This window comes from Buteo buteo, chromosome 5 (assembly GCF_964188355.1).
Source record: "Buteo buteo chromosome 5, bButBut1.hap1.1, whole genome shotgun sequence".
In the NCBI taxonomy this organism is placed as follows: Eukaryota; Metazoa; Chordata; class Aves; order Accipitriformes; family Accipitridae; genus Buteo; species Buteo buteo.
The window spans coordinates 12721235-12855356 of NC_134175.1; the positions used below are offsets into that span (position 1 = coordinate 12721235).

Consider the following 134122-nt stretch of genomic DNA (forward strand, 5'->3'; position numbering starts at 1 on the left):
TTTGTTTTAAGCAACAGATACATTGCTATTTGTGCAAACAAAGTAATCGGGCACTGCTTTCTATTGCAAAATAGACTTTCAGGACATCCACCAAAATGAACACCACCTGACTGCTTTGCTTTTGTGCTGCTTATTAATGTTTTCTGCTAAGATCCACATGTATGAATTTGTCCATGATAAGGCATGAAAAGGTGAAACAGTGCTGGTACTCATGTGACTATGTAAATATTCAGCTTGTGGTAGATTGCATTAAGTGTCTTATAATCCATCGCAATTAAAAAGCAGTCTTTATAGCTGTAATAGTTTTATTGAGAACTGTAACACATTAGACCTACAGATATATAAAGCAGTTAGTTTTATAAAGCATATAGGATATTAAAGTAATGAAAGACATTAATGTGACATCAATTTTTAAGGAGAGTTACTTGCTGAAATAAATGAGTATAGCCTAAAAGTTGATGGCATGTTACAGTCCTGAGTAATGAACCCTTCTGCCCCCTAAAATCTCTTAGAATAAATAATGCTTGAGCAAGTTAGTGGTCATTAACTCTTTATCCTCTGAGAGCTACTTGTCACATTGATGTCTTACCTGATTTTTTTAACTTTTAAAAATTAATTCAGAAAGGAGTTGTGTTTCCTGGAATACCTATAACTTGGGGTGTACTATTCTGACATGTCTGATTTCCTAATGTCTTCCTCTTTCCCATGAAGTAGAGCTGTGGCTGGTATTGCCAGATGCAAAATTCTTGAGGAAGTTAGTTTTTCCCTTTTCCTTTTTTTGTTTTTCCTTTTTCTGCTTTCTCACTGTCTGCCAGCGCTTTGATGCGTGCTTTACCCAGTGGTGTCTTGGCATACCAAGCCTGGAGAATCAAAAAGCATGTGTATGTTTTATTAAAACTTAAAAAAAAAAAAAAAGAACATTTAAACTTTTTTACTAGTACAATTGAGCATTCCTTAAAAAAACCCCACCTCTTAAAATCCTGGCTGGCTTGTGGAGAAGCAGAAATGAAATCCTCCCATCTCTTGAGAACATTATTATAACAAGAAGTATAGCAATTGCTTGCTTGAATTGTGTCTCATTAACAGGAATACTTAGCTGGGCCATTTGTGTTGCTATAGTTATGGAAATGTTAGAACTTCTATGATCAACCCTATTTCCGAGGCATATAGCTCTTGTCAAAACTCCCTCTGGTCTGAAACTTGGCAATAGACAAAGCATATACTTCTCATGGCTCTGCAAATCAATCCAGACAGTTTTTATTTCAATGAGAGAGCTTAAGAAGCAAAACAAACCCCGAACATTAAAAACCTGTTTATTGCTTTCAGATGCCTGTTCACAGTCCTGTGACTTGTAAATGATTTTGGTATAGTCGCTCTGCAAACTTGCCAAGCTCCTGGACTGCAATGTCAACAAGGCAGTTCTAGGCCATGTGAAAATAATGTAAAGTGAAGGAGAAGGCGATGCTTTAAAGTTAGTAGTGTGTAGGAATTAGTCTTTCCCCATATGTACGTACAGGAACCTTTATCAACAAAGGCCTGCCTACACCAGAGATTAAAATGCCACTAGGTGTTGACATGATTGATAAAATACCTTCCATCTTGACTGTATTCATCCATGTGCTGCCCCAGGAATGAATGTCATTGTGCTGACCACAGACCACTATTTAATGCCACAACTGTGACTCCTCTGCCCTTCGATTGGGCCCCTGTCATCTTCACCCTTCTTACCAATGCGGCATCCTGTGAAATCTGCCTTTTACATATGATCCATCCAAAATGCTGCCTCCAACTTGAGCCTGGTAAGGCTCCCCCTAGGAATTTGCCTTGTCCAGTTTCCCAGTATGTGTTACAGACAGGCAGTAGCAAGAGAAGTAATTGGGAGAAGAGGTATTGGAAGCGTATAGGGAAGAAAACCCCTTGATGCTCCTCTCCTGGCCTCAGACGGTCCTTCTTGGTGTCATGCTTCTTAAAGGCTTCCTCTGGGTCCCAGAAAGGGGCTGATGACAGGCACCCTATTTGGATCTCTTGTCTGGCAGATTAAATACTGTCAGCAGGTAAATGAAGTCTGAGAGCTGTCAAACGTCCAGCTGGCTGCTGGGCAGCCCTAACCCTGATCTCTGCTCTAATTACCTGAACTAGCTGAGCAGCCCTCCTCCAAGAAGCCTGACTCCACAGATTAAAACATCGTGCAACCTCTCATGCATCCACTTCTAGATGGTGTCATGGGAGGTGTTTAGGGGGAACCCCTGAGCTTTTAATGCAGTAGCCTGGGCAATTGAATTTTGCTGTCCTAAAGATGGTTTCGGGCCAAGCTATTTCTGTGTCGGGGGAACGGATGCAGGATGGGGTAGGGAGAGGTCTGGACATGGTTGTTTCTGGTCCTTCATATAAGTGGGGTAAGAAAGACAAGGTGGTGGTTGTGACTGTTGGCTCGGGGAGGAGTTGACGTCCCCAGGAGCAGCTAGCAATCAAGCAATGACTCTGGCCTTCCGTGCATGGTAGGCCATGAGGCCATAGAAATCCTATTTCCCCCCAGGTTTGTTGTCTTGGGTATAATGCTCTCCAGACTTTAAGTGCGAGATGGAAAGAACAACAAAACCCTGCCAACAGCTTGCTGGGACCTTGGTAGGGTGGAAAGCACTGTTTGGTGGGTGCAGACTGGGGAGATCATCTCACTGCCCACTCTGGGTTGCTGATAAAGGGCTCTGCACGTGGCATGAGGAGCTGAGTGACTCGTGATGGCTTCTCTTGTTCTCTTCCCAGTTCTTTGTGCATATATTTCAATGCACAAAATTAACCTGCCTGTTAGCATGTGGTAATGGCTGCTTTTCACTCTTTAGCTAGTGGAACTGCTATGTGGGATTAATGAAGTCAGCTCCCCAGATATAGTTAAAATAAAAGTAGATTTATCACTAATGCACTAGCATCTGAACTGGAGACATAAGTTACTGACAGTAAGTGACTGATCAGAGTTAAAATGTTTGATTATTGGAGGAATGGTGTCCACAGTCTTTGGTATGGGTTTTCTTACATATTATACATATTTTATACCAGTCACTGCCAGGCAGAGCTACTGTGCTAGTGGACTGCCCCTTGCTCCTCTTCTAGGACTACTGTTATTTTTGTGTAAGGATTTGTATCAATCACTGGTGCAATAATTTATAATTTAAAAAATGTCCATGTATAATTGGGGCAGAAATTTGAGTAAATTGAATGAAGAAATCGCATTATCACAAATTTTGCATTATTTATATTCATTTTGGATCACTGGCAGAATATAAATGTCAAACAGGGAGATTCATGTTTCCAGTGAATGGAAATCAAAGATTCATCACAGTGCTAATCTTCACTTTGAATACCGCGGTTTAGCCGCCCCACTTCAAAAAGGACAAAGCAAAGCAACAGAAAAGGTCCAGTGATGGAAACGATCAGAGGCACAGGAACAGGGGCTTCTGTGCAAGAAGAGATGAAGATACTGGAGTTAATTAATGCACGAGGCCATTTTGACAATCCTCTTCCCCTGTGCCATATTACAGGTGCTGGGGCAAGATTCCATGACATTTAAGGGAAACAAATTTAAAATAGATAAAAGGAAATACTTTCTTAAGGGCTGTAATTAATGCAAGGAAATGATTGCCATGGGACGCTGAGGATGGTATCATTTTAGCCGTGTTCAAAATGAAGTGCTGCCTGCATACTTTATGCTGTACAAAACAGGCACATTTATAGTAAGTGGAATAGTATTGTCAAGTTAAACTCACACTAAATACTAGCTCTCATGTTTCAGGGTAAAAATGGATTACTACTTGGAGCTGGGAATGATAGGGTTTTTTTTTCTTTGCTGCAATACTGAACCATTAGCCTTTCCCTGAGGAAAGATACTGGTTTAGATAGGAAGCATGAGGAAAAAAACGAGTAATTTGCCAAATATCACAAATGCTGCCTATGTTGAGTGAGCCAAATGGCTCTAAATGGAAATTGGAAAGTATTCAACAGAGCTGGGAGAAATATGCGCTATCATCAGGTTAGTAGTGGAAGAAGACTTGGACAAAGTTGTGAGAAACCACATCCTGTTTATTGTGTGAAGTGCTGTGGGGATTCAAAAGCAGGGGGGATTCAAAGAGCAAAATGAAAAGGAAACCTTTCAGCCAGGAGAACTGGATGGTTTATAAGCAGGTCTGGGCAGGAGATGAGGGGGCATGGGACTGAGAAAACTCTTCTGTGGTCTCTTGGTACACAGCAGGGTTTTCCTGTTTGGTGGCCAAGGCTTTTACTAGAGTTTAGTAGGCTTGAAATGCCTTAGTCAAGTGTTGTACCATTTTTTCTGGGGTGTCAGTGCTGCTAAACTGTAGTGTTGCACTCAGCTAGTTCAAGTCCGGTTCAGCTGTCCCTAAGCTACACTGAAGTCACTACAGTAAATAAATGGTAGACCTGTACTTAAGTCCGATTAAACTGTTCCTATCAAAAGGAAAACCAAAAGCAATACAGTGAAAGCAGAATTAACCACTACATAAAGATAATCCTTGTCTAGGGAAAGAAAGAGTAATTATTACTGAGCTACATGTGGAAAAAAGTAGTTGTTTGCAGGGCAATCCATGTATATTTGAGGTACATGTAATGCACCTCAAATGCACTAGGTTTTGCCTTCAGGATTTTATAGCCCTGAGGGTGGGAAGAGGGATGGAGTTTGAGGCAGAAACTTTTTTTTTTAACCCTGAAATGAAAACTCTTATAAGACAATTCTTGTTTGAAATAATTTAAAATAAGGGCTTAAAACTTGATCCTTATGTGGAACACCCTGCAGACCCTGCATGTCCAGGGTTTTTTGCCTTCTTGAGATAATACAGCCAGGCTTGCTGAACATGTCAGCTCTGAAAGAAAAACGACCAATGCGTTGTACTAATGGCACCTGCATAACTGATCCATGCCTGTGAAGGTCACTCTGTTCAACATGAGCTGGGTGCGGGCAGTAGGTTCAGCAAAGCAGTACGCCAGGCGTGTTGCCTGTGCAGAGTTGCTGCCTGTAATAATGACTGTTTGCCTGGCATATCCAGCTACTCAGTGGCCTGGGCTGCCAAACATCCCCAAATGGGGGAGATGGGTGTTTGGTGCCGTTGAGCCATACATCATCATTCAAACAGTGATGTGCCAACTCATCAGCAGAATTAGCAGGTCTCCAGAGCAAATGTGCCTGGACAAGGACATGGCAGGGGACGATGAAAGACAGCCAGTTAACATAGCTCTTAATGTCACCTTAAATGTTTCCTCCTCCTCTTTGTACACTGGGTCCTGTCTGGCCAGAGAAGTCATGAATTCGGCAGTCCTCAGTGGCTTCCTGGTCATCTGTAGGAGGCGTAGCTCGCTCAGGACAGCCTGCACCGCCTGGATGATGTGTCCTTGGGTGAAACCATCGGACACCTTTGCTAGGCAGCTTATGTTCAGCAAGTTGGTGATTGTTCCACCATTCTGCAGGATGATGTGTTTCCATAACACTGTTCATCAGGACCCAGAAAAAGAGAGAATGCCAAAGACATGCATTAAGGAAAACAGGAGAAATATTTTTGCATTTTGAAGTTGAAGCAGAAAAATAAGGGGTATCAGTCAGGAAAGCCAAGACTCAAATCTTCCTTGTTTGCTGTTTCTTTTGTCTGTAGATTTGCAGTATAGCATCTGTTCTTAAACCATTAGTGATCATTTGTTGGCTACCAGTCAGTACTTTTCAGAAAGTCTTTAAGGGCACATAAAGTGAGGTGGATATGTGTGTAAAAATGGAAAGAACTACTTAAATATGCTTGTGTGTATACACAGAAAAAGAACCTGTCCAGAATGTTCCCATTTGGGTGTGTAGAGTTAAGTAGCTGTATTAACAGCCTGTTGTTATTTCCACGACCCTGACTTCTGCTGAACTGAGGGCTGCTATGGGGACTCAATGTCTGGTTTGGAAGCCAAAGAAGCCAAAGGCTTCTAGCTATGCAGGCACATCTTGCGAAGGCCAGGTGTAAATTTCTGTGATTGGCATTTTGCTTGTTATTTAAATGGTGAACCTGTTTTTATCTTCTAGCTGTGAACCTCTGTGACATGAAGGTTTTCTTAATGTTTGTGAAGTGCCTGAGATTTTGCTTCCCAAAATAAATTAATAGGAGTAACAACACTTCTTGTTTTATCCTATGTAAAGTAATGGTCTGTCTCAGAGAAACTTAGTAAAACTTGCATGCCATCTCACTATGCTTTCCTTTGAAGCCTTATATGAAAACATGAGGAAAAAATAATTAGTATTATGCATAGAGATTAAAAATGTTCTTGAATGAAACAATTTGTGATTTGAGTATCGTGTGTTTGAACACTCATATTATAAAAATGTTGGGTGGAGAGTTAATGGTACTGGATGTTGCAGCACTCAAGTAATGGAGAAAACCTGCCTTATTCTTCCTTCGATTGCGATGTCAATACTATGGACTTGTGCCCATAACTATTGACAACTTTGTAGTACATTTTCCACTCAGGCAAATTGTGATCTTCCACTTGAATTATATCTATGCTCAATAATTATTGGCTGAATCACTAATTCATAAAAGAGGAACTAATGTGCACAACAGTGAGCGCTACTTCTGTGCAGCCATATATTGTGTGCTGCAGGCTGCAGGTAGGATCATGCGTAATAGGAGGTACTAACTTGCTGGGTGATTAATAGCAAGAAACCAGTACAGGATCGTGAATCTTCCACTTTAACGATTCCATTGTATGTTTACTGTTTCCATCATGCATAGATTGGAATATTCTGGTTTGTAACAAAAGGGAGGGTTGTAGCAGACAGGTTGCTGTGCACTGTGGCTATTAATGTTTGTTACATCATGGTTTTTCTGTCAAAACAAGTTTCTTTAGTTCTCAAATTAGGTGTTGGCACTGAAAATTGTCAAGAATGGGAGGTGAGTGCTCTGTACTGTAAAGATCATATTTCCATTGAACTCCAGGGAAGGTTGGAGCTAAAGAGCAAGCCAGGCACTTTCTTAAATGGGACACTGTTGAAGAAGTAAAGCTACAAGTTTAATCTGCTTTAAAATGTCAAGAGCTAACTTCTTGGGGCATTCTTAAGTTTGCAGCTGAAATCCCTTTAGCTGGCCTTTTTTTTTTTTTTTTTTTTTTTACTCCAAATGAGTGGTGAGAATCCCAGAATGTGACAGTTTAATCCCCAGAAGCGAACACAGCTAAATTCAGCTGCTATCACCTCCGTTCTCTAGGTCTTATTCATGTCCCTTATCTGTTAGCAATTTATCAGAGCTGTAACATAACATGAAACACATGTTAGCTTGCTTAGAGACCATTTCCCATCCACACTATGAAAATTATTGAACGTGGGAGAGATTTACAATGTGCTAGGCAGTCAAAACCTGTCTTGAGCTTGCCCAAACATGCATCTTCTCAGTACCTTGGCTGCCTCCATGAAAGGCAGTATGAAACTGGACTTCACAATACAGTTGCATGGTTTTTGTAATAAGGTGACTATGCAGAGCAATATTGTAGTCAAGGTACAATTGTGTAGCAAGGTCCCTGAACTGAATGTGGTTTCCTTTACTACTGTGTTCTTCTGGGACATGATCTACTGGATCAGTGGCATGAAGGGAGCCTGTTTTCCTTGATGTGGTGATCAATAGAGACATTCATGCTAGGAGCTGCTGGTAGGAGAAGCGCACCATTGAGAGTCCTAACTTGAAGTGTTTGGTGCCATTCTGAATAGCCGCAAACCTTTTTTCCATTTTATCTTTAGACTGAATCTAAACAGCCCTTCTGTTCATGAGTTACCCCATCCAGACTCCTTAGTACCCTGGAAAGTGTATTAAACCACATGATACCTGTAATTAAACCACAGGAAAAAAAATAATTTATATTTCTGGGAACAAAAGCCCCTCTACCAGCCACTTCTGAAGGATGTGGACAAATGACCATTTTTCTTGTAGTAACTGATGCACATTATTAAGCTTAATTGGGAGCATTTCTTCTCAGTCAATGGTGAGCTATTGCAGGCTTTCAAGGTGATTCAAATCTGAAAACAAACGTGCATTCCTGGAAGTTTGTCTCTTTCTAGCCATGTAAATTGGTCTAATAAAAGACACTGTTTTCCTTACAAGCTTTGAGTCTCAGCCTATGGGGTATTCAGTGAATTTGTCAGACTTTGGGAGGGCCTGTCTATCACTGTAAACATTTGATAGACTAGACATGCAAAATCTTGGATGCCTCTACAATTTCTCTCATGATCTGTAAGTACAAAAATGGAATCTGATAGCAACAAAACTTGGTCCTCCAGACACGGCTCTGTTTATGGAGAGGTCCTGAAGTATATTGTTTAGAGTATGGGAACTACACAGGGATTCTGAATTTCTGTTACTCCTGTGTAAAAAAATAAAAGCTTAAAATAGAAAATGGGCACTGAAATAGGATCTTATCCTTCATACAGGGGAAAAACCAGCTTGGGCTGAACTTAGTGCACACTAAACTCATGAAAAAATGTTAATCACTGCTGAACAGTATTTTAAACTCTTTTCCCAACTTGTACTTCTGTTATTTGATCTTTGGGGGTAGCCTGTATCAGTATTACCTAAATTTTCAGGAATTGAGATATACCTGGGGTATGAATTGAGTTTAAAGTCAGTTCTGAGGATAACCAGACAAAATAAGCATGGATTTTTAAACAGTAGTAATCATCAGGATGACTTGAAATACTTGCCAAATCTTGAAGCGTAGTCAGGCCTAGGAATCAGAATGATTTTTTGATAAACTTTGCAGAAGGATTTAACATTAGCATCAAAGGGACGGTTGGTGGTTCCCACTAGCAGCACTCTGTCCTGTGCTTTCAAAGCCTTAAGGAATTTGGGGAGGATCTTTTCCAGTCGTTTTGGGTTCATCTTCAGCATGTACATGTAAATACAAGGAGGAAAGAGTTGTTACTAATGCTGACAGTTGAGTTAACAAGGTGTAGTTGTAGACATGCTACATGCAACAGGATTTTGTGCTTTTAGTAGTCTAGTTGCATTTAGTATAAGCAGACTAGATGCTGAACCTGAGTAGAAAGCCTCTGTCTTCTGAAAGTCAGGTAAGCACTTGATTTCTGCTTAGGTATTTGTGGGTTTGTGCTAGTGCCTTTCACTATTGAATTTGCTGATCCTGTTACTGAAAAGCAGGAAGGAAACAACTCATTTAAAAGAAGGAAATACTGATTTCCAGTGCAAGGAGAAATATTGCTTGGACCTGTGCACTTGATGAACCTTAACAGATAGAAAAATTGCCAGGGTATGTAACCTGGTCTGGAATCCTCACAGCTCTTGGAGGTAAACCAACTCCTACCCATGGTTTAAATGTGAAAAATACACTCCCTAATTTTCACTGTGATTTTTACCTTGCTGAGGCTCTAACCTGAGGACACAAGCTCTTTGAATTCAGGGTTCATTTCTTTGCAATAATTTACTGTTGGACTTTATAACAAATATTTAACTACTATTTACAGAACAGATGAGTATTGAGCAAAACCTGTTATTGGATAGTTATGTTTGATAATGTTCAAGTGACTATTGGTTGGAGAAGCTTAATCAAATTGCTGTGGTGTCACTCTACTGTTAATAAAGCTGTAAGCGAGTAACTGTGTTAGGATAGTGTATCAGAGAAGTCTAATGACTTGGGCCTCTTCAGAAATGACTGAGACTTAACATCCAAGTCACCAACACTCACTCGAAAACTTTATTCTTTAGATCACCTTGTGGTTTTTTTTTGTTTGGAGGTTTTTTTGTTTGTTTGTTTGTCTTTTGGTTTTTTTGTTTTTGTTTTTACTATACAGTAGGCAACTACCTGAGAAACTTGAGCTTCAATTTCAGATCAGCCTTCCTTAATGTCAGTAAGGAAGAAACTATGTCCTGCAAACCTTCTCAGCTGAAAGGCAATAATAAACACCTGTGAATCTATATTGCATGTACAGTCTTTGTGATCCAATGTTTCTGTTTTCTGCAGTAGCAGATGGCTGACAGAAAGGAGACAAAGCTCTGTTCTTTGGAGTGAAAGCTATGGAGGAGCAGAAATTGGGAAATCAATAAGAAATCCCCAAAGTCTTGGGGTAGAGTCACACAGCAATTTTCTAGCTAAACTTGTCTTAATTACAATATGTCTGTTTTCTCTTTCTTTTTATTCTCATGGTCATACTATGCATCTTCCTAAGTTTGCCAATTGCTTAATCATGATAATGAGTTGAACATGTCTTAGCACTGGGGCTTAGGTTCTACTTCGGAGCATGGGCATGTTGCTTGCCTGGACAACGCATCCAGCTCATGCTTTTGCTCTTGGATTAACTATTCTTGTGGCCATTACTCAATGCCAGCTGCCATCTTTTTATCCCCTCCTTGTCATGCCTATGCACCCAATGCTCCCAGGAGAGCGGGATGCCTGTGCTTGCTCCCAAAGAAGGTACCTTGTAAGCACAGTAGGTCTGCCCTAGAGCAAAGGAGAAGCCTTGGCTTTTCTCTTGCTCCGAAAGAAAGGATGTTGCTCTGTCTGAACAGTATGTTTGCTGTCTCAGATCACAAGCTCTCATCCAAACTTTGCCATTCCCTTGTTGGGAAGCTTTTGGTAATGAACTTTACTTCTCTGATGATTAAACAAGCTGCTGTTACATATCTACCTTAGAAGTTTTAGCCAATCTTGCCACCCTTCCTCTGTCAGGGAGATCTGGTCACAGCAATGACTGAAATGTGGATTTACTTTGTTTTTAACACATTTTTATGCTGGCTAAATTACTCTCTGTGATTTATATATATCTGTTGCTACTCATAGGCTTCAAGATTTCCTCCTCTTCATGTGTATTGGAAGGAAGTACAAGTGTCCTCCAAGATCTTTCGAGACATCAATATTGCTAGAAAAGTGAGAATTATCAAATTACTTTAGGTTTGGAGGGGGGATGGGCGGGTAGAGGCATCCCATCTCACTGAAATGACTGATAGAAGATAATAGTTGCTTCAAGTGACACATGGTGTTTTCTGGGCTTGCAGTATATCTTCTGCTGGAAAAACTGACTACCAGGAGATGCAGAGAATTTTTAAAACAACTGTCTGACTCCTATTTCACCTCTTACTCGTGAAAATAAGTCCTAATTTAACCCCTGCATTTAGAACTTTAATTTATTTGGGTGATAAATGATATTCATGGATTCCCACTGATCTAGAGTTGGTTACAGCCCATGTTCATTGCTCAGCTTGTAGGAATCTTAATTTTTCAATTTTAAATGATTGAACCAGTATCAGAGACTGAGCTAAACACTCACTCTTGCCTACTAAGCCAGACTGGCATTTATGTGTCAGTAGCTCCTGTTATGCTTGTGAAACTAATGTATGTCTATAGTGCACACATTTCAGGGTTATGTCCTGAAAGCTAATAATACCTCCTTCACTTTGAAAGAAATGTGTCAGTAGCAAGAAGGGCTGTTGAAGAGGCAAGCTATGATTTTGGCCATCATGTGGACCTGAGCTGGAGAAAAGTGGGGTGGACTGTGAAAGTGACCCCTATTTGTTTAACTATGAGTAGCTGAACTGCTTCCACATCACCCTTGGCAACTGGGTTTACCATAACGTAGTTGCTATTGGACTGCTTTGCATCCTTTGGGGAGGACTGGAGAGAGACTAGTTTTTTAGTGGCTATTTGAAGAATTTAAGGCTTCTTTTTACGAGGTTCGGAGTCATGGTGCCAGAAATGTCACACTGGGATGAGCAAAGTGACTTCCACTCACTTTGGCTTCTTAGGGCTGAGCTTAGCTCATCTTCTCCAAAATTCTAGTGCTCCTAAGGAAGGCTCCCCAGGCTGCCAGTTACCACTACCTGTCCCTCCTGTTTCATGCTCTCTGGTTCCAAATATTGGTTATGCCATGAGAACTATCTTGGACATGAGTGACTTCAAGCCTGGAGCCACCCACTCCAACCAAAAATGCAAGAGACCTTTTGTTAAATACCTGCAGGTCTCGGGATGCGATAGCAGGGGCAGAGGTGATACCCTTGACACTGAGGTGTGCAGGACAAGAAATTTTTCCATGCTGGTGGTTATCAAAGCAGTTAAAGATAATGAGTACTCCAGGCAATCTTTGGCCCCTGGTCTTAATTTTACTCCCTATCTGCACTTGCTGTCAAGGTTTGAGCCCAAGAGAAAGGTTCCCTTTTGGTGTGGGGACCACTAGAGGGTATCAACCATTGCACACCTAGCAGCTCATACAGCCCTCATAGAAGTAACAGCCTCATCTGAGGTGATGCTTCATTGGTCTTTTAAAATACAGGCTTGTATCCATCCCACAGTCTAAATGTACAGGACTCGCCTTAAGGAAAAAGGTTTAATTTTTCACTTGGATCTCTAAAAGTAAAATATTTTGCAAGCAGCATGAATCTAATCAGGATTTCAGGTGAATTGCTCTCTGCTGCAGTTGTTGAGTTGCTGTGCCTATTGGGCAGTGTTTTAATTTTCTTTCTTGTGGGGAAGCTACACAAGAGAGGAAGGAATGGCAGTAGGACTCCTGGGACCCCAAAGAAAATAATCTGTAAACATAACTATTTAACATAGGCTCTTTGTTTTCACAGTGGAAATTTATCCTTGTTGCTTCATTGTTCACTTTGGCTCCATCCAATTTCTCAAATTAATAGAGCTGAACAATTTCAGCTCATCATAACTTTTAGTTTCTTGCCTCATATTTTGAAATTCTCCATTATTCTCTTCTACTTTTCAGTGCACTGATGAGCAGTGACTGGACTATTTTTAAATAAAGCAAGTATAGGCATAGGAGAGAAATGTGACCTCTTGGGGGCTCTTGAAGTCACAAGACTCTCTTAAAAGAAAAAAAAATGTTAGTGAGGCAAGCTATTATCAAGCAAGCTTTGGCAGGTCTGGTCATACTGGTATGTGCTAAGCTAAGAAATACACTTGTTCCTTTGTGTCGGTTGTAACGCAACAGGAGAAATTATCTGCACCGAAATAAAAAAGGAGCAACTCACCTCTTCAGCCTTCGGTGCTGCTTTGGAAAATATTTTTTCTGTCTCTCCAATCCACACGACTGAAGGCTGCAGTTGCTTAGCCACCTAAGAGAAAATGGGGGAGAGAAGGCAAGAAGTTGATTAAAATGGCTACAATTTCATACCTGGGTGCCTATAACTATGCTTTTGAATCCATATTTCAGCAGTTAAAATTAGCCAGGATTATTTTTTTCCAGAAATGTTCAGTGCTCATAGATAGCACTGGGTCTGCTCAGCAGCCTTGCCAAATCAAACTGTTTCTAGTTAGGAATCTAACATTAAGAACCCAACCCAAACTGGATCATTTTGAGTGCTATGCTTATCCTCCATTCCTCAACCCAAATTCACTTGCAGTTCTGCAAAAGGAAGCCTGGACTTGGAGTTCAATGGCAAACAATAGATCACTAGCAGCTTTAGACTGACTGCCCTTGCTGGTAGGATCCCTCCCTGGTTTTCCGAGGGCAATACAGAGGGAGAGACAGGCAAGACATGGCTGTTGCATGAGAAGTGAGGATACTAATCTTTAAGCAAAATAGGCTGATGTGCAATCTTCTAGCTTAATAAATAGCATTTAATTTGCAGTTAGCTCAAGAATTAAAACAGAGCCTGTTAAATTTGAAGGGGGGGGGGGTCTATACAAATGGGCTTTCTGGCTCCAGAGTCAGAGGCACTATACCTCTGGTTCACAGCAGGATGGCAGCAATGCTACAGGCTTTTTCACATTTTGCACTCTCCCTATTGCCATAGAAACGCCAGTGGTTTAGATTTTCTGCTGCCAAATTTTAATCACTTTCCAGTGGCTCTCAGAGCTGTATTAGTTTGCTCAGCAACAAAACTGATGGCTTGAGGAGTCAATGGGTAATGAGAGACAGATAGCATTCTTCTGTCCTGCTTCCCCCACCCATCCTGCCCCCACCCAGTTGAAACTGCTGTTTCCAGGAAGGAAGCTTACAAAATCGAGAGATTGTATACATCATAAGCTCAGTGTCTGATTGACAGCCAGTGCAGGAAGAATTAAGTCATGAACATTTTTCTTCAAAGCACCACAGTTCATTTTTATGGATGCATATCAAAAGCACCAAGTGAGTGTGTGGCTGTACAGTAAAAATGGAGTGACGATAGGAGAAAAGAATAGTAGATGAGGGCTGTTAAACTTGTTTGCTCTGCTGTGCTGCTGATGGGTTGAAGTAGCAACAATGCCATCTTCAGCATGTGACGCTTTATTTGTGGTAACTCATCAGTCCTAGAATATGTCAGGTAGTACCTCCAAGTTCAGAACCATTGCATTGAGGAAAACTGAGCTTCCCCCTTTATTAGAAGGCAGGAACTCAAATGTTTAGCATTAATAATGAGGATTTAAAAAATAAAAACACCATATAATGAAAGATAATATGAAAATCTTGCAGAAACTGATATGTGGACCCAGGCAGTTACGTGAATGTTTATCTGCATGTACAACTTAAGGAGTAACTTCTCAGTCCAGCAGTGTGTTGAGTATACAAGCTGGAATGAAAGATTAAAATTGTACAGCAATAATATCTGCCATTTTAAGGCCAGAGGGTTTTTTTTATCCATCTCCTCTTTATCTATTTTCAGAGGTATGTTTGACATATTCCTAAGCCTGCATGCACTCTGCAAAGTACATTTGAGAGGCCAAGTTTGTGGCTTTCATTGAGCTGAGCTGTGCAGCAGCCTTAGACTCAGGTATTTTCTGCTGAGTATCCTACTAGTCAAGGACTCAGACACCTGCAGAAAAATGCGTGTCAGTCCTACTGATTCATACTTGCAGGTGAATTCGGTTAGCTCCTGGATGTCTGTAAACAAGCTTGGAGACAAGTGGTGAAAGAAGTGTAATGCGGTAGCATGATTATATAGGAGAGATGGGATAACTGACATTCTTTGTAAAATTAAGGCTTGGAAAGAAAAATGTAGGTGTGGTTTAAGTTGCTAAAAGAAACCTACAGCTTAAAGAACTGCATTTGCATTTCATGCACCCACTATGAAATCTACTGTGACGTGTGGAAACTCTGACTCGGAGACCCCTACTGAACTCGGCACTGCTAATGAATGGATTATCAGCTGGGGCTTTCTGATGTTTCTGATGGTGACTTTTGCCTTCTGAAATATAAGATAACAACCATTTTTTGCTCCTGCTCTGTGTGTGTGCCTGGAGAGGATGTCAGGAGGGAGATGAGGCAGTGGGAGACTGTTCCCCTTGAAGCCTGCCTTTCCCCTGAGTGAGGACTGGGCTGGTGGCACGCTGTCGACTCCTGTTCATAGACTGTGTGTGCACGCATTACCAACCCAATAGGCTTTGTCACTGTGGGATCTGCTGTTATTGTGGTGCTTTTCCCCACATTGCTTGTGTTTATGACCTGTTAATGTCTCAGCTGCTGACAAGGGTTACCTCTCTGCTAATGTTAAGGCAAAGAGGTGCTGTGTGTTTGCTTCCTAAGAACAGTCCCCTTTTGGTATTTTTGCTTTGTGCGGGTAATGCAGCTGTATGATGTCTGGGGAGGTGCATAGCTGTTCTGCAATACAGTCTCCATACCTGTGTGTCTGATGATGCAGTATGATGTGACAAGGGGAATAAGGGGCAGGGGGTGTGTGGCAAGGGTACAGAGGCTATAAAAGTTGTTGGCAATGCTTGAACTCTGCTTGTGTACTTCGAAGGGAACCATGTCGTCCTTTCAGTGGGGCCACCGCAGTCAGAGAGGTGCAGAATCTTCCCCATTTGGCTCAGAGATGACTTCTGTGGTTAGCAGCCCTCTAAAATGGAGCCCTAAGTTTTAAATCAGACTATACTTTCATTTTAACTCTTAATGAAGAATGCTTACTGTTGTCATACCTGTCACCTTTTTTGTCCCTTTTATTTCCCCACTAAGTGGAAATACAATGAATAACCTCAGGTCTGGCTCTTTCTTCAACACATACTCTCCTGTGCTTTCTGTTTTGAGGCAATGATCTAAATGTATAAAGTGGCCTGCATATATTTTTCTGGTGCTGATACACATTAATATGACCAAATTCAACACACTGTGGGCCCGGCTGTTTCTTTTTTTTAAAGACATATCAGACACCCAGGATCCATCGGCATCTAATTTAAATTGTTGGCAGATACGTAGCAGACTGTATATCCCCTGTGAAAGTGCTTCATTTGAATTATCCATGGACAGTTTGAATCCATGGATAATTAAATGCACTGTACATAATTAATTTGTAATTGAAATTTTATTAGCTTTGCTGCATTCCACAATTTGTTGGAGCTGCCAGCAGATGGCTCCTTAACCCTTCTAATACCACACCGACCCAGAAGCTGCCTGCGCAGCAAACCTCTGTCTGATGGGTCACCAAAGCTTGATTTGCTCTTCAGGAAAATCACTGAGAAAAAGCCTTCTCATCCTGCTGTCTGTCAACATGCAACAAAGATCAAACAGCATTTTTGAAAGCCTTGGGTTAAACTTTTCAAACTTGAGAGCCAGAGTTTAACAGTTAAATTGCTACACTTGAAAATACAGAAACTTGATTCTTGCAGGGCACATGTGCACAAGGCTCCTCCAAACTTGAAGGCTTTGATGGAATTTTTTTAAAAGGCCCAAGACTAAGGTTTTCTGGAAGCTCAAGTTGTTGCTGAAAACCACTCAATACTCTGTAGCTTATAATTACAGAAATGCTTCAAAGCAGCAAGATGCTGAAACCTGTGATTAGACCTTATCTGTGGGAGCCTCACCGGGCAAATATTCCAGTGCTACAGTGATGATGCCACTGTATTCTGGTTTGTTAGATACAAAACAACTATAAAATACTGTCTTCTAACAGCATGCATTTCATTTTTTGACACTAGAGTAACACAATGTAAAGCTGCTTTGTCACAGAAATAACACTGTATATTTGAGTACTGGTGGTATTGAACACTTCAAGGATCTAGGCTTCTAGCAGACTGAACTGTACCAAGAGAAAAGCATTGTTCTGGGATGCCTGGAAGAAAGGCTGACTGTACTGTTCCCAAACCTCAACTGTAATGGAAAAGTCTTGTGTGGCATGGAAATGCTAAATACAGAGTAAGGTACTAGGGTAAACTGTAGCTGGTTCTTCAGACTGCCAGAAAAATTACCTGTCTGAAGGGACAATACAGCAGTGGTTACAAAGAAATGAACCTGATTCAGTGGGGAAAAAAAAATAAAATTAATGACAGACTTCAAAATTATGTTGCCTCTAAATGCTGGGATTATATCATTTAATCTTAAATAAACTTCATCATATTCCTTTTTTGGTATAACACTTTCATAGTCACCTCTGACTTGCTAAATAGCCTAAATAAATAGCCTGACAACAGAGTCCCCTAACAGTGATGGTGTTGAAATATTTCTGCAGCTTGCTGCTCTGTAAAACTCCTTGCTTGGTAGAGATGGCTTGCACAGCACATGCTGAGCTGTTGATACACATACATGACTTCTCCGTTGGTATTTCCTCCTAGCCACCTCTTTCCCAACCTTTTAGCCTGGTCAGTGTTGCACTAATAACATTTTCCCATGTGTGGCTTTTCGTACAATGTGCTTTCTGTGTGCTGCTGCGGCCCTGGTTAAGGACCCGAGAGGGGTTGTCTCTCTCTGGTAGTGATTAACCTGATGGCTGCCTTACGGTTGCTAATGGAAGGCCAGTGCTTGTCATTTTGATTGCCTTGGAGTTAAGCCTTATGAACTACCTGCATTTTAACACTTCTGTGTCGCAGAGTCAGGCATTCTACCTTCTTGATCCTTTCTGGATTTGTTTTTGTTTCTATGCATCTTTCACTATCCTTCTTTGCATCTTTTATATAAGCTGTTGTACTGCAGCAGTGTTTTGTGCCTTGATGGGAACGCGGGAGAGCCAAGCTGTCGGTTGGTACAAGCTGGTAGAGAGCTCTGCTGAGTTGAGGCTGGTTTAATGCATTGAAAGTGTGGCTTGATTGAAATATTCCAGCACGTTCTGGTACACGCTTGAAGGATGAGTTTTGTTTTGGGGACTGCTGGGAAGTGCTTCTATATTAGAGACAGATTCTCTCTTTTCATTCTGAAGCGGAGCTGACCTGGCAGGGTTTGCTGTGTCTTTATGGAGAACACAAGTGCTCAGGCTTGGTGTTTGCAGCTTCTCTCAATAGTTTTCCTATTTAATATTAATCTTTGTTACATTTCCTTTGAATAGGCAGATTGAAATGTTGGTGTGTTCCTGTTCTGGTATGAGAAGTCATTTCTTCCGTATGACATTTTCAAATGCATGCTTTGAGTAATACACAAGCCTCTCATTTGGATCAGGGCTGGTATGTCTCTTGCAAGTCTCCTCCCAAAATAAGGGAGGGGGGGAAAAAAGAATTTGGCTTTTGCATCTGAAACAAATTAAAGTTTCATTTTTTTTTTTTTTTTTTTCCCCCCAATGCTATTCACTTGCATAGGGTGTCTCCCACGAAACAACTGCCAGCAGCCAACACTCAGTTATGGACAGAAAGTTTCCTAACGGTCATTTTATGCTCTCCAGAGTTTCCTTTCATTACAGAAACTCTGTTGTTTGCAGATGCGATAAGTAATCGAAAGTGTAAGGTTACTTCACCTTTATCACAGAGCACCATTCTTTTTTACTAAATCCTGGTGTTTAACGATGGTTACATGGGTCATAAGGTAACAGAAAAAGAACTGTCACGTTACCTGTCATTCACTTACAACTGTAAGTGGAAGGTCTGTATTCTGCTTGACTAACTCTCTATAAAGGCACTTCTGGAAAGGTGGAGTAGAAAGCTTGCTTGACAACAGTTGCAGTTGCTATTTGCAAAAAACATGACCAGAAGTGTCTGATTATGGAGATGTGGTGAATCTTTCAGCGATCATCTGCACGCAAGGCACTTCAACAAGGTATACTATGGTATGTCATAGTAGACTGAGAGCTGTGAATATTAAATACTGCATGTCAGCTGCAAGATACCATTTGCTTTCATGGCTTGTCTGCTGTATGTGCCACTGTATATTGTAGTCTTACAATAATCCAAATATGTTTACACCAGACTTTTTTTTACCATGGTGAAAAATAAACTTCTTTTGGGCAAATACCAGTGTTCAGCTTCCTCTTGTCAAGGTATTTGTTTTCAATTTGTGTTGCCCTTGTGTTTGCTTCAGCTTGAATAACAGTAGATTAATGTAAATCCGGATATAAAAGACTCCTTATCCTTCGATTCCTTGTGAAACTTTTTCCCTAATACTAAACAAGTTCCCTTGCTGCAACTTGTGTCCATTGTCTCTTGTTTTGTTGCTGTGCACCTCTGGGAAGAGTGTGGCTCTGTCTGTATTATCCCATGAAGCCCCTGAAAACAGCAGTTGGAGTCCCTTTCACTCCAGCCTTCTCTTAGGCTGGAACAAGTGGATTTGTTCAGCTTATCTCATACACTCCAGCCCCCTTATCTTCATGGCTCTCCACTGGACCTGCTTGCTGTGCCTGTCATCTTGTAACAGGGTAGCCCAATACTGGACACAGCGTCCAGCTGTGGTCTTATAAGTGCCAAAAAGCAGGGAATAATTAATTGCTTTAAGATGTTGGCTATACTCTTGCTGATATAGGCCAGTATTTGGCTGACTTTTGCTGTGTGGACATGCTGTTGACTAGTGTTCAACTTGCTGTCCTTAAGAACCCCCAGTCCTTTCCTGCAAGGCTGCTGTCTAGTTGGTGGGCTACAGCCTGGACCTCTTCGTGCTGTTGCATGGAGTTACTCCATCCCAGGTGCAGGACTACGATACTGGATGGGAGCATTGATGTTGTAAAAAAGCAGCAACTGATGGTAGGACAAATGGAGTGGATGGCTGTGGCAGGCACTTGAGAGTTCCCAGAGACAGGGAAAATGAGATGCATTTGACATTGTCAAGGCCAAAAAAAGAGAGATTGTAACCGCAGAGGTAAGAGCCTGTGTGGATGGAGGATTGCTTCCAGCCTGGCTCTGGGAACCTACAGAATCTGAGTCTAAATCATCAGCAGATTGGACAAATCAGTGACTTGGCCGTGGGGACAGAAGGCAGCAGGGAGAGGTGAAACAACCAAAGGAATTAGGAATGGAAATTGAGCATACTTGGTTTGAATGATGCTAAGACAGGCTGGTGCTATGTCAATATGAATTTACACAGAAATGAGCACGCAGATGCTGTACCCCTTGGAAAGAGATACTCTGTGCTGTGCCATTTGCTCTGCTGTTAAAGGAGCAGATCTTGGAGCAGTAGTGCTGTTGTAGTTGGAACAAGTCACCTCTTGATAAGTGAATGCCTGGACAGCCTTTATTTCATGTGATTGACCGTGAGCAACTTCCATCCCAGTAACTCATGGAGGTTCACCAAAGTGTCACTTCTTCTTTTGTAAGAGCTACAGTAGGGAAGTAAGCTTGGACTGCTTCCTGTAATTTGGGGGAAGGTGTTAGATAATATTTCCATTTGTTCTTAAGTAATGTGGAAAAATGTAAGAGTTTTTATATACCTGTGTCTAGACTCATGTACGTGTATACGTGTGTGTATATATACTTATCTAATGGGTATAGATATCCACACACATTTTATGTATGTTCCAGTTATTGTATAAATTTGTCCTGGTTTCAGCTGGGATAGAGTTAACTGTCTTCCTAGTAGCTGGTACTGTGCTGTGTTTTGAGTTCGGTATGCGAAGAATGTTGATAACACTGATGTTTTCAGTTGTTGCTAAGTAGTGTTTAGACTAAAGTCAAGGATTTTTCAGCTTCTCAAGCCCAGCCAGCGAGAAAGCTGGAGGGGCACAAGAAGCTGGCACAGGACACAGCCAGGGCACCTGACCCAAACTGGCCAACCGTGTATTCCATACCATGGGACGTCCCATTTAGTACAGGAATGGGGAAGTGGGGGCAGGGGATTGCCGCTTGGGGACTAGCTGGGTGTTGGTCTGCGGGTGGTGAGCAATTGCCCTGTGCATCATTTGTACATTCCAATCCTTTTATTACTACTGTTGTCATTTTATTAGTGTTATCGTTATCATTATCATTATTAGTTTCTTCTTTTCTGTTCTATTAAACCATTCTTATCTCAACCCATGAATTTTACTTCTTTTCCCAATTTTCTCCCCCATCCCACTGGGTGGTGGTGGTGGGGAGTGAGTGAGTGGCTGCGTGGTGCTTAGTTGCTGGCTGGGGTTAAACCATGACAAAATTATACATATGTATGTATACAAAAATCCTTAATGTCTTCAGCTGGAACCTTCTATAGGAGTAAAAAGGCTGCTCTCCTTTCTCCTGTGTTTAAAGGCCTTGTGCTCTAACGGGGACTAAATGATGGAAAGGATGGTGTGTGTGCTGCGCCTGTAGCCAGGCACGTGCTTTGCTATTGATGAGGGCACAGAAATGAAGTGGAGAAGGGTGAAATGTGCAGAGCAGAGGAAGGAGAAGGGAGTATTAGCTCAGTCTAATGGCACTAGCTTGTGTCAGGGAGTGCTAGACCCAGTGCTAGTGTTAAGACATCAAAGGTGCATGATCACAGCACCGTCACTTTTCCTCAGGCACTGCTCTGACCAGCAAGAAACGGGGTCCGTGGGGATTGCTTTGCTTTTAACTGTGAAACCTGTCTTTTCTGGGGATGGAGGCACCTGTCACAAAACCTGCTATAATACTGGGTTTAATAAAATACATCTGATAAATCCTAGGGAAAGCCAATTTGAATTCAGTCTTTTAGTAGGCCTCTGGCACTGGAAAAATATTGTATTTGGCTTTTTCTAGTGTGTGTGCTTTGTTTTTTCTTTCTAAGAGTATTTTGTCTGGAAATGTTTACCAGCTTCCTTCCTTAGCAAAAATGCTGAGGACTTAAAACGTGGAAGAAATCCTGCCAGGAGTGTCTTTTTTTTCTGAAGAGGATTTGGGATATGTTTCTCACAGTTCATATGCCTTCTTTCATTTCCAGACTTCTCATACATTTCTGTTAATGTAATCCTGAACTAGGATTCCCTCTTTTGAAAAGCTTGCTGATAGGTAAACAGAGAGCAGTATAGGGGAGAGCTGTTTTACAGCAACAGTCCCAGAGAGGAAATTTTTGACCACCCCTGGTCTAGTATTTGATTAAATGCTGCATGGCAAGCATTCCTGACTGATGTGCATATAAATAGAGAACAGAATTTGTTTTATCTATGATGCTTTTCATATTCAAGGTAACACAAAACTTGCACAAATGTTAATGTGAAAAATATGGCTACTATGAGTGATTTCTTAAGGGGCGTTAAATCTTCTGCAGTGGTGCATACACTGTCTGTCAACAAACTGTTTTGAAAACTTGAAAGCAGGGAGGGAATTTCAAAATTGGTTGGCAGACCTTTGGACCTTGGGCAGCTTTGCCCTTGTATGACTGGTATATATGTTCCTTTGTATGGAGGAACTACAATTAAATTCCTTATTTGTTCCACAAAAGATGTGATGAACTGAACCAACTTGGTGAGAAGTACACAAAACACAGTACCTTGAGAATCATGTGAAGCATCATTTGCAGGCCATTCTTGCCTGGATATTTCCCAGCAATGTTGGAAGCAGACAAGTTGAAGAGATTGGCTCCCGTTTCTGTGCAGATGGCATGGACCAATGTTTTCTTTCCAACACCAGCAGGTCCAGCTAGTAACAAGGCTTTCACCAAAGGAGCCTTTTCATGGACAGTTTGGGAACCTGTAAAAAGTCATATGGCACTATTATTGCTTTCATTTAAGTCTGCCATAAAGGTAATGGAATGATTCTTCCTTTTTTCTTCACTGTAAATAATTTATAACATGAATTCATTGTTTCCTTAATATGGCACAAGTGCTCTTGAGTTCAGTTCTGTATAACCAGAGCTGTGGCTGTAGCATGTTTGAGTTAACATCTGTTTGTAGCAAAACTAAACCACCCTTATTTGTACCTTCTGATGGGCAAACTTCTGCTCTAAAACTGTGAGCTAAAAGAAAGGTAATTCATCACTAAATTTTTGAGGATGGACACAAGGTAAGAGCACTGATATGGAACTGCTGCTGGTGGCTATGTGTACAGACAAGCCTGGTGCTCTGCACAGGGACATTTGCCTTCAATTACACAGCAGTTGTCAACTCCCTCCCTCAGCTGTCAGGCAGAGTTAGAGATGTACCTGTGGCTTTGAGCTTTGCATTTGTTGTCAGAGCAGGTCCTCACTTTCTGAAATTGGACAAGGGCATAGACTCATGTTGCACATAGGACTAGGAGAATTACTTCCTCCTGCTGCCTGAAATGACAATTTCCAGCTTCCCCGTCTTTAAAGAAAACAAGCTAATGGGACTATCTGTTGGACCTGTGTTTGTCAGTGATTTTGAAACCAGATGTTACCATGTGCTTTATTTGCTCTTCTTTAACTTCTGCCTACACCTCCCTTTTTTGGGTAATTTTTCTTCTTAAATGCTATTGCTGTTCAGTGAGCATTGGAGACTGACTGTCACTTAGATAGCTGTGCTCCAAAATCCTTCACTGCTGGTATCACCTCTAAGCACACCTGCTGAGAGTAGTGTTAGCTTATCTGTAGAGGAGCCAATGTTATTCCCCAGTCTGGAACATGGCAGCTGCATGCTGCAGAGCAGGTATGACATATCTGCTACAAGAAGGATCCTTTTCTGTTCCCTTAATTTTATTTGGGTGAGCAAATGCAAATGCCAGGGCTGCTATGCTTCACTTGCTCTGCTAGCAGCAGTGATGGCTCAGCATTTCTAAATCTGTCTCTCTGGCTCGTCCAGGTAAATTCATTCTGGGCTGTAAGAAATATGCTCCATCACCTGGGAAAGCCTAGCAGAAATGCCTGCATTGTGAAAACAGAACCACAGAGAGAGATTTAGGTGGTTGGTGGTGATAGAACTTGTCTTCCCTGCAGCTCTGTCACTGTATGAATTAGGCACAGGTGAACCTCCAGAGATGGAAGTAGCAGGGAATGCCAAATGCTTTGTCCTTACCCACTGGTAGTCCAGTAACACCACTGCCTCTGCCTAAAAATGTCCTGTGTCAGTAGTAGTGGTTGTTACAAAGTCAGATTTGAAAAATTTGTGTGAGCATCTGCTACTTCTGAAGAAGAGACTGGTGTCTATCCAGACTATGGGACTAGTGGGGTAAACTGGCCCCAAAAGTGATGAGCTGCAGAGGGAGCCTATGGCTTAGCCTGGAAAAGTTCTCCAGGTTAAGGGGGACAGCTACGTAAGAATGGTATTTAAAAACAAATTCAATCGGGCTGCCTATCTGTGTCCTAATGGTTTAATGTCCCAAATAAATGACAATGAACTGAGTGCTAAGATGAATGCCATTATTTCAGCACTGTGCAGGATGTAGTGAAGTTGTCAGCCACCCAGGCTTTATTAATATTTGGTCGTTCCATACCAATCTATTACTATTACACACAGATTTATTATGAGGGGAGCAGCAGACTCCTCTGTGGTTAAAGATGAAGTATATCTTCTACTATTATTTCTCCTTTCAGCTGCTTATAATTTTCTCAATGCCATTTAAGCTGGAGCCTTCCTTGCCATCCGGTGACTATTTTGAGAAAAACTTCCACTTCTACACATACATAATTACATAATGATTAACTAGTTTTGAGACCAATTAAGTAAAATGTCATCCATAACATATCACCCAAAAGGTGAAACCATTCCTGTGCCTTTTTTTTTTTTTTTGGCTCATGTAATACCTTTTTTTTTACTCAAAGGCATTTTTTCAAACTGCTATTGCAAATACTTTTTGTTTGTTCAACTAGTCCAAGGTCTCTTCTCCCTAGAAGTTTTGCCAATTGTATAAATGGCAGGAAAATTTATGGGTTCTCTTTCCTCCTGCCTCGGGGGTGTCATGGGGCTTGATTTCACTAGATTAGATGGTGTTAAAACATAACCTTGGAGGAGTTATCTGATATGTGAAATACCACATTGCAGTCAGTGCAGACAGGGATAACTGCTGAGCACGCTCTCAGCTGATTGCAGTCAAACCTGCAGCCTGCCCCTGAGGGTTTCCCTAAAACCAGCTTGAGAGTGTTTTACATGGGAAGAGCCCTATCTAGGTTGAAGGCAAGGGTGCTGCTAGTATCCTGTTTGTTAACCTGACTCTTCAGATTGAGCTGTAGGGCAGCGGGAGCACTCTTCTCTGTCCAAAACCTGAATGAAGCAGACCTGTGCACTATTGCACCAAGCTTTCTACAACATATCGAGCCTGCTTTGGGGACAGGGGGAGCCAGGAAGTGCCCAAGGAGAGCCACAGAGCATGGATGTACAGAATTGCCCAAGCACTGGCCTTTCTGGAAGGTGTGTAAAGGGGAGAGAAAACCAGAAGCTCTGTGTCATCTCTGCTCCATTTGCTAGAATGGGAGACAGGGAGATGTCGGCTATTTTGCCCTATAAAGGGGATCAGCAGACAATGATACAGCCTGGGGGAGGATACGGCTAGTTAAAATCTCCCCAGTATCCAACAGGAATGGAAAAGGATGTAAGCAGAGTATGAGTAGAGGCCCTTGAGACAGGCACTTCTTGCAATCTAGAACTAGATTGCAAACTAGAGTTTGGCTTAATGCCATTCCCAAGTAAAATATGGGATAGATTTTACATTAAAAGCAAACAACCTGACCCAGCAAAGCCTTGTTAGATGTTGGCTAAGTCTGGCATTAGAACTGCAAGGGCATTTAAAAGTGTTCTCTCTGATGTACAAAATGTATTCACACTAATTCCTTAAATGATTGCATTGTTTAGTACTGAGTAACATTAGCCAGCTTGTAAAAGGTAAATTGCAACCTTAGCCCTTCCCTTAACTTGATTAATTTTGATCACTGGAGCTTGTTTTAGCTATTATCTTTCCCAAGTGATTTCCTTTTATGTGCTGCCATTCACAAACTGTTAACATGCAAACAGAGATGGTATGGAAATGCAATACCTGACAATAGCATGTGCAAACTCCTTTATGCACTATTAAAATGATATGGTCTTCACTCAGAAGGCTTAATTGAAAAACAATTATACTGCAAAATGCTTTAGATTACGATTAATCAAGCCCTGTCAAAGCCAGTAAAAATGCATGTTACTGACAGGAAGCAAAGCCATTGTATTCTGCCCTCTAGTAATTTTTGCTGTGCTCTTACCTAATGGCAATATTCCATACAGTGCTATTAGCTGTCTGACATCTGCAAGAGAGGGCATTGGCTCTATATCTACCTGACGAAGTGTGGTCCCCAGATAGCTGTACTCGCCTGTAGGGAGGAAGCATGGGCTTAATAAATGTGACACTGCATTGTTATAAAATGCATAACTCAAGTAATGAAAAACTACCATAGAATACCAATATAACATGCTCTCAGCAAACCCAGTACTGTCAAGGGACAGGGACTCAAGCAGGGCGATATTGTTGTGGAATGTGGCCCTGAGAAATTTGAAAGGTGAACTGCAAAGGAAAACGAAGTTAAACACATTGTGGACTTTCCCTTCCAGGCTGTGGAAGGTGTTCAGCAGAGCAGTCGGTCTCGAGGAACCTTTTAAAGAAACTTCGTGGAGAAGAATCATTAGTAGCACCAATAAATCACACTGCTGGCAAAAGATTTCTAGATCTGGGATTTTGCAGGGCTGGAATCCCAGTGAACCATGCTCTATCAAAAGGATTTCAAAAAGGGGGAAAAAATATTTTAACAAGCTTTCCCTTGGCTGCATCACATCTCAGCTTCTCACTATGTTAGACATTTGTCACCTAATTTGGTGGGGCTCTTTGCTTTGCAGTTCACCTTTTCTGAACAAAAAACCCAAACCAACCCAACCTCCACAAAACAACCCAAGAAAACTAAAAATCCTCAACATGAACTGAAATGATCTAATCTTCCCTCAGCTCTTGTTACAGAGCCATAATCACATTGCTTGCTCTGTCAAAGTCCATATACAAGACATGTTAGAGAACAAAGATCCAGAAAGATGGGCCACAAGCAGGAAAACTAGTTGTGACTGTAGTCAACGATTATTTTTTTAGCATGAATTACATTATTGAAAAAATAATAGTATATCATGTTTTATTGGAAATAAAAATGGAGAGCACTAGAGCCTCTGGAGCAGAGGTAAATTAGCAATGGTTAAGAGAGAAAGTGGAGTTGTAATTTGGGGGCAAAAAGGCAGACAAGCCCTGGTGCAGCTGCCTCCTCCCCTCTGAAGAATAAAATTCATTTCAGGTTTTATCTTTTATTTAAGGAGAAATCAAAAGAACTGGATAGGAATTAATCTTCACAGATTTAATTAGAAGGCATCAAAGGGTTTAATTGCAACTGAACATAAATCACAGTGGATATTCTCTGACTAATTTAGATAAGGTCACCAAGAAAATTAGTTCAGTGATGTCGGTTTGTCATAGAGGGGGGACATTTCAGTGCCTTTACTTGCCGTGTAGCACAATTCCACTCTTTGTCCTTTTGCCAGGGACCAGGCTTAGACTTCAGCCACGTAAAAGCTGAGCAGATGAGGACTTATTTTTCTGCAGGCTTTGACTGTGTCCTTGGACCCTTAAAGGGGCTTTTCTTGGTAATAATAATAATAAAAAAAGTCCAGATCCCAGGCCAACTTTAAATACCTTCTTTATCTTGTTCTGGCAGCTCAAGAAGCATGACTGAGTTTTGAGTGAGAAAGAGCTCTGGCTTTGACAGTCTGGGCCATCTCCTTGCTGCTTGGTCTGCATGGGCCAGCATCTGTGCTGGGACACATGGGGGACCTGGCATGGGTGTAGGCAGCCAGGTGAATATTGCTAGGCTCAGCACTTCTACGCCCAGTATCTTCTGTTGCTGGGAAGTGAATATTGCTGGTGTAACTTGGAGCAGCCCTTGTGTTGCTCTATGCTGCAGAGGAGCCAAGGCTTCAAACCTCAGGGTCAAGGGAAGATGGCCCAAAGCCATCTCAGCCTGTTTCCAAGTTTGTTACCAGCTGTTAATTATTATCCACTGGCTAAGATGTGCTTTAAAAACATCTGTGGTATGGAATGTTTGTTGGACAAAAGTGACCTTGATGGTACTGGTTGGTTGAACGAAGGAATGATGAAAATATTCCATTACTTTACTTCATGATCTTTAATGAGCATAAAATGGATGGAATACTTGTTAATTCAGCCTTCAACAGAGTAGGTGAAGACTCTGAAGGAAATAATTGGTGCTTCTAAGAGTTTGTCTAAACACAGCATTTAGAGGTGGTGTACAACAATCTAGCTTTTCTGGCTCCAATACATAATGTACTAACAGCCTGTGGCATTGTGGCTTCTGGATGTCTGCAAATTCAAATAATGGTGGCCTTTGAAACAACTGAATCTTGGTTTTTTTGCTGTTAAGGTTGCTGTGATCTTGCTGTATGTCACCAAATGCTTTTGGAGATGGTGTCAGACCTCTGTGTAGCCTGCAAGTGGTTTGGTTTTGGGTTTTTTTGCTCTGGGTAAGCATAGGCAAGCATGTCTGACTGCAGCTGCCGGTAACAAACTGGGCAAGAGGACTATGAAATGCAGAACTAGACAGAGACACATCTTCCTCAAATCAAGAGCCAGATATGCCTCAAAGCACTGCTCAAAGTTCATGGGCAGTCAGGGAGGTGGAGGTAAGAGGGCGAGTCTTCTCTGCTGAATGAACAAATGCTAAAGGTATGGTTTTTGCTGTTCTCTGGGAAATACTCTGGATGGATTATGACCTCTAGTCTGATAGACTTGCATTGTCTTGCCAATGCCTGGCCAGTGCTCCTTAAAGGATGTCCTGGTTCTACCTCAGAGTGGCTTGTGACATCCAAAAACATTCAAGGCTTCCAGGTGTTAGTGCTTGGAGCTAACCACCAGCTTTACAAACAGGTCCTGGTTTCAATAGCAGAAGTGAAAGGTACTAAGCACCCTGCAGAAACAAACTTGATTTGCATACATGGCCTTAGATATTCAAGTTTGAAAGTCCTGAAAGTGTAATTACTCTTGAACTCACTCTTGACTGGAAATAGGGGTCAGTGAACATTGAATGGCTGGAGGTTTGGTTAGATTAAACACCATATTAGCCGTAAAACGTGTACTTTACCAACATAATCGGAGAGATTCACGGTCTTGGCTTTTATTAGTAATCCTTCTTCCACTAGTTCCCTGTACAGAGAATCGATGGTCCTACGGACAAGAGACATCACTCAGAAATTCTAGGGCATTGTAAGTAAAAGCTCAGTCCTTCAATAACTGAACTAGCTTAAGAGTTATTTATGTTTCCTCAGCTTTATAAATGTATTTTGTAGCTCAGAGGTAAAGGTGATTAGTGCCATCAATATGAAATCAATAAGTACCGTTTCCTGCGTTATGGCAAGGAATTTCTTTTATTACCTCACAGACTGCATGGCTCCCTCTCACACTGATTCCATTACCCATTTCCAGGTGATACAAGATCAGTTATGACTTGTGTAATAGACTCATTCATTAATATCAATTACTGGGAAATTATTTTTAAATTATACAATAATAGCAATCCTAACACTACTATACCTATTCACTTAGCTCTCCAATTAGTAGTAATTCATTAGTTCTTCTTGGAATTTATTCTGTTTGCAATAGACAGCCTCATCTTGTCAGGAACATACTGGGAATGACTCGATCAGTGCAACCAGTGGTCCACCTACTGCAGTGTTAGGGTCATGCTGGGCAAAGGAGGATTGAGGGGGGAAAAACATACAGTGGAAACAGGTATAGCTTCTGCGGTGGAATGGTTTCTTCCTATCTCCATTAGTGGTTGGAAATAGCTCACAATAATTGAGGATTTAATACATGTACATTTGTATCTGGTTTTCTATTGGTGTGGACGTTGTCCATACCTTCTCTTTTGGAGTTCTCTCTAAGTATTAATTTCAATGACACTTTTGGCACTAGGCTCAACAGATTGATATTGCTTTAAGGATTACATAAAATGAATATGCCTGTTGGAAATTCTTGTGATATTGTTAGTATAAACAATACTGATTTGAACCTTTTTAGTCTTTTGCTGTTTGTGCACTTTCACATTCTCTTCCTTCAGTATCTCAGCTTTTTTTGTCTTTGTCACTTAATTGGGATGTTCTGGTATGCCTACAATAAAAGTATTTAATAGCAGCTCTCAGCTGGCTAATAAAACTACATATATAATTTGAGGTCTGCAGCCTTTTTCCATTTCAGCTGGGAAGTTTTATGTTTATGCAGTTAGTGGCACAATTAGTATAGGAGTAGTGATAAGCAAATACAAAATTTAACACACCTTCAACAGTGTTGATTTTGCCACTTTGACACTTTGCCACTTTCTTTCTCGGGGATTTTATGTTGAGTATGCATCATAAAACAAGCAGAGGGTAGAACGGGACTAACCTGACAGTTCTGTTGGAAGCATGACTTCTACTTTTCCTGTCTTATTATTTTTACCGTGCAAGCTTAATGATGCACGCCCTGAGTCTCCTCCAAGTAAGTGTGATGTGATCAGTCTTTGTTGACTAAAGCCCCCTGTGCCCCCTCCACCATGCCAAAATACAGATGAACCTGAGCTTCTCTTGGTTATTTCCAAAATGCTTCCTCCCTCCCTGCTCAGCAGGGAAGAGCAAAGGGTAGAGCCAAAATGCCACATAAACTCTGATTAAAAGCCAGCTACTAAAATGCTTGTGTTCTTAAATGCCTGTATGTTGTATTAAGTTTATATATATATAAGAAGCAGGTATGTGCAAGAGTAACTTTAAAAGCACAGAATATATGCATCCGTGTTAGACTTTGACACTGCTCTTGTAAGAGAGGTCATGCTCTGCTATAATCCATGACACATTTACTTTAAATATTTGCTTGGAGAGTTTTTGGTGGGTTTTTTTGGTTTTGTTTTTTTTTTTTTTTATTTTTTAAGGTGGGTAAGGAGATCATTGACTGATTGTGTAGTGCTAGCACCCAAATGATCTAGTCCAGGTCTTGCTGTGCATGTCTTGTACAAAAAGATTTATGGGATGAACCCCATGCGCTTCCTCCTGTAGTGATTGACTGTGTGCGTCTTCATGCTGTTCTCCAGCCCTGCTCTCCTGGGAGATGGGTCTGCTCCTGCTGTGCGCTCCTGCTGGGTCAGCAGGTCCCAGTGGTGATATCTCTGTGTAGGTGTACCTGTTATGTGTACAGGTGAAAAATGGCCAAATTATCAGTGAATGCATCACGAGCTCACTGAAAATGTAATGTCAAAAGAAGAAATCCTCAAATCCCCCAAATAAAATAAGGGTGCTTAAGAGCAAGGGTACACAAGAAATTGCCAGGTCTGCCAGAACTCTTATTGATAAATAAGACTGATTTATGACATGTACATTATACCTCAGACATGAAGGGTGATTTATAGAATACAGGGGCCTGTCTGCAGCCTCCCTTATCAGGCTTCAGCTGAGATGGAAAATCTGACAGTCAACAAAACTGCCAGGTGCTTCTGCACCTGCAGAGAGGATGGGGAGGAGGCAAACAGGGCCAATATCCTGCATAAATGTTATATGTGCTTAGCTTTGCATACTGGAATTAACCTGACTGAAGTTAATGGAGACTGGCCCTAGTGGTGTGTTGCAGAATGGAGATCTTAATTTGTATGCATTGTTGAAGATGGGGGGAAAACCAAGGTCTGTGCTGTGTAGCATTAAGGCAGTGTTTTGTTGCTCTGTTGTTTGTGGTGCTGTGAAACCATCAGTCCGGGGGGGGGGGGGGGGGGGGGGCGGGGCGGGCGGGCAGTGGGAAGGCTATACTGGTCACTGGGAATGCAAAAAAGGTTTTAGCTGAAGTGTATGTGTTTCAAGTTTGTAAAAGACTTTTTTTAATCATCCAGGCTTTTTATGGATATTTATAGCTGTTAGTAAACAGGTTTTATATATCGTAGGTCTCCTGATGCTGGTAAGCGTAGCAGTGTTGAGGTGCTCCTTGTGTAATTAAAACTGAAAAGGGTTGATAGCACATCTAATGCAAAGAGGATGCAGTCTCATTGTCTGAATCTCAGGTAAACGGGTCTTCTCTTTACCTGTCAGGAGTAAGATCTTCCTCCATCTCAGGTATCTTTTTCCTCATGGTCGTCTTCTTTTTCTGAGGACCACAAAACCAGGCAGGAATTAGTGACCTTAGTATAGATATATATATTTGAATGTACTGAAGCAAAGTGAGGGCCAGAACAGCAAATGTTTCAGTGTTACTGTTACTGAAGGAACCCAAACAGAAAAAATCACATCCTTGAATGCCCTGAGGGAAAGGAAGTAATGTGCCCATTTATAAAAGCACAGGAGATGCTCCCATTTATAAGTGTCTCATCAAGATGGGGGAGAGGTGAAGCACCCCTGGGTTGAGGAGCTGTGTCCAACCTACAAGTTTCATGCAGATCCTGTGGCAGGTGCTCTTAAAGTGGACTCTGCATGGAGTAACCTGGTGGCTGCTGCTTCCTTCTAGAATACAGCTGCTCAGGGAGTCTGTATACCTGAGCTGCAACTGTCACCTCTCCAGTGAGCGCCCAAAAGCACCATACTTCAAAGTGATCAGTCCCGCTCCTTCCAGCCGAGGTTGCATACAAAAGAATCCAAGGGTCGTTTGCTCCAAGAAAAAGCTCTTCTCTCCTTCCTTTTTGGATCACAACTCTGGTTGAGTGGGTATGGCCCTTACCCAAGAGGGAAGCAGGAAGGAAAAGGGTGTGGGGTTCAAGTAGCTGCTCCAGACCATTCATGCTTTTTTTTTTTTTTTTTTTTTTTTTAAATTGGTGGCTTCCCTGAGGGTCATGCAGGGTGCTTACAGCTGGACCAGGACCTGAAACCAACCCTCCTGAGTTTCTGGCTAGCCTCCTAACCATTAGACATCCTTCTGCCTTCTCTTTCCTAATGCCTCAGGGAAGAAGCTTGAAGAGGTCAGAAAAACATGACCTGCTCTTTCTACTCTTGATATTTTCACCACACTTTCACTATGGGAAGGTTTTGACTTATGTGACTAGTTTCTTTACATACTGCAAGAAACCCATGGAAAATGTAAATAAGAAAGATGTGAATCAGTAATGTCAAGCCCCTCCATTAATTACAGCTCACAAGTCATAAATATGGTTAAGGATAATTAGTAGTCGAGAGGGCATCATTAATCCATGTTAGTGCCCGCCACTGGTATCCATACTTAGGTTCTGCAAAGCACTTTAGAATTACTTCAGTGGAACTATTTACACAGTGACATTTGTGCACCATGGGATTTCTTCAACAGCTTAAATTTAAGCATGTGCTTAAATGCTTAGTTGATTGAGACAGCTTATTCTTTCCAAAAGTTTATGTTCACTTTCTTGGGAGTAGAGTTGTTTACTTTCTTTTTTTAATAGTGAATACTTCTGCAGAGCTCTAGAGGCTATGTTGTTGAGTTAAAAAATCCTATCCAATTATCTGGAAAATGCTTTTTGATTTTTTTTTTTTTTTCCCTAGAATGCATTGGCAGTGTTCAGAAATATATCAATTTCAAGTTTCCAAGGACAGTTGCAATGTAAATAACATGTTACTGTTTACAGTGCAACAAAGCTAATCCAGATGAAAATGTAAATTAAACCCAGAACTATGTGGCTAAGCTAACTGGGAAAAGGTGATGTTTTTAAGTTTTGGATTAGAATACGCAAACAACTCTTGTATCTGTAGAAGTACACCTTGGGTTTCTTTACATAAATAAGCTTGGCAGCAAATACGTGTTAGAATGTGCCAGTGGAGGTTCTTCTCTACAGAAAAGGAATGGGAAGCACAAAGCATGTGCCATGCTGTTTTAACAACTAGAAATATCGAGACTGTCAGCGGTTTATTTCTGCTGTTCCTCTAGGTTTGTCTCTCTTTCTTCCAACAAGCTAGAAATTGCATATCATGGGGTCTGACTGGGAAGAAAAGCTCATTTCTACCTATGTAAAGACACTAAGCATATGTTGAATTTATTGGCCAACTGGTATTGTCCTCAAGGCAGCTTCACCAATAAAGTAACTCAAGAGCAAAACAAAAATGAACTATGCAGGGGAAAAATGTGTTTTCCTAATTAACATCAGCATTTATGGGAAATTTGGCAAACACTGAGATGCGATAAGGGGAAATATGAATTGTAGACAATGGCTTTTCTCCAAAATGTCTTATTGGGAACTGCTTTTGTTTAGAAAACGATACTGTTTAATGAATGTGAACATGCTCATCATTTATAATGGAAATCTCCTTGTTTCTATCTCTGAAATGTCAGTCTAGCTTCTGTGTAGCCATCCACTTGGTTATTTTCTGCTTTGATAAGTCACATGTAGTGAACTGCATTAGCTATTAGCTGGCAGATGACAGAAGACTGTCTTCCATGCTCAGTGTGGTATCTTGTCTTACTGTGTGGGCTCATGAAAATGTTCTGAGTAGCTCAGAGGTTGCTATGAGCAAATACAGACCTGATTTCAGACTAGATTCCAGAGCAGAGTGTCTCTGGCACCAGAAGGGAGAGGGTAGCCAAAATGTTTCATTGAGAGAACTGTTCCACATTAGAACTACAAGATGTGCGTCACCCTTTAGCTGTGATCATACAAGTCCTGCTGCCATCAGCTGTCGGCAGCTACTGCCACTAAGTATGTGGAAAAGTAACAAGAAGAAAGTACTCCTGTGGTTTAAGGGAAATGACAGTGTATAAGCAGCAGGCTATGAAGTGTTTGTGTGGATTCCTTGCATCAAGTGTGATGCTTGGATGGGAAGCTGAGCAAGTGCAGATTTGCACTGTGTGCATCTGCTCTGGGTTGAGAAGTATTTTCTGGCAATGCCAAGATATAGAGAGCAGCTTCTGATACTTGCACTGAAAAAGTCCTTGAAGATGTTCCAACTGATTATTAAGCTCTTGCTAAATGAGGGGCTCTGATCTCTAATCTCTCGGTTTAGCTACAGCATCCAAAGAGGCTACAGCCCCTGCAGCTGGCTGAGAGCTCTGGGTGCTAATCTCCAATAGCTACAGAAAATCCAACAGGGCTTGTGAATCGCTGTCCTCAAACCCAGCCTTTCCTCAATTCTGACTCAGCCTGTCTTCTGGCCTTATTCACTATAGCTTTGCTCTTACCAAGTCTTTAGACTGATGTCAATATTCTTGTCATAGCCATTGCTATAGTTAACCTCTTCTGGTTTTCTCTGCTTCTGCCCAGCTGCATCAAAAAGGAATATCCAAAGCTGCATTGAGATGCTAGCAAGGCCTGCTTCAGAAGTAACTTTTACACACTTAGGTTCCCATGTCCCCTCTTTCTGTTTTTTTCTGACTTCTGCCCATGCCTTTGTGTTATGTGTGGGTGTGTTCACTTGCAATGGGTTGCTTTACCTGCAGTTGGATCGGAAACAAATCCTTGGGGGAGCAGAGCAGGAAAAGCAGCACAATGGGCTTGATAAAAAGCACTCTGATAAGCACTCAAATGTAACTTCCGGGTCAGTAACTGTAGAGGGCTGATCTGTCAGCTCTTATGTTGGGTGGAAAGCCAGTTTAAAGAAGCCAGGTCTGTGGTGGTTTACTTGGCTGCAGATTCCCAAGAGAAACACCCTTGGCTGCTAAGTCCTCTGGGTACTATGGTTGGGTACGTGGCATCCATCTAGAAGAAATACTTGTAAAGCTGGTGGGTTGTGTTAAGCCACCCAAATCACAAGCTTGGGCTGTCAGCAGAAAGGGGTAGACTCGGAACAACAACATTTCACTAAAAAGCTTGTGCTGGCACAAGGATGCCACCAACTTTTTAGAAATCAAGTACTTTGGAAAATGCTAGCACTTTCTCTTTCACTCCAGGTGCTTTATAACAGGCTCCTCTAGGCTGGGTGGGGACTTAGACCTTCAGACATCTCTTTGCCAGCCTTCCCAGACATCAATGCCATATCCGTTGTTAGGAGGCAATCTCCCTTCAAATCCTTCCTCAGCCTGTTCTTACACAGGTGCTTACAACCCCAGCTTGCTGACCCATGGCTGGGCAGATGACAAGCTGCCACTGTGCATAGTGAAGAAAAATGGAATTTGCAGCAGAGCTGAACCACATTCCTTTGTTTCTGCTGTATCCTCATCCCCTCTCCTGTGACAGTCATCAGATCTGGAGCAATTGGAGTCCAGCACAGTGTGTCTCTTAACAAGGACACTTGGGCTATATACCCTATCAATGCTGGACCGTAAGGACAACAGTGGGACAGTCTATGGGGTGAGATGCTTCCAACATGGATAGAGGCACAGGATCTGTGCCTCAAATGATAGCAGCAGGGCTTGTTGCATATTACATGCAATTTAATTAGTTTAGGTATTTTCAGACCAGCCTACTGGTCTGGAGACCCGTTTGTAATGAGAAGAACAATTTGCCTTTCCACCCAAGATGATTCTTTCACAAAGGCGGCAAATGGGCTTTTTATCTTCAGGGGCAACAAGAGCAGTTCTTGGTAGGGTTAAGTGTCAGCTTTTAGCAGTGAGTGGTATTTGAAGGTTTGGGAGTGAGTGGTAAAGTTCAGCCTAGAAAGTACAGTGCATGGAAATAAAGGAGTGGCCTGCTGGTATGCCTGGAGCTGTTAAATTTTGTTTATCTAAGACATAAGCCATCTGAAACACTGACTGGGAGGGAGCTTCTGCTTTTCCTTTTGAGTCCAATTCCAAAATCTCCTTGCTGAACCCTCTATAAAAGGGACTTTCAAACAGGATTTCAAACTCAAATTATCTCCTGTGGGTCAGACAGATTTTTTTTGTTTTTTTTTTTTATTTTTTAATATGGACTTGACAGAGTTTTTAAAGTTGTAAACTACTTATCCTAAGGTGCTCTTGAAAAGGCAGAGGACATCTATACTGGGTACCCCTGGGTAGTGACTTTTCCCTGACAACAAAAAAAGCCCTAGCTCTACTGTGGTGTCTTTCTGCAAAGAAAGTAGAAGAAATCCCTCCTTACAAGAGAGGAGATGGCCAAATGCGGCATCATGATTTTGGCATAACTGCCCCTCGACAGAAAACTCCACTTGTAAAATTTCACTTAAAGAAATTACTCTTGCTGCCCATTTGCCACTGACAGAGTACAGAAAAAGGTTTGTATTCTCTGAAGAATGTTGAATCCTTATGAGAATGCTTTTCTTTGCAGAATATCCCTTTGGAGCGGGGAGGGGGGGAAATGTTTTGCATTGTGCTCCAGACCTGTTCATGGCTACAATAAGAATCCAAGCCCACTGTTACTTCACATTGCATAGTTGGGGGGGAGATGTATGGGACCTAGGATGTGGTAACACATGCCTTGAAAAACTAGAGGATTTTTGCTGAATAACAAGTTAATAAGCCGCTTTCAAAACTTTCCAGCTCATTATTATTCTTGTTAAATAAGCCAGATTTTCATAAAGCAGATCTGAATCTGTGTGCACAGGTATGCATGCACTCTGTTTGTTTATGGACTGAGATATTTATGCAAATGCTAATTAGAAAAAGCCTTTGCCAATGTTGATTGGACATTTCAAATAGTTTTGCATAGGGAAGATGTGTTTCAACTAAAACTGGATACATCCTTCCATTCCCCACCCCTAAAATAGAACTGTTTTTTGTTGTTGTTGTTGTTTTTTGGGGGTTTTTGTTCATTTTTTTCCCCCAGATAAAATCTTTAGGGAACTTGTATTATTTAATTAGTACTTATTCCCCTCTTCCCCCACCTCATTCTCTCAGGTTACTGGCACAACTTGGGAAAACAAAAGTTAAATAACCTCCCTCCACCCAAAACCATTCCAACACTGTATTGTAAGAAAAAACCCCAACCCCAAACAAAGCTTTATAAGCCCAGAGTGACATTCTGAAGCAGTTTTGACTAGCTGATCTAAATGCATCTGCCCATGACAACTTTGGGAAGATTGTTGCAATATTTTGTCTGTGTATCTTAAGCCTCCCTATTTTTGAAATGGATTTAGCAATCCAATTGGTATCAGCTTTCATAGTTGCTCCAGTCTTACATTATTAAATTGCCCCTGCACATTTGTCAGGTGAAAGAGCATTTTTAAATATAATTTGAGTAGAAGTACAGCAAAAGCAAGTATTTGCATGCTAAAAGGATTACAGAAATGAAATACAACATGAGATTAGGGTTGGCTATTTGCCCTGAGGATTTTAAGTGGATCTGCTGATTGAATGGTAGGGTCTGTAAGCTTTGAGTTATTTTGCACTGACATGATCTATAGTTTAAATGCTTGGGTAAGGAATTCCGGGAACTGCGGGCTGTTGAATTCTGCATGTGGTAATGCTGTGAAACTAGATGAGAACATGTGTGCTGTGTTTCACTGGGTAACACACATTAAAAAGAATGTATGTCTTCAATCTATTTTATATGCTTAAATAAACTTGGCTTAATTGCAAGTTCCCAAATGCTTCAATAGTAAGTAGTAACATAATTAATGTGTACCTGGCTGTATGTGATCTATGTGGTGTTACAGGTAAATGAAAGGAAACACCAAAACACTTTTTTGGTGTACAGTTTTGAAACACATTAACTAGTCCTCATTTAGGAGGAAGACAGCCAGCAGCTGGAAAACTTAGTGGCACCCAGATCCATGCCTTCATTGGAAGACCATACTAATCTGAACCTGTCACCTTAAAGAGAGGGATTGCTTGGACTTTCCTGTTTGACTGGATCAGAGGATTTCAAAAGGGTGTGTATTCCTCTTGAAAATCTGATCTATCTTTTAAAGATTTATCTCTGCAGTAGTTCAACTTGCCCTAAGCATTATTTATAAAGATTAAGGCATAATAATAGCTAAAGGAAAAGGCCCTGAAAAAAGCCACAGGTGAATAGATTTTTAAATGCTTCTGACTTGAGATCCAGTAAATGTCTGTGAGACTAGGGTCTGCACTGAATACCACTGTATCTGGGCAGAGAATTGAGATTTACCCTGAATTCTCCCAACTTGCTGCACTTACCTTTTCACTTTTTCTTCCTTTTTTCTGTTTATCGCTCTTTTCTCCATCCACAGCCAGTTTGAGATTCTCCAGTTTCTGTTGCATCAACTCATCAACCTATCCAGACAAACACAGTTGAATCTTTCTATGTCTTCTATTCTGCCACCACACCTCAGACAAATGTTCAGTTAAACAAGTGTTAAAGCAAGGAACAGATAGTAGGGACTCTGGAAGGAGGTAAGGTCTATGCCAGGGCCAGTTCTTGCAGTTGTAGAGAAATATACACAGGCAATGTACGTTATTAGTGTCCTCTTACTATTGTAAGCACACCTGCACTCTGATCTCTTCCTCCACTTCTTCCCGTTTCTCTTCTTTGATCAGCTCCGGGTCATGATCCTGGAGAAAATCCCATCCCTCGCTTCTGTTCTGCCAAACGGCTGTTATCCAAAAGAAAGAAAAAAGGGGAAAAAAGTTACAGAAGGCATTGGTTTCTCCAACTGCTTCTGGAGGCAAAAAATAGGTAGTTGTAGGCAGCTTTTATTTAAATTATTAGCTGTATGAAAGTAGCAGGCTCTAGGGACCCTTACCAAGCTCAGAGCCCTGTTGTGTTAGGATCTGTAAATCTTGAGGTTAACCTTTTTTTTTTTTTCTTTTTTTTTTTTTTTTTTTCTTGGGCTGTAAATTGGTATCAGATTTCAGGAGGATAATGGGATATGGAGGTTGTCATTTTCTGGTTGTAAAGCTGAATGCCTGGAGTGTTGCTCATCTTCAAGAGCAGGTAGTACAGTATCGGCTGAACCATATTGTGCCTGATGTTGGCATTCTTTTTTTTCGAAGTCACAAAGATGACTCCTGTCCTGAGGAGTGTGCTCTCTATGCACGTCCCTTGGGTGATGTAGTGCAGGCTTGGGGACCAAAGGAAGGTGTTTAGTTTAAACCAGGAAGTTTCCTTGTTCTCTGCTGCTCAGTTATCTAATGCTAAGTTAAAGCTGCTGCAACCTTGCAAGTTAGCCTTTGTAGTAATTCACATGAGGCTGAAATATGGGCCAGGAGCACTGGAATAGGCATAAAAGCCTGTGCTGAGCACATGGAAATGGGAGTGTGAAGGGACAGGGAATCCGACAGAGCAGTAACGTGCATCCAACCCATAAGTGATATATGGCCACACGGAGTTTTAACTTCAGGGAGCTTTAAGCTTGATGCAGTAATTGAGATGCAGTCGAAGTCATTTCCGAAAGGTGACAAGGCCTACCTGATACAGCACCTCTATTTCTTAGTGTTGTGCAAAGGATAAGTAGTAAGATGACCTAACTCCAGGAACAAAACAAGCTTGTGCAAACTGATGATCAAAAAAAACCCCAGCCCTGTTTATGATAAAGTAGCTAATGATCCTGAGCTGCAGCTCTTTATTTTTGTTCAGGCAAACAGCAATTTGCTGTTTAGAAAGAAACCTAAATAAGGTCTGGCAAGCTCGGTGCATCTCTCAACTCTCTGCTATTAGCAAAAGTACCTTTTTTTTAATGGAAACACCTCTCTTCTTTCCACATTTTTTGAGCTAATTTGAAGGAAGACAATTCATATCTTGCATTTCAAGCCCCGATAGTATCTTTATAAATGACAGCTAATCTCCAGCAGTATGTGCTAATTCAATTTCCAGATGATTTAAAATGACAGCTTTCCACTTTAAGACATAGGCTCCTTTATGAATCTGTTTTGTACAGGGTACTCCTTCCTGTACCCACTGCCATTTCTAAGGCACTATAAATTCAGGAAGGTTTTCACAGTACCCATAGGAGATCACTCAAGTTTTAGTCCAGTTAATGTAATACTGGCTGCTACTTCCACCCCCTACGAATTTTCAGAGTCCAATTATGTGTGGAGTATTTGTGGCTTTACACATAGGGAATAGTTTTTGCAGGTGAGTAGTCTTAATTTCATAACTGAAGATGGTAGAGATGGAGAAGGACAGTGGATTTTTTTGGTAATGAGGAAAGAAACTCAAAGGTATAGATATTAATTTCTTTAAATTACTTGCAGGTCATTAGATGGCATGACATGTCATGTAATATTTCAAGAGGGAAAGCTGATTTGCCCTAGTTAAAAGGTACCTCCTCCAGGGTTACTAGCCTGGAATTTCAGCCCTAGGGAAAGGGGATGTTACATGGGAGTTATGTGAATTTTTAAACATTTTACTAACTGGGTCAACAGGTTGCAAGTGCTTTATTTGCACAGGAGTGCTAGGTTTTAGATATTTATTTTTCATAGAGGGATTCATAGATTTTTTTTTTCATAATTGTTTATTGTCATTTTGTAAATTGATTAGTGGTTAATATCCACTGCAGGCAAACCAGGGACAGTCCCCGCAGATTAGGCAGCTGCCTTTGATATTACCTGGCAACCAGTTTTCTGAGTGCTATATTAGCTACTAGGTTAGAGGTCCCTGATTTTAGAAAAGAGATCAATAAATCATAGGTGTTAGATGCTATGTTGTTCTTTTATAGATCAACAAAATGCTTCAAAGTTATTTTTAAAGTAAGGTCAGGAGGCTAAGGATGTTATGTTTTCACTTGCTGGTCAAAAGAGCCTGGTATTCTGTTACAGATAGGGTCATCCAGCTATGGGAGCTATTTTTGCGTGTGTGTGTATGCAGTGTAATTTATATCACTTCTAAAACAGTGTATGCTTATCTTTAGATTATTTTGTATGCGTACCTCTCTAGCTCAGGACTCAAAAGACAGCCCAGTCCACTAACGTGACTGCTAACATCATCTCAGCAGCATTAGTTTTCACTCTGCAGACTAGTAGGTAATTCCAATATCCCTGAATTTCAGAGAACAGCTTGTGACTAATAATTGAAATATATTTATCTGAAACATGAAGATTTTCTTAAAATTACTACTTTCAACCTTCTGGCAAAAGGATTTGAATCTTTTGATGCATGGTTAAAGATACATAATACCTCCACACCTTAAAGTTTGGGCCATGGAGTATTTGTGTTGAACTCAAATATGCTCTGCAACACTGAGCAAGTCGTAAATATCAACTGGCCCTCTGTATAATGGGGGAAATAGCACATCTCTGCCTTGCAGCACAGGCTACTGCAAAAATAAAACCCAGGAAGATGGAGGTAATGATTCAGACTGCGTACATCTGCTCCACATAAACTCTTGCTATTCCAGTTTAAAAGTAGATGTCACACAGAACTGGCTGTTTCCAAAACAGTATATAAAGTAAGTGTTTTAGATAGAGCTTGGCAAATTTAGTTTAGCAACTAGCAAAGCTGCCAAATACAGTTCTAGAAGAATAAAAGTCTTCATGAGTTCCAGTGAAGTTTAGGTAGTAGTTCTAGCTTGGTGGAGGAGGAAAAAAAAAATTGGGGTGGAGAAGTCTGTAACTGAAACGCTTAGATGTTTGTGAAAAGTAATCTACATCTTTTTAAGTATTTAAGTAACCTAAGAGCAAAGCAACCAGTTTCAGGGGATGGGAAGACTTTCTTAATTGTAAGTGTTGGGGGCGGGGGGTGTGACTAAACAAAAATGTTTGTTGTTTGGTCAGCTACCATTTAGGTAAACTCCAGATACATTCATAAGGGTCTTTAAATGACTCCATTGTAGGCACCCGGTATAAACTTTCTTAATCAAGCTCCCTCACTTCAAAGATGTTTTCAAGAGTGATGCACTAATAAAGTTGAACTTCTGTGCAAATTGTGATTGTAATTGAGCTATTTTTACATAAGAATAGAAAAAAGTTCCCAATGTAGAAAGACTAAATTCAAACCTTTCTTATTCTAAACGATTACGCTACTGAAATGAAAGCAGGCTGAAATTAAGAAGACAAGAAACTGCTTATACTGTTCTGGTCAGAAGTTGTTCTAGATTTGATTCTGGAGGCCTTAGAAAAAAAGAAACCTTATCCATGGCCAGGTTAAAAGTAAAATTATTCTGAACAACCACCAGGTAGTATTGTGATAAATGGTGTCCTGCAATAAAAAGCACTAAGTGCTTGTGAATGAGGCAGGGGACTGCTGCATGGAGGAATTAACAGCTGTTTACTAAAAATAAATATGGTGTCAAATAGACTTGGTTCACTAGGAGGAAAAAAAAACCCCTAACACCTGAAATTTAACTCAACAGCTACAGACTTTTACTGTGCATAAGACAGAACTGCAGCTATTCTTTGAAGCTTGCAAGAGAGCTCTCTCCTCTCTGAGGATCTCTGGTTGTGCTCTATGCAGAAAATGGTTCCTTCTTGTATGCCTTTGGAGCTAGGTGAATAGCTTTCAGCTCTGGCAGGATGGGCTGGAGATGAGCATTGGTGTTTAACTCTGAATGCCAGGCTGGAGTCTTTATCTACCACAAAAGGATGCTGCCCATGCCTGACCTACCTGAGCACATTATTGCAGTGTTACCTGAAAGTGCTGCCAGTACATAATGGGAAGATGGAGGTACTAGCACTGACTGGCTTTAGGCATCCAATTCAGGTGCCTCAATAGGAACACAGGCTCCGCAGACAGCTAATAGGCTGCTGAGTTGCCCTTGGGAGGCTTTGTGAGATATACAGGAACACAACAGCCCCAATTCAGCACTCATCTTTGTGTGAAAAGTTAGCATGAGTAACCCTGAAAAGTTATATACTTGCAGAGCTTAAAGCAGGCATCTTATTAGGAATGGAAGTACTGATGTTTAGGTACAGTTTGGGTGATGAATGTGTCCCCCATCCTCTCATAAACCCCCTGACTTGTTATTACTTGAGATAGTTGTGAAATCTGGGAGTCTGTTCCTATTAAACTGACCTATTGACCTCTGTGGTGGTTTTATTCCTAACATTGGCATCCACTGCCATGTTGGGAAGCACTGTTTAAAGCCTCTGTGTGAAGTTATGGCCAAACATGTTTTCTACAACCTGGAGGAGAGTTATTTGCACAAATACAAGGAATTTGTGAATTTGCAGTTCAGCATTGTATTGAAGACTGTAAAGCCTCAGCAAGGGATCCAAGCAGCACTGTGGGAGCGCTGGAAAGCACAGCTACTACATCACCTACTCCTTAGTGGAGCGCTGAATGAGCATATTGCCAAGCCTACGTAGTAATGTGAAGCCTTCCTGCCGTCTTGTTGCTACTTTGCAGCAGGTAGGGTCTCTACACTGTTCCTTTATTGCTCTTGGGACTTGCTGGATGGGAAACACTGGGCTTGCTATTGCTGGTCTCCAGTTGCAAGGTGTCGTTTCATCCTGAGTGCATAGAAAAGCACAAGTAATGTTCTTGGCCAGTTAAGGAAAGTAGCATAGATGAATTTGATCCTTATCTAAAACTCCTGCTGACTTCAATGTGGTTCTGATGCAGCATTCAGGAGTAGAGCCTGGGACAAAGAACTCCTCTTTAGCCATAAAACTGCTTTATGATTTATAACGTGTAAGAAAATCCTAATTGTTAGAAGTCAGAGGTCAGGCAAAGCTGTGCTGGTGTATATTTAGAAAGCAAGTTGTACATTTCTTTCTCTCCAGCCAACCTAAATCAGGAAAAAAACTTGATGCCAATAATTTGTCAGCAGGAAGGAATAATGGAGACGTTTCACGTAAGGAATTTTAGCAAGCTCCTAACACTGCAGGGTGGGGAGAAGAACAGGTATTTTTAATAATTGAGAATAAAATCTGTATGAAATGAAGCAAAAAAACAAAACAAAAACCAAACAAAAAAAAACCAACCAAAAAAACCCCCAAACCAAAAAACCCACCCCAAACCCCTATAAGCTTTGATCAAGCATACTTTGTGACACAGGACTTCAACTTGGCTTCTCTGACCTTTGGAGTCCTATCGTGCTGTTCACTTATAGTTCATGAGACAGGTGCTCCTTTTGATTTCAGACAAGTGCATGACTTCCATGCTCACTTCCAGGCCCAGCAATAAGTGATTGCTAACTCACTTGTTTATCTAGGGTGCACACTGAAGACAAGTGGTTAGGAGATGGGCAAAGGCATCAAGCGTAGAGGAGAGGGTAGAAGAGATACAGAAAAGAGCAAGATGTCCTTTTGTGAAAACCATTTTCAAAATTTGAAACCCCCTACTTTTGGATGCTTTCTCAAGTGACAAAGCAGCCAGTCTCCTAGCTATAAGTCTGAGTTAAGTTTAAGTTGCACACACTTTGAATGAAGCAAGTATATTCATAGTCCAGCAGCATTTTTGTGCCTTTGCTTGAAAAGATGATCCTCTTATTAAAAAAAGTAATCAAAAAAGATTTGACTAGCTGTAGATTGTGTAGGTGAATGAATCCATGGATGCTTTCCATGAATGAGAGGAGGATAGGACAAAGAGTTACTGGAGCATGAAAACATTGATGCTGAAGCCTGATCTACAGAATAGTGCTTCTGAACTATTTGCTATTCAGTTGTCATTTTGCTGCCCTCAGAAAATCCAAGAAAGCCTCTGCATGAACATCAAAGCACTTTGATTCTAGCTTGGCCACTTTCACTCATGTGGAATTGTACCTTCCTGTGTGATTAGCTTGATGATTTTGAGAGACTCTAAGAAGACTTGAGGTACTGAGAGACTCCCTTCCTAAAGACCATTTTTATCTAATGTCCTCATTTCTAGAAAGTTCCATAGTTTGGGCAGCTGCTCTGTTTGACCCTATAGGAATGACATTCAAATTAGGTTGAATTAGAAGAACATTCCAGCTGTAATTGTTATCTTTTTCTACTGACCTTTGTATTGACTGTTTCCTTCCTCCATTATTGAAAGGAAATTACTGGGAGCCATTTTCCAGCCTTCCTCCTCTTCCTAGATTGGGGTGGGGTAAAAAAAAAAAAAGAATATTAAGATGTAGAAACTTCTCAAGTATGAAAAAAGTAGTAATTTTCATTGGATTTTTAAAGATTAATTTTAATTTGAGGAATAAGATGCTGTTGTCTCATCAACAAAAACCTTCCTAGCAGGCTATAAGGAAGTTTTATCCCTTTGGAGAGGAGAGGGGGTGTCTGTTCATCAGTTGACCTACTGAGGTCACAAGAATTAAACTCAGGCTTGTTTGAACATGTAATATAGGTAGGAGACTTGCAACATATAAATGAAATTACCTTGCTATTTTTTCAGTTAATCTTATTGTAGGGCTGCTCCCTCCCCCCGAAAAGGAATTCCCAACTTGTGGGTAATTCAAAACTGTTGAAACCTCATTTTAATCTGTAATCAGAAAGAAAAATAGTGATCTTGGTGTATCTTGCAAACCAAAATATTTTGTTTCAACTTTATCAAAACATTTTGACGTTTTTCTCTCTAAAGTAAATGACATTGACATGTTCCTGAAACAGTTTAATTTCATTGAACCAGTATTTCTGATGGAAAAACTCATCAGAAAACAATGAAAGTTTCTTCATGTTGTATCAGTCATAAGTCCTCAAAATGTTATAAGGTAATAGTTATTAGTTGCAAAGTAGATTGCTGTTTGGGGACGAGGTGAATGTGGATTTATGCAAGATAATGTAAGTTGTATCAGACTTTGCTAACCAATGTGTAGTCTGTAACCCACTGGTTATCAGTAAGATATAAAGTGTAGTTCTTGGAATAAGTAAAATGAAACAAACCCCCTACATATGCCTCTGTAATTAGGTGCCATAGCATACCTGCTATCAGCAGATAGAATTGCAGCCAGGTCATGTGAATTATTAAATGTGTTTTTAATTGAAGTGTTATTATAGTAATTAAAGTTTGGGCCCAGAAGGACATGCAAAACCTAAATACATTTATCACTTCTACCCTGTGCTCTATAGATGTATTTGAAAGAGATTCAGGAGTTTCTTGACTAAACATCAAGAACCATTTGGGTGAAATATAAGCAATAGTTTGAGGATTTGACACCCAGAGCTCAAATTCCCAGTTACTCTAATGTATTCTCAGTTTTTGCAGGGTGTGGCATTTTGAGATTCATCCTTGGATCTTTTGCAGTAAGCAGAATCCATTCTTTTAATATTTTTCCATAATTTATAGAATATTATTAAAACATGATGTTCTAAGAGGAAATACTGATAATTGCTAATTAATTAACCCCCCCAAACAGCCTAAAAATGGGTTATTCATTTTTAGCCTCTTAATAGCGTAGGACACACTAATGTTTCTTTTATTGTTACAAATAAGCCAATAAATCATTTTAATTACTAGCTTCAATGATTTTATACACTGATATAAATAATATTGTTGTGTCAGTTTCATTGATTTTAATCAAAACCACTCCAAGTCTAAAGGACAGTTGCAGAGTACTGTTCTGTATTCCCTCCTGCCTCTTATTAACAGCATAAGAATCAATGTAATATAAAGAACTTCTTTTTCCTTGAAGTCAGTTGATATATTTTTCTATGTTCAGTTGATTGATGCCATGCTTGTTCTATGTTAAGTGCACTAAGGCACTTAGACTGAAACATATATTGTTGGTTCAAAGGAGACATATGGAAATAACAGTTTGAATATATTTCTGAAGCCTTCCAAAGCCTAGCCCACACTAGGTGATTCTCATTCAACAGCAGGGAAAATTTTGAATTGACTCCATTGTGCACTTTTGCTATGGAGATTTTTGCTAATGGGTTTCACCTAAGGACAAAATGTGCCTCACTGTTAAACATTTCTGGATGCACAGCCTTGCTCATGTTCAGTGAGACACACAGGTTGCAGCATGCTACTGGGCGAAGCAGTCCAGACTGGTCTGACGTGTTCTGCTATTGAAAAGAGGGATCATACGGTACTGAAGTTGGTGGGGGTTTTTGTTTTGTTTTGTTTTTTCTTAGCTGCCCAATGGGAAATCAAATCAGCACCTTACAGAGAAAAGAAAGTGAAGTTACTCTGACATCAAATACACCTTTTTAAAGATTGCTATCTGCCTTTTCAGAAATATTTAAACTTCCTTCTGGGATCAAACTCTTGTTTTCTTTAAGTACTGAGGTTAGGAGCAGAGCTTTTTTCTGCCTGCATCACTATGACTTATAGCCTACACTTATTAATAAGAATCCTGCTGTTAGAACTTTTCCAAATACTTCTCAACTGGTCTTAAATGCTATTTTTTCTCCCCCTGTCAGTATTATAACCTTGGAGAGAATGTTCCCTTTGTTCTTTCTCAATGAACCATAGAGAACCTGATATAATGGCTTAGAATTTTACTTGACAGGACTTGTGATGGCTGAAGAGATGAGAACAACATCAAGTTATAAAGCCCCAGAGCTCTATATTGGTATTTCACCCCATTTCAAAACAACCTTGTGGAGGCTGTGAGGGGATTGAGATTCATTTTTGGTATTGTTGGTTCTTATCTAGTGAAATGTACAAAACCAACAAAGAATCAAATTTACCCTGTGAAAGTCAGATTTTTAAGCAGATGAGTGAGTTGCTATCCAGTTTCAGAAGTTTGGGTTGGGTTTGGTGGTTTCAGCGTGCCTGAACATTAATGTCTCACTTTGACTTACTTAGACTGAAGTGTCTGGAACAGCCAGCCTTTTCCATTGCCTGTGCAAGACCAGAGGCATCACAGGGGTTTGTTCTGGGCCAGCTGAGTTGGGAAGGAGCAAGGACATTAGAGGACACCCTTGTGAATGCTCCCCAAAGGAACTTGTCTGTCTGAGATGTTATAGGGTTCTATAACTGTGAATGACAATGGTCTTTAAAGTCTCTAATTTCAAAAGCTTTTCTGAGCTGTTGCCTTCATACGTGTACTTTTATCTGATCTTTCCCATAGACTTCTGCAGTGTATGTGCTGATTTAAGGGCTTACACCATGAAGTGGTCCCACAGAGCTGAACTCAGTAATAGTACAAGTCACCAGAAGTCTTATGGACAACAAACAACTTGGTATTACTTGGCTTAGGTCTGCAGGCCCATTACACTTTATCCTCTGTTGCTCCTCCAGGTTGGCTCCACTCTGCCACTAAGATACAGTGAGGTGGTACCAGTAATCACCTTCCACTGTGCTGGGTTTTGTGGCAAGGTTTTGGTAGCGGGTGGGGGTTAGAGAGGTGGCTTCAGTGAGAAGCTGCTGGAAGCTTCCCCTGTGTCCGACAGAGCCAATACCAGCCAGCTCTAAGACGGACCTGCTGCCGGCCCAGGCCAAGCCAATCAGTGATAGTGGTAGCACCTCTGGGATAACATATTTAAGATGGGAAAAAAAGTTGCTGGGACACACAGAAACAGCATCTGGAGAGAGGATTGAGAACATGTAGAAGAGACAACCCTGCAGACACCAAGGTCAGTGCAGAAGGAGGGGGAGGAGATGCTCCAGGCGCCGGAGCAGAGATTCCCCTGCAGCCCGTGGTAAAGACCCTGGTGAGGCAGGCTGTCCCCCTGCAGTCCATGGAGGTCCACGGTGGAGCAGATATCCACCTGCAGCCCGTGGAGGACCCCACGCTGGAGCAGGTGGGTGCCCAAAGGAGGCTGTGACCCCATGGGAAGCCCGCGCTGGAGCAGGCTCCTGGCAGGACCTGTGGATCTGTGGAGAGAGGAGCCCGTGGAGCAGGTTTTCTGGCAGGACTTGTGACCCCGTGGGGGACCCATACTGAAGCAGTGTGCTCCTGAAGGACTGCACACCATGGAAGGGACCCACGCTGGAGCAGTTCATGAAGAACTGCAGCCTGTGGGAAGGACCCACGTTGGAGAAGTTTGTGGAGGACTGTCTCCTGTGGGAGGGACCCCATGCTGGAGCAGGGGAAGAGTGTGATGAGTCCTGTCCCTGAAGAGGATGAAGCGGCAGAGATAACGTGTGATGAACTGACCATAAACCCCATTCCCTGTCCCCCTGCACCACTGGGTGGGGGGGGTAGGTAGAGAATCTGGGAGTGAAGTTGTGTCTGGGAAGAAGGGAGGGGAGGAGGGGGAAGGTGTTTTGAGATTTGGTTTTATTTCTCATTACCCTACTCTGGTTGACTGGTAATAAATAGAGTTAATTTTCCCCAAGTTGAGTCTGTTTTGCCCGTGACGGTAATTGGTGAGTGATCTCTCCTGTCCTTATCTTGACCCATGAGCCCTTTGTTATATTTTCTCTCCCCTGTCCAGCTGAGGGGAGCGGGGAGGGGTGGGAGTGATAGAATGGCTTTGGTAGGCACCTGGTGTCCAGCCAGTGTCAACCCACCACACACTGCTTGCAGCATTATGCCTTCACTAGTGCTGTGACATTGCACCCTGTGATAGTGTCTCCCTGATGGCAAACTACTGCTTGAAGACAAGTGTTGATAGGAACTTAAATTCCTGTTTGCACAGGAGCAACCACTACCCTTCCTAGTTGGCAATGCAAGATCAGGCTTAAAGAGCTCAGAAAACCCATTTATGTATGCTGCTCCTTCAGCCCGCTGTGCATCTTCATCTACAAAGGGAAAGAAACACCCCCAAAACCCCACACTTTGTTTTGTATAACCCAAAAAGCATCTTTTCTGGTTGAAAATGCTATCTAAGTTACAAGTCAATGCTTAGATATCTATCTCCCAACTAGATTGATGCATCCTAAGTTTGTGTAGATTAGGTTCCTGGGTAGCTGTAATGAGAGCTTTGGCCAGATTAATGGATGTTGTCCAAGAAAAGCATCTTCTGTTATATGGTTTTTCTAGGGTTAGGACTTAAAATTAATTTGTGTAAAACTTGAAGTGAAGAGTAAGCTTTGCCCCAGAAAACTCACCCTTCTCCTCCACATACTTGGCGAGAGATTAATGACCCTTATTAAAAAAATACATTGTTTCAACTTTGTTTATAAAGTAAATGAGAAACAAAAGTTGCTGCTTCAGCAAAAGCCTACAATTTTTGTTGCATAGCTCACTTCTGAAGATGCCCTTTGGTCTTTCACAGGTGTTTTCCTCAGTGAAGTTGCTCCTGGAAGAATTTGGAAGCATACCTTCTGTGAAACCATACCTTAGTATATCAAAGGTTTTAGGGAGTATATCACATTAAGTGGCATCCACTGTGACTTGAAGCAAAGAAGAGCTCATACTCTAAGAATGTGGGCTGAAAATACATGACTGCTATTTACAGGCTTACAAAATGTTGGCTTGCAGTACAAAAGATGCAGCTGGCCTATGTGGAACTGTACCTATAAATTAGTTTGAAATGCATGCAAGCTCTGATGCAGGTATCTGACTTGAGGCTAAGGTTCTTACTTCCTAGTTCTTGTGTGAAGGGGTGGCAGTAACTAACTTCTCTGTACCCAACACTAAAAGTAGAAATACTTGGTTAGATAGCTCAGCACCATTTTGTTATCTGCACAAAAAAAGCAACAGTGCTTTGTAAAAGTGCTTGCACGCCGTCTTGGCAACAAAGTCAAAGCCATAAAGAGTATTTTCAATTCATTTGTATCTCTCGAAGTCTGTACCTACATCAGCTCTTCCCATTGAGCTGAGTCATAGCTGTGTAAATGGTCATTCCTAAAACATGAGAAGTAAAATTCAGTTCCCCAGAATCATCAAGGTAATTGAAAGGCTGAGAGGGACTGGCCTCAGGCAGTTCCTGTGTCTTCTGAAGCCTTGGTGACTAGTCTAATGTAAACTAGCAGCCTCTGCCCACACATGGCTTAATAGGCTGGACTTTGTCTGTTTTCACAAACTGCTAACTATTTTTACTCCTGGAGCTCTTACTTTCTTTCCAGTTTTCTGTGGCTTTTTTCCTTTTGTTTTTTCCTTCCCTTGTTCTTTTTTCCCCTTTTCGGCTTTTTTCTGCAAAGCCATCTCCCTTCTGGCAGCCAGTTCTGCAGCGACCTGAAAGAGACAGAAAGGAATGTGAAGAGCTGGTCAAATATTTTCATGTGCAAGGTGTTAGATGTGCTTGTGGAGTTATGAACCAGTGTGTATTTTTTCTCCCTCACTTTCATCTTTCCAGTATTGGGGGAACATGATATCCAATACATTGCTTGGTAGCTCTCTATGAACTCCAGAGTGGCTGACCATTACAGAGAAGTCCTTTTAATTTATGCTGAGGGCACTCCCACCTGCAAACTTTAACATAGATGCTGACTATCCCAATATATCATTGGAAAAGAGGTGATTTCTGTCCCAAACCATGAAGGCTTTTATAGAGTAAGACCAATTCCTGAAAGCACCCAGAAGCACAATATCCTAATGACATACAACTTAAAGTTCCCTCTGGACTTGGACTCAGATTATGAATTTGTCTTCGTGTTTCTAAGGCAGATTGATTTTATAGAGATGGATTTTGAGAGATTGCCCTGAGGCATGTCTAATTTCAATATGTGGCTAAAGACTGAAATTGTTCTAGTGTGTGAGAGAGATTGGATAGAGATATTGTGACAAACTCTGATGGATATACATGGATTGCCCAGCATCTTTAACCCTTCAAGCCAGTAGCAGCTGATAACTGAGTAAAGATACATAATTTTCCATAATTTTAGTTCCTGGCCATTTATACCTTATTATCTGAAAAAAATGGAGGACTACATTTGCCGCTTCTACTGTTCTCTTGTTCCCAGGTGCCTTTCATTGTGTTCTTTTGTAAGATCATCTGCTGATGAGTGTAAATCAGAAAACCTGTGGCCACTGAAGCTTATTAATGGACCATTAATACTGATAGTACCATGAAAGAGTAGAAAATAAAAAAAATTTCAGTTGTAAGATATGTTTCCTGTAACAGTAAAAATATTTATTTTTTAAAGAATGCCTTTTAACACATTGAAGATTGGACAGTGGAAGGGAGATGATAACAAGGGCTATACTTTGCAGCCAGTGAAATTTCATTAGTAGATTTCCCCAAGCATTTCACTATCTCACATTTAATTAAATATGGTAATTTAAACCCCAAGCACCATTCAGTCATATCTTGCGGTGATAAGCAGTGAAGCATTTCATTCCCTGGGATAGATTAACAGATTGACTAGAGTTCAAAATAGGTTTTTAGTGTCCCAGCAGGCCTGTTGTATCCAAAACCAACAGAACTACTCAAAGTGTATCCTTTACTGTAGGGCTAATACCCTGCCAGAAATCCAACCTTGTCACCTCCACCCTCTGCTCTTGACTGCCTACCAAAGGGTAACTGTAACAATTTCCAGCACCTCAGGGGTGGGTTTATCCAGCAGGATACCTGTAAGCACCCATGTGATTGACAAAGGTTTTAATTTTAAACAGTGCTTTTTGAGTTCTACTGGTAATATTTTAAGTATATCCAGACTCTGATTGCAATGATTTACTTTCATGTTTTTATACCGATGAATGATACTGCAAGGGGTTGTATAGAGTTTCTGTTCTCATGAACCTGCTATAATGGGACTGAATTGTTGAACTGTCCTCATCCTTCTGTCTTGCCTTCAACCGTTTTGTAAGGTGGCAAGAAAAAAGTTGTTTACTATTTTCAGAACTGTAGTATGAGCTATGGCACTAACTCTTGACCTAACTGCTCACATAGGGAACAGAAAAATGGTGCTTGTAGTTAGCACTGAATGAAATGTGCAGTGACAAGAAGCCGTATCTAGAAATGTGCATAGTGACTGCAAGCAGATGGTTGTATGCATCCAAATAACACCTATGCAGTCTCTCTCCTGGATGCCTTGGCAATATATGTCATCAGAGGTGCCAAGTAGTTTTGGTGAAATGCTCCAAAGCCATGCAGCTGGCAGTGCTGTCGGCATGTGGAGCCTGACTTTTTCTGAAGTAGCTTTCTTCTTCCCAAAAGAGAACGACAGAGTAAATATAATTTTTTCCATGTCACATACGTCTTATTCTCTATACTCCTTTGGTGCAGCTTCTCCAGCTCTGCTTTCACCTCTGCTCTAAGCAGCTTTGTAATTGCAGAGGACTGGGAGCTGGGGTGAAGCTGGGTGTGTATCTAACCTTGAATGGCTTATACTCTTCTGTACAGAACAATTTCCCCTCCAGCTACAAGAAAATGCCTGAAAAATCTGACAAAAGAGGAGGAAAGAAAGGGAAGGGCAAGCAAAGGTTAGTTTGAGATACTAAGCAATTCACCCACATTATAATACGGGGTTTTTTGCCCTGAAGAAAACTTAATAGTGGAAATAAAAGCAGATGTCTTAAATTATTTTAGACTGCCCTCTTCTTTGCTAGGTTGCCTCCTTTTGCAATGATGCTGAAAGCACTTGGCAAACTCTTAATATTGAGGAAGAGAGTGTTTCAGTAAGAGCAGATGAATTTTAGCCTCCCTTTTTTTTTTCCTAGTCTTGATGCAGGACTCCTGTTGTGCTAGTGATGACTCTTCTCCAGTAACGTGTTCTTCTGAGGCTGAAAAGATGTATTTTCCTCTAAACCGATATCCCACAAAGGTCAAATTGACTTTTCTATTCATACATCAGTTCAAGTGTGTTTCCCAACTTTTGCAGAGCAAATGCCCTTTTTTGGGAAAGCGAGGGGCACTAAAACAGAACACAACCTATGAATGGAAATGCCTGATACTGGTTTACATGAGCCAAGTATATGAAAACCTCTAGCTGCTAGTAGGACTCGCTTATGTTCTGCTGTCCTCAGCCATAGGAAGCTTGGTGTTCGCTTAAGCAAGCTGATACTTGAGGTAAATGTTCTTCCTCAAGAATAAGCCCTTCCTTCATCCTTTGAAAGAAGACCTTACTTGAACTTCTTGCCTTCTAGTGTTGTGGGCATAAATGAAAAGCAGGGGATAGAGCGAGTTTGGGAATTCTGGATCTCTAGCTGTGGCAGATGAGAGCCAGTCTCAGAGCCTAGCTCTAAAACCATTTTGAACAGAAACACTTTATATGTACATATCCTAAGTGTTCCTGGAGAGAAAATTTGTTGTCTTTTAAGTATTAACTCTACAGGAAGAAGCTGTTTTGGAATCTAACAAAAGAAATGTTTCTTCTTCAAGAAAACAGGACTGTTTGAGATGGGAAGGGATGCCATCCCCATGTCGCAGAGCAGCATGCCAACATTGGACTGCCTATTTGCATCACTTGCACATAACATGCAGTGTGCTGTAAATGTGCTTCCCCCTGTTCTGCACCCCTAGCTCGAGGACACTTAATTGCAACCCTTTACTATAGGCTGATTATTCCTGTAAGGTGATATTACTTTTTTGTCAGTTGGAGGAGAAGTTATTTTCATCATGGTAGGCCTGGGACTCTGCCCAATCTAGCTAGCAGAGGGCCAGTGTTCTGAATTCATTCCCTCTTACAGGCAAATCCGCTTGTGTAGCTTTTAATAATGCAGTGTTTTCTTGGCAAGGTATTTCTGAGTGTTGTTTATTTTTGGGTGTGCACCTGCAAGCAAAGTTTAAGCTGTTTAAAACAACCCCAGTGATCTGTTTCTTGCAGGAATTAATTCAAAATATTGGGTGGGATTTCATAGCTTTATGGGATCTTGCAAAATCTTATGGTTGGCTTTAACAAGACTGCCATGCATTTCAGTCCATGGTTGATAACATGCTCTAGGTTTTTTTCTATCTGGCAGATGTTGCCCAAGTGTAGTTTAACTCACCAGTTTAACTCCCTCGCTGTACTGTTCATTTTCTGGCAAACACTTCAAAACGTTGGTCTCCATTGAATTCGTTTATGAAAAATTTGTTAGCTTTCTTTGGTGTAGGGTTTTGTTTTGTGGTTGCTTTGGCGGGGGGGAAGGTGGGTGGTAGAGGTGAAAAGGGGTTGTTGGATACTGCCTGGCTTTAGGTATATAATCTAGACTACTAACTTCAGCCAAAAGAGATTGTGATCATAGGCAGTGGACAGCCACTGGACTAGGAGTCTACCTGCTGAATGGCTTCATTGCAGTGAGTTGTTGTCTGGAGGTGAATACATCTGCCTGTTGCGTAGCTTAACAGAGACTGAGTACTATTTCTGTCCTCCTGCATGGTTAACTTGAAATGATCACAATATTTTAAGGCTTTGAGGTGCCCAGCTCCAGCTGATGGCACTGTGTGTTTATCACTTGTGAAAATCCAGCCTGATAATTTCTACAAGGAGCATCCAGAATAGTGTGAAACAGGGGAAACAAAGTTGAGCATAACTGTAGGTATCTACTTCTATTACTGAAAAGTATACTTCATGTATTTGCTGTCAGGATAAAAGCATATTTGCAAAATGCTGGATACAAAAAAGTACAACTCCACAGAGCCTCTTGAGTCCTTCTCTGACACTTTAAAGCTACTTGTGATACATTCATTTGGTAAAAACAAGTAAGATCTTATATTTGGGTGTGTGTGTGTGAATACTGCAGTACCTGATTGCATAAAAGCATTTTACTGTCCCTACCTGGGAAACAGTCAGGGTTACTAACTAAATATTAACTAACTACTGGGGATCTCTCGCACTGCCATTTACAATCAAACTGATTACTGGGATTCATGGGGATCTTTAGGTGTTGGTAATAATGAATACTAATTAGCAGCACAGTATTGCACAGAGTGCTAAGCGAGGATCAGGAGTATATGTTTGCACAGCAGCTAAAACATACTTTTTCTCACCCTTTCTTTAGGTGCTGCTGGATCAGATACTGTGATTACAGTAATGTGAAAATGACTTTGTCCTCCATGCAGCAATTGAATGTACAACCAAAAGCTTGGTAAGTAAGCACCTTTTTTTTTTTTTTTTTCTGATAAGTTATTTAATATTGGAAATGAGGGGAAGTTGGGAGAGGGGGAATGCCTGCTAAATGGCAGCTCTCTTGCCTTATTTTCACGATGATGAGACTTAACGAACTACAGGAAGAGATCATAATTTTGTTGGCAGCAGAATAAGGGCAAAGCTAAAAATTGCCACATCTGATGATTATCTTCAGAGCAAAACATAAAAAAAAATTAGGGATAGACAACTGAACAGATGCAGGGAGATTACACTGATGTCTCACAATCTTAAATTTCTTTTGAAGAGTATGTAAAGTAGAGAAAAGCTTCTTTTCAGTTAAGAGACCGTATGTATTCTTCTGAGTGAACCACCAAGTACTTTGCATTGGGATCTCTTTGGCATATCTTTTTGAAAGGTATTTGTAAAATGTCATGAAAGCAGGTTGTGTAGAAGGCCAGCTACATTACAAAGTCAAGTAAGGTCAGAGTTGTCAAAGGATTAAGAAATATAGAATATATAATAATGCAGCAATGGTTCGTGAAGTGATTAATTTGTATTTTATTTTCCCCAAAGTGTCTTTACCTAAGTCTTATAAAATGCTCACTTTTTAAATACAGTTCAGTCTTGATTTTTCATGGAGTTTAACTTGGGAGTAACCAACCCATTCACAGAAGCTAATATATACAAGAGGTGAAATCTTGTCTCCCCTGAAGTCAAGGACAAAACTCCCATTAACTTCAATGGGGCCAGGATTTCATTTACTATGTTGCCCAGTAGACCAGTGTGGAACAAAACCAGTTGCCTTGGGGATTTTTAATATGCAGCTGACTCAGTTGAACAAAAAATGCTTTACTTCTCTGACATTCAGGTAAAATCATGATCGTACTGAACTTTCTTTTGCCAACTGCATCTTGGCTATCTGTTAAGGTTATATTACATGCATTCTGCTCTCAGTTGTACTGGCTAAAAAGGGAGAAAAAACAGAACGAAAAATCTTTGAAAATCAGATAATTGCTAGTGAAAATTTGTTGGGAAAAGACAGGCAATTTTTTTTTCTTCCAGGTATTTTTCTTTTACGCAGGGAAAATGGGCAGTAAAGCAATCTCTCTAGACTTTTGGCTTCATTTATATTTTTTTATGCAAAGAGAAAGCAGATGCCCTGGAACAACAGCAAAATAGCTGAAGGTAGGAATTCAAAGCTGGGAGTAGGACAGGAAGAATATATTTCTCCAGAATCTACTACCATATCCAGTTTTGCTCAGTATAATTTCTTGTAACATTTTTCTTTGAGTTGTGTTTATCCTTGTTGGTGGTAGCAGGTCTAATTAGCATCATGTTCCCTAAAGTCTCCTCCAGAAATAAGCCATACTTGCTGGGTGGCTCCCCTGCTGCTCAGTGCAGCCAACAAAGCCTTCTTGACTCAGCGTGTGTTTCTACTTTAGAAGCTGAAAACTTAACTTGTGGGTTTCCTTCACTCTGTCTGGGACTGAACAACTGAGTGGCTTAGACACAGAGGCCAGCAGGGTTGACCTTGGCATACTCTGAACTTGGCTAAAACCAGGAGCAAGCCCTGACCTCAGTTTTAGAAAGGCATGGAGAGCTGCGTGTAGCAGTTTCCTTGCATATTTTTGTAAGCAAAGTAAGTAATGGTTAGAGTACTGTGCTTTATGCTGGGCTAGTCTGTATTTACCACTCCTCAAACCACACAGAGACTGCTAGTATGCCCCAGGCTTTTCCCTATGATTCCAGGAAGGAGTGAATCCAAAAATATTGTTTTACCATACTTGCATCAGATCATCAGTTCAGGCAGCTGATGAACACAACAGTCTGTCTCAACAGGGGAGCTTTAAGGACTAGTGAGGTTAGGTTTTGACCAGTTAGTTTTCCTAGCCCTCTGGTAGCCACCACGCCTGGTTCACTCAGGGGCCAAATCCTGCTCCTGTGTGCAGGGCTTCCTGTTTATAATTTCCCTTAACAGACTCATCATCCTGCTAAGATCACTGTGGTGGGTGGAAACAGCTCTGAGTGCTGACCACTGCCTTTACTGTCTCAACTGGTCTTAATGACTTTCTCAGTGTGACACCCAGATGATCAGAGGAAGAGATTACCAGCCACTTCTACTAGCCAGAGAAGTCAAAAGAGGTATTTTACCAGGAAAAACAACTGAGTTCACAACAAGAATACATAAGAAACATACTTCCTTCACTTGAATGTTCAAGCTCGCTTAATGGATCCTTGGCAGTAAATCAAGGTTTAGGCCTGCTTGCATAAGAAACTCTTCTCTGCTTAAACTAATTATTGCTAGACTGTGCTGATACTGAATGCAAACACACTGGAACCAATTTCAGCCTCTGGGGTAGCTTTGGAGGCCTATTTTAAACGGAGGGTCTTTAAACTGTTTAATATATATTTCTACTAGTAGTTAGCACCAGTCTAACAATGGAATACAAGAGGCCATTGTCATGAAAAATTGCTACTTAAACAGACATGTTTTGTGGCAATTCCTTCCCAATCCCATTTATCTTTTTCATTAACAGGGTGACAGTACCTGCTCTGGAGTTTTTTGAGAAAGAATAGCCATTGAACCTCCTGCCTCTTCAGTGGGGTAGTCGGGAAACTTGCCTATGATATGCCTGTGTGAGAAACAGAAGTGGAAAAGGAATTAATCCATGCTTTTTTGTCTGGTTGACAAAGATGTTAGATGGTGGGGAAGCATACCCTCCCTCACCTCCTATTCAAAAAACAGAGAGCTGGATCGCTTCTCATGACAGTGGCTTCTTATGACAGTCCAGTAAACTCGATAGAACAGTTACCAACCCATGCCTCTTGTCCCATGGGCCATCAAACACTGAAAGCTCTTCGGGGACTTCTTAGGACTGCACATCACTTTGTACCTGAGAGACTTAAAGTATTTACATTTATAGCTCTGCTCTCTGCTTTTAACAGCCAGCTTCTTAAAAAAAAATTAATTTTATTTAAATCAGGTTTTGATCTACAAATTCCAGATTGTATTTCTGTGTGAGGATCTCCACCCTCAAAAATTTCTAACGTATTTGCACAATTAGGTGGTGATGGAAACTGGCGAGGGGCAAGAAGTGACTTTGTGATAAGGTTTCACAGATGGCACAGATAACATATGATGCTTCCACACCTTTCAGAAAGAGATTAAAAGATATAAATAATAACTATAGACCAAAGGCTATTTGTATTGATAAGACACTTTTAACTTCTTTCACTTTTGTAGCTTTTTGGATTATAATAGTGAGATTTTCTGTTTGTTTGGTAATATCAGGAAGACTTTCTGTTCCAAAGAAAATTCTGACACTTCAGAAAAATCCTTGTGCTACTTTCAAATAGAATGGTAATGTTTCCTCTAAATGAAACAAAATTTCCCTTGAGAAGAATATAGCTCAGAAAGGTCAATGTGATTCATAAAAATTGCTTTCATTTTTTTCAGAACAACTGGTACCTTAAGGGACTTTCCTAGTCTACTGTTAAGCATTAGACTCAATTTCAAACCGAGATCCTTGGAACAGAGCATCTGTTACGTTTCTATAGTACCATGTGTAGGATTTGGATCCTAGTTAGTATTAATGTAATACCAATTACAAAAGAATAAACAAACATTCATCTGTAATTGTAAGCTCCGACTTGCATGTTCAACAATTACTAGTTTTATATGCAAACAGATGCAAAACTTTGGTCATTGCATTCCCAGAAACCAGTCCAAATGAACAAAGGGGTGTCATTGTTAGTGTTTTTTTTTTAAAAAAATCTAGTAAGAATGGGATTTTGGCCTCAAAAACCTGCATCATCTAGTTTATTTAATGTTAGATCATGTTTCATTTTTTTTACAAACAGCCAGAAAATAGCTCAATTTTGTTAAATGCAGTCTTGTTTTAAATGGTGCTACGAGTCTGGCTTACAGCAACAAAACCTGATATTAAGGTTGTTGCTACTTTACTAATGCCAGCTGGGAGGAAGGAAAGGCAATGTGCACTGTGGGTGAAGAATCAGTTTGGAGTCCACTGCGCCCTGAATGTGGTATCAGTGCCAACTTTCAATATTTATTAGTGTTACATTTGGTAGTTGTATTAGCTTTTTCACTTCTAAATCATTTATAGCTCTTGAAGACAGAAGTATTTACCCTGTGGGTATGTATGATGAGTGTATATTTGAGTGCTGTACAAATTCTAATATCCTGAAATTTGGAAGTGCGTTCCAGTTTGTTTATAATCTGTATTTTCTGCATGATTCTTCTGCTCACAGCTGGTGCAGCTGTTTGGCATGACATGGTTCATCTCATCTTTTTGTAGCAGCTACAGCAAGTGCTGTGTTGAAAAATAACTTGAGGTGAGGAGAAGGCAATACTAATCTTTTCACACAAGTGGAAGAAAAGTGTCAGCCACTTACTAACCAGTCAGCTGCCCAAGGACTGGGTCTTCTGTTGAAGGTAATGCAGAATATAAGTTCCCATGGTCATCAGAGTGACCCTGAGAGCAGACAGCTACCACACATTTCAGTTGTGCTAATTCTTCAGGGACATCTGTTTTTTTCTTTCTGGACTTCATCCTTTCCTGTGTACTGTTGTTTAGCATATCAATTGCTGTCTGATGGTCAGCTAGTAGTATTCTGAAAGCTCATTTCCCTATCCAACTTCTTGTGGGTCTTCCTCTTTATCTTCTAGGTTTAAACAACTACAACTTCAATCTTGTAATGCCTGTAAAGCATGCACATGCATGACCCTTATAGACAAATTCCTCTCTTGATGAAACCCCCTGAGTTCAGAGGTTAAACCAGGGGTTCATTTGGCCTGTAAATCTGCACAGAAAAATGCAGTCAGTGATCTTCCTGGTCAAAAGTCCATTTTAAACATAATGAATCTCAATTTTCATTCTCCATTCACTGTTTGGCAGCATTCTACTCAGAACCATCACAATGGGTTGTCTCATGCATTTGTCATAAGATACTAATGTGGACTCAGCTGGATCTAAACTAGGTGATTCTTCCCCTCTGCTCTCATGAGACCCCACCTGGAGTACTGTGTTCCACTCTGGGCCCCCAACATAAGAAGGACCTGGACCTGATGGAGCAGGTCCAGAGGAGGGCCATGAAGATGATCAGAGAGCTGGAGAGCCTCTCCTGTGATGACAGGCTGAGAGAGTTGGGGTTGTTCAACCTGGAGAAGAGAAGGCTCTGGGGACACCTTATAGAAGCCTTCCAGTCCCTAAAGGGGGCCTACAAGAAAGCCAGAGATGGACTTTTTACAAGGGCACGTAGTGATAGAAAAAGGGATAATAGCTTTATACTGAAAGAGGGTAGAATTAGATTAGAGGTAAGGAAGAAGTTCTTCACTGTGAGGGTAGTGAGACACTGGCACAGGTTGCCCAGAGAGGTTGTGGATGCCCCATCCCTGGAAGGGTTCAAGGCCAGGTTGGATGGGGCTTTGAGCAACCTGATCTGGTGGAAGGTGTCCCTGCCCATGGCAGGGGGGTTGGAACTAGATGATCTTTGAGGTCCCTTCCAACCCAAACCATTCTATGATTCTATTTTGTATAAGCTTGTTTTACAGCTGATATTGGCAAAACACCAGGATGAAATGAGCAGCTAGCATGCACTCCATGAACAGACAAGGATATTCCTATATCTTTGTTCCATCAAACAAGCTACAATCATCTATGCCTCAGGAGAGTCCCACCAGGCATGTCCCACATTGAACAGCTCTTGAATTAGGAGGATCTCCCAAACATGTAGAATGATTTTCAGCTTGCTTTACAATAATAATTGTTCAAATAATTTTAAACTGCCCTCCCCTTTTGAAACTTCCTAGCAACAATGAAGTATTCATTATTAGAGCCACTTCTAAGGCAATCATACTGAAAGAAAATTAATCCAGATGATATAAGAACTTGCTCTAAACTCGAGCCTAGTGTGCTGTTTTGTTTTGCTGGAAGTGTAGAGGAGAGCTCTATGGTGGAAATTCTTCTTTGTTCCACCTGTGTGGCACTAATAGCACTACCCATGCTCTAAATCAAGACTTAGAGAAGGTGGAGCTGCAGAGGTTCCCATAGTCAGCAGCTGTCCTGAAAATTGAACTGAGGAGTAGAAGAGCATTATACCTACACCTGCATTGTTCACTGACTCTAAAAGTTGAGTTACAACTACAGTCACTGTAAGGCTAAACCCACTGGAGAACACTGAATGTTAATTTCAGACTGGTGTTTGTTTTTTAGATTGCTTTCTTGGTTGAGTGAAAAAAGAAAGGTACTTGGTGTGCATTTCCTCTAATCTGCCCAGCATTTATTTTCGATACTCATAGTACCTTAACACTTTCTTTGCATGTCAGTCACTATATCTAGCTGACAGATTACCCACAAAGTTCACACACACTGATGCGTTCTCTGCATGTCCCTGAAAAGGGAACAGTATGCAAAAATAAACTGGTGGTCAGGAAAGTCTGAAAGTCTTGTTGCATGTTGATAGGGAGAGGAGACTGCAAAAAGCTTAAGCTCTCGATAAGAAGAGTATTGGAGTGTGTAACATATTTGAGACATGGTACATGTCAGAAACACCTGGTTCTGAGGCAAGTCAAAACTCAATGAATCTCTTACTATTGTCTCAATGTTTGCAGGGAAAAAAAAAAATCCAACTGCTTTTCCAGCATCTCATAAAAATGTGCAAATGCCAGAACTGGAAGAAGCTACTCTTATTTTCCACACAATTGCTTCAGTGGGAGTGCTGACAACGTGTTAAGGACTGCAAGCAAAAGCAAAGCAAATTCTATTGGATTTCAAATGGAGGATGCAGTTGTAGTAAAACTGTTTGCATAAATGAACAAATGAAATTTGTAATAAGTATGGATGCTTAGCAGGACCGTGCCTGGTGGCTGCTCAGAAGCAAGGAAGGTGAGACAGAAGGGTAGGGCTAGGAAGAAACCTCAACCTTAAAACAAACTTCAGCCTAGGGAAGCCCTTATAGACTAAGGAACCCAAAGCCTGCTGCTTCCCAGTCTGCAGGCAAGGAGCTGAGGATGGTTCTTGTGGGCGACCTGCTCCCCGTTGCGTATTCACAGGCCACTGTACAGAAACTTGTGTTTGGGAGCTTTGCTTGCAGTGCTGCAAATCAAACTGAGTGCCAGAGTTCACGGTCAGCAAAATATCTTTCTTTGGGTCAGAGCCACTGCTTTAACAGAACTACTAAATGTTTCTGTGCTGCAGAGGACACTGCTGAAGAAAGGACCTTCTGTGGTATGTGGGAAATCCATTACTCTTCTGGAAAGCAGTGAACTTGTCAATGGGAGCATGGCATGGGTTTGCTAAACAGCTTTACAGAAAAGCCATCTAATTGGAATGAATGGGGGCCCTAAATCTGAATCAAACCAGCTCAAGCAGAAGAGTAAGGGGATGAACAAGGATGGAAGAGTGAAAACGATGGTCTTCCACTCCCAGCTAAAAAAGAAAAGGATCTGATGAGATTTTTGTGGTGTTTTTTGAGTTACATTCTGTTCTCTGGTTCACTGTTACTGTTCTCCCCCTTTCCAAACCTGTTTCATTTATAATAAGTTAGATCTGTCAAGTGTAATTGAAAAAGAACAGTCTTTTATAGTCTGCAACGCAAATCCTTTTGTCTGTGATTGTGTAGCATAGAGTTCTGGCTCTTCTGGGCTCAATTTTTGTTTTAGTGCACAACCCACATAAATGTCCAAGTTTTAACTAGGTTTGAATGGTTCTTTAACATCTCCAAATAGCCACCAGACTTGGTATGAGTTGGTATGATTGGCAGTCTGCTGAAGTCTACTCAGCCCTGAATGCTGTGGCACCTCAATTCTGACCTATAAAATAAATTCCTTGTCTGGGAAATGACCCTACACTGTGCTTGTCTCATCTGCTGCTTCCTCCCCTCCTCATTTCAGGAGCCATCACCATTTTTTCTCTAAAGTGTTTCCTCTACTCCACATTGCTCAGGGATGGTTATAGTTAAAGCTAAATATGGCTGTTGATTTATGAGAACACACCAATGATTTAAACATTTTTGTCTGGTAATAGACTCAACAAGTTACTACCTACTCTGTTGTCTGGCATGATTTTACATGTGTTATTCTTTCTCTTTGGCTATGGCTTCTCTAGCTAATTGCATAAAAGGCCTTGTCGGGGGAAAATAAAAAATTGTTCTTTGGAGGAAAAAGAGTGTTTAACTCTTTTTCAGGGTAAGAAAGGATGTGGACTGTGTGCAGAAGAAAAGGCATGAATGATGGCTGTATGCTGTAGGCAGAGGGACAGCCATGTGTTCTGTGCAGAAAAGGAACAAAAAAGGCGAGGGGAACCCTGTAAAGAAATAAACCCCATGTTGTTTTGTAGTTGTTGCCTATTTCTGTAATCCCACCTGATATGGGTTCTCTCAAACTACTTAAATAGCAGTGTTGGTTTATTTTAAGTGCCTTTGCTGTGGCATTTTCTTTCCTTCTGTGTGTGTGCTTTCTTTAGCTCTTTGAAAACCACTTCCAGAAAAAATAACCTATGCAAATACAGGATTACTTATAAAGCAAGATTAATTTCCCCAGGCTTCTTGTCATCTTTAATAGGTTTGGACACAGACGTATTACAACTTATGTTTTATCTAAGGTCCTGATCCTCCAAGCGTTTGCTCGTACATGTGATTGTTATGCATGGAAGTAATTCAGTGGAGTGACTTACAGGGAGAAGTGTTTGGAGGATTGGAAACTTTATTGTTCTGGATATATATTCAGCTTTAAAAATTTAAGATCAAGTGTTGTGAGGCCAACAACGTGCAAGAAGAAACATTCCTATGGAGGAACGAGTGTGAAAGGTTTGTGGGGAAAGGTGATATCCTTTATTACAGTAACTATCATAATTAGAAACAATAGATGGTCTTTTGGGTACCCAGTGCCTGCCTTAGATCTGAAATGGTAGAAGTAAGCTTCAAAGCCAAGTGATAGTTGGGAAACAGTGGTTGGAGGGGACAGATCTATATGTGGAATGTGGTAATTCTCTCTGATAGTTTCATTACATGTAGTATTATTGGCCAGGAAAGGTAAACCTTTGGCTGACCTACTACAGTTGTTCTTAAGCTTCTTGAGTTCTCACAGTGAAATAGTCTGTTCTGCTTTGTCATGAAGTTATTTTACCTTTTCAAAAATCCTCCTGGTCTTCTAAGGATAGCAAAAGGTAATTAGTCTACTGGAAAAAGAGGAGGACTCCTGGTTATCCTGCTCCCTGCTGTAAAACATAGGGGAAAAGGATTTTTTTGACCTATGGGTACCTTCAAAATTCTGACAAATTATTCCTGGTTTAAAATGGTAATACATTTTTCTCCTTGAATTGAATCAGAGATGTGGGAAGGTAGCACTGCTAAGGTTTTGAATGAAAATAGAAGGCAATATGGGCATGAAAAATGCCAAGGAGACACAGATTTATTTTACAGTTCCAATACTAGCTTAAATTAAAAAAAAAATGGAAAAATCAGAACAAAAATTTGGTAATATCGACACTCACAAAATGTTCTGGTACTCTGATTTTTGCATGTCCCTCTCTGCCCTCAAAACATATTGCCAGAAGTTTTTTCAGAGCTCAAATCTGAATTAACTCAGGATTGGGAGAAATCACATCATGACCTACATAACTGAACTGCTTTGCAAGAGCTAATAATGTCCAACCCATACTGAAAGCTTAGACAAACCTAGAGAAGAAGAGTATTAAATTTACCCACCATGGCACAGAAATGGAAATAAGATTAAAGGGACTGGAAAGCAGATTCCTATAAGGTTATTTAGGGGTTTTTGGCTTGACTCCTGCAATGCAGAACAGTCTTGGGCAGAGGAGCTGCTAAGCCTGGTGTGAGGCTCTCTGCAGTAACAGGGAAAACATCTCCTGGTGGACCCAAGGACACCTGGATTGTCCCAACCCTGCCCTTGGAGGGAATGGTTTCTGAGCTAGGAGCAGGGCATATCATGGTGTCACACAGTGGTCTCTAGTCTAGTATTTCTGCTGTTGGCCTTGTCAGGCCTACCAGTAACTGCCTTGTTAGTGAGGAATTCATCAAACTGACTGTACTTGTGTTGTGGTGAAATCTTGCTTATCGGAAAAAGGGCTGCGAGAACCAGAAATCCTGCCTTTTTCTTTTCTCTGAAAGCTACAGAACAGATACTGACATCCAACACTGCACCCATGTTTTGTTTTCTAGGTCTACGCTTCTTTTAGTGCCTGTCCTTCTCTTCTGGACTTGTTCATCCTACCATGTTTACCAGAGCTGTGAAGCAGGCTATCTTCCTTAAGGGGCTGTCTCAAAAGGTGAAGGGCTGCTCCCCCTCTTTCAAAGTCAGACTGTCCCCAGGCTTATTTCCAGTGTCAGCTTCCTGTTGACTGTCTACAGCCTTTTCAGGAATGCAATCCTGTCAACCCGGCTGTAAGGAGAGTGGGTTTGAGCAATCCTTCCTGCGGTGGAAGAACTCCCCTCAGGGCCTAGCACTATGTCTGGGGGACTTGGCTGATGGAGTAATGAGTACTCTGGAGTGCGTAACTGTCGTTAAACTCTCATCTGTTTTGATTTTCTTCTATCTTTCCATTCTCTTTAGAGCAAGGTCAAAAATACAGAAGCTGGCTCAAAGAAACGCCAGGTCAAATTCCCCTTGCATTTACTGAATTCCTTACCTTTGGTCAGCTTATCCTGCCTTCACAGAATGCTGAATCCTGACTCAAATTGGCAATATTTCCTGTGCTTAGTATTAAACTTAAGAGACTGAAACAATTATGGCCAGTTTTAAGCAAGATTACTTTAACTCAGACTAGAAGCTTTGCAAGAACAGCTTTCCTGCAGAGTCAGCCAGAGGGAATCAACAGTACTTTATTAACACAATATGAATTCTGTAAAGAGGAAAATAAAGCATGAGATTCTTTGTAGCAAGGCCAGCCAAAAGAAATAACTTGCCCTCCAACATCACAAGTTTCTTTGGGATTTGAAATGAAATGGAGTATAGAGAGCATTTTGTCTTATGGGATATGGTTATGAGAAATTCGAGCAATCGCTTTTGCTTCTTAGAAGTCAAGGTGTTAGCGAAACAAAATGCATCTCTCTGGCAGGGAAACGAGTCTGTAAACTGGGCATTTAAATTTAATGCTTTAAATTGTTTTGCCATGGCCCATCACTTTAGCCTGAAGATAATGCTTTGGGGAGGGTTGAGAAATAGTGCCCTGGACTGGTTGCCCACCTGGGAAAGTGCTGCTTGCACCTAAGCTGTGTGTCAGCTCTCGCAGGACTCTGCCCTTCTCCTTGTTCTGAAATGTTTTTGCATATGCTATATTTCTTCTGCCACCACCTGACTGTGAAAGGTACTTGAAGTATTTCAAGGGTATTAGCGGTATTAGCTGATTAAAAACCCTCTGAAATGACTGCGCTCTCCCTGAACCTATTGCTTATATGCTGGATGGATAGTTGCATGCATGCATAATAAATTCAGCTCACTTGGGGCATGTCAAACTCCCTGCACATGCTATGCAGGATATGTACCCTTCATATATGTCTGGAAAACTGGGGACTAAGAGCCTGAAAATGAACAGAGGAGCCTTGTGCTTTGAAACTACCCTTACTGAAATACTGGAATAAATACAGAACAGAATGTTAGAGTAGTACGTAGCCTTTTGCATTGGTGGTTAAAACAACCCAGCCTGCCTGATGCAAGTGCGCTATCTGGTTTTATCAGGTTTTTAACTGCTAGCATCATTTCACACCGTGATGAAGATGGGTAAATCTGAGGTGATGCTGAAGGTGGCATCAGACACATTTTGGTAGCTAGATCTCTAAGTCTGCTTTCTGTCTATGGTATCAATGCAGAAATACAGTCCAGTCTGGCATAATTCACCTCATTTTTTGCCTCCCTGGATTAAAATGATCTGTATGTGCATACTGTCCCCTTCAACCGCTATATCATGGCTGTCCCATTCATGGATCACTGTGCCTCTGACCTGCTGCCTGCCCATGATTTGACTTTAAGCGTTTGTAAAGGACAATGTGTAATCAGCATCTGTCAGGCATCACATTACTGCTTGGAAGAGTGGCTTGCTACTTCATTTAAGACCAATACTGTAGTGCTGTGCTAATGGCACTACTTGTAGCTAAGACTGCACTTCCTTGAAAAGCACTTGTGATACAGAAGAAACACTTCAGTGGGGAATGAGAAGCTCAAAATGGCACATAGTGTGTTCCTAAGTTTTAAAGAAGGCAACTGAATATGCTGCTGTTTCACTGCTGCTAACATTCTTGTCCACTTCAAGAGATCCAGTTCTCTGTGGTTTCCATGACTGTTTAAATGAACTATTTAATGATAAATCTGAGGCAATTTCATGCATATGAAAGCAGTCACAGTGCTTGATTTTTCAATGTTCATCCCAATTGGCTTGTGCAGCCTTATTTGAATAAATCACAATCAGGTGTACACAGAGTGTAAAACCAGGAAAAAACTGAGACTGATACTGAAGAATGTTGTAGGGAATCCATATATAGAGATGTTTATAGACTCATGGTCAATGCTAATAACCAAACAGCTCAGTAGTAAGAAAAAGAATTTAGAGTCTCTGCTTTGGCAATTTAAAGTGTGAGAAAAGACAAGGAGAAACATTCCAATGAGCTCAATTAGAAGCCAGTGTCAGGCTGGTATTAAGAGCATCCATTTATCAACAGTGTTAGCTGAAAAACCCAGTCATCTCTGCAGTCCAAGAAACACACTGTAATGCCTTGAGATGCCAAGTTCATTAACCCTCACCTCCTAGTTTTGTGAAAGAAAAATTTGAGTACAGTATTTCTGTACCTGTTTGGTGTGTCTCTTCAAATTGACCGAAAACGTGGACGATCTTAGAGACTGATGAAGAATAGAATGCTTTTTGTAGGACTCTGGCACTGCCTCTCTAAATAACTGAAATCTTCTGCATGTGCTACTCACAGTGGGATGCAGCCAAATTTAATCAATTATGAGCACAAAATGGAGCTTTTTTTATTATTGTTCATTTATATGATGGCTTAATAATGTGCTTTTTAAGCATCTCTTTGGCAGATGGGGCCAGTGCTACACAGAGCTACTGGCAATGTGGCAGAAGAGGCGGACACCTGGCTGGAGACCGAGGGACAGGCATGGGGATGTTCTCTGGGAATTTGGAGCTGGACCTGCAGCCCACTCTTGGTAGAAGCAAAGTGCCCACATGTCAGTAGTTTCCTCCTACCAAAGTGGTGTAACAGGTAAGGTGGCGTGGGAAGTGCAATTTGAAGATTGAGACTTGAAGGGCAGGTTTACTCACTTATCTTAGGGTTCTCTTGTATTTTTTTTTTTTGGTACTGGTGATCTAAATGTATTGCTTTGCAGGCCTGTATAGAGTATCAGTTGTCTGGAATGGCCTTATTACAGGATAACAGAGCTCCCCCAGGCACAGAATGTAAAGATTAGGTTTGCATGGGAATGAAACATAGGCATATACGTGGGAGAGGCTACAATCAGCTGCTCCCACCTTTGCTCCCACTAGTTCCCAGGCCTCCCACAATTACAAACCTCGCAATGCATAAAGAATAAAACCATGCATTATACATGATTTCCCAGAAGAGGATGAAGGTGAAATGATGTTTTGGGCATAGCATTACCCCCTCTGTAGCAGCTATGAGAGCTGAGCCAATGATGGGAAGCACATGTATGCAATACGAAAGATGGCAGAGCTCCGGCTCTGGAATTTGCTCCCTCAGAGCAATTGTATTCTGACTTGGAATACTTTGAGGACTCCTGCAGCTACACAGACTGCAGCCTTTAACTTATAGCCATGCTTTAAACCAGTATCTTCAAAATTGGTTGCTGGATTAGATGCTTTCCAGAAAAATCTGCAGGAAAGAGCCAGTCTCCTCGTGTGATGGGGAATACAAAATGAGAGTAAACTTCCTTTCCAAGCCACAAAAGGATTACTGAATCAGTAAGACACTCTAAGAAGAGAGAGGGGAGTATCTGAACAGATTTTTAATTAAGGGTAATGCAGTTTCCTGGTATTACATAAATATCTCAGTAAATACTGAACCAGCTTTTTTATGGTTCTATGCTCTTTGCCCAAGTCAAATAATATTATATTTGGTATGGTATCTTACTGAAAGGTACTATGTTGATATAGTTATTTTGTACAAGTAGAGCCTAAGGAGAACTAGCAAGCTCCCTTAAATGCACTGTTAAATGTCTCTTATTCAGCTTAGGATGGTAACTATTAATACTGCTCCTGCATAAATCCTAAGGATGCCTGACACAGAAGACAAAACATAGCTAGTCTGTGATGCTAATAGCTGGGTGTGTTTAAAGTAAATTACTATAAGTAATTAGATTTTCTGTTGTATCTGCACAGGACTGAAATGTAGCGTGGCTTTAAAAGCCCTGGACTCTGATCTGGATAATAAAAACAACCTGCTTGATGGAGTCTGACTAATCTTCCCTGTGTTGAAATTCTCAGTAAAACTGAAACATATTGACTCTGGAAGGAACAGATGACACTCGTGTTTCAGGCAAGTTCTTGTTCTGCCCACAGAAATACTATCTCCAAACCTTTTCAGTGTTAAGTTGAGATGCAATCCAAGTATAGGATTTGGATGGACCAACTTTAATGCTAACTTTGCACTGGGAAGAGTTTACCTAGATGCTTACCAAACCATGCAGCATACTGCCCACCTGACAAAGGGGTAGTCTGGTGCTCTCAAGGGAAACAATCAGCTCAAATAAAAAATATGCCTTGCCTCATGTGCCCTTGACATGCTTGCCAACCCTGGGATTGCAGTCAGTGTACTGCTGTCATCTGGAGCCTGTACCAGCTAGTCCACTGTGGAGATCCAGAGGCTGATGGGATAACCTGCTTCTGCCTGTGTCCTTCTCCCCCCTCAACTGCCCATCATTTCTGCTTAACCCTACTGAATTTGACTTATACCCCAAATTGAAGGGCATAAACTCATTTTATTTAAATGCCTCTAGATGTTTTATTAACCACCTAAGAACCTACTTTCACTGCAGTTGTACTCTTGACCATAGTGGTACCTTATGGCAGCTGAGTTTGAGTCTAATTGCCTGTTTGACATTTGACTCAGAGATGTGAGCTTTTTGTCCAAGGTACAGGTGAGGGAAGGCAAGGAGAAATGAAACTGGAGGGGAAGCACTCTCAGCGGTGTGGTAGATGTTACACCTATTTCCAGTGTAAGCCTGGATTTTCTATGCTAGATGATGCAAGACTCCTGGGTGTGAAATTCACTTGAAATTCAGCACTTAAGTAACTTGTCAAGAGTTTGTTAAATAAACAAGTTGGCATACTGAAGCCATAATGCCCTTAATCAGCCTTATATTCCATCAGACACTCTCCCACTATGGTCCCTAGTATGTAAACTCTGAAAAACCCACTGCCAGTGAAAACAGCGGAACAACTGTATTTCAGAATTAAATATATCCCTTTTCTCTTGTGAGAAAGAAAAATAGGCTGTCATTCCCAGCCACATTCCCAGCCATAACTTGCATGCCTTCACTGTCTCCATAGTCAAATCTGACTTCCTGACAATCGAGTTTTTTTTTTTTTAATGTAGCTACCTGAGCTTGCTTCCTGGCATACACATTTGGGGGACTGCTCTTTTGTCTTTGCCTTGGACACACTTAATATTTTCTATGAGTCTTTGGTTCTAACTGTCCCTATTTTTTTTTAATTGGTAACTTATAGGGCTTTTTTTTTTCCACTTATATGCCTCTTTCATCCCTCCTCTTCTGATTCTGCCTCTCCAGCTCCTCGTGACTGTTTCTGCTACCCTTTTGCTCTGCTTGTGTCAGTCCACGCCACGTTTCTTTTTTCCTCAATTGCCTCCTTTCTTCTTTGCATTCTACAGAGCCAAGGCTGAAAATGTCTTTTCTACCTCCTCTGCTTGCTTCTCCAAAGAGATCATTTTGTGGAGCAAGGGCTCTGGCTTGGGAGCCACTGCTCTGTGCTTCGTGTTCATTTTTATTCTTCTTACTTCTAAGCTTTTCCTTAGTCTTTCTCTTCCCAGAATATCCCTCAAACATCTCTCCTCTGCCAGCCACTGGCTCTTCAGTGCCTCTCTGTCCTTCTACGAGGCACCAGTGGGACTCCTGATTCTTTTTTTCTCTGCCTGTTTCTTGTTCCTGTATCCCAGCACATCTTCATTCACTTTGCTTGTTGGAAATGGGGAAGTGGGAAAATTGGTTCTTCCACCTGCTCTGTATTAACTTGTTGGAGAAGATACCTCTCCCTATCACAGTGGAGTGAAAAAAAGATAGCTGAGCAGGGTCTCCTCTTCTTCCCCTTGGGATTCATTCCCTTCTTTCTTTCTCATTGATTAGGACTAAGCTATGCTGGTCAAACCAAGAATAGATCAGATGGCAGAGCAGGCCCCTCTGGGCCAAGCATAGTGGGTATCTAGCTGGATTACTGGAACAGAAACCAGCTCTGAGGTGAAAATCAGGACCTAGTTACCAGTATTAAACACCCCATTTGTCTGTTTTCTGCTTTCAGAAATCCTGTCTGCTGTGTTAGAATTCTGCTTGAGAAAGGAATAAAGAAAGTGCAGTGTGGGAGACCGGCAACCTAACATAGCCATTGAATAGGGCACACTACTGCAGCATTTTCCAGAAAAAGCCCAATCTGGTCTTTAAAACATGTAGAGCTGTATTATAATAAGCTGCTGGCAAGACTGAGTCCCTGAATGTAATCAATGTTTGTGTCTGTGAGTATCTATGACAACAAATAAATCTAATGTTTGGGAAGTGTCCTTGAGAATATTAGTGGGGGGTTTGTTGTATTATGTCGGTAACACTTAGCATTTTCAGACTTTTAATTCCCAAGTATTACTATAGATGGGTATGAGTACTTTAGGAAAAATGAACTAATTGGTTACAAGATTTTTTTTCTTGTTTGCAAATGGGACCAACTCAGAGTAATGCTATTTAGCTGATTCCAGACTTCTAGACATACAAAGAAGTGACTATTTTTAGGAGCTTTAATGCTAAGTGGGAGGCTTAGACTCAAGGTCAATGGACTGTGGGTTATCTGTGGGTCACTTCCAGCCGTTTGAAGAAGGTAGAAAAGGGAATCTAACCTAAATTTTTTGTAACAGTCAGTGTTGCTTCTGTAGTGCTACAATCAAAAAGTAGGAAGCAAATGAAGCCAGGAATTCACCCTTACAGAATAGCAGTCAGGATAGGCTTGTCTGTAAGAACACGGCTAGAAGTGACTAGCAGGACAGGACAGAGCAACGTGTCCTTGTACCAAAGACTGTGGTTTTGGTCCTCTAGTTTCTTTGTGCTGAACAGCAGATGTACCACCAAATATGCATGCTGAGGCTTATTGCTTTGGCCTTACTCGTTGCGTCCATTTTACTCCCATGTCCCATGCTTTGCTCTTAGGAATGAGAGAACGAGAATGAAGAGGTGTCCTGCTTGTATGTGCAGAACTACACCTATGGCTGTCTCCACACCACGCTGCCTAACCTGCTGGAACTGGGCCTGTAATGGGGAGGCTACGGATCCCTGTGAAATATCTGGAAAAGTTATGCACCAAAAATGGGACTCAGAAAGCCCAGTCATTGGCAGCATTGTGGGGAAAGGTGGTACAAGACCTGCTTCCTCTCATCTATTGGTGCCCTATCTGGGGCTTCTTGGGGGATGTCTCTCATGTGCTCAAGTATCTGACTGCTTTTGTCCCTCTTGCATTCTAACCTCTGATGATCAACATTATCTCAGTTCTTGTCTTGCATGAACAGCTCTGCACTCTCTGCAGTGCACTGGGCAAGGACTGACAGCACCAAACAGCTGTACTAATTTTCCACTTCTGATTTTAGCACTTCCCTGGTGCTACTGCCTGACACTATCCATTACAAAGCTCCTTCTCAGCTGATCACAGATTTGTTAAGCTATTAACCATTTGGACTGAAAGTTTGCATGTTGAGCATTCAATTTACAATAGATAGGTCTGAAAATACTGGTTCAAATGAGTCAGATTTTCCCAAGATGGAGACTAGTTAAAGACATAATTTTACTTATGCTAAATAAATGAAAATGTCTAACTGGACCCATCCTTTTGCTCCCAAGATTTAGAACAAGGAGTTTCATCTTGCCCTTTGGAACAGAAATGTCTTTGCCGTCCCTGTAAAAATCCTACCTCCGTAGGCTGAGCTAGTAGGCTCTGGATGATTTTGCCTTTGGTGTACCATCATCAGAGTGTTTAGAGCTTTACAGTTGAAAAACTGCAGAGACAGAAACTGGGACTGAAACGGGGTGGGAAAAAGGTTAAGTCTTTCTGGGCAAAGTGATTTAGAAGCAAGCACGAAGGAGAAAAGTAGAGGAGGAGAGACTGGTCTGAAGAAGGACCATGCTCATTATGGCTCTGCTAATGTGTGACTGTTCAGATCTGAATGAGCTTTTGATGTCGCTAATGCATAATTTATATGCAAGCATGGCAAGAGGTGTGCAATGTAAATCATGCCTGATGAAGAGATGAATATGTGCTTGCAGATGCTTGAAGTTCTTTCTGAGCATTCCTGCAAGGTGCTGAGGAAAAGCCCCATCAGAGGCAGAAAGCCTATGATGGAGCTTTTCAGCAGAAAAGCCCAAAATGCCATGGCACTGAAATAGTTTTCCCTGATCTTGCACTGGAGGTGAACTGCTTAGGGAGCAAGAGTATGTGCTTCTGCCTGTCTGTAACACCCTTGAGAAAGCCCTGATATTGATAAACTTGCTCAGAAACAACAGTGTCTTATTTTACGAATCCTCCTGGAAGTTGATGGGAGTCTGCTTAGAATGAGGACTTAGTTCTGTTAAATAATATCAGGACCTGACCCTATTTTCAGTAACAAAGTCAGCAAGCAAACTATGGGGGAAAGGAGAGATCATTCAGGGAAGATTGCTAGTCACTTTGATTTAAGATATCTGAATGTCTGTCTGGAAGGGAATAGTAGCGTTTGGAAAGCTGGTGAAGACGTGCTTATGTGCAGCGTTGGTGCACTTGATGATTAAATCATAGTTCACGAGGATGACTTGTTATGTTGAAAACCCCTTGGGAAGCTTGATTTACACCTGTGGTATTTTAAGAATCTTCTTTCTGTTCCTCAATTATTTCAAACTTTTGATAGTTCACGGAAAAAAAATTAAGGAGCAGCAGCAGAGTCCTTTGCATATGTTTTTAATCACTGTATAAAGGCGGCAATCATAAATTGAAGTGTAAGTTCAAGGAGCCTTACAAAACTGGAAAGGCAACATATTTCAGAGTTTGTGGTGACTTAGAAAGCAGAACTAGTGATGTTATCAACGCCTCTCTGGAGGTGTGACACCAGGGTTCAACTGGTCTTACTGTTTCAGATACCTGCCGCCAAGATTTATCTGTGTTTCACCAAGTATGAGAAATATGTGAATCCAGGGGCTTCCGGCTGACCCCCCCCAAAAGCTATCAAGCCGCCTCCATTAATGTCAGCACACTCGTAAATTTTTAGCATGCACTGAAGTAAGTAGGCAACTTCTGCCACTGCACAGAAGCTTCCAGAGGGGTCCCCTGCCTCCTGTAAATCCACGGACACCCAATAAAGTAGATTAACTGCAGATGGACTTAGTAATGGTTGTCCCTCCTTTGGAATTAGAGGGGTTCACACTTTCTAAAAAAGGACAATGTGGTGTTCCCACAAGCAAGAAAGAAGGCCTGAGGGTTTGTTTATTTTTTTTTGTTGTTGTTTTTAAATGGCTGTTGAAGCTAGATAGTTGATGCCAATCAATAGGAAAACAGGTTGCAGAACTGTGCGATCTACTCTCTCCCGCCATACACAAACAATCCTCTTGTTTATGATCACTTATTTTCCCTCTGTTCAAAGAAACCCGGTGGGCTATTTGCTCTGGTACTCCTCTAGTAAGCCAGTGATGCATTTGCATTCCATTCCCTTGCTCCCTCTAGCCCTAAAGATGCCTGCCAAAATCAGTCAATAGATAACTACTCGGTGGAAGCTTTAAGAATGTGTTAGGAAAGGCTTGAACACTACCCATTAATGTTTACAGCTCCTAATTATGTTAATTAATCAGTCTTAGAGGTTGTCTCACCCAGGAGCCCAAAGGCAGGATTTTAGTTCTCACAGATGTACTTTAACCCAGCAGCATGGTTGCTTGCAGTGAGGAGCTCAGCATGGTCTAGCTGCCAGAATATTTATCCAGGGTCCTGGACAGGTTTTGCTGCCAGAGCTATGTGCTGTCACAGCTGTGTTGTTGCTATTGGATTCTGAAGATAGCTTTGACTGTCTACACAAGGTACAGTCAAACATCTGGGAGCAGGCTGAGCCATGTTCAGGAAGACTGATGTTAAATGTAAGCCGTTCCTGCTGAGTGGCCTTTTGGCATAGGAGAAAGGCATTCAGAGAGCACTTTGTACCAGCACTGATTGTTATGATACAGAGATTACTGCCTTTGACAGAGCTAACTTCAGATTTTACAGAAAATAGAGGTGAAACTATTGATAGAGAAAATGGGCATTGTCTCTTCTATTAATGTTTCTGTAATTTAGCAGGAAGACAAAGTATTCGGGCAGAGGAGGACACCCAAGCCTGTGCCATCCCCTTTCAGAGCTTCGTTTCCACAATCCAGAGCTTGTCTTCATTCTTCTGAGGAAAATGAGAAGACTCAGAGGAGACAGAACCCAGACTGGCTGTAGAGTGATTCAGAAGGAGCTTCTACTTCTTTTGTGCTATTCCCTAATGAATTTGGTTTCTGTAGGCTTTCAGTGCACAAAGTACAAGGAGGGCAGGAGAAGATATATTCAGCTCCAGTGAAAACAGTTAAGGACAGGAGAAAACTGTGGTGCAGATACAGACCTCTTTCTAATTTAGTTCAGCTCATCCTCATCTGGTGGAATTACCAGACAACCGCTTATTTATCCTCATTTGCAGAATATCCTGATCTTCACATTGAGCTCACAGCTGCTTCTGGCTGGTAATTTTTGCTCCCAAGTGGAATGTCGCATACAAGTGGCTTGTGGCTGTGTGACAATCCTTTAATGATGACAGGGAAAACAAGTAATGACAATATGGATTAGGTGAAAGAGAGCGGTTTATCACCCATCTATAAATGGCTCCTGTAGGCAGTAACTCCTATCTGTGGTGAATATAAAGTACTAGATACCAAAGAGGCTTTTTTTTTGGTAGGTTCCTACAGGAGAAATGCCCTTGCAAGGGTGGCAGAGAAGGGAATGCATTTTCTAGAGTAACAGGGCATTGTACGGAAAGCGGACTGATTAAGGGGCTGGTGATGTCTCTGGTTGTATTCCAAGGATTTCCAGACTGGAGCTTGCTCTTTAAGAGAGCTGTCTGTTGTAGTGGTTCATTGCACTAAAACTGGTTATTAAGCAATTTTCCTATCAGCTGTTTCATGAACTGTTGCCATATTGTGTAGAGACAGCAATCCATACTCCTTGGTTACTTGGAAGGCACTTCTAGCAGGCTGAGGGCACGTATGATGAACCAGACAGGACTGAAACACAACACACGTCTGGATGGACTTAGAGCAACAATGCCTCCGAACCAGGGCTGAGGTGGTACGGGGAGGGGGTGCCACTGCTTGGCACTGCTGAGGTGTCATCTGTCTCTGTCTTGTTGGCAAGACTTCAGTTGCTGATGAATTGCCTGGCAACTTTCAGGCACGTTAACATTAACTTCGTAAAAAGCAGTGTGTACAGAGTGTGAAATGTGATACGGGCAGTGCCTGACACAAATGAATACTCTCCTTATTCTGTGGAGTTTCAGTGCAGAACCTCTCTCTCCATTCATCTTCCTCCTGCCGCCTCCTTCCCCGCCCCCTGCTACCTAGGGAGCCCCATAAACAGGCATATTGGCAGTGAACTCGACTCAACAAAACAGTCTAAAAAGGGAAATATAACATGATCACTTCCTATTTCTTTCTCCTTTCCTCTGCATCAAAGCTTGGACTGGCTGTCAGGAATGTTCCAAATGAATAAATAAAGCACAGGAACCCCCTACTTCAGAAGGGGTCTCATTCACTCACCACGAAGCTTGGCCAATTCTTTTTCTGACAGTACTCAAGTCAGCAGGCAGAGCAAGAAGATCATTCAAAGCTAATCAGTAAAGTGTAAACCTATTATGAAAGCACATTTACCCCTTGCCTCCCCCTTCCTCCAGAAAACCAATCCCCAAATCTGTGGGAATAACACATAATGTACATAAAAGTTGCTATTACTTAGATCTCCTGTTATTAGGTCAGCAATGCCACTGATGAAATGCTCCCCAGAGCACTGAGCAGTGATATATAAATCCTCCAAGAAATTCACAGCATAATTTGTTACAGCTAGAGGGCATAAGACACATTACAGCAAAGCCTGTGTATTAGGCTCTCCCCTGTGATTCTTGAGGCTATCTCTGGTAATAAAAGCCTCATCTTGATTTCTTATCCTTCATATTGATTTCTGTCAGAGAAGACTTCATAGACAAAGATACTACTATATTTCTCTGTACAAGGGAATCCATCTCCTCTTTTCTTCACCACCCCTTTTTAAAATTTATTTTAGGGATGACTCCAAGGAAGATTTGTGATTTGGGAACTGTTGGTATGTACAGTGGGTAAAGAGTGGAAAAGATGATGATGATGGTTTTTGCGTATGCAGTGCAAAACCTTAAATGTAAAATTAGAGAAAAATGGTTTTGGTCTACAATAGTATAGAAAATTGAAAGGAAAACCCCAGGTATGCAATTGCTGTATCTTAAAATGAAACGTCATTATTAATGTAATGGAGGGAATCTGTGGGAGCCAGGTGATTAAAATCCAGACTCAGATGCATATAATCATAGCAACTGTTAATTTTGGAACATTTGGACTCCTGCTCTACGAATCATATAGGTATCTTGGAAAAAAAAGGGAGGACTGAAGGTATACTGCATGAAGATTTCATAAAAAAGCATTAAAAAAAATTATCTATCTTTTCTAGTGTGGTGCATAGGGACAAGGCCAAATAGAAATCTAGAAAGCTTTATGTGAATAATTTGCAAGCCAAATAAGAACAGCTCCATGAAAGTCAATACAGACAAACGGAACAATGGATGGTAAGGCTGTGAAATGCACAATGTTATATCAAAAATATGTTGTCTTCTCTGCAGTGGGATCGCTATAAGCAACTGGAACATTTTCGTTTAATCTATTCCTTTGGGTTTTGCTTTATTTTGCTTTTTTAGAACCTATCTTCACAAGAAGCTGTCTTGGGTCTTGAAATGACCGAAGCTATGCCTGTTTGTTCCCTTGTGGAAAGAAAGTGGTAAATATTTATAGCAATTCTTGCAAGTGGAGAAACTTAATATGTGCTCATTGCTTTTGTCATCTAATAGTAGCTGCGCTAAAAGACAATACCTGCTAATTGTATTTCCTATCATATCCTTTTCTAATTGAAGGATAAAATATGGAAGTTTGGGTTTATTTTTTTTTAGTACATACAGCAAAATTTATTCAAAAGAATCTTTGTTCCTCTTTAGCTATCTGTTTGTTTAATAGACTATGGACAATGGTAAACTGTCAAAAAGCCTAGTTAAATAGTAATTTGTGAGCTACATTTAGCTGTTGAACTCATAGACTGGCTTACTGGAGAGCCAAAATACATCCTGGCAGGTAATAATTAATGTAAACCGTGACACTTTAGATCTGGCTACTGTTCAGCAGGCCAGGCAGGAGCAGGACACAACTCCTGCTCATTCTGCAGTGTCTCTGGCATGCATCACATGGAAAGCTTGGCTCTGTGTGACACACATGATCCCCATGTGTAGAAATTTGCTGATTTTTTTTTTTTTAAACCTATTTTGGATGCAAGTGAATATGTCCGTGGGGAAAATTATTTTGGTGACTTAAACAGAGGCCTCCTGTGAAGAGCAGGATGGCAGGCAGCTCACTCTGACTCCTCTCAGTCCCATAAATCACTGCATCACTCAGCCAGATTCAAATGAACTAAAATATTGGGTGATGTCCAGCCTTTGCTGAAGCTGATGGCAGGTCTCCCACTGGCTTCACTGGGGGCAGAATTTTATCTACCACACTGCTAAATCACCAGAATATTTCTTTATCAATGAGATCTGTCTAGTCTTGGCTGAAACATGCCTTACTGCTTTCTAGAGATCACGACGGACAGTTAGTTTAAAAGAAGAGTAAAGGGGAGCATGATCAAACACACTGCTCTGCCTGCACCAAGTCTGTCACTGCCCCTCTGCCACATAACTGCACATGCAGCATTTCTTTAACTGCTCTCTCTTGAAATGGTCTGATTTAGCTTAAAACTGCTTTTTCATTCATTTTTTAATATCAGATTGTTTCAGAGGGGTGAGTTGAGAAGCAGCTTGCTCTGGTTATACTACAAGGTTGGAGGGAAGCCATTTTCTCAGTCCATCTCAGCTGCAGCAGAACAAGTCTGACTAAAGGCTTGTCTATAAGCAGTGGTGTCATTGATTAACTAACCCTGAGTGCGGGTATATCTTAGTCCCATTTAATATAATCACTTGCTCAGGAAAAGCATACCTATAAAGCTATCCGAGATCAGTTAACATGGTGCTTATATTCTAACATCTGCTTTAATCTTTGTTAATTTTCAAGTCTAGATGAGATTCAAGACTATTGAACCCGACTAGACCAGACCAGACAACTTAAAGGTTAGCTAAAAAACTCCTTTTAACTTGTTTAATCACATATTTATATGCTGGGATACTGACTATGTCTGCCTATAGCCTTGAAGTCTCACTTAAAGTTGGGCCCCTGGGCACAACTGGGATATAAATGTAGCAGTGAGGTCCCATTTCACTTGTAAGAGCTCCAGAATAAGAAAGCTCAGCATTTACACTCCACCTTACGCCTTCAGAGTATTTCATAGATACATGAGACTGAGGTCGCTTATACATTAGGTAGCAAGGGTTTTGATGAACTGCTCATTCAGCCATTCCTCTCCATCTCCCTTGATCGCATGATGGCTTTGGCTTCCTCCAAATGATCCTTTGGATTGGTTAGGCTCTTGGTTGGCTCTGCTGTTAAGTGTCTCCATGGAATGGATTTTACTTTTAATAATGTCTCATAACTGTCTTTAAAGAGGTTTATGGCTCAGCCTTATTCTCTGGGAGATTGACTGTTCTCTGCTAATCTCCTATAGAAACATTGTTATTGGTTCACATAGCATTTCAGTTAGCTCTCCTCAATCTCTAGAGTCAAGTTAATTGGACACGACTGACCTATGTTAGACAATTACTATTAGATGAGTAATATTAAGCAAAGGAAATAAGATATTTCTGTACCTCAGAACATGCTGGGAGTTGTGGGGAGTGGCAGGAAATGGCAGCTCAAGAAGTGTGCAGAGTGGACCCTAGGAACAGGGTTGATTTAAGGAAAAAGGAAGTGCTTTGTAATAACAGAGGTTTGTAAACCCATCAGTTCTTTCTAAAGTAGAGCTAGATGGGGTAAAAATGTACTAGTCTTGAGTGTCTATAAGAGGCAAAAGTACAAGACAGAAGAGAAATAGATTGTGGCAGACCTGTGAGAGTGCTATTTTTGATTGCCTTTTTTTTTTTTTTAAACAAACACTATGCTCTTGTATAGCTGCCAAAACCTGATTAAAGTAGTCAAGGAATAAATAGAGCAGGATTTCATCAGAATGCATTTGTGTTTCCAACTGGAAATTGCATGCTGAAGGCAGGTCAGGTACACTGAAAAAATGGTGAACGATTAATGGACATGACACTAGTCCACAAGACAAACGTGAGCCCTGTAACACTGGAAGTGTTTTTGCAGAGCAGTTTTATGCAGAGCAGCTGAAACCTTCCTGCTAAATCCTGGAACTTTTGCATGCTGCTTCCCAATTTACTTTTACATACAAACCCATTGGATGTGGTAAATCCTGGAAAAAATTACCTATATAATAAAACCAGCCTATACTGCTTAGTACTACGCTTTATAGTATTGCCAGTCTCAAAACTTCTTCAGCTAAAGTAAACTTCCTGAGAGAACTATAGGTGTCAGCACTCAGTTTAAAAATGTGTAAGTATGTGCTTAACTCTACTGAGACGTGAAGTTTCACTGAGATCAGCAGCACTACTTAAGTAAAGTTACATTTGGGGGAGTGTCTTGAAGGTCAGGCCTCAAGTACAAAAGTACTTCAGATTCATATCGGCTGCTGGATAATACCAGCAGCAGGCACCTGGATTGCAGTACCAGTGACGTGATGTGATTTGCTATGGCAAATAATTGTACTTCTATCTCATGGAAGACTGCATTCTCTCTCTTAAACCTTATGTATTCAGACAGGAAAAAAAGTCAGTGTTCTTAAACTTTAAGTATGCTGCTTATAATTACAAAGCCAGAGCCCAAGCTAACAGGCAATCTAAATGTGCCCCCACAGGTTTGTGGACCTGATTCTGCAGTCAGTCTTTCAAGGCGCACCTCTGATCCCTGCTGGACTGTGCAAGGAGTGATGTGTTATTCTGGTTTCCCTAATTAGGAGTCCTGCCACTCAGGAACTTAGCTCTGCAGCTGGGACTGGGATCACCACCTTAAGATGGATTTTGCAATCTGAAAGAACTGCACAGTTAGACTCCTTGGGGCAAATGGACTTATTAATGGGCAAGTGTTTATGTCCGCTCACCGGCACTCGATGAAACACTGGCCAATCTGATCCTGGAGTGTTTCCTTGATGTCAAGCCCCTCTGTTTCTCTCAGCTTGTCCTTGATGAATACCTCCTCATGTCTCTCCTGGACCTCAAATTCCAGGGCATTTACTTGCCCAGCATGCATCTGCGAAATATTCATTGCCTTTAAGTGAGGAGGTAGGCTCTGAAAATGACGAGAGGAGAAAAAACAAAAGGTATGAATTAAAAGAAACTTAATATAAACTGGAATGCCAGGTTGATGGTGAATCCAAGCTTAAGCCTTAATTTATTTGCGGGAAGCCAGGAAAAAACCCTGTGGTCACAAAAATTGCCTGGATGAACACAATAGTCTATTGTTAGTGTTTCAGCATTAATTAACAACATTGCAATGTACAAAAACAACCCTTCTAGCGTGGGATCCTGGGATCTCAATGAGACAGGTGAGAAAGCTGCTGTTCTGTAAATGCCAACTTTATCCATGTCAGAAGGGTGCCAGAGATTTTTTAATTGAATTTTCAAATGTTTGGACTTCCTATTGGTACTTTTTAATTAGCCAGTATTGTTTTTAATTTGTTCACTTAAATTTTTATATGCACTGCTTGGTCAGTGATTTCCTGGTATTTTGTTGCAGCTGGTCATATTCCTTTAGGAAATCAACTTCCCTTGAGGAACAACAACAAAAGAATAAACAACCCCCCAAACACTGTAATAAAAATCATAGCTCCCCAAGTTTCCCATGATTTGATAACCTTGGCAAGAAGAGCTTCTAAGCCAGTTTAAAGTCTTACAGTAATTTCTGCTTTGTGATTGATTTTACATGTGTACTTTGAGAGAGAAAAATGAAAGTCTTTCTGGTATGCAAATACAGAAGCATGAAAAATACCATCTGTGTGGGTGGTCTGAAACTTTGCATTTTTAGTTTGTAATGGTTGATAAAGTTAAGATGTTCACAGTGTTTTACAAGCTATTACTACCTTATAAGTGTAGAGAAAAATATATTTTAAAAATTAACTTGTAAATTAGCTTTAGGGTTTTTTTCAGTTCTAGAACAAAATATTTTACACACACATGGGAAGTACTAATCATGTTGTCTGATAGTAAATGCCAAATTTAAGAATGGAAAGGAGGAGAAAATATGATAATATGGTGTGCTTTACTCTTCAAAATTAGTGACTGTCTGACATATAGGTGGCAGCATATATGAACAAAAGCCTAGGACTGTTGGTCTGCATGAAAAAGACCTATACAATTCTGCTGTGGCCTTCCACCTTCAGAATGTATAGAAATTGTCCTTAATCAGCAGATCTCAGACTAATTTAGTAATGCATTCTCCTTGCTCTGGTGTGATGTATTTTCTAGTGTGCTCCAAGTCCTAATTCCACAGGTCTCCTGCAAAGACAAAAAGGCTTCTATCAAAGGTTTGGACAGCTTATTTTTAAGATCTGTTATTCAGTGTTTTTCCATGCTTCGACCAGGTTCCAAAAATCACTAACAAGTGCCAAGCAAGTTTGGTTTCAGAAAGTACACAGCAGGATTGCACACTATCCAAAGTAAGCGCAGAGGCCTTCCCCTGTTCAGGAAAGCAATTTACTGCCCTCCCTGCATCTGCAATATGTGACTTGCACTATGCAGAAGGAATTGGTCAAGGCCACCACTGAGAAAATATTCAGGAGGAAACAAGAAGAGCAGGATGCTTTTGAAAGGTGGCTGGAACATGCTCTCTTCGTGAATATATGTTGCCTTTCACCCTGAGATGTTACCTTCACTCATGTTTCAGTTTCCACAGAAGTCAAGTGTTTCCAATCTTCACCTTCACCAGCACCTATTTTTAAGTATGACACAACTAACATTACACTATTTATTTGTGTTTCACCTGGATTTCACTGTTGTCTGCCTTTCTGATATTAAATGAACCTCAGAATAGCCAGATATGATGCTGCTTTCTCAGGGCTCATTTGGAAACCAGAGGAGGACCCACGAGGCCTGCTTCCCAGATTGAGATCTAGAAACAAGATCCCCTTCCCTCCGGCAGTTTCCTATTCAGCTTTTGCTTCACTACAGTAATGCTCAAGGGACTGCTTTTCTGAGAAGTTCCTATCAGAGCACTACTGCCTAGAGGTACTGGTAGCAGGGCTGCTATGGAAGAGATGAGCCAGCTAGAGCCAACGTGACTCTTCCCTGTCTTTCTATACTGCTGTAGCATGGTCTGAACAGACACTGCATTATGCACAGAGGACAACCTACTAGATTTCCTAACTAAATGCTGACCAGGGGAAGCCGGGGAAGGGCTCTTTCATTTAGAAATAAGTTTTCTAGCTGAAGATACGTGAGAAGAAAAGGGATAAGGGAAAGAAATCTGGGAGCACAAGAAAGGGGACTGAACAAGTATTTCCATGAGCAAAGATAGTTGTGGTGAATGCTGATGATGTCTTGCTGGGTGGGCAGAAGGTCCCCTGTCTCCTTTGGGAAGTGACAGAATCAATGTTCAGGACTAGGCAACTTGGTGTGAGAGGCACAAGGATATCTCCAGCTTTAATGAGGCTGATCTGCAGCTGATGGAGAAAGACAGGCTTCTCTACAGCATGCACCTGAATGTTTAAGGGTGAAATGCCATGAGACGGCTCACCAGATGGACAGCTTATTGGTGCTGGGAAGGGGCAGTTCCCCCTCCACCCTAACTGCTGGATGTGTGGTCCTGCGGTTCCTCCCTTCTCCTGCACAGGCTCTGGCACTCACCTGACCCTGCAGTGAACCAGTTCAGCTCTCTAAGAAGTAGAAAATAATCCCTTTTGGCTTCATCCCCCTGCCCCACCCTCTCCTTGCATTAATTATCTCCTGGTATAATGAGGTGAATCAGCGAGCCAAGGGGGCAGCTGAAGGGCCAGAGCCATAGCAAAGGAAGTGGTGGCTGAGCATGGGACCAGACCAAGGTGGAGAGCGGGATGGCCCATGCAGCAGCACAGACAGGAGAGCTCCTCTTTGCCATCTCTGAACCTTTCCTCCACTCGGCTCCTCTGAACTGCTCTGCATGGAGTCCTGAGGGAGCCTTTGATGACCAGCTACTTGTCACTGTGAATTTACTGTCAGAGTATCTTTCATCAGTACCAAAGCCTGATGAGGTAACAACTGTTTGAACTGGCAAGAACATGTCCAGACTGTGCCCTGAGCAAGACCAGAAGTAGGAGATTCTTATCTTTAAGTGAATTAATACAGAATGTATCTACGCTTGAGTCCAGAGTCATGAAGCTGGTGTGGACACAGTCCAGGTAGCTCTAAACCAGCTGGCTCAGATCCTGATAGCAACAAGGCTACTGAACACGCTCTGGTTGGCAAAATCCAGCCAAGCCCTGAGAAAATATTTGTGCAGCTACCTGTCTGAGCACCATATGGTTATCAATATATCTGCTGATACTAGTTTATGAGCTGCACTCAAGGCCTTAAGGCTGAAGTACAGACATAACCCTGTAACACAGCTTATGGAAAGAAGCTCTGTTGTGTTTATCCTTCATGTTTTTTTCATTTTCTTTTCCAAAGACTGTTTTACTACAAGAAAACAAAAGAAACAGGAATCACTTCTACCAGCAAGAGTCTAGCTATCGACCTTTGATAACCCACTAAAGAAAGGAATGAAAGAGAATGGTGAAAGTTGATAAGATTGTATTCTCATTTGACTGTCTTTTTTCCAATCCTATTATTGATTTCTGGTTATTAATATTTTCTAATTTAAGGTATGTGGAAAAGGCTTTATTTACATGGACGAAAAGGCCATTGCTGATGTGAAACGTGCTGTTGCTTGATTGCTTCCATCTCTGAGAAAGCGGAGCTGGCTCAGACCTAGATGGCCAGATAAGCTGGGGAGTAGAGTAGGTGTTGGAGAGAAGCCAACAAGATAGGACGACATGGCAGGTATGAAAAGACACTTGATCTGAGCAGGAGTCAGCACTGCCAGGCAAGCTGTTGCAATGAGTAGCAGGGAGATATGTTAATAACAAATGACATCTTTTGAAGTTGGCCTAGCAGTGGACAGACGGTTGCCAAACCTGGGGCTCCTCCTGTAGTGCAAAAGCTTTGGCAATAACACGCTCCAGCTCAGATGGGTGAGGGAGAGCATGAATTGAAGAGCGGAGCTGTTTGTGATAAATGAGTCCTGAAGGATTTGTGGCAGTCTAATGAGGAACATACACAGTGCGCCCTGTCTATGAGTGAAGACCAGGAGGCCGACACATGTCAGGAACTGAAGGGTGACTTCTGTTCTGGGGGAGGAGGAGGCGGCAAGTGCTGAACAGCAGTGAGGAAAGCGTGCCATGGTTATTTGATTTTTAAGTAAAACATTACAAGTGAATGTGCAACTGGCCTGACTTTCTATTCTGTTACTTTGAAATCAATGCAGTTACCTCAACAAAAAATGAATTGGACTTGAGGAAAACAAGGATGAAGAAATATCAGAAGAACTTATGTGTATGTGGTCTAATAAGTAAAATGGAGACTATCTTAAAAACTCTTTCCCTGGCCTATAAGAACGGATCCAAGTGTACATAAGGGTGTGAATGATCAAGGAAAGGAATCGGTTGGTAAAATATAGGTAGAATAAGAAGATGAACTAGATAAAAGTTGAGTGTGGAAGCTAATTTAGTAACATAACCTAAAAATAGACACTTCAGCAGCAGGAGCTGCTGAAGAGATACAAGAAGATGTCCAGAGGATGTAATTGTTGTAAAACAATTTACAATGTAACCATTGTTTTAGCTGTCAGTTCTCTGTCATTTGTTGTGCATTTGTGATTCATTTTCATAGAAAATGCTTTTCTTTTGTCAAGTAAAAGACAAAGTGAGGAAAGAAAACCGATTCCTCAGGCACCTAATGGATGGTATGAAATGTTTTATAACACCTTAAAAAAAAAAAGGGGCTATAAATAGCATAGCTGATATGAATTAGAGAACACTGCTTCCACCTTCTTGCTTTGCAATTGAAGAAAGCCACTGTATTAAGGTCTCTTTCTTTTGTCCACAGTGTTCTTGTTCTAATCAGAAAAGTATGTGTCATCCTAAACCTCACCAGCTTCAGAGTTTAATGCATTCCTAACCCTGCCTCAGTAATGAGGTGACGACTGCAAAACCTGGGACCTTATATTAATCTTCAAGCACTTTTGGGTCTTCAAACAAAGACAGAGTCTATATAACAGCCCTGGTGGAGTTTGTGTTCTCTTGTCAAGGAGCAGACTTCAGAAGAAAGTATGTCTTGAAAAAGCTTTGTCCACCTGAGAATGCAAGAGAAAAATAGGTACTGAAATGGTAGAAGGGGTGCCAAGAGAGATGGCCAGTGTGAGAGAATGGTTTTAAAGAGCTCCAGCAGGAATGCTCCCTGCTGGCCAGTCTTTGACCTGTGCCTTGCAGTATTGCGGATCAACTTTCCATGTGCCTACATGCTTGTTCTGGAGCTCTAAAGAGTTATGCTGAGACAATATGATGAGTGCTGCTTTTATAGCCCTCTATACTTAATGTGCACGTTAAGGAAGACAAAAGCCAATTTATTTCTAGCATCACTTCTCTCAGTGCCTCTAATGTTTCTGCTTCTAAACCAAAGGGAGGCATTCTACAGTAAGACACTAATAAATAGGTCTTCCTTGGGGGAAGAAGCATTTTCCCATCTTTAAGAAATTTCTTTGGCCATGTGAAATTCAAATTTGTTAACTTGCTCTACAAACAGCAACTCATTTAGAAACAAATTACAAATATTAGATGGAGACAGTGAACTTGATAATGCAATGCTGCCACATCAGTTGTAGAATAATGCATCTTAATGAAGGCTTCCCATGTGAATAAACCATTATATTTACAAGCTTTTCACAGTTAATGACCCAGAACTGGATAACGAAACTCACATTTTTAGTGTGGTCCTCTGTCAGCAAAAGTATACATATTAATAATTGATGTTGCTGTAAAAATAGGACATAATATGAAGATTCCTGAGTTTGTGGGAAAATAGGACTACATGGTCCATTAACTTAAAATGCTTATCTAATGTTTGATGGGCTTTGTCTTTAAAATCCTTGTTTAAATTAATAAGGCAAAATGGACATTTGTCTAAAAGAGAATTTTATTCCAACTCATCAGTCACAAGTATGCTGATGAGAGTGTTAGATTCTTCTGTTCTTTACTCCTCCTCCCCCTATCTCTCCCAAAGGGAATTTAGGTTTTATGAAAGTGGAAGACCTACCAGTATAAGGATGAACGAAGTTCCCCACACCTCCCAGGTAAGCTAATGTGATCAAAGTCTCTGTGTGTTTTCCCTTTTTGACTTAAGAAACTCAATTGCACAGATCACTTTCCTAGCTTGAAAAGCCGGCCTTTCTGCTTAGTCAGCTCAACAGCTCTTTCCAACACAGACTGCTTTATTGTTCATTATAAAACACTTAGAGGTGTGCAGGCTGGCTGAACATGCTTAAGGCTACAGTTCTACATATAGGAGGCCCCATGCTGTGGAACTAACTGCTCTTCAATTGTTCCATTACGACTACACTTACAAGGAAAGATAGTCTTCATTTCAATGAAATAAATAAATTTCATTTTACTTCACGTTTTAAGGCTAACATTCATATTATGCCTGAAAGGTAGATTTACTGCAGCTTTTATTACTGGGTACTTAATTTAGGACAGCTTCTTTTCTTAGACCTGAAAGAGCACAGCTGAAACACACGCTGCATGGTTTTATGGGACTTCTTCAGTATATGTTCTGCTATAGACAGCATTGTCTGCAATTGTAATGTTTTGATAGACATACTAGTTGTGTAGCACTTTGCTGTAGATTGCTTATTTTCAGGAGTATAGTTTGCTTCTCTAGAGGACTTTATTTTCTAAGCAAAGTAAGTATTTTTAATGGTCTCTTATTTTTTCCCTGGTAGTGAAAGTGAGATCTTTTTACGTTTCGACTACACAGGCAAGTAACTCCTTACTAGTAGACTAAATGAATTTACCACCTAAGCAATTGGGGTTCTGTTCTTTACTTATGACTGTTATTCTGCTGAATTTTAAACTGTGATCCAAATTATCTTTAAAAGCTTGATATAGGAGTTAGCTATGGTCCTTGCTTTCTCATTTCCTCAATGTATTTTGTCTGGGTGCAGGAAGAATGTATTTTAAAGAAGTCTCTTGTCTTACGAAGGTTGTATTCATGTAGGTTCCATGGTACACAAATGGTGATAGCCACATCAATTATATGGCTGAATTCCTAAATTAGGCACAAAAAAGGAACAACTAAGCAAAATATATTGCATTCATTAAAGCTTCCCTACTATATGATTCACTTCAATGACTTTGCCAATTAAAGTAATTGTCATATGCATTCAAATAAAGTATTTATAGTAAGAGGCCTTGTTAGAAAAATATTGAAAATGGCTGTTTTATAGATTTATATCATATATATAAAAATATTGACATGCAGCACTTTTTAATAAGATGAAAGAAAATTTAAACTGGAGAAAACACTTATATCCATGACCATCTAAGTTTTATATAAGTTTGGCTGTGTTTATTTCCAATATTATACCTGGGCATGCTGTCAAACTTCTACTAAAAATGGCAAGTATGTTTTGGACTCTGAAAGGCAGTGATTTCATTGTTAGTGTGACTTCAGCCAATGCAAGCCAAATTATTTAACGGGCTTCTTGCTTCCAAGCGTCTATTTAAAAAATAAGCAGGTTTAAAATTTCTATTGAAAACATGCCAGATTAGTTATCACTGTTTAGATGTATATGTATGCCTGGTGAAATAACATGTAACTTTGTGCTGAAATCTAAATGCTATCTAGGTTGCAAGTAAAACAAAAGTCATTTTAACCTTATGCTTGATAAAAACAGGCCTGGTGTGTACCACTACTGTAACTGCCCACTTTCAAGAGCTTGAGAAATATTTTAAATTTCACTTACTTATGGAGTTTGCAGTTTGTTAAATCCCATATTTATTTAGCCGTAGTCTATAATATTTACACAGAAGGCTATTCTGGGAAATGCTAATTTTTTTTCTGACTGGATGAAATGAATTATATTTATCAGGAATTCAAAGAACAAGGAATGTTTGGCAGACTGTTTTCTCAGATATAAATAAAAGCATTATCCAAGACAACATGCCTAAATTAGGGTATGTTTAAAAGAGGTAAGGCAGAGAGAACAGTTTAAGACCACATAGATCCTTCCATGTGAAAAGGATATAGAGGAAGGAAGAACGTTTGAAATACTATGTGAGAAAATCATAGATCAGCGTGTGTTATGCCCCTAACTCTTTGGTAATGGCTGAAATTACAGAATAGAGCAGTGTGAGAGCTGTGTAACTGTAAATCAATAGATGTGCCCGTGAGACAAGAAGGCGTTTACATGTGTGCATGTCCAAAGCACGCAGGGCTCAGTCCTATAAATTGTTAAAGCATGTAAAGCACTTGGCTCCAATGGGATTGATTACTTGTGCTTGTTGAGTGAAAACATGAACAAGGGGATGTCCAGGCCTTTGGAGTACTCCCGCCTCAAAGTTACAACAGTAGGCTGAGCCCCTAAATTGGGATAGATTTTGTCTTGCCTTTTTGTATTCCTTGTTCCTAGGCTTCTCCTACTCTTCCCACTCTTTGATTGCAAACTGTTTATCCTAACATTTCATGTTAAAAGCAGCTTTTTCCTCTTTCCAGTAGCCGGTGTTCTGAGATTGTAAGTATAACTTCCTGCGGGGTCTACTCTGTTAGGAAAGTCTGTTGGGGAGAGCACTGAGTGTAGATCCATTATTAGGCTTGGGCTGTTTTGTACCACCCTGAGACAAAGCAGTTGCCAAAAACCAGTTCACACATCCAGTTACACTAGGCTGATAGCTAGTTTGCACTGCAGCAAAATGAAACAGTCACAGAAACCTCTCACTGGGGTGTTTAATGACAGGGAATTTATAAATGCCAGAATTAGACAAGTGGAAGCAGGCACCAGTTTAAAAACTGAAAAAAATGGTACATTATAATTCGGTTGTAACAGTGAAACAGTCAGAGCAAGGAAATGCAGGTTTGTTTGGGCCACACATGCATGTTTTCAAGACAATTTAATGTGTTTTCTTGCAACAACAGTGTGGTTGGTGTGGCTTAAACACAGATCTATGCCTAGAACATTCGTTATGCTTGTCATGGTGGAGCTTCTAGTAAACAGCATTGTGGCAGCAATGTGAGGATGATCAGGAAACAGGTCAGGATACAGTTATCAAGATATATGTGCTCTTAGTGAGGCTTGCTTCTCTTTACAAATTAAACCGGTATTGCAAATTGTGATTTATCGGAGATTTAGAAAAACACGTGCTGAGGGAATCATGCTGTTTCTGCAATTAAACTTTAATAAATAATAATAATAATGAGGCTTTACTTTTGAGCCAAGAAAAATCTCTGGAACATAGGCTTCTACTTTGTCATCAAGAAAAAGATGAAATAGAATTGAATTCCAGAAAAGATATATAAATTTTTCTGAAGCAAGTAGATGGTAAAGAAAATAATACTGAATTCAGTAAAAGACTGGACAATTCTTGGTCTTTGCGCATATTTCTGTATTTTTTTTTAGATCAACACAATTGAATTTTTCCAAAAATCATTATTCAGAACTTCAAATGGACTAGCTCTTTTTGCAAAGCAGTCTTTATAAGCAAGTAACATAGACATTTTTAAAACAACTACAATTACAAGAGAAATTATATTTATTGCAGTAAAAGTCAAGTCTCCTTTGGGATGGACTTGGAGTAATGGATGGCTAGGTCTTCTAATTTATCTAAGTCGTGCAGCATTAGAAAAGCAAATTCAACATATTTACACATGAAGATCTGTGGTCATTTTTTAGAGGGTTGACGTGATCATACATCAAAGGGACTTGACCTTTGGAGCTCACTGCCTATCTATCAGTGTGAACCAATGTCTGCTTGCCACTCACTTCCTTTGGAGACCACGGAAGGGAATGCAGCATGACAAGTAAAAGGGAAACGCAAATGGGGAATATAAAAACACTAGAAAGATGAACAGATTTTTTTTATTATTTAGAGGTATCAATTTTTTCCCTACATCCTTTGATTATATACTTGATAAAGAGTAATGAGTCTGAGTGCAGAGTTGCAAACATCAATTCTCTTGCTCCTAAATGGAGGTCAGGAAATGAATATGCTGTATGTGTTTGGCTTTAATTCCCTTCATCCCTATGATCATATAGATTTCCTCCCCATAAACTAGGCTATTTACATCCTAGTTATCAGCTACTCCTACCATTGGCCACCATGAAAAGAGTGTTTTGCTGTGAACCCTCCAATAACTGATACCAGACTTCAAGATTTTCTTCTTAAGACTCTAGTTTTAAGACTCGACAGAAACTGTCATGAGATTTGATAGGATATGATCCCTTGTTTTGCAAAAGGTGTAATTTCTAATTCATCTTCAGTACATCCCAAATATTCACCATTTTAGGGCTGCACTAATTTAAAATCTCTGGAAATTTTCTTTGTCTTAAACAGAGGTGGAATTGGCACCCAAAGCTCTGTTTAGCTATGCAGGCCACGCTTACTGTTAATGACCAGCAGATATTAAAGGCAATAATCCATAACGTGTTTTTTAAATCCATAAGCTGTATTTAACATGGCAAAGCTTAGGCAAATGTACATGTCACTTTCTAAAGATAAGATTTTAAAGTAATTCTTAACTGATGATACATGTTTGTCAGATGTATGCTACCAGCACAATTAGTTTTCATAAACCTATAACGCAGCTAAGGGCAATTCTATTCATTGCTGGGCAAGAAAATCATCCAAATTGTCTGGGAGAAGCAGAAAGCATGTTTTAATTCAAAATTAAATGATTAATTTATAAATTAATCATATAAGAACTGTAGAACATAGAGATATAAATAAACCTACCAAACATAGAGCAATGATGAATGTTTCTGTAATGTGGTGCTCTGAAGCAGCTTTACTAGAACTTGGTACAAGGGCTGTGCTACTGTAGCTGGAGCTGAAGAGGGCTGTGAGACTTGACACCTGTTAGTACCTAATGAAGGCACCCAAAGAATTGGTGGTGGCCAAAGAAAATGTCAACTGTAAAGAGTTTATACTTTTTCTCAAGTACTTGCTAGGAAGGAAGATGTTGGTGGGAGCAGATGTACCTTCTCTAATTGTGGGAGAAAGAGGTTCCTTCTGGAAAGGGTGCTTTCATTTTTTTTTTCTTTTGCAGTATGATGTGAGGAATATTTAGATTATTTCTATGTGGAAATATTGACATATTAATATGGCAGTTCTAATGTCCCTTTTCCTTACTCTTGACATACACATGCAGTGGTTTGCAAAGGGGTGGGACAGGAGACTTTGCTGCTTTAATTCTGCTCCAGGAATAAGACAGCTCAAGTGTCCTGGAATTATGAATTAAAAATCGATTAATAAAATTTCCTTGCTCTGTCATGCTCTGTCATGCAATTCCGTAGAACCTGGGGCAAATTCTACACCGCCTGTTTCCACATCTGCCATATACATCGGACTATGTATATATAGCACAAAAGAGTGCAGCATAAGACAAATAGTGCTACTTCTGTGCTATCTATCATTCCAGTTTAGCTCTGTACTCCTTAGAGACTCCTTTTAAAATAGGAAGAATCTTAGAAATTAATTTCTCATCTTCTGCTAAATTACAAAAGTCTGAAGAACAAACGGACTGTGGCATTTTATATTCTCTAGCCAGCACTACTTACCATCCCCAGAAATATCATTTCCTCTCCTCTCATCTTCTCTGTTTTCTTGCGCTGGATATATCCACGCCAAACCTGAATTGTAAACAAAACTCTAATGAGATAAATGGGCCTTGTTACAGCTTCCTTTACTCTGGCAGACACAGGAAAAAACAAATAGAGGAAGGAAAGGCACAATATACAATTGAAACTATTACTCTTTAACAGGTTGCCATCTGCTTTTTTTTTTTTTTTTTTTTTTTTTAAACAAATTCTGAGGTTTGTTATCCCCTCACACTGGTATATCTAGCTTTTAAATACAACAACATTAGGGTTTCAAAAAGTGTTTAGACTTAAGATTTAGACTGAGCTCCTGTTCTCATCAGGCTGAATTGTCTGAATTATTCATGTGCAAGGACTTTTTCTGGAATTTAGCAGTGATCTCCCTTTGCCATCTTTTCAAGATATGGAATGAACTATTTCCCTAGACATCACAGGAAAAGGCATGAATTCTCTGAAATTCACTGGATTCCAAGGGGATGCCAGAAAGAGCAACTGAGGTCATAAAAATCAGAATGGAAAAACATGGAGGTTATAAAGTCATCCAGCATTGCCAGTGCAGGACTGTTTCCATTGATCTCACATCTAGGGTCCTGTCTCATTTTGGTAAGTGGTTTAAATGATGTATGTCACATTGCTAGACATCCTGAAAGCTGTAATTTCAGAATGCTTCCCATCCTATGAGCTACGCTTCTGTCTACTGCTGTTCTTCTGAACAAAACATTGTCATTTGGTTCTGCCAGAACTGTTGTTAAATCAGAGGTGTCACCTTTTGAATGCAAGTGGCAGCAGCATCTGGACTCGGACCCATCTGGACCTGAAGTTTAGTTTGTCTTTCTCTCTTCTCTTCAAGGTAAATTTGCTTCATGAATGCTGCTCTACAACGGCCTTGACGAGCCCGTTCTGCAACCTGGATCATTTTAATGGCTTCTTCAAATGTCATGGCCTTGACGGGTTTCTTCAACAGCACAGCCAAAAAGGAATGGACAAAACAAAGTATTAGTTATGTGTTTTGTTAATTGCCTATCTCAGTTAGCAAATGAAACAATGAAGGAACTTCTTGCAGAAACTTCTGAAGACAAAAAAATCCCTGTCACAAACAGTAGAGACTCCTGTCTCAGTGTTATCTTGTAAGTTTGGTATCTTGAGAGATGTGTTTTTCTGAGGACGTTTAGGAGAACCTGATGTGTTGATGTGTGACAAGGAAAGCCTGATGCTATAGTGAGAAGTAAGAACAGCTCTATATGTCTTATGCATCCTGCTGGACTATCCATTTGAGGAAAAAATACCTAAAGAACCATAGGAATTTCTTAGGCTATGGAATGTCTTCCTTTTATTTTTCTGAAGGCATAGGTTTCTGGATGTGCTGCAGGGACTCCAGCTCTCTTGCTGAATGGAAGGACAGGCAGTTCTGAGTCAGCCCAGGCCTGGTAAGCCTAGCCCAAGTAGAAAACGCTTAAGGAAAAATGTATCAGAACAGTGCAGCTGGAGAGAGGGACTTCCCCTTCTCACTCCTGAGAACTCTTGTTAAACCCTCATGGTCCCCATGGAAAAACTGAATTATTGTCCTTTCTTGACGTTAATCCCCTGATTGGAGACAGTTTACATTTAATGCTTCTATATATATTGTGTGGAGCTCACTATACTACACTTTCAGCAGGGCTTTATATAACAAAATTACATAGAAGGACAAATGATCTGCAGAGTAGACTCCTCTTATGAAACCTATTGTTTTTGATTTATGTTACACTGCTTGTAACACTGCCGTGGACACTGAAGAATACAGTGGTCTACACAGCAGTTGAGACTTCCTGAGTGTACGTGGCTTGCTATGATGCATGCAGAAGTGCTGACAACCCTCTAGCAATCCCAGCGGTGATTGAACTGGAAGTGCAGCACAGGGCACTGGATTCATACTGTGTGATTATTTTATTCATGTTTATTGAATCTTGTGCCTCTCTTGTGGTATCCTGGCAAGGGAGACCTGGACCCTGCCAGAGCCTGAAGTGCAAGAGCCCAGTGCTCCCAGGTGAGCTGGCTGCACACCAGATAGTCTCATCTGTAATGGATGCCATGCTGAAAAGGGGTGACAGCAGAACTCTGGGATACAAAAAGGCTTCAAGATGTAATGTGCTGAAACAGAGGATCTGCACAGACCAACATCTGACTACTAAGAAGAGCAGAGAATTTACCCAGAGATTTACTGTGGAGGCCAAGAGGACTGCAGCTGCCCATTAAAGTAACTGAGCAGAGAGCCTGCGCTCTGTCTCTGCAGACTGCCTCTGTCTGGTGCACAGACTTCCTCTACCAGCATAATTACTGGTGGAGAATTCAATGGTTGGGGCAGTGCAGCAGTTTGACTAAGTGGTCTGGTCGGGACTGTCTCTTATGGCTATAACATCTATGAATCTAAGTCATCCAGACATGTAGGCACAGTTGTTTATTTCAAGGGGTTAGCAACGACTGCTTGTAGGCAATGTGCCATTTCCAAAAGGTCAAAAGTATATCAAATCCAGAACAGTCTTCACTGGAGTGCTCATGTACTTCTCTGTAATGACTCTTGCTCTGCCAAAACTCAATTTTCTACTCCTCCTAGCAGCTGCAGCTCTATAGCTGTACAGAAGAGACTGCAGTCATTGTTCAGAGGTTATAAACAACTGAATGCTAACAGTTGTGCTGACCTGAACTCTGAGTTTTGCCCATTCTGGTTAGGAATCCTGGTTCAGTAAAACTTAAGCCCAACTTGATTTCAGTAAGACTAATTATGTGATGAGAGTTAGCTAGACAAATAAAGCACCTACTAAATTTGGCCAAAGTGCTGCCCTTTCTCTGACACTCTCACACACATAAAGCAGAGTTGATTCATTTCAGTCTTAACCAGACTCAAGATGTGACTGGATATTGTTAGACAGGAAAATTTAATGTTACTTTCTATTTGTGCCTTATCCATAGACAGAGTTTTACTTCCTAACTGCTATAAAAGTACTTTTCACTTCAGTGGCTCGTGTTCAGACACGTGTGGCTATAAACTAAAAAAGTTAAGCACGTTATTATGTAGGTATGTGGTGTAGTTACCTGTGTTTGCAATCCAGCATCAAGCAAAATCTGATCAAGTATTTTCTCCCTCTGCTGCAAGACTTCCAGCTTTTCTTTAATGAAATACCTTGGAATAGGTACTTCTATGTCTTCCTAGAAGAAGAAATAGTCATGAGATGCTTTTTAGAACTGCATTAAAATCACATTACTTACTAATTGAACACCTTTACAAAGCAATTAAATTGGACTGAGATTGTTGAATATTTTGGAGTTTTGAGGAATTTGACCTCTGTAACAGCTGCTGAGCTGTTACTCTGCAATTACTTTAAGACCTAATTCAACAAAAACAAATAAATCAACCCAGTTTCTGAACCATGGGAGCCCAGAAATCTTTCTTTTTATAATGGCTCAATTATATTATTAAACTGTTAAAATATTTGGTAGAGTTGCTGGAAACTTAAACATGATTTCTACCTAATTGAATACCTTGGGTTGTATGATCATCCTGCCTCTTTTTTTAATAAACATGAAAAACAGATCTGTTCTCTTGCTTTTTTTTTTTTTTTTTTAACCATTACACGGAACCAAAGCACAATTCTGTTTGTCTACAGTTATCTTCACCTGTAGACAAACTGTCACTGTCTGTGATATCTCAGTCACTTCTCAAAATCATGTGTGATTAGAAGTGGCTGCCTTCACTCGTTTCTATCATTAAAAAAATGTAACTGATTCACATTTCTACTGATTCTTCTCCTGTAGGATTTCACTCTTGTTGAGAAACAGAAAAGGCACACAGGCACACAAAAAACCACCCCAAAAGTTAAGAAGCTGCAGAGTGACATAACCTGTTCTTTGTATCGTATTGAAGACAAAATAATTCTCCAAGAATATTTACTGGCAAGTATATTTTGGGGTGGGTGGGATGGGGAATGTGTCTTCATACTGGTGCCGTATTCCCTATATACTGTTTAAGGAACATCTAGAATATTTTCTCAAGCAAATGATTTACCCAGAAGGATAAAAGGAGGCATGGGGGAGACAGGCAGGAGTTACCCTGTCACACTACTCATGAGGAGTTGCATGGTCAAGTTATGCAATAATTTGTCCCTAGGTGTATGTGGGTACTTTGTCCTTTTGCCCAAGGAGCTTAAGACAGGTACAAGACTTGATGCTGCACTCACTGTCAGCGCTCTTTGTTCTGTCTGCTATGGAAACTGGTGAGTTTTGACCTGCTCAGGGAGACCTTTGACTTGATCCTTTGCAGCCTCAATGCCAGCTTTGGTGTGGACAGATACAGAGGAGAAAAGTGCTGGCTGTAAAGCACAAGCACTGCTCCTGCCTTGACACAGGTGCATGGTAAATACGGTGCTTGTGAGCTCTAAGGCCTTCCAATTCCTAGAGCAAGACTTTGCAGGGAAGGCTGTGGTCAATGAAAACAGCCCTTGTGAACTGCCAACTTAAAGATTTCATTACTAATTCCCTCAGCTGCATACTGTGCAGACCAGGACATCCCTATTATGGCAGCGTAAGAAAGCTTCCAAGTAGGACTGTTTACCCCTGTTGATTTTATCAATGTAGAGGTCTGGTCTGCTAAAGTTTCTAAATATTTGTCTTGTTAAGCTCCTGTTTGCACCCTCCAACATCCTTGATTGTTGATGGAAATGATTATACATTGTGCAAATCACTCTATGATAGATTACAAATCTGGCTGTCTTTAGGTATAAGGAATCAAGTGGTTTGTCTGGACACCCTCACATAGGATAAGAGGACTTGTACACTGTCAGGTAGCAGTGTAAGTCAGTGTAGGGCTGATGAGTATCTCTGACATCTAACCTGGGCTTTAATTACAAGTGGTTCTGGATTGCAACTTTTACTGACTGTAAAGATGAGATCAAAGCCATAATACTGGGACTGGAGGGGTGGGGAGTAGGGAGTTTGCTTCTCTTCATAATCTCTTTTTGGGGCCCAGCATTGAAAAGTTAGGCTTGTGATGTTTATCCTGAAGTCAAATCTGCAGCTTTTTAGCCACTCCCGGCTCCACATGGAATTTGTGTATCCAAATACCTTTACAATTACCCCAGGAAATGGAATGACTGAATGTTGGAAGGCAACCATACAAAAACATGAGGCACAGAACTCAAGAAAGATGAAGCTTGGCCTTACAGTGACATAGTAAAAAGTATGCAATATCATTGTATAAGGTATAAAACGAGACTAGTCTGTTGAGTTATCTGCCTACAATCATGCTGGATTTTAGCCCATGATAATACAGTAAAAGGAAGGACTAGAGGTATCCTTTCTGGGTGCATACTTTAAGAAACAGAAGTTATTTGTCAAGCACTGGCCAGTAATTTTGTTTTGTAACCAAGAATATGTGATTATTTAAAACCCCATAAATCTGTATTCCTATCTACAAAGCAAACATTATTTTCCATAGAAAAACTCTGAAATCTTTTCGGTGCCCCCCCTTTTTTTTTTTTTAGTAGGTAGGTATGTCATGCCTTCTTACAATTAAGGTGTGGTGCAGGAATTTGAATTTATGCTTGTTTTTTAATAGATGTCAAGCATGACCTTTCAGACTTGCCCACTTTTTTTGCTGTAGGTGGATTTACTGAGAAGTCATGAAAACAGCAGTGCTTAACGGTTTCAAAATATGATTTGAAGGCTCAATTTCCCCGGATACGTGTTTATAATTTCTAGTATGCCTTCTCATAGTTTAAAATAGTTCTCTGCTGCAATTAACATAGAAGGTAAAGAGCTGGTGAAAATCCATGGCAATTACTATCCTAAATTTGCACAGTGAAATCGACATGTAATCACAAACAGAAACATGTTTGAAAATCTCAAAATAATGTTATAAGGCAATTTATCTCACCTTAATAACTGCGATCCTGAAAAAAGCAGTAATTTAAGCTCCAACTTTTTCTTTAGAAAAGCAGCGGTACGTGAATTTGACAATAGGTGGAGCTGTCTGCGAAAGAAGCAACCACCTCTTTGCAGCTGATTTTTTATACTGCTTTTAGAGCGCAGCTTCAAGACTTTGCCTTATTGTCATATTCATCTGGTTTAGTGGGCTGTCTGTCAGGGGGCTGCTTTTACATCAGGCAGTCCTGAACCCTGGATGCTGAATATGGTCCAGGCTCCTGCCTCCTTTACAATACAAGACTTGTCTCAGATTTCTCATGTTAGTAGTTCATTGCACTACGAACTAGTAGACCAGACAATGCAACTTTTAGCATTACCTGTAATCTCTGGAAGAGGCCTGGGGCCAGGCTGATTCACAGTGACGCAAAGGGCAGACTGAAGTGGACTGTACCTTGGTTATCAGTTGCCCATCTTCTATCTAATCCCACACTAAAATTGGGCAGAGTCAAGCCACTGTCATTAATAGTGAAGCTAAGCTAATATGACTTCATGTTAGGACATGTACAAGTGAAAGATCCACAGAGCCTGTGCTGCTATGGAGATGCAGAAATGCAACATATGGATCAAGCAGATCAGCTTTTAAAATCTTGCTCTAATATATAATGCTCATCATAGATCAAATATACACTGATCTGTAATAAAAAATACTGTAATTACTGATCATCCACTACACTAGTGACCGCGCAAGAAACTAAATCACTTGGTGGAACTTTACAGACTGCAAGTAAATGTGACTGCCCTTAAAATACGGGATAGGCAAAGTTCCTATGAATTTGCTCATAATAGAGGTAGACCTACCGGGAGAAGTTTTAGATCTTCCAGGATATTATCAATGTAATGAAACTCTGAGTTCTCCAGCTCCACCATCTCTTTTTTTATTTCCAGGATCCGGCCAATCACGCCATCTAGCACTTGCCGAATCACCATCCGTTTCTGCCGGTGAATGAGTCGGTCGTGGGCCGTCTCCAAGTTACGGAAGATTTGCATGTATTTGATGTAGGAAGCAGCTAACATCTTGAACGCTTCCACGCGGTCCTTCTCTGGCTGGAGGAACTCCTCTCTTTCTCTTTGGAGCTGGATGTCGAGGTCTTTCTGGGCATCTGTCCACATCTTATTGTAAGTGCTAATTGAAAAGAGAAGACTATGTTAACCTGACATGAAAGTAAGAGTTAGCACACAAGGATTCCAGGGCTCTGTGTGTGTGTATTTCTCAAAATAAGCCTGGAAATGTGAGCCATTATATTTATAAAGAGATTTTAACTACAGCGCATTTTAAAAACCATTAGCGAAAGTTTCTCGTTTTAAAAACAGGAATCTTAAAATGCTGCTTTATTAACAAGAGCTTAAAAGTTAAAAACTTTTCAACTTCATCCAAAACATATGCTTGAAGCTGCAACCCTGATAAGGTCGTGAGTTTCGTTCAGTTACACTGAGATGATCATTTAATAGAAAAGGTGTCTTCCCCTTAAAGCCCTTATGGTGGGCAAAGGTCTCTTTCAGGTCTTTCCATGTTTGTGCTGAGAACCAACATGTTTCTAAAGCATGTGTTGCTTTTCTGCCTTTCTGAAGTGGTTGCTCAGAGCTAATTGTAGGGTAAAGGCTGTATTGGTGCTAATGATAGAGCATAGCTTGGGCACTATTTTGAATGTGAAGTGAGGAAAGTAATTTACTTCTATGGCAGCAAGTGTTGCACTCCAAGCAATTGCTACATCTCTGGCCCAGTGGCTAGAGGATTATGTGACATGGAAGATGTCACCTAAGGCCAGCTACATTTCCAGAAGCGATAATGCTGTTTACTTGGTAGTTTTGGTAGGAATAGGTGGAGCTCTGATGTTAGCACGGACTGGCTGTCAGTGGCTTTTCATGGTAAAAGCAGATCAGTGATGAATATTGTGAGAAATCATCCTAAAGTAACAGGAAATGGACTCTGGACAAAATGAGGCTTTTATTCAGAGAAGAGCTCAAACGGTAGGTTTGTCACTGAAAGGTGCCAACATCTGTGGTAGTGAAAGACCCTTTTAGGTCCTGTTCTACTTTGTAACCTCTCTTTGCTAAGTGGAGACTCTCTCTTGGGAGTGACAGGTGTCAAAAAAATCTTACATCTTTGAAAACGCTTCTCTACCAGCAGAGCTAAGAAATTTCTTCTGCACTGTACTGAGACTCAATTATACTGGGAGAAAAACAGTTGATTCACATTGTCAGGTTTGCAGGAGGAGGGGAAAACTATGGGTCAAGGTAACAGGGAAATCTGGCTTTTATTTCTTAGATCTAGGAATAAAGGCCATTGGCCTCAATGGTCCAACAGAGACCCATCCACGTGCTTAAGCAAGCTATTGCTTGCTGCAGCTAGAGCCTCTCAAAGAAGGATGAAGACAGTAAAAGGCCCTGCCTCCATCAGATGAACTTTCAGAGCAGCCCTTTTGCTGGTCTGAGCAGCATTGAGGGAGTGCTCGTGTATTAATTCTCACAAGAAAGCTGGGCAGCTGTTAACATTGCTTGTGCTTGATAATAAATGCCTAAGCTGGAGATCTGTCAACTGATCTTATAACTCCTAATCTTGGAGTACAGAATGACCTGAGGCTTGTGCTGTGGGAGAGACCAGCGGGGTGGACAGGACAAACTCCAGCCCACAAGTGCCCCGAGTGTGGGCTGTGTGCTGCACATCCAGGATTCTGATGGTTCTGTTGGGAGTCCCTGGAGCAGTCAGCAAAAACACCACCAATCTGAACCCTGCTATTGAATTTGCACCATTAACTTTATAAAGTGCATATTACACTTTTCAGCTGACATGGGTTTCTGCAGGATGCATCTGATCTTGCTTTTCCTAATGCCTCTGCAGCCCACCCAGGTCTTTCCCTTTCCTTTTTTCCTACTTCATTTACATCCCATTGCAACACCCGAATCACTCAATTACTGCAATTAACCCAGGTGCAGGAGATAAACAAAATAAAACCAACAAAGTGGAGAAGATTGGCACAAACAAGACCAGTATTAGCTCTGACCTAACAGCTCCGCTGGTTGATCAATGGCAGTTTTGTACACTTCCTCTAAAGTCAGGACACAAAGAACGTATACTGGTGTGAGGTTCACAGGGTTTTCCAGCACAGAAGGAAACAACGTGGTATTGTACTTACTTAGCTGTGCCTACTCACAGACCATTTGATAGTGGGGAGGTTATAAATCTTTGAGGAAGCCTACCCCTGTAGGCTGTCCCCACAACCATACCGCTGATTTATGAACAAGTGGGTATCCTCGGGCTAGAGCGTTTCGAATGCAGGTTATTGCATGGAGACAACAGATTGTACCGCAGCAAGAACCGACTCCACAATTGTCCACTCCAATTTACAATAATCTCCCTTTCTGCCTCCTCTGACTAAGGAATGTCAAGTGGTTCCTCCTGCTGAGCTAGCTAATATCCAGTTTCTTTTTATATTTAGAATGACTTCTTGAGGGAGGAGGGAGACAGAGCGCTCTAGCCCTTCAGAGTGTGTTAACACAGCGCAATATAGATGGAACATAATTGCTTCCATAAAGAATTAGTTTATCAGATAAGCATTAAGATGATAGCAAGCATGTTGCTGTGGGTCAGATGTTAAGACTATGGATATTATGGTGTGTTTGTAGCTTTTGCAGCAGTGATGTTCTGTGTAAATGAGGGCAAAAGAATTGACAGGCCCGCTGAAAAACAAAGTACTAAAGGAAAAGATTGACGTGGAGCTGCTAAATTTTCAGCTGTGATAAGCTGATAGTGCCTGTGTACCTGTTGTGGTCAGGGTGACTGTCCCTTGCAGGGACCTGGCCCTAGTGCTTCTGTTCGTTAGGCATGTGATGGGGAACAGCAGATACTTGATAACTGGACAGTGCAAGCAGAAATGTGATTTGAGTGTTTCTTTGGTTCACCCTGATTAAAAACTAGAGGACACATGCACAGCCATTTGTTTCCCCTCCCCAAAACAGGATTAAAATAATTACTTCAGGTTTTACTAGTGTCCAAATGGGAGCCCTTCTGGACGAGTTTGAAGCATCAGATGGCTTGGTGTTGATAACCCTTTCTGGGGGACTTGGCAGAGCTGCTATAATCCTGAGGAGCCCTTCAGCTTTGGAGACAAACATGTTCAAGGGTAGTCAGAAGGAGTAATGCATGTCTTCAAGGTTACATGTTAAAAGCAAAGGACAGGACTGACTCTTCTTGCCTGTTAATCAGACAGCATGTGTCCCCCAAGTCTCTACTTGAACTTTTCCCTATTTGCTCAGACTCCCTTTGCACTAAGTTGTAAACTCCCTCAAAGTTGCTTCCACACGCTGAAGGGGGAGTACAACGCAGCCTTGAGTGTGCTAGCTTTCTATTTACTGTTACTGGTTCATCTCGTAGGCTTCTTCCTGTTCTGTAACAGGTAGGTTGTGAGCTGTATCTGTGCCCGAGGATGACATTGCATCAGAATTAGATTGGATTAGAGCATCTAACTAGCCTACTAGTACAGGTACCCAGCAGGACTGAGCCCAGTTTTCCTACTCAAGGCATAAGATTATTAAAACCTGAAAAAGAAAGAAGTCTGTCTCCTAATCTCTGCATGTGTATAGCAGTATAAGTAATGCTGCAAATTGTCATAGCAACTACAAAACAGGAGTGTTATGGGGAAAATAAGCAATGCTGTAATGGGATGAGGAAAAAACACATAAGGTGACTTAACTCCAGAGCCCCCAGAGTGCTTTCTGGCAGCTTACAGCTTGGAGGGAAGGTCAAGGCTTTACCTCCTAACTGATGTCTCTTTTCTTCACTCCCACGGAGTTTAAAACAAGGGTTTAAGAAGACTCTTTTGCCATAGCATGACTACTAGTTTGAATCTCACTTTTATTGCTCAAAATAAAGCCTGATCTGCTTATTTAGAGTGAAGCTTACAAATATGTTTTTCTGCTTAAGTTATAAAGAAATGTTTAAAATCCTGCCAAATTATGCATTGCCTCATTTTAATATTCCAGGGCCCTTTAACTCTGCATGTTTGCTTGACCCATCTCTTCTTACACTTAGAAAAATGTGTTGGTTTTGAGTACAGCTGAGGTTAGCCTGCTTACTTGTGTTGAACTGGTTCAACATGCCCTTCTTGGAAGGATTTGTGCTGAGCATGCAAACTGTCCTTCAGACCACTCTTGAGCCAGTAGTGGAATCTGGCATCAGTGGGGTTACCTTTGTGTCTGTGGTTTTTCTTCACCACCCCCCCCCCCCAAACTGTCTTGGTGTTTTTACTTAGCTGCCAAAGGGAACACTATTTCTGTTATTCCAGGACATGGCACAGTTTGCACTCCAAGCTGTGTCTGTCTCTGGATTTGTATATGGGCTGAACCCAGGCTTCTTTGATGTTTGATTTTTCTGGGCTGTCCTCCGAGGACAGAAATATCTCACACTTTCACATGCCAACCATGTAAATGCAGAGTGTAGTGCTCTATGGGCCCTACTGTTTTTTGTGATGGATGGGCACATGTAAAGAGATGGAAAGGAAAACATTTGACTCTGACTTGGCCCACCTCTCTTCATCTAATTTGATTAAATGAGTGCTAAATTGTGTGTTTTAAAACATTTCTGAAGCGTCTATGCTGCCACTGCAAACTACCTGCATTTCTTCTTTCTCAGAAGATGAGATTGGGCCATCTAACAGGGAACGGGGAAAGCATTAGCAGGGCTTGTAACAGCAAGGGGCTGTAGCAGGGATCTGTACTCTGCCGGCTCCTGCAGGCACAAGGAGCCCAGCACATATTCACCACCGCACAAATCAAGCCAACAGTCACGGAGCAGACGAGAGGAGACCAAAACATGGGTTTAGCGACAAGGAAGTGTGTGCAGGGGCCAGTCCTCAGGGTCTCCTCTAGATACTTGGGGCTTGACAGGTCAGCCATTGTGCTAAGCCCTGGGCAAACATGGGGGAGGGAAACCCTGCCCTGCAGCCTCTGCAAAATAAAGAAACAAGAGACAAAGGTTGGGAGGGGAAAGTGAGGCCTCGAGAGGAAAAGGGCCTTGCACAAATGCTGTTGCTGCTTTTCTTTTTTCTTCTCTCTTTCTAAAAATCACGAGACTTAAAATGACTGCTGGCTTACCCAGGTCAACAGTTACCTGATCTCCCACTACCACCTGCTCAGGTATTGCATGGTGATTGCTGGGCTAAATATATTATAGGAGTAGCCCTCTCTCTTTTTTTTTTTTTTCTTCTATCTTATTATAGACAAAAGTTTTTTGGGGGTGGAGAGGTACAGACAGAAGCAGAGATCAGTGTGGCCTTATGACACAACTGAATTGACTGAAAGGTTGTCTGAATTAATTCCTGTTTTAAAATCCTTTAGCCTGCAGTCTGGAGCTGCACAGGCTCACGATTCTGAGCCTGGTCAGGCCCACCTTGCTTCTAAAATAAGATCTGGCTTACAATTATGCCAAACTTCTTAGCTGGTGGTGAATGTAACACTGCCAGATGACTTCTTTTAAGCATGCTTGCTCTAGCCATGATATTCTACAGTTTGAAGCATTTGTGGAAAATAAAGGATAAATCTCAATAGGCTTTGGTTGTGACAGGGGAAGAAGAAAACATACAGCCTGCTGTCATTGTTAACGTGAACAGCTCTATGCTTCTGTCATCTCCAATTTCAGTCTTCGGCACTTATGACAGAAAGTGAACAGGGGATAAAAGGTTTTTGTGTCATAAATGTAATGGGAAACTGGAAGGAAGGTGAGGAAGCCTGCTTCACTAAGCAGTGGGGGCAACACACCACACGTCAGCATGTCTCATGCTAAACTCACAAGGCTGATTGGAAAAATGGCTGTTTTCTAAAAGGCGGACATTGTGAAGTGATTAAGGTGGGGGAGACATTATTCTAGGCTGAACTTTGCTGTAGCCAGCTCCAAGGGCCATCCTTCTGTCCATCAGGCTGCAGCTCCTGCCTGGGCTGGAGGCTGCCCTCCTCTCTCAGGTAAGGAGGAGAACAGCAGCCTCCTTTCCGTTGCAAGCAGTACTTCTCCTGGCCAGGGAAGCATGAAAGGATGGGGAGGGAGAGCTCTGGTAACTTACATCCAATTACTGTGTAGCACTGCTGCAGCAGATACTGCAGTGAGCTCTTCGTTGAGAGATGGATAGCTAGAAATAGGCCAGAGCTGCGAAGACCCTGCCTACTCAAGCTCCAAGCAGCATTTGTCTATACCATGCTTTAGTGGGTGTACTAATGAAGTTTATTTCAGCATTAACCATCCTATGTGCATAATTTATTTTCCCTCTTCCTTAGAAAAGGAAAGAGCAATCACCTGTCCAGCTGCCTACAGTTGCATGCATAAAGGGCAAATGCTGTCTCTGGGTGCTGCTCTACCTCTGCTAGCATCAGGAAGCTTTAAGCTCAAAGTTAACATGGTCCACTCAGTTTCTTGAAAACTGTAGCCTCTTCTTTCACTGTTTTCTAGCACAAGTGCTGCTGGGACATTTTCACCGACAACGCTTTTTCCCAAAGGCGACAATGTATGAGTAATGCACAAGATCTTTCCCTACCTGCTCATTAAGGATGAAGGGAGGGAGGGAGTTGCAGCTTTGAGTCTTAGTTGTGATCATTTTGATTCTGTCTCTATTTTCCTGCTTTAACATAAGCAGGATGACACGCTAATGCTCACCAGGGTTGGAAAGAGGGGCAAAGATGAATCTGTGAATGCTTGGGAGATGCATGAGAGAGAACATGCTAGGAATGCCCAGGAGGAAGCTAATAATTATGGCGTTTGGATGGAATTTGAAGAATATGGCCTGGGGCCACATGCTGAATGAGGGGATAAAAAGAAATATTCAACAACAGCCCAATCGCTGAATGAGGCTGGGGCCCCGTGGGAAGAAAATAGGATATGATCACAACATAAGAAACTGCATCATAGTACAGCCATGTTAGGTAGGAGAGAGAAGAGGGTATTAAAAGTTGCACTGAAATTTTCTTACATTTTGGTTTTGCAACCTTAATTTTCTTTAACTGAGCTTTAGGGATGTAATATAAAGATACATAGCTCTCTTTTGGTTGTTTCTGTCAGAAGCAGAAGGGGAAATGCTAAAGAACTTGTCTTAGATCAATATTTAACCACTGAATTAATCTAAGTTCTATTTGTGACATGAGATTAAATTTTAAAGCTTTTTGATTGTTTAAAGCTCCTTGGTGGCAGTGGCAAATGTCTTGTAGCTGATTAAAACCTGGTAAAAATGGTAGCAGTGCCAAGACTCAGCTTTGAATGTGTCTGGACTAGGAATGTTAGGGGAAGTTAAGAAATTACTGGTCAAGATCTTACAGGTCAAGTAAATGGTAAACAAATTCATAAATGAGGAGGAAATGCAGCAGGAAAACATAAATGCAAAACCATCTATGTAAATTTCCTGTTCGATGTCTGGAACAGAATGTACATCTGTACATAAATGCTGGGGTTTGAGTACTTTAGGAAGTGCCATACATCCAGCGCTTCTTAATCAACCCTACAACAAATGTAATGGGTATGCTCTCTTGTGAGCACTACAACTATCCTTAGAAAATGTCAAGCACATCTGGACATGCTGGCTTTTCTTTTGGCTGGCTGCTGGAGCTTACTGACCCTAAAAGAATATAGCTGAGTGCCTTCTGAGTGTACTCTCTCTATCCTGATACAAAGCTTACTAAAGCAGTGGAATAACATGCTTCTGTGAGCTTTAGACTGTGCCTCTGTTAAAATCGCAGGGCCTTGAGGATGGTGAACGTGCCCCATAAACTGATTGGAAATACTTGAAATCCAAGCCACGTAAATTGTGTGTAGTGTGACTCTGTACTGCAGAAGTTGCTAGTCTGACTGCTCTGACTTGTGGTGCATGCGAGACAACTGCCCTGTACACACGCTTACTATGTCTAGCATGTCCAATTGGCTGCACAAGATGCATGCAATTTCTCTCTGTGTGTAGCAGCTGTTCTTCCAGATGTCTAAAAAGCAGCTGTTTACCTCAAGCTCAAAAAAAGCTATGTGTTGTGTAGCATTTCTATACAGTACACAGGATGTGACTGTACAGTAGTGAAAAATTGGTACTATAAACTTGACCGTGCCTACTGATGTGCCTACCTCTTTGTAGGATGGAGTCTGTCTTCCATGTGACGTGGCAAGATAGGCAGCCATCTCTATTCCTAGCTAAATAAGGTGGTGTCCCCTAAAATATTTTTGCCCAAAGTACCAAAGTTCTTTCTCATAAACCCCGTGCATTATTAGCTCTTTGCTTCACTGCCTTCAAGTAAGGCAGTCTGTTATAAGACATTTTTGTCGCATGGCTTTTAAAATACTTCTAATTTAGCATGATTTAGGGTACCCAGCCAGGATAACATCATACAATCATGTAACAGTAGCCTCGGTAACTTACCTGAGAACTAACTCAGCTGTACCTTGCAAAACAAGATAGCCTAGGACAAAAGGAAGTCATGCTCCTATTTCGTAACTACTGGCATTGATGACAACTCAGCTTTGTGCTGGGGAGGAATGCACAAGGCTGTGAACCGTAAACGTTAAGATAAATTTTTTTTATAGCTTTACCAGCACTGTCAGCCCCAACCATTTAAAAATCATGAAAACAAACCTTTAAGGCCATGTATACTCAGGTAAGAATTTAATACTTTTTATTTTCCTGATGGTTTAGCAGCATTTTTGATTCACATTTTTGGGTTTGTTTGTTTGTTTGTTTGTTTGTTTTAAAAGGAATGCTGAGATTCTCAGGTGATAACCTGAATCCTGTTGCTGAGGCAACAAAGAAAAGCACAAACTGTCCAGAAAACTTGGTACACTGACTGAGGTGTAGAATACAGTAAACAAAACTATCTAGCGCATTGCTTAACTCAAGCTCTACAGATGCAGTGGTTGATGAACTGGTGTATATTCAGACTTCTGTTTACGAAGGACTGGATTAGCCTAGCTATAAATGCTGTGCTGTGCACAGCTAATAGAGTGATTATAGTTAAGTGAGCCAAGTAGCATCAATGTCAGATTGGAGCCCCTTACCAGCACCACTACCTTGTTTGGAAACAGAACTGTATATATTTTTGTCATGTGGTGTGGAGAGATGTGTATCATGTTTATATGGACTTGCTGTTCAATGCTTGCAATGCTATAGGAAATGCTAAAGAGCCCTGCCTCTATTAAAATTAAACAGAGTTAGGCCAAACAGTTGAAGCACAAGTATTTTCCAACTATACTCAATTCTTTTTGCGTTAATATAGCTTAAGTAAAAGCAGCCGTGATTCAGACACTCAGTAGGAATGACAGATTCTGAGATAACTCTCTCAGGAAGAGGTCAAACTACTTTTGTGGCTTTTTTTGGTTGGGTTTGTTTGTTTGTTTGTTTTCTTTTAAACAATGCAATTTAGATTACTATCCATTACTTTGTGAACTTCCCTTAACTGAACGACCATGCCCAGTGTGAGGCACGATTAGTGCTACTACAAGCCAAATCCTGCACCAGATTAGCCACGGACCTAACCAAGCCTTCCTCAAACTTACAGCTGCTGGAGGCTGTGCTGGCTCTGTGTCCTTGGACAGAGCCCCCAGACAGTCTCTGCTGTGCCCTTGGTGATGTTTTTCTTTATTCCTCTCAGGTCACCCTTCTCTTCTGAGCCAAGGAAAAGGAAGCTGCCTGGCTGGAATGCAGTGGAGTTGGCGGTGGTATCTGGCTGGGGCTGAAAATGCATTGAGGCTGGGCTAGGGGAAACCCAACGTGGAGGTGACAAGGAGAGCTGCTCTAGTTCTGAGGCTGGAAGGATGTTTTAGAGCCTGAGAGGTTTTACCTGGCAAAGAGCTGGAGTTTAGAAAGACAATACTGAGCAAAAAACCAGGAGGCTTTGAGGCTGGTACCTGTGATGCCGGAGGAGGAGAAGGCCATGGATAAGAAGCCAGCAGAGGCTGTGCTCACAACCTGCTAGATATGGTCAGGTTTGACCAGGTCAGGCCTTGAACATGCAGGAGAGGAGCAGCAGGTAACAAATACTGCCCAAGGTTGGGTTCCCCCCCCCCCCCCGCCCTTTTTTTTCTCCTTAACGTACTATTATTTTTTGACCTTGAGCAAGCCACATCCGGCTCAGAACTGGGACCAAGAGCTGCCCCAAACTGGGTTGGTTATGCCCAGTTCTCCTGGACCCGGAGGCAGCAAACAAAAAAATACCGAGGGATAATGTCATGAAAGACGCTCACAGTTAGGTTCCCAGCTTTGTAGTGCGGCAATAATAATGCTTTCTTAACATGGGAGCTTGGTATCTTACTAATATTTCTGGAGAAATTAGCATGGCTCCTTGCAGGCACTTTGATCCAATGCCATCATCAGTGTCTGGTTATTGCAAATAAACTTTTAAAGCTTTGTGTTGTGCTGAAAGCATGAGGAGTTCATTAGGAAAAAAAACCCCAACCCAACCAACCCCGTATGTGCAAATTTTGGTCTGTAAGAGAGGAAAAAGTATTTTTTGCGAGCGGGAAAGGGCCTAGTGTCTGAGTAGAAATAATATTAATATTGGCCTAAGCGCTGCCGAGGTGATCCGATTCCTTTGCGGGGCCGAATCCCGCCCTTTTCAAAGCACCCCTTGGGCTGGCTGACCCCCGCCACCGCCTCAGGGGAGACCCGGGGCCGGCGCCGCGGCCTGGCCCGGCGAGAAAGGGCGCCCGGGCCTCGCACCAGCGAACAAGGCCCGGCGGAACCGGTCGTACCGCCCGTCGTACCGGCAGGTGTTTTCCTCTGGAGGTACCTGGAGGGGGGGTGGTCTCATTTTTTTTTTTTTTAAACCCCCTTAAACGGGGTTTTCGCCCGGGCACCTGCGGCCCCTCGCCCCGCCTGGCCCCCGCGCCCCGCGCTACTCACGCCTGAGACATGCCGCGGGGCCGCTCCTCCGCCGCGGGGCCGCTCCTCCGCCGCGGGGCCGGCCCGCCGGCCACGGCGCCCCGGCACCGAGCCCCAGGTCGCCCGCCGAGCCGCCCCGGCCCGGCCCGGCCCTGCTCTGCTCTGCCGCGGCTGGCGGCGGCTTGTCCGCGGCCCCGGCAACCGGGCGGCCTGCGCGGGCCTCGCCGTTACCGCGGAGACGGGGCGGGTGTGTGCGTGGGATCCCCTCCCCGGTGCTGCTTCAGGACCTGTCCTGGGAAGAAAGTGAGTTATTTCCCCCTTTATTCCCCCCCCTTTATTTTCCCCTCTTTATTTCTGCCCCTTTATTTATTTTCCTTTTTTTTTTTTTCTTTTTCTCCTAAGGGGTTGTCCCAGTTGCATTTTTATTTTTCTTCTTTTTTTTTTTCTTTCTCCAAGTACCTATCAAGGCAAGTTTCTAGTGGTTTTCCATTCCCTTACCACTTAAAAACCAGTTTATAATTATTTTTTCTCTTGCAACAGCTGGAAATATGCCTCATGCCTTGTATTCCCTTCCATCAGTTGCATCCTCAAACCTAGCACATCTGTACGCCAAAGGCAGCTGGGAAGTGACTGTCTCTGTCTCCATCCCATCTATTAGTGCTTCATCACTCCTAGCAGGATTTGCTTATTTTTTGCTTCCCCTTTTTTTTTAAAAAAAAAAAAAAAAAAGGCAAGCAATGGGAGCATGTTGCAATGCAGCCTGTAAAATCACACCCGTAATTTCAGAACCCTGTTTTGGTAGGAGGTTGGCTTCGAGGGCAATACAGCTGTTTTGCCTCCTTGTAAATGCTATCTAGCTGGTAGTGAAGCTGGAGTTTTTAAAAATAATTGTTCTAATTTATTGCCTGTGTGCAGAGTGGGAAGTATCTGTTGCAGAACATTAAAAGGTTCCTTCTTTAAAAGGAGAAAAATCAAAGCTAGCGAGACAGGATTACAGCACATCACATTTTTGGGGGAAAAAAAATGCACTCCTCCGCGGAGTGGGTGGGGACGGGAAAAGGCAAGAAGTGTGGGACAATGAGTCTTTTGCCAGCAACTGTGTTTTTTGCCATAAATCTCTGGGTGTCTGTGTTCCTTTGTCTTTTTTTTTTTTCTTTCCCCCTTGAAGCCCCAGCTTGCATAATTAGGTGAGACTCTTGGCTATCAGGTTTTTGAAATAAAGTTCGTAGGCCCCGTGGTTTTGGAGAAGAAGCTTGAAAATGTTAACCTTGAAGGATCAAGACCATAATAAAAACCATCTAAGGTGTATTATTTCTCAAGCTGTATGATGGTTATGCCCATCGCATGATTTCTTTTGATGTATTGTATCAGTGGGTTTGAGCTATACGAGTAAACGAGCAAGTAAGCTTAGTACCTGTTGCTTTTTCTTTGGGGGAGGGGGTCAGAAAATGGTGTAATATCAGCTTGTAATTAGCTGTGTTAATCTGAAAGCGGTTCTTCATGCTGATGCAATTTACATCAGAAATTTGTGTGCTTCCTTTCAGTGCCTGGTTCTTACCCATATGCAGGTTGGAGGGGGTCTCAAAAGCAGTAAGTAACTTGTGTTTTGTTCTTATTTAATACTTTAACTGAGCCTTCGCAGCCAGGATGGAAACCTTACATTTATATTTCCATTAATGCGGGCATTCATACATCACTTTTTTTGCTGAACTATTTTTTTTTCAGCCAAGAGTTTTACCAGCGGAGTCTCAGCAGTATTGTCGCTATCAGTGCATGTGGTTTTAAGGACTAATTTGGCTGTAACCCCTAAGCAATATACCTTTTCCCATAGACCTCAAGATACCATTCCCAAATCATCAAGAGAAAGGGAGTAACACTTGCAATTCAATAAGTGAATTCAGGAATTGGAGTTGGAATAGAAGACTTCAGTGCTTTTATTCTGTAATGCATTGCTCAAAAATAGCTTCTAAAATTAACAGCTAAGTAACCTATTGTATGTGTTTGAGACAAAAAAGTAGGAAGCTTTCTGAAGCAATTGAAATGAGAGCAACAAGACTGCTTGATACGATGTGGATGTTAATTATTAATCTGAGTTTATTGCCCTCTGTTAGCACCTCAATGTCACAGTGCAAAGGATGGTCTTTATTGTGCTGGAAGCTGTATTAAAGATGAAGTAATGCCCATTGCTCACTTCCCTGCCGTCTTCTCCACCCCCCCCCCAAAAAAAAAGTTGGAGGAAAGCAAACATCTTCCTTTTAAAAATGGGAAATTAAGTTACAAAAAAGTGAAGTGCGTGAGAGTGTGCAGGGAGCCTGTGCATGAGCTGAGGGGCTTTTTATCTTCATCAGTTTGTAGGGAACTTGGAAAATAAAAAAAAAGAATTGCGTTGCTGGAAAAAGTCATGCAGTAAAATTAATTATGACCTAAGTAGAGTTGATATTTTTTTTCATGGGAAAGGAGCCTGCTTTGTAGCTGAAATGGGAGTAGTGTATGAGAAATAAGTAATTGGTTTAGCCTAAGAAAATAGACATTTATAAACAGAAAAACTGGGGACTGTGAAATATTCTGGTTTGCTGTAGGTTTCCAGTTGAATCCTCGAGCTTTCAAGTAATTTGAAGCGAGAGGTTGCAGGTCTGCCTGGGCTGTTTGGACAGTGCTATCCTCAAAGGACTGCCCTGTGATATATTTTCTGCTGTGGCTGTGTCTCTGCTTCAGGTGCAGCACAGCTGCTCTCCATCCCTATCTCCAGCTTTCTTCTCCTTTTCTTTCCTTTATCTCCTTTCTTGTCTCTTCCCCTGGAGCACTGCAGCCTGAATTGCAGCTGAGGTCCAGCAGACCGTTGATGGTCAGTCAACACCATGAAGTATTTCAGTCTTTCCAGTCCAGGATCGCGCATCACTGATAATCACTACAGGCACCAAACCATCTGAGATCTCTAGGTACCACCAGAGATGAAAGGGATTTGTAGTTGTTATTCCACACACTGTACGTTTTTTGTATAGCGTTGATAGCAACGTCCTCATCAAGAACATGTTGCATTAAAAGATAAAACTCTGTTATTTAATCTATCCAGTAGGAATAGGTGATGGGTTTTATACAGCGTGTTCCTTTTGATATCTGTAATTCCTTAGGCTCTTGCAAACACAAGCTTAAAAGTTCTGCTGCCTTGGAAACTAGGTGCCATCATTTCTCAAAAAAGTTTTTTATTACGAGCTTAAGAGGCAACTAGTGAGCTTACAAGAGGATAACGTATAAAACTGGAGGACCTTGTTCCCCTAAACGCAGGTCCCTGGCAAAGAGTTTAGTGCACCTGTCTCTTATTGAGTAAGGGCTTAAGTAAAGCAGGGAACATAATAGGAAAAATGTTCTGCCCTTGCAACTCATATTTCAAAGCACTTACGAAGGTCTGGATTGTCCCTCAAGGCACAGGATGGAAGGTGGAGTGGTTTTTTTTGTGTGTGTGTGTTGCTGGCCCAAAGAGCATGCAAAGGGAGAGGCTGTGGGTCAGGGCTTTCTCCATCATGCGGAATGGATGGGCTGAGGCTTTGGGCCACTGCTTGGGAGTCAAAGATCCTGTTGCTTGTTGGCCATGGGGACAGGTGTGAGATATCTGTGCTGCATCTCCCTGGAGTGTAGGATGTGATGTGCTCTACGAGGTGTCTCTTGCTGACATGAGGCGTTGTTGAAGGGGCCCATTTGCATGCTGCTAATGAGCTGCGTGAAGTGGGGGTTGTGAAGAAATGCCAGGAGGGTGGATTTTGCTGGATGTCTCACACTGAAAAATCACCTTGCTCCGTAGCCCTACCCCAGAGGGCCAGTGTGCCTCTCATCCTGGAGGGCTCAACAGAGGAGCTCTTCTGCAAGGGACAGTGGCTGTGACAGCACTTAGAGCAAGGCAGCTGTCCCCAAATGGGGACCTGGTTCCAATTTTGTTGCACAGCAGACCTGTGAGTCCAGGAAATTGAGAAGTAGGACCTCTGACAGGCAAGCCTGGGGAGATGTTGCTCTGAGTTTCCTTGCAAGTGGGTGTTTGGTTTTCCTTTAGGCTTGGATTAAAGTGTGTGAAGGAGCTCTGGGTGGTTCTTTGCTGCAAGCTTGGGGATTTAGGTCTGCCTCGTGGCTTCAGTGCCGGCTTCCAGCTCACGCTGACACCCAGGAGGGTTGGCTCTGCCAGCTGAGCTGCGCTGACCAGTTCATTTAGCCTTGCGATCAGTTGCTGAGCTATTTTGCCAGTTAACGTTAACTACTAGATCTACAGGAGGTTTGCTGCTAACTTCAAGGCTGAGTGAAGGGGATTTGTCGGCAGTCAGGTCTATTAGACTTTGATATAGCGCCAGCATGTTCATCAGGCCTGAGCGTGGTACATGGAGGAGGAGGATTGGAGCAGAATTAGAAGGTATAAAGTTCAAATCTAATTTGAAGAATTTTCCCTCTATCACTTAAATGTGGGAAATGTTCCTGTGGTTTCAGGTATAAAATGTCATACTTCATAAGGAGTGTGCGTTTTAAATCTCAGCCAGATATTAAATGCCATGCCACACTCTACTTCTCTCTTTGTTAAAAAGTAAAACCCCAAATCATCTCTCCTGAAATGATGTTGTTCGATAAAATTAAAGCTTTCAAAGGAAGCTGGTTCAAGTAGTGTCAGCTCTCTATCATTAGGAAACATCAGGTAGTGTATTGATTTCATTCTGTATTGATAATTGTTCATTGGTGTTTGGCTATTTAATTACTTAGGATGCTGTTCTTAGAGATTCCTACTAGCATAAATCTTGCAGTCGATACAGATTGACAATTAACATGTACCAGATGGTTTTTTTGGTGAGAAAGAAATAGAAGAAGGGATCAGACTTGGGCTTCTGGCAATTATCCAAGTAATTTGTTAGCAGAGGTTGTAGAAAACTGGTTGGCTTGAATATTTGGCTTCAGCTAGCAAATTTTTAATAAATTAACTTAAACACAGCATCAAGCTTTAGTCAGTTAGGAGGGCAAAGATCACTTTATGTTATTCTGCAAAACAAGTATTGGAAATAAGTAGCATTTCTTTTGGTTATGTAATGTGAAGATGTATCCAATATTGCATGTGAAATGGCACTTCTGGAGGGACCCATTTAATTTCTTTTAAGATATACAGATCCTCTAAACATTTACTGTCTTTATAGGCTCCCTAGTCAGCAATGTAAAATATTGTATAAGGTTCTCTTATAATTTTGATGGAAAAATGACAAAAAGCTTGACTGTTAATACTGGCTATGCATGCATATTAATCACTGAAAACTTCAAAAATTCTCACATTTTTAAGCAAACGAGGAGAAAATGCTACACAACACAAGCTGCTATCTGCTCCTTTCAGTTGCAGTGGGACTTTAGCTGATCTGAGCCCCCATGTCTCATGCCATGGTAAACGGGTAGGAGGTTTGGTGGGACCAGCCTGCTGGGGAGCCCTGGACTGATGAGAACTCAGAACAGCAAAGTGCTGCTTGCTTTCTATGGCAGGAGGGGGACGAAGATGCTGGTCTCTGATGTGGTCAGTTTATATGTACACTGGTTGGTGGTCTTTCTGTTCGTGGAAAAAAAAAGCTGTGAGATGTTGCTGTGAATTTTATGGGGCAGCAGGCTTAGCTTCAGCTGTCCTAGCCAATGCATGAGATGGAGAGGCTGTTGGAAAGTCCTTTGCTCTCCAGCTGGGGAGGTGGTGTTTCTGAGGATGACCAAGGTAGAGAAGACCATGAGTAAGGGGCAGGGGAAGCAGCTCAACCCTTCAGGGGTCAAGTCTGGATCAGGAAGATCTCCTTCTAGACCCACTGTCTGATTGAAGGGAAGTGTTTGAGCTCTGGGACTTCATGTCTTTAAAGCCAGCAACAGAGAGTGACTTGGGTCTAAAGAAGAAGGGAATGTTAGCCATCTGCTTTAGCAGTTCATTGCCCAGAAGAGGAGGAATTCATCTGCTGTTTGTGCATGTAGGTTGTTGTTTCATTGTGTTTTGCTTTGTTTTCCCTCTCACTCTCCAGTAAAGCACCTGTTGAATTAATCCTCTTTGATTCAACTCAAAAGTGAGGAAGTCAAACTCCTTGAGAGGCTGAGCAGCTGAGCTCTCATTTCCCCACGTTTCTGTGCAGGGGCTCTAGCTGGTGTGTTTTGGAGGCTTCCAGAAGCAAAACTGTTAAAGCAGGGAAGGGAGGATAACAAGGGGAGGGAATGCTTAATTTTGCTGGACACAAGGATGAGCTGAGTCATGAAACAGTAGTCTGGAAGACTTGGAGATACCTTGGAGCTTCCCAAGTTGTTCTTGAGGATGGTGAGAAATGTTCTAGAGGTTCCATTTTAGTGCATCTTCAATGAAAACTAATTTGATTAAAAAAAACAAAACATCAAAACGCCTCTTACGAAATTGGATGCATCCTGCTTTGTGCTGAAAAGTTAAAGGAAAGCAGAACGAAATGTCAGTAGAAAGTAACCCCAAAATACAGTGATTTTGTAGGGAGCTACAAGCCATCATCAGCTGAAATTTGGTGGCAACCTTCAGTTCTGCAGACATGCTTGATGCATTGTGTATTCACTTTTTCTGACCCCGAAGGCTGGGCAGCCAGTGCTGGCTGTGGAGTGAAAGAGGTTCCTCCAGAGGGTATCTGGGAAGAGGACCCTCTATGCCTACTCTGAGCTCTGGAAGAGCCTGTCTTATTCTGCTGGCCATCGGGATCCAACCTTAAGCACTGAAGGCTAAGACGGATGAGCAGTTTCCGTGATCCCTCCCCCGTAATTGCCCATCTCTTTGTGTTTAGGCTCTAGGGACATTATATCCAGTATGTGGGAACTCAGTTTCCATCTGGAGCGTCCCAGAATAAGTTAGGTTCAACTGGTGTGGTTGCATGAATGAAGCAAAACCAACAACTTATGCCCAGCTAATTAATTAGTTACAGCAAGAGCTCAAGGGTTAATAATGTCCCACCGAGAGCTAAAGGAACAATACGAGCCAAGTGCTTGGCCATCCATCCCTTCCACGTTGCACGTGCGTCACTTCTGCGTGGAAATGAGTGTGAAACTTCTTTTTTTTTTTTTTCCTCCTCCCGGTTCAACTTCTTGCGCTATAAATAAACAGTGCAGTGTGAGAGAAAAATGAATAACAAGGGACTGTAGTTTTTTAGGTGCCTGTGGCAGGATGTTTTCTTGATTATCCTGTTTCTTGTAAACACCACGATGGCTTTTGTAGCCCAGATGTAGAGGCAGCCTGGGTTCATTGTTCGAACACCTGCTGTCCTTTCAAATGCACCCAATGCAGCCCATTGATAAAATTCAGACTCAGAAACCTGCAGCACCAGGCTGAGCTCCTGTAGATAGTGAAAAAAAAATAAAAAAAATCCTTGAGGATCTGACATCCGCCCCGTTTTTTTTCTTTTTCTCCATTATATTTGATTGGGAGGGGAAGGGAAGCTTAAGATTATTTTTTTTCTCTTGCTCTTGTTCTCACAATAGCAATAAAAACAATACTCCCTGGTTTTGAGGTGGTGAGAAATAACAACAATAGTTCACTGTGCAAGGATGCAGCCAAATTTATGAATGAAACTGGTGGCTGCAATTTAGTTTCCAGGCCTGTCTCTGCTTTTGGTATGATGAGATGAAATAAAAAGGCCAGAGAAGAAACAGCTCATAACTATTATGGGGTTGTAGCTGGGAGTGAGCATGGGGAAACACTTTGTCTGAGTTGGAGAAGGGTAGAAGGGGGTTTTCTGCTTCCTGCATCAAGATCAAAGCATGAAACAGGTCAATTTGCTCAGTTAAACAGAGGCTTTGCAGCATTTTCTTTATCTGACACTACTGTATGGTGGTGTAACACCTCTGAAACTGCAGTAACAGCTCTCCCCAGGTTGGCCACGTAGGGTAGATTAAGTCAGGTAGACCCTCGCTGGGACAGGACTGCTTTATAAGGTACACAATAATGCCACTAGCCCTTGGAAGAAAGGGGTAAAGGTTAGACCAAAGGCACCAAGTACACTCATTTCTGCAGGTAGAGGTCAGAAATGCACCTTTTACACACCTGAGTGTTTCTTTGGTTGGGTCTTAAGGGCTAAAACCTGCTTTTTGGAGAGGTCTCTTTGGGGAGAGGAGACACTTCCAGGCTCTGGAGCAAGAGGTCAGAGAGTTGAAGTGGTCAGTCAAGGCAACGTGTGGTTTAGCAGCCTCTTCCCAGATAGGAGACTTGTTTTGCATGGTGGTGTTCAGAGCAGGAGACATTTTCCTTGTGTTGAGGTCTCTTCCATACTTCCCTGCTCCTCATGAGTCCCCCACCTGTGCCTTGGCTACATGAACAGAGATGTGCTGTGATTTATTTACTGCTGCTTTGAGCAGGGGATTGGACCAGATGGCCTCCAAAGGTCCCTTCCAACCTAAATTGCTGTGTATTTGTCTTGCCGAGAGAGTTGGATGCCAACAGTGAGTCCTTTACAAAGGCACTTAATGGGTCAAAGGCTTTCTCCCCCTGCCACTGAAAATGAGATCTGGGACTGTAAAAAAGGCAGTCCAGCTCCAAAATAATAATTTTGTCTGAGACAGGTGAAATCAGGTGGCCAGACCTGCATGCCGTGGCTTCATCCTGCTTTTGAACAGTTATGGCCAGCCCCTTGGCAGCCCCAGATGTTGTGCAGAGTGGAGGGCAGGGTTTGAAGGACTCCTTGCTGGGAGCATCCCACATGTCCTCCTGCACTCTCTGGGCTGTTAGGGGTGTCCTAGGAGAGAGGATACTGCTCCATCTGTGGGATGAAGCTGTGGAGGGACCCACAGGTTGTTGGGGAGGGGGCCTGTCATCCTGCTCTCACTTGTTGGTCCCCAGCCTGCGAGTGGTGTCCTAGGGAGGGAAGCACCTAAAGATAAACATTTGTACGAACCGCCCTTTGTATCTGCCTTTAATTAAGCCACACACAAAAAAAGCAGAGCAGCGTGTTGGCATATGTTGACATCCACATGCAAGAGGAGCACACGCTGTCCCTGACTGTGGAGCAAGTGGCACGTAGCATGCGTGTCGTTATCTGGCTGTGGTAGGGTGCCACCCCATAGGCACCGCGGGCAAGAGAGCTGGCGTGAGCTGACCTTTGCTGGAGCATGGGATGCATGGGGACCCTCCTGGTCTGGAGGTGGGACACGATAACCTCTCAACAGCCAGAAACCTGGGAGGAATTTGGCTCTTAAATTGAATTATATTTGCAGACTGAACGCTTTTGTACTCATTTCAAGATGTGGCTCTGTCAATGCAAAGTCCTGCGTGCGCAGCCCTTCCTTTTTACCTGGCGTTTTGCTTGAACTTTCTTTTTAATGGCTGTGTTCAAGAGCAAGATAGCAAGGAGTTGGAATGGGCTTAATGTCCTCAGCTTTCTTATGCATGTGCTTTCTGAGAAAAATGCCTGTTTGCTGATACCATCTCATATGGCTCAATGTCAGAGCTTTGCTACATTTACTGAAAAAGTTGCACTAACCACATGAAATGCTTACATTTTCTAGCTTACACAGGGAGGTGTCCTTGATGACCTTTCACAGTAATTACAGCAGTTAGGAGATGTTTGCCTCAGCGTTTGTCTTCAGCGTTGTGCACTTAGTTGGTTTGGATTTTCCCTTCCACGTTATTCTGCAAAATAGCATTGTGGCTACTAAGTCTTAGCTTTCTCCTAAAATCTGTCAGTTGCTCTTGGGAGGCAGTGAAAGCTGCTAGGTATTTTCTCAGAGAAGCCAAATATGGTTTTAAGGAAGTGTTTATATTTCCTATTTATGTTTTGCTTTTAGACCCTACCTTCCAGAAACCCTTTTTCCTCAAGAAAGATGGAGACGACCAGACCAGTATTTTTTTTAATACAGGCAGGAGACGAAGGATGAACATCCATAAGCGACATGTTTCCTTTCAAGCAATTCTGAGCAAAACTGAAGCCTTTTTGAAGTGGTTTACTGCAATCATAGTTTGCCTTGCTTCCTGCTCATGCTTTCAGCAGTTCATTTCTTGGGCACGCCTCCTGGCATGTTGTGTGTGCTTACGGCGGTGGGGGAAGTTGGAAGGCCAACAAAAGGCAAGGGGGCTTTAAAACCTTATTTATTTCTTTTTCTATTTAGAATGCTGCTGACAAGACATTGTATTTTTTTTCCTTCCTATTGTGCCTATTAAGGCGCAATATCTCCCTCAGCATCAGCACCAATGGAGGCAGGGAGGGGTGTGAAAGAAATGGGAATAGGCGGTTTCACGCTGGATGAGTCCAGTTAGGGGTCCAGACTGTGGGCAGTGTAAAAAAAGCTTTGTTTAGTCTGCAGTCGGTAGCTGGTGGTTGCTTTTAGCGTGAGCCCTGGGTGCTGAGCTGGGAATCAGGGTGTCCTCCTTCTCAAGCTGGTGTGATTTACAGTGTTGGGATGTAGCTCTAGTGCAGCTATGGGATCAACGGACCCAAAGCAGAGGGAAATGTGCTGGAGAGCTTGTCTCATTGCCTGATGGCAAGATGCAAGGGCAAAGCTGCTCCTTGCCTGTGCCCACACTAGCAGGGATGTTTCTCTTGACAGGCAGGTCCTTCCTTCCTGCCACCCTCTGCGATACCTGGACTGTTTGCTGCCCCATGGTTGTGCTGGCAGAGCTGTCTGCAGGAGTTTGGGATGCATCAGGTAAGGATGAAGGAAGATTAAGGTGGCTTTGAAGCTACAGCCTGGGGTGCTGCCGGATGGTCAGGATCTAGCGAGTGATGGAGGCTGAAGACATTGCTGCCCTACCAGCTATCTGGCTGCATCAGTGAGAGCGGGAAGCACCTATTAAGCCCCTCCTGGCCTAATTTATTTAATAAATATGTTGTCAGAGTGGGACTCCACCAGCTTGGTGAAAAGCTGTGACTTGCAGCAAGGCTGTGGCTTTGTATCACCATGTTCATGCTAGCTCCTCCAGTGGTGTAAACTAACTCGTTGCCTTTGATGTCCAACATACTTGCATCAGTTTACATCAGTAGAGGAGCTGAACACCTGAATTTTGCTTGGCGGCTGTTTCAGCACAAGATGCCATTCTCTTTGCTTGATCAGCATGTGCATTAATGTATCTTTGAATTATGTTAATGTAGTCTGATGCTGGGCTCTTGCAGAGACCTCCTCCTGCTGTTGAAGGTGGTGATGGAGACCCTCACTGGTGTGAGCGATGAAGCAGCATATAGGCGATCTGGGCACATCTAAGCCACGCGAAACACACTGAATGGTGAAGATCTGTCACCTCTCTGATATCCTCATGTGCATGTGGAATCACGTCAGTAGTGATGGTCTCATACTGGCCTCACATCTCCTTGTGTGGCTGCAGCTGGGAAACGTACCTTCTGGCAAGGCTCGTTGTCCAGGTCTTCACCCTCCCACAGTAGAGTACCTTGGTCCTGGGCACGTGTAGTATGTGGACAGGCTGTGGACCATCTCATTCCTGCACTGATGGGTAGGAGGTCCCATAACAAGAGGACAGGGGACCACAAGAAATGGCAAATGCATAAATTTTGGGTGCTGCATCACAGAGAAGGGAGACCAGGCTGAGGTGGTCGTGTCTCCCTCTTGATGTGTGAAATACGGCAGGTTTCTATCAGTAGCATGGGTTTCTGGCTCTTTTGAGCTACGGCTTGGTTAGATGTGGCTCCAGCACTGAATTGCCTGTCTCATGAGCAAGGTCCCAGGTTTAATTAAAGCCTTAGTTTAGTCTTGGACTGTTTAAAATGCACTGATAAAGAGCAGCCTTGATGCTAGTTTTCCCATTGGCTTGTGGTGTTGTATGCTATTTCCATGTAGACAGTACCTCTGAGCTCCAGTGTTGGTGTGAGGTGCTCTCCTGTCCCAGCATGAAAGCACCGCTTTTGTCCTGAAGGGCTCATACGTTAAGCAAACAGGCTTTGGCTCCAAATCCAGAGGTTAGTGAAGAGCGTAAGAGCACCTAAGAGGTGCAGCTCGTATTGCTTAAAAATGCCTGGAAAACTGGATAGCAGCCTTTCCCTTTTACTAGTGCCTGGCCTGAGGAGGAGCAGGATTTAAGTAAGTACTTAAATGTCAGCATGTGCTTAAGTGTTGTCCTGAATGGACACCCTCTTGAGCTTTTGCTGAAGTGCTTTTCTGAACTGGGGCCAGCAGGCTGTGAAAGTTGTCTCTTGTTTCTACCGCACTGTGTATATGCTCGTTGTGGCTTGCTGGCTATTTACCACAAGAGAAAATAACTTTATTTAGTTGCAGCTAGCTAAGTAACTGAGAGTAGGCAGGTTAGGAGAGTCGCACATGAGCTGGGAGCGAGACATCTGACCTTGTCTCTTTTCTGTCCTGTTTCTATGATCCTAATTCTGCTCTAAATTAATTCTTTTGTTTAGCTGCTGGTGGTTTTTTTTTTTCCTCCTTTTTGTTTTCGCATGAATGCTTGTCTCTATTTTTAGGTCTGCCGGGGTGGGATGTTATGAATAATTGTTGATTGATATTATTAAACACTAACACGCTTGGCTGTGTTGCACTAATGATGGGGCTTTGGGGATATGCAAATCAATTAATTGCAGTAATTGCTGTAATAGCTGTTTTGGAGGATGCTGTTGAAGAGCCCTTGGGAGGGCAGACAAAGAAGGAGACATTTGGAAACATGGAGGAGAATGGGTGCTGGAGAGTCACTGGAGATGGCTCTTTCAAGTTTCTCATTTGCAAAGTTGGGTTTGTTTTGCTTTCCAAAACCCCCTCACACCAAATCCTCTCCTGCTTTGTTTCAGAGTTACCCTAGTGCGGCTTCTCCTGGACTTTTCCCATGGCTCTTTCTGCTGAGGTGGAGCTGAAGAAGCTCACAGATGAGACACAGCCTTTTCCAGGTAACATCTTGGCTTAGAAATCTAGGAGACCTCCTTAGAAAACATGTGAGGAAAAATGTATTTCTAATACTAGACCTCTGTCTCACCTCACACTGAATGGTTTTGGTTTGCCAGCTGATTCTCATTCATGACAAAGGTTTTTTTCCCCTTCTGTGGCAACATCACGGGGGCCTCACAGTAGGCACAGAAGGGACGTGAGATGCCTCAGGAACCACTGTGGGGAGGCTGTGAAGGGAATGGGATTTTGGGTATTGTGAGGATAGGAAGCAAAATGTCTCTTCTGGCTTTGTCCCCATCCTGTATGTGCTCTCCCTGCCTTTGTGTATTAGTGTATATTCTTTTGTCTGTGTTTCTATGTGCAACGTGCTTTAGTCTCCATGCTCTGGGGTGAGTGTTCAATGTGGTGCACAGATGGTGCTCCCAGAAATCCCGTTATTTGCTAATGGGATTTTGTGCAAAGCATTTCCACTGTTCTTTTCAACAGTCTGCATGTTTGTGTAAATATGCCTAGACCCTCATCTTGCTGAGACACCCTCTCCCGTACAGCTGAGAATGCAGCTTTATTTTTTATTTATCTGTATTTTTTTAATCCCTGAGAAGGATGTCAGACCAACCTCTGTGGGAGGTAGCAGTGGCCGGATCCAGCGCTGAGGTCTGTACCTGCGCGTTGCACAGCGAAGGAGGGTTCAGTCCTCTCTGGCTCTGCCAGATGTCACAATTCTGCCAGGTGGTCTGGCCAGATTGGTTGGGGCACTCCACTCTCATGCCCCTGTTACCTTGCTGGTGATCCCGTCCTTACATTTTGCACTGATGTATGGCTGAGGTATGCTTATGTATTCAGCAGCTTCCCGCCCTCCCTAGTCCTGCAACATTTCTGTAATGCAATGTTCCGCTATTATGCAGCTATTCCCCTTTGTGCCCTTCATTCTTCAAGTAGTGCTTAAAATCATGATATAAATAGCAAAAGTGTAGAATATGTTGCTTTTATCATCAGAGGCCTTTCAGAATAGGTTAGACGTGTGCCTGATGGGGATAATACAGCGCTGACTCTTCCATGGGGCACAGAGCTGGACTAGGTGACCTCCCAAGGTCTTTTCCAACCCTTATTTTTTCCGTCGCTGCATGACATTCACTGCCAGTGTTGAAATCAGTAAGTGGAGCTTTGTTTTGCGTCACACTCGCTGGAGGGAGGTCAGGGCTCGGCGGCCATCGTGACTAACAGACAGTTACGGGGTGTGTGTCAGGAAGTTCCCTGTCCATCTGCGTACTCGTATATTCCTCATCCTGTAAAAGGCTCTTCCCCTAAATGCTTCTCAGGCTCTTCTGCAATGGGAAGGTGAGTCATATGAGGGCAGAGGTTCTCCTTTAGCTGGCCAGGGACTCCAGGTGGTTCCTCTGGAGCTGGCCTTAGCCAGAAAAATCTCACTGCAACCCTGGTTCAGAAAGTACAGGCAGCCTGAGGCAGGAAACCTGCCAAGGACTGTTCTCATTATGGTACGGTGCCATTGAGCTGGCTGATTCAGGATCGGGGCTGGCAATGGCTTGCTGACCAGGCAAAGGAGAACTAGCTGTGGGATACTGCTACATGCAGATACAGGATTGATGCTTACAGCCCCACTGCGCGTCTCCAAACATCCAGGACTGTATTGTCCTCTAAAGTGGGGTCCCAGTCTCAGAAGACCCTCATCTCTAGCATGTGCTTGTGCCATGGTCCAGCTCAGGGCTGGGGGTGTGTGTGAACAAAATAAGACTTGCGGTCACCTCCATGGCACCTGGGTCTGTCTCCATGTTTTGTTTGGACATCATCGCACCTATGAAGCATCTGGCCAGTGTGGTGTCTGTCTATCTGTAGTGGTTTTGTGACCACTTTGTCCAAAATTTGGGAGCCACAGGGGATTCTGGAATACAGCTCTCTGTGTCTCCTTCCCCTCTTCCAGCAGCAGAGTTTGGGAAATAACGTTTTTTAGGTCTACAAAAGATGGCAGAGAACCTGCACAGACACTGATCTTTAGCAATGCCCCGCTGTCCTCTGTGGGGTGGGATCTCTACGGGAGAACAGCTCTTCAGAGGTGTTGGCTTTCTGTGCCCATCGCGAAATACCTCCTCGGCTTGTGTTTTTGTAGCCTCTCAATTTTACTGATTTTATTGACCTTCTGATAAGGGTGATTAGATCTGATTTGTTTGAATTATAGCCTGACAGCTTTCAGCTCTCACAGACACAACACGATGCTGCACTGGGTTCACACTGGCTTGCATATGGGGAGAAGCAAGGAGGGAGAGCCTTTATCCTTCCCTGATAATAGCTAGCAGATGTGATATCGTTACCAGGTCAAGGATCTGAAAGCATCAAGCAGCAGGAAAAAAGCTGTGCTCGGATGGCACTTTAAAGCTGTGAAGGGGAGGATGTGGCAGAGGCTGAATCATCCCATGCTCAGCAGCAGGTCTGAGTGCTGTTCTGCAAGGTTTTACAAGCTGTGGTATATTTAAGTAGGCCTGGTTTAGTGGTTTGGCCCCAGGAACCATTTCTTTAGGTCTGCGCTAAACCATTACCGATTTCTTCATAAAAATCAAGTCTGCCCATGGCTCCTTTATGTCTTGGGAGCTGCGTGCAGTCAGTTTGTTAGTGTGTCTTGTTTTTCTTGAGGGGTGATGCCCAATTTTTTCCCTTTTTAGAGGCTCCTGGGCCACTAGAAAGACTTTCCCACTCTAACCAGTTTTTGTCCGAGGTTGGTGACCTGCTACAAGCCAGACCATGATGCACACAATATTAGAACGTGGCTCTTCTCTGTTATATTGGGAGGGTTTGGTTTTTTCCTAAAGCCCTTGCAGTAGCTTGCCAGGGTAGTTCAAAAAATCTCAGGCAGGTCAGACTGCAGATTATTACTGTGCCCTTGTACCTTTGTTCTTTGATCCGGTGGCTGAAAATCTGAAGTAAGACATGATTTAGCTGTGGATTTGGTGCCATTTCAGGCTCTGAGAGGAGGCTGAGTTCTGCCTGTAGGTGCATCTTTTCTGTAGGGCTTGGCCAGGTGCATCCCTGGGTCTTGCCCTTCTCATCCCCCCAATCTCCTCTTCCAGGTGATTTAAATTGTAGTAGCAGATCCTTGTAGGATTTGCTATTTAGAAAACAGTCTCTGCTTTAACTTTGGCTAGTGGTCTCAGTAAAAGCAATATGCTTTAAAAGCCATGTTGCAGTCCTGGATTCTATACAGCCCTTGGAAAAAGAGCTTCCCAGGTTCTGGCCAAATGTCACCAAAGAGTAAGTGGTGGCTCCTAGCATGAGGCTGGAGAGCTGTGGGAGTTTTAAGGAGAGAACCGAGTGTGCCAACAAAGAATAAAATACCTATAAGTACAGGAAAAAGTCTTGAGGAGCTGCTGTGGGTAAGAGAGGACTAAGCCTTACTTGAAGGTGGGCAAGTTGCATCTTTGAGGGTTTCCATGGGGAGGAGGTATGGGAGTGGGCTGGAAGGGAGGATGTGGCAGCAAAGCTGCATAGCAGCTTCATCGTAACGTGGAGATGTGTGCTGGGGAGCAACAGCTCAACCTAGGCTATCTTTTCGTTATTGCAATGGGTGGCTGTTACGTGCTCTAGTGGTGGTGTTGTGGCAAAAAACTTGTGCCTTTCTCATTCCTCTACATTTTTTTTTTCCTCCCCCCTGCTCCCCTCACCTCCAGCAAGGTGCCCTCCGAGTTAACTTTAGGATAAGAGAAGCAAAGTCTTTGTGCTCAACTTAATGATTGATTTCAGTTCATGCTGTGTGAATGCAAAGCAGGGGTTGTAAGTGTAGCCAAGAAAATACCGTGGGGACACAAGTTTGTGTGTATGTGTGCCGGGAGAGGCTATAAATAGCATATGGATATGCATTATATTACATTGTAGTTTGCTTTTCTCTTATGCTGATGCCACATTTTCTGGCAGCGTAGATGGCAAGCCCTTCTATGTGATATTTGCCAATATTGAGAGCACTTGTGAACTTTTATGCCACTGCTATTTGCTGTCCAATGGACATGGGAAGAAAACTGCAACGCTTCCAGCGTACTTGCTCTCTCCCACCTCCCCCCTACATCTTCTTCCCCAGCTGATTTGACCAGGTCACTCCCCATCTTTTGATACTTTCCTCTTATTTAAAGACCTCCTGTGGCTGCATTGTCTGGAAAAGCTCTGGTAGAGGCTTCAGAGCCGTACTTCCACCTAACTAGAGAACACGCTCTCATTAACAGCCCTAGAGGAGGGTGAATATCACTGTTACCTTCAAAGGAAAGACAGAGGTGCAGAGCAACCTCCTGGCCCTCAGTTGGATGGAGCTCTGCTGAAGACATCAGCAAGATCAAAACGTCAGCTGGTGAGAACAGAAGTGATGCAGGTATTCTTCTATGATGCAGGAGCTGCGGTGGCTTTGTGGTTCCTGGAGACACAAGGTGAACTGGCTTTAACTAGCTTTGGTACCGATAAAAGTGCAGCAGCCACCTGGGCGAATGGCCCAACTCCCTGACAGAGGGTTTCAGCGCACATGCTGAACTCTGCTGCTGCTGTCAGCAGTGACTGCTAGTTATCTTAAAGTTAGCTTAGGACTGCCTGTGCCATCTGCAGCTTCACCATCTGCAGAAGAGATGTACTCAGCTGCTGTCAAGTGAAACTGCGCTGAAGCTCGGGAGCCAAAACCCGCTTTACAGCTGCTATCTGAACACCTTTGCCAGATGCTCAGTCTCCTTCCTCAAAGTTGCACCTCGATGGATGTGCTCCAGATGGTTGAGTGGGAACCTTGCCAAGCATGGAGGGCTATCAGCAGTGTTATGGATGACTGTAGGCTTCCTGCTGGGAAGTATGTAAAGATCTGTTGGCTTCTTACTTTAGTCCCCTAAAAGAGCGTGCTCATAACTACTTTTGGCTTTCCTTTTAGCCTAATGAGTTCTTCTCCCTTTTCCAAAAAGTCTGAGGCGAGTCAGTCCTAAACTATCCACAGCATCTATTTGTCTGATTGCCCCCTTCTCTGGAAGCGTATCAGATGAGTGCGGTGGGGTGGAGGTAGGTTGGACTTCAGCCATCCTTTGGCTCCTGCCATGAGTGCATAGGCTTTTATCTTTTCAATGTTACCATTAAGGGGGGGGGAAGGAAATTAAACCACAAACAACCGCATTAAAATAATAATCAAAGCCTCATGAAAGCACACAAAACCCCAGTAAACTCTCTGTTCTTTGAAACTTGAATCTTATCTCTCCCTGTCAAGGTTAATTGTTGCTGGGTTCAAACCATGGACAAGCTTTCATTATGGCTGGAGATCTGAGCCATGGCTGGGCCAGGTTCATCTGCTGGGTGGTTTGTAGCAGGGTTGAATTTGGTCCAGTCTGTTAAGGAGGGAGTTTCATCTGTAACTGCACATTTCATTATATTTGTGGATTTAAATCTGACCTTTAATGTTTCTTGAGTGTCTTCTCCCAGGGTTATAATCTGTGGAGCTATTTTAAACATGGTCACTTTATTTCTTTCCATATTTCATTGAAGACTACAGTATGGCAGTGTGGTCAGATCTGGAGAGCTTAGGAACAATTGATGGAAGGTCCCCTAACATAAGAGACCCATCTAGTTTGTGTGGTGGGGAGCAAATAGTCTGTCCTGGAAAGCAAGTCCTCCTCATTTCTCAGTTAATTAACCTGCCAAGAGCCAAAGACTGATTTTTTTTTTTTTAATTTTTTTTTTTTACCACTGCGGAGTCACTGTTGCAGCCCAACCTGTGTGTTCAGGATCCCAGCTCTTCTAGTTGTAGTTTTTGCTCCTGCAGCTCATATTCTTCTGAAGGGGTGCTTGGAGGAGATGGGCTATTAAGAGCATTAACAATGAAAAAATACTAAACTACATCACAGTATTAAAAATACATTAGTGAAATGGGCATAATGAGTATTGGAAATAGTTTTATACCCCCTTGAGCTAGGAAATATAAATATACATATACTAAATGACAGTTCTCCCCTGCCCCCCACAGAGTTGTATTTTCAACTGGCTAGGTTGATTTGGGAGACAGTATTTCACATGCAAATAAGTTGGGATTATGGTTCTGCTTGGGTAAATCACAGAAACTGTTCAATGCCTCAATTTACTCAACCTTAAAGGGGGGTTATCGGTGTTCTGGTCACCTCTGTGTTGTCTTCTGAGATCCTCAAGCACAAAGGGAGGCTGAGGAGATATTGGAAGAAAAGAAAATGAACTTGTTTTCTCACTTTCAGCCATTTTTATGAGGTGGATAAGAGTTGCTTGTATCAGTGCTTGAATCTTTCCTGGTGTTTGTGTTAGAAGTAGCAATGGGGAAAACAAGCTTGTTTTGGAAACAAGTTTTGGGTTTTTTGTTTGTTTGTTTTGTTTTGTTTTTTTCAGGATTTTTCATGACTTTTATCAGAAGTTTCCAATCTTTTAATACCAAACAAAATTCATTAATTCCTATCCGAACTCCTTTCCCAGAGTTGCATAGTAACTTTGTAAAGCATCTTTGAAAGAGTTGATTTTACAGGACTGAGCCTTTGGTGGTTTCTAGATTCTCCTGGTACAAAGCAGTGGAGCCATGGAACTATGGGACATGTAGCTGCCGGCTGTGGATGCCTTAAAGGAGACTGTGCCCAACAAAAGAGCCCAAAGTGCTGCAGGACTGAGCATGCAGGATTCTTCCTTTGCTACAAAGGTGCTATTTTGACAAGAGGAACCCTCAAACAAGGCTAACGAGGTGTGGCCAGCTGTGACTTGACATGGTTGCTTAGCATTACATCTCCATCTTTTTCCCCCAGCCCACTTCTTTCCTGTGGCCTGTTTTCATTTCCTTGCTAATCCAAGCATGTCTAATGTTAGCATGAGGAATTTTTATATGGTGCAGACCGATCAGGGAGATCTGACTGATGTTGTATTTTACAGGTGACATTCATATATACAAGTGGGGGAGCAGGACAACAGAAAGATCATGGAGATGGGATGTGTGAGAAATGCTATTGTATATGATGGGGAAGTAGGGGAAGGTGAAATACGTAAGAATAATTTGCAGCAGTGGGTGCAATGAAATTAAAACACTTGCAAATGGGTGCAGATAGGTGCAATCCATTGGGATTTGTATTACTTTCTGCTGTCAGAGAACCATGAGTGCCCGCTCCCTGTCTTTGGGCACTAGCCTCTGACACTGTGCACCATCACATGCTGTCCTTGGCCAGTGCAGAAGTGCTGGTAATAAGCAGGTGTCCCTTCCTGGCGTGTCGAAAGAAGAGTCAGCTTGCCTTGCAAATGCTTTCCCCAAAGACGGCTTCAGTCGTTGCATTTGTGGGGCTTAGCCCATTCCTCTTGCTGTGAATTACAGAAACCAGACCTCTTGTTTTCGTATGGACTATATCCACTAGCAACCAGCTGGTGATGGTATTTGATATCAGCTGGGAACCCGGTCAGGATGCTTTGATTTTTCTTTCTTTTTTTTAATTTTTTTTTTATTTTTTAAATTTCCACCACTTTCTCAGGCTTGCTCCCCACACCCTGCTTGGTCTGTCTGGTTCATCTGCTTATGCATGCCCTGCCAGTACAATCTGGGTAGGAGTGAGCTCTCTTGGCACAGGGACCTATGCAGTGCCAAGCTATAGGAACTTCCCTGATGTGTCTCACTTTGGGCAGTCTGAACTCAGCATCATTTCTATGAAGCTGGAGAAAAAGGCTGCATAGCTGTGGAACAGTAATTTTTTTTGCAGTCTAATGCATTTCCAAGCCTGAAAATGGGTAGATGTACAATTTATTAAAAACGATGCTTAGAAAGCTAAGGGCTGTAGCTCTTAAATTTCTTGTGTGTTTATTTTTATGAAAAAAATCCCATGTTTCCTCCATTAATGGATAGTATTTACTTTGGGTACAGCAGAAATTTGATGTTCAGCTTCAAATTAAGTAAATCTCCATTTATGAAAACCCTAAGTGCCTCTGTTTCCAGATCTCTTCATGGTAAATTTTGGCTCTGTGTCTGAGACTTGAAGCTCAGCAGCCTGAGCTTGGATCTAGCAGGAAGGGATCTAAACATCGGTCTGACTTTTAGGCTGTATTAAAGGCTGTTGCCATAGAGGCGTGTGAGAAGCCTTTCATGTGGCCAGAGGAGGACCCTCTAGAGACAACCAGAGGCCAGCCTTGGTGGAGGAAACTCTAGGAGCAAAGTGAGGATGGGAATCCAGCCCATTAGAAGCACAAGATAAGGTTTCACTTCTGGGTGTTGGTTCCTTTGCTCTAAAGCAAACAAAACCTTCATTTTGACTTTGCTCATTTGTTTTTTCTTTTTCTGGAAATGTATTGCTTTATCAAGCAGTGCAGGAGGCCTCCAAAAACTTGGTTTGCAATAGGACACTGGAGCAATTTCATCTCTTTTAAAAAGAATTCTGTGTCTTAGACCCAGTCAGCTGAGGACGGATTGCTGGACCCTCTTATAGATTTAGTAATTGAGGCACTTAGTGTCACCAGCAATGTCATCCTGCAATACGTTATGCATGGTGACCATCACTTTACCCAGCACCAGTGGCAGAAGAAAGCTGTTTCACATGTATGTTTGCTGGATCAGAACTACAGTACTTGGCGTTTTGCAGGGTGGAGTATGAGAGCGCTGCTCTCCAGTTTATTAACAGTCTCTGGGTAATGAAGTTTAAAGCAGAGGTGGCACCCATTTCGGGTGCCAGCGCTGTTGTGCTTTCTAAGCTTTGTGTCCAGCTCCATGTGACTGTGTGC

General features: G+C 41.8%; 1 protein-coding gene and 1 long non-coding RNA gene across 2 annotated transcripts; one reads left to right on the forward strand and one right to left on the reverse strand.

The window, feature by feature from the left end:
• Positions 1–415: 415 nt before the first annotated feature.
• On the reverse strand, positions 416–105182 carry DRC11 (dynein regulatory complex subunit 11). The gene is made up of 19 exons (XM_075029189.1): positions 105109–105182; positions 101550–101874; positions 97866–97979; positions 95560–95748; positions 94755–94826; positions 83020–83207; positions 58908–58992; positions 51462–51581; positions 45577–45652; positions 39208–39314; positions 38899–38994; positions 32018–32079; positions 29066–29148; positions 26141–26248; positions 22502–22701; positions 13008–13091; positions 8723–8900; positions 5254–5492; positions 416–860 (listed from the first exon to the last, which is right to left on the reverse strand). The coding sequence occupies exons 1-19, from the start codon at positions 105180–105182 to the stop codon at positions 756–758; spliced, it is 2505 nt and encodes an 834-aa protein (XP_074885290.1). The 3' UTR covers positions 416–755.
• Positions 79589–82986, forward strand: LOC142031050 (uncharacterized). The gene is made up of 3 exons (XR_012650395.1): positions 79589–79668; positions 80988–81043; positions 82777–82986. It is a non-coding gene; the product is annotated as an uncharacterized LOC142031050 (long non-coding RNA).
• Positions 105183–134122: the final 28940 nt, after the last annotated feature.

Excerpts from the sequence above, each read along its gene's own strand:
- DRC11 (XM_075029189.1), bottom strand. The coding sequence starts at position 105,182 with ATGTCATCCTCGGGCACAGATACAGCTCACAACCTACCTGTTACAGAA. Across the intron at positions 58,993-83,019 it reads CAGTGTTTCATCGAGTGCCG|GCATATCATAGGCAAGTTTC; the intron begins GTGAGCGGACAT and ends TTTCTCACACAG. Across the intron at positions 29,149-32,017 it reads GAAGATCTTACTCCTGACAG|GACCATCGATTCTCTGTACA; the intron begins GTAAAGAGAAGA and ends TCTTGTCCGTAG.